Source organism: Lepisosteus platostomus, chromosome 2, assembly GCF_059453375.1.
Source record: "Lepisosteus platostomus isolate fLepPlt1 chromosome 2, fLepPlt1.hap1, whole genome shotgun sequence".
Lineage (NCBI taxonomy): Eukaryota > Metazoa > Chordata > Actinopteri > Semionotiformes > Lepisosteidae > Lepisosteus > Lepisosteus platostomus.
This window is the reverse complement of record NC_142612.1, coordinates 24906316-25050494: the sequence shown is the minus strand read 5'-3', so window position 1 is coordinate 25050494 and position 144179 is coordinate 24906316. Positions and strand designations below refer to the sequence as shown.

At 36.6% G+C, this 144179-nt stretch overlaps 1 protein-coding gene across 1 annotated transcript; it reads right to left on the bottom strand.

The window, feature by feature from the left end:
* Positions 1–50451: 50451 nt before the first annotated feature.
* Positions 50452–51663, bottom strand: LOC148676142 (general transcription factor II-I repeat domain-containing protein 2A-like). The gene has a single exon (XM_088644248.1). It carries the CDS (start codon positions 51661–51663, stop codon positions 50452–50454), a length of 1212 nt encoding a protein of 403 aa, XP_088500374.1.
* Positions 51664–144179: the final 92516 nt, after the last annotated feature.

Below are 144179 nucleotides of genomic sequence, written 5' to 3'. Positions count from 1 at the left end.
TTAAACAGGAATACACTCCATTATACTCTAGATATGTTTTTTATTAACTGGCTGCCAAATAAAAACAAATGGATATGCTGATTAATTAAGAAACATAACTCATTATTGCTGCTTAATTTTTAAAATTATAATATATAATTATGATATATTAAAAAAAATATATTAAGAAATAAACCTTTGGTAGAGATATACATCTGTCCATTTTCTAACCACTTTATCTAATACAGGGCCATGGAGGGGCCAGAGCCTATCCTGGCAAGCACAGGTGCAAGGTAGGGTACACTGTGGATGGGACGCCAGTCCATCACAGGACATACTGTACAGAGACACAGACACTCATACACTCACACCAGGGCAGATTTTCCCAAAAGGTAATTAATCTAACTGGATGCCATTGGAGGAAACTGGAGCATGTGGAGGAATGTGAACACAGGGAGAACATACAAACGCCAGTCCATCACTGGGCACACTAAGATACACCAAACATGCACACCAAGGACAATTTTCCCAGAAACCAATTAAACTGTAGTATGTCTTTGAACTGTAGGAGGAAACTGGCGCACCCAGAAGAAACCAATTCAAACACAGGGAGAACATAAAAACTCCACACAGGTCTGGAACTGAACAGAGGGCCCCAGAGTCGTGAGGTAACACTGCACCACTCCACCTCCCCGAGATGTACATCATCCTAGCAAAATTAATACATATTAAAAGTAGTTGTGATGTACAGTACTGTACTTAGCTGTTTAATATAACTTCTCATTATTAGTAGTAGGTAGAATAAACAGAATTATCAAGTACAACTTAAATTTAAATCTTTAAAAAATAAAATATGGATCTGACAATTGCTAACACACGGTCAATATGTAGGTGTATATTCTGTAGAACTACTGAAAACCAGGCTACTTGTTCTTTAAACTGTCAGAATTAAGCAATATAAATGGTCCCCCTTACTTATTTCCCAGCTGTTCCTGAATCAACAGTGATCTAAAATATCAGGAACATTTTAGTTTGGAGCTAAGTAAAGTAAAGTATGTATTCAGAATTCCTATAGGAATACTATTTAAAATGTCAGGTAAATTGATACAGAACTATTCAGTATGGATACTCTTGGTGAAATAATTAGAGTATGTTAATCCACTGAGATTATAAAGACGTCTGTACACAACAATGATATCATTTACTCTGTAATATCCAAAAAAATAAAGATGACAAAGCTGAATTGTTTTTATTACGTTGTTATTTTGTAGGAAACACTTCATATAGCTCGTAATCTATATGTGAAGTAAAACAGGGAAGGTGAAGTAATTAAAATACATATTGTATTTTTTCACCTATTGAGATATTTATAGTTTTAGATCTCTGTCTACTACTCTTGGTAATGAAAAAAATAAAGAAAATTGCTATTTGTTTTACTCAACAGCCAAATATCTTATATTACTTATGTTACTAAAATCCTGGATCATTTGAAAACTTAAATTATTTTCTTTTTTGAGTGGAATTAATATTAGAATAATTATTGTAAAAGTACTGTACCATATCACCACATACACCCCAAACTTTTGTAAAACCTTTATAGTAAAATGGAAAATGCATTATTTTGCTATCTTATGTGTGAGACAATGTATGTCAGCAGTATATTTTAAGAGGAATTTGTCACATATTTAGTGATACAAAGATGTTAATGATCCAGACATCAGTTTTAAGAAAAGTTAACGTTGTTCTCAACCTGAGTCACCTCAGTCATTTGATGTTACTAGAGTAGTGTCTAGTGAGTTATCCAACATGTACATTATGAAATGTTAAGAAATAAGAATATCAATCCTTTGAAAAATAAACCAAGACTTAGGTCTGTAAATATCAAGAATACATTTATATTCTCCACATCATTTAAGTCCTATAGAATATCCGTCAAACTTGCTTTTGAGTTGTTTTCTATGATGCTTTAGTATCAGCATACAAGTTTTGATGTAAAAACATGTTTTTCTCCTGTTTAGGATGCATCTATGTTTTACCATATCAGATATGAAAGCAAAGAAAAAATGACCTAGTACACAGCATTTACAGGATTAAATACTGTAAATTACATTTATTCCACAAGATGGCAATGTTGGACCAAAAGACTGTAAGTATAATTTTAAACTCTCTTTATTGCTCCTTTCACTGATTCATAATTATCCAGTGTCTTTCCAGGCCAGCTGTGCAGTTGTTCATTCCATTTCCCCCCCAGCTATGCATTAACAGATCATGGGACTATGTTTATTTTATTATGATATATGTTAGCCATGCACCTTTTCTTGGAAAATACAGATTATCAACATGTGGAGTTTTAAAGTAAATATATATAGAAAAGTCACAAGTAATAGGTTTATTCCATGCTGAAAAAAAGAAGAAAGGGAACACAACGTTTCGGCCGTGGAGCCTTCTTGGAGCCGTGGAGCCTTCTTCAGGTGAAGAACCTGAAGAAGGCTCCACGGCCGAAACGTTGTGTTCTCTTTCTTCTTTTTTTCAGCATGGAATAAACCTATTACTTGTTCCTTTGCAGCCTACGCATGCTGACGCAGCTACCCACCTGAACTACTATATAGAAAAGTCATCACTTATTTTTCACTTGTTACTCATTTAACTTTGCAAGCTTTAATATATTTATATTTTTTGGATGCATACATTCACCTTTAAAAATAATTTGCAAAAACGATATCACATATTGTAAGAAATGGGTGGAAATATTAAGTAATTGAATAATATCTTACATTTAATTATAGATTTTGCTAGTTGAAACTGAATGCATATTTGCAAGAAGAATTATGAATTGGATAAACATGTTAATTATCTAATTTTAACCATGTATCTATTGACCATATTTACAGTACTTTTTATTATTTACAATACTGCTATGTTAATAAAAAATAAAATAAAATATTTAGAGATATAGTGATATATACATTTTTTAATGATATATTTTTCAATTGTGAGAAAGTGTACTTTAAGGCCAAATAAATTATTTATAATGTAAAGATACTTTTGTAAATAAATATAAGCATGGAAAAGTGCTTTGAAGTAACTAGAAGGATATATTAAAATAAACTCAAAGCAGTCTCCACTAGTTTGTAAACTCTAAGGAATTGAATGTATTATTTAATATTAATTAACATTAATTTGGACTATCAGGTAGCATAAGAGTATTACTGTTGCGGCATCTTGCAGTCCCATTTAATTAATATGTTTTTTTTTTGTCATACATTCATAACCTTTGTCCTGAAATATTTTATATGCAAGGAATTAAAAAGACAAATAGTGACCTCCAAAGTAGGCAACGTAAACAAAAACATTACACAAAGATGACTCAAAAAATAATCTTTGAAAAAATCCAAAGGAGTTTTCTCTAAAAGGGATCCCCAAAGCTCTTTAAAGTCAAAGTCATACCAGGAGACATTTTAACTGGACTGGAAAGTAAACAGTCTGATAATATAATTAATTTTGCAGAAAACCCAGCAGAACCACAGGTATGATCATTTGAACTATATCAAGTTCATAAGAGATTCAGCATAAGAGATCTGAAAAATATATTTAAACAGATAAACTCTTTGTAATGGTATTAGTAAGGTATTAACAGTAGTCTAATGTTGCTGAAATCACAGCATGTATAAATTTCTCTGCATCATATAGAAATTAACCAGGCAAAAAAAAGATAAGCTTGTGACCTTCCTAATATGGGCTTCAAATCACAATACTCGTCCAAATTTGACACCTAGGTTTCTAACTTTAGGAAAGGATATAATTTCAGCACCATCAATAACAGTGAACAGTGAACAAATGTGTGTAGATTTTACTGGGACTGTTTTATTATAGTTTAACCTTAGAAACTTCTGCTGCATATCTTAATATCACGGAAGCCCGTGTAAATTGCATAAATCACAATATTAGTGTCTGATTTACTTTGCAAGTAAATCTGAGTATCAGTATAATAGTGAAACCCAAGACCTTGAATAGTAATAATCTGATATGGAGGATATACTGTATTATGCAGTTTCTTAGAAAAGTATTCCCAACAACCATTGTTATCATATTTTGATGAATTACAAATAATTTCTATCTTTTTTACAAATGAACTTTTTATTTTAAATTGTAATTAAACTAAACACTGTTATATATGAAGGATGGTGAATGTCAGCAAAACCTACAAAGATATACAAAGTCAAATGTAAGGATTGCCTTTGTTTTCAGCCCCTTAAGTCAGTACTTGGTGGATGCACTTCTGTCAGGATAGGTCTTCATCAGCTTTGCTCAGTGAGATGGTGTAATCATGTCCATTTGGTCTGGCAAAAAGTGCTTCATTTCTGACCATAAACCCTTCAGACGCATACTGTATCTGCAGTTGTATCTCATGAAATTTAGGATGAGTGTTTTTTAGAAAAGGCTTATTTTTTGCCATTCAACAACACAATCCAACTTTGTGTATGGATCTAGACATATTTGCAGATCTTTAAAAGTCATTATGGATTTCACAGTTGCATTCCTATCTAGTGTCAAGCTAGCCCAGAGGCTCAGTTTAAAAGGGTGATCTGATCTGGGTGGTGTGTTGCACATTCCAGTGATAGACTTCACTGTCCTCGAAAGCATATAAAACCTTCTCTTGTTCTATACCTCTCTATATTTTTATGCTTGATTTGTTTTGAAAGCCCCTTGATTATTATGATTAATTTATTGTTTCACTATATGTAATGATGCTTGAAATGTCATTATTTATATTAGGGAATTTTGTGTTTACTCTAAAGTGAAGTTAAAACACTATGAATAAACAGAGAGACCATTAAAGAAATGTTGTGAGTTTCCAAACTATTTTTTGACCTGAGTTGTAGGGATGTTGTAGCAACAGAGAATCTTTTTTATTTTCTGCAAAATTTGATTTATTTAGCTTGTGTAAATTGTAAATAAAGATCTATTGTATATGAAAGTGTCATGATTGTGTACAAAGCAACAAAGGCTTTGCAGAGCAAATAAGACTTTTGCAAGGCATTTAGTCCCTTCCACAGTTTTTACATTTACAGATGCAGCCATTCAAAACAAGCGGGCGATACTGCATTATTTTGGGGTGCGCTTTATGCAGTCTACCGCGAGTTACCGTAAATTCTCCTTTAGTACCGCAAATAAAATAATAGTATCCGGAATTTCCGCAAGGTGGAGCTAATAAAGTTTAACCTCTCATGTTTGAGCTGTCGCCATCAAAGTCTTTAACGAAGATATTACTAATAGTATTAATAATGAATGACCTTGGACAAGCTGTAAACTCAAAGTATTGCCCTGGTCCACATTCTTTTTTTCATTGACCGTCTTTCTAAAAGTAACACCACAGCATTTCGCAATCACTCATTTGTTTCCAATCATGCAAAGCACAGTAATGTTTGAGAATCTCCGATTCACCATGCCTTTCACATGCTCATAAAAGAGATTGATTTAGGAACATAAACATAATGCTGTATGCAAACTGTACTGTATACAGTATGTATATGTATATTTAATGTCTTTACTGTGCCCGTTTAAGTATTGAATATTTATATGGAATTTTACCACTGAAGGGAAATCTTAGTAGCTGAGCATAAAAAGAATAGGAGCATACTGTAACGCGTGTGAAGGCCATAAACGATATTAATTTTGGAACATAAACATACAGTATACGGCTGGTCTCGGTACTTTAAAGAAAACATACACACCAGTATTCCATTTCTCCCTAAACATTTTAAGCATCGAAGTCTTTAACTAACGAGATACCGGAGTCAACAAGCATACTTTTAGAATTTGATTAAAAGGGAATATAATATGGAATCGCGTATCTAAAGAAATTAATAACGATATAATTATATTAATGTTCTGCAACACGAGAATTGTACACGCTGTACGATAAAACGTTTCCCTGGCTCAGAGATTAAATAAAACTTCACTCGCACCAAACAAATTTATATTTCTAAATATCACAACATGATCGAATTTAAGTCATTTTAATAACAATGAATAGTCACCTATGCGTTACAATATAAACATTTATTTTGATTTAAATCACATTTAAATCGCCTTTATTTAAAACCCATAAATAAAGCTGATACTGTTTAGACTTTAATTATTTAAAACTGTATTACAGCAGCACAATGCATAATGCAACGTAAATCGCTATCTTTGTCTTCTGCGTAATAATGTTCACCTCTCTGTCCAGCAAATTAACAATAGTAATAATAATGAACTTTATTGTATATGGCGCCTTTAAAGGTGGCTCCTCAAAGCGCTGTACAGGATAAAAACAAGAACAACAGTACTGTTAGGCTGGGCAAACATTTTTTTTTTAAAGAAATACAAAATGAGATATAATGATGTGTTCTGGCTTAGACACGAAGAGCATAACACGTGGGCGGCGTAGCAGTCGGCTCTGGCTTTCCCATCTACTGTATACACTGCAAGTACAACCCCCCTCTCTGTGGGAGTGCTGGCTGGGACGAATTAAATCGGTTTCACAGGTATTTTCAAAGTAGAAGGGGGCGAGATTTCCAGCGAAAGACACCTCCCCCCCTCCAAAACCAAGGAAGTACAGTACTTACTAGTTAAGAAAGCTAGGCTCCTCAATGAAATCGCTTTAACATGCTAATGCGTTGGTGTAACAGTCCAGGCGTGGCAAGCTTCTAATGTCAACCCAACTACGGCGAAAGGAACCCTTCTTTCATTGGAAGACAATGAACATATTATAGCTCTAAATTAATGAATTGCAAACATGGTTTACATAAAATACATTTTTCCAAGAAAGTTTAGCCTTTGTCACTAATGAAACCACTTAATAAAGAAATAAATATAGAAATCTTAAGATTTTTAAAATACATGACTTTGCTAAAATGTATTTAAAAGTAAAAGATCACAAACGCCAGCGGAGAAAGAGAACAGGGGAGGGATGCTGGTTTTGCATAAGGGGCGTGGCTATGGAAATGAGGTCTGTTTGGGAATGTGGAGTTACATGCTCTGGCTGTTTGTGAATTATCGTTGTTGAGAATGGAGTGTTGAGGTATTGATTTTGTGTAATGCTTTATGTTGAAAATTAAAGTGGATTTTGTTTATGATAAAGAGGATAAACTGGGATGGAAGGAGGGTTTGGTTTTGCATAAGGGGCGGGGTTATGATAATTGGAGGAATTTAAGAGAGTTTAATGGTTTGATATATTTGATTTTATATTGTGGTTGTTATCTATGGTTTTGGTTGGTATTATGTTTGTATGGTTGTTTTTGTTGGTTGGTCGTTATTATGGTTATTATGTTTATTGTGTCATTTTTGATTATTGGATGTAATAATCAAAAGAGAGAGAGAGAGATTGCCTTCTTTTTACTTTTGTAGCCAAAGGGCCTTGCAGATCAGATTCCCTTCCCCCTACGGAAAGACAGACACATGTTTTCACAGTTTAGAAGCCGCTCTGGAAAGATTAGATTGTTATCGTTTTTATTTTTTAAATACATTTTAGAAAAGTGTAATCTATACTAAAAAGCTGTACACTACCTGCTATAAAGATACATATTGTAATACTTTCAGGTTCAGATAGGACGGACACAAGAACTCAGACTTCAGAACTCAGAACTCAGACTTGCGGAGTTAAAGCCAGTTAAAGTTAAAGCACCTCGAATTGAATTGAATTGAGAGAGAGAGCACAGCCAGGACAGACAGGCAAATAACATACACTCCACAGACATTCACAACAGCGACATATCATAAAATGTTTGCACATATTTTTAAATTATTACTTGTTTTTCAGGAAGTTAAAAAAACACTTGAATAAAATTATTTTTCAAGCAATGCAACTAATGTCGGGCAACGTGTTTTATTAATCCAACATTAGGTGTATTTTTTCTTTAAAGTACCGAGACCAGCCATATACAGTTTACATACTGTATGTTTATGTTCCAAAACTAATATCGAGGTCCTGACTCTCTGTGGTCATTAAAAATCCCGGGGCGCTTCTCGAAAAGAGTAGGGGTATAACCCGGTGTCCTGGCCAAATTTCCAATTGGCCCTTACCAATCATGGCCTCCTAATAATCCCCCTCTATGAATTGGCTACATTACTCTGCTCTCCTCCCCACTGATAGCTGATGTGTGGTGAGCGTTCTGGCGCACTATGGCTGCCGTCGCATCATCCAGGTGGATGCTGCACATTTGTGGTGGTGGAGGGGAGTCCCCATTACCTGTAAAGCGCTTTGAGTGGAGTGTCCAGAAAAGTGCTATATAAGTGTAAGCAATTATCATTATTATTATTATTATTATTATTATTATTATTATTATTATTATTATTATTATTAACATTGACAGACACATCTTAAATCTTGTCAGTCAGCTCTTTTTTCTCTATTTGAATTGTGGCAATTCAAACAACTTGGGATAACAAACGATATTAGTTTTGGAACATAAACATACAGTATGTAAACTGTATATGGCTGGTCTCGGTACTTTCAAGAAAAAATACACACCAGTATTCCATTTCTCCCTAAACATTTTAAGCATCCCAGTCTTTAACTAACATGAAATAACATGTGTATAAAATGTGGTAGTTTTAAGCTTTTCTGCGAATACACTCGATACCGGAGTCAACAAGCATACTTTTAGAATTTGATTAATAGGGAATATAATGTGGAATCGGGTATCTAAAGAAATTAATAATGATATAATTTGGTTTCTGTCAAAGCGCAATGAATTAGTGACAATGAATAAGTGTACGATCTATAGTTGAAATCTGAGCCTAAATAAAAAGAAAAAGAGGAAGAGCATTTTCAGAGAGCAATTACGCTGTGTTTATGTAGAATAAGTGATTAGGTTTATGAGCAATCTAATTACTTATTCGTTTAAAAAGCTATATAAAATAAAGTTTATTATTAATTTGCTGGACAGCGTGGAGATTAAATGATTAAATCTTTTCACTACCAGCCAATGCACCACGAGTGCCCCTGTCGGTCATTTTGGCCAACCAATCACTTACCGCGGTGCCCTGCGGTGGCTTGTGGGTAGTTTACCGTACCGCGGGTTTGTACCGTGCATTTTGAATGGCTGCATCTGTAGTTGCTTTAAAGCTTGCATTTATGTCACTGTAAAAAAAGCATTTTCAGAGAGCAATTACGCTGTGTTTATGTAGAATAAGTGATTAGGTTTCTGAGCAATCTAATTACTTATTAGTTTAAAACGCTATATAAAATAAAGTTTATTATTAATTTGCTGGACAGAGTGGTGAACATTGTTATGCATAAGACAAAGATAACGATTTACATTAAAAGACATTTAATTAAACATGGGTTTGTGACTTAAATGGGAATGGGGGTGACGGGAACTCAAAATAAAATAAATAAAACAGGTTTCGATAGTTAATAACCACTTTTTATGCACAAAACACGGGTGATTTTTCTTCCTCCTGATCAGTTTAGAAATCTGTGTATGCTGTAAGGTTTTTACTTCTTAATTTAACTTTTAAAATACATGTTTTGAATAGAAAGAAATCCTCTTCCTGGTACAGTATGTATAGCAGACCAGCACATCTTTTTTCTCCAATCAGAGGGGTGTCAGATGGTGTCAGCCAATCACCATTCTAAAGCCCTACCGTAATCTCTGGTATAGGGAGACCCCAGAAGTCTGTCCCATAGTTTAGATAGATGATACTGTAGATACTTTTATTGATCCCGTGAGGGAAATAAAGTAAATCATTTTCATTTTAGGAAATTATTAAACGCTTGGTTAAAAGCAATGGAGATTGTCTGTTATATTGGACATAAAAACAAGAGTTTGCTGCGGCGTTATTGGAAACCCAAATTTAACAAAAAATCTCTGGCATTATATGCTAGAAGACACAGACCGGCGCCACACCGGGAGAATGCCCACAGCGTAAAAGAAAATGCCTGATGAACTAGGGATTGGACAGTTTCCAAGTGCTTGCACAATCTATGGAAATGTTCAAATAAATGTGCAAAAGAAATAAACAAAATAATCATTTATTTCTTTATCATATAGGCTAGCTAATGTCCTCTCTTTGCTAGTTAGTGGCTGTGTTTCTGCGTTGGGTAGTATCGGGTGACTGTTCTCAGGCGGAAGATGTAAACAGCTTAATTTTCGTGTTAAATAATTTTTTTTTAATTAAAATTCATTCTATACAGCAATCGCATATTTGGGTACCGTTTCATAAAACTTTCATGCTTAAAATGTTTAGGGAGAAATGGAAGACTGGTGTGTATTTTTTGTTTAAACTACCAAGACCAGTCATACACAGTACAGTTTACACACAGTAATGTTTATGTTCCTAAATTAATATCGTTTATGACCTTCAGATGCGTTATGCTCCTCTTCTTTTTATGCTCAGCTACTAAAATTTCCCTTTAGTGGTAAAATTCCATATAAATATTCAAAACTAAGCAGATTAAAATGTGCACAGTAAAGAGATTAAATGATTAAATCTTTTCACTACCAACCAATGCACCACGAGTGTCCCTGTCGGTCATTTTGGCCAGCCAATCACTTATCGCGGTGCCCTGCGGTGGCTTGTGGGTAGTTTAACGTACCGCGGGTTTGTACCGTGCATTTTGAATGGCTGCATCTGTAGTTGCTTTAAAGCTTGCATTTATGTCACTGTAAAGTAACAATTAATATTTAGTAAAAACACAATTATCCCCTGAAATTCAAAAAACAAAACACAAAAGGAAAGAATTTGAAAATCAATCTTCAAGAAAACAAATATATAATTGCTGAAGTACTATAACCCTTTGTTGTGGCAAACCTTAATTATTTTATGTACTCGCGATTATGTTAATATGCAACACATCTAGTTAAGTGATAGAGTCAGAATAAATGCACCTACCTCCAAAAGGTCCCACAATCCAGTAGTGAATTTGAAGCAAATATCCATCCATTTCCTAGCCACTTCTTCCAACTGAGGGTCATGGGTAAGCAGGAGCCTATCCCAGCAAGCAATGCTTACAAGGCAGAGTATTCCCTGGAACAGGATGTGATTCCATCACATGGCAAATGCACAAAAACAAACACAGGCATGCACACACTCACACCTAGGGCCACTTTTCTCAGAAGCCAGTATGTTATTGTGCCGTGGGAGGAAACCACAGCACCAGAAGGAAATTCAATTAATCACGGGGAGAACATACAAATTCCATACAAATAGCAGTCTAGGTCCAGAATTAAACCCAATGCTGTGAGGCAGCAATGTTAACCAATGTGCCACAGTACCGTGCTGAAGCATACATTCAACAATTAAAATCAAGATGCCTTCAAAATAACCCAAAGATAAAGTAATATAAAGGCAGAGATCAGGAGAAGGTTATTGAAAATTAAAAAACCCTGATAGTCAATAATTAGTCAATCATTAAGAAGTGAAAGGCTTTAGGCCTTAGTGAAGGGAACTTAGACTTTATAGATCAACCTATCCCTCCAAAATGAGTAGCCAGGCAAGGAGGAAACTGGTTAGGGATGTCAAACTGGGACCACCTGGAATGGTAAAGAATGAAAGAGTTCAGTGGCTGAGATGGGAAAAAACATCCATATGTTGTTCTCAGATGACATCCAGCAACCTTATTTACTATATCTCTTGCAGAAAATCCCCAGCCATGTACATTGGGGAAACAGGAAGGAAACTCTGAGATCGCTTCAGAGAACATGTGACTGTCAAGGTTAAATATTTGTCCAAGTCCATAGTTTCTCATTTCCCCTCTGAAGGCCCTGATCACACTTATCTCTCCGTCTGCATTCTCAAAGAAGGGTTTCTTAACTACTATAACAGAAAGACATTAGAAACTAAAATTATCCTGAAACTTGGTTCACCCCTTCCCCCTTCTCTCAATAACAGACTTGTTTTCTTCTAATCCTCTCTATTCATTTGTAGGTTTCAACTTCACACCTCTCTTTACCTCTTTCGACTTTGCACAACCCGAGTGGCCACTCTGTCTCTCCCCTGCTCCTGCCTCCTCCACTCTCCCGGCTTTTGTTCTCCTATGCTGTACAATCTTTGCTGTCTGCCCTGTCTTTCTCACACCTGAAGAAAGCTTCACAGCTGAAACGTTTTGTTTTCTTTCTTCTCTTTTCAGAATAGAATAAACCTATTACTTGTTCTTTCTAAAACATCTATATGTCAACATTAGCCCAGTCACTCCACAAAGGGGTCTACTATACAGTGTAGTACTGGAAAAAAATACTTTCATTATTCTTAAACCTACAATAGTTTACAATACTGTTTGTCACAGCACCTGGTTATAGTAAAATACACTGTATTCATAGTACTGTACAAATAGTATAATAAAGATATTCATACTAAGCACATTTGAAATTTAATGGGGTCTGTGATTTTTAATGTAGCAACTAATCTGGAACCCATGCTAGTATATAAATGCCACATTTTAATCAAATCAGTCAAGCACATTCACAGCAAGCATCATTTGAAAATTGTTTTGGCTAATCAAACGTGGCAATCAATAGATGTAACCAATCTGCCTGTCATAAAGTAGTATATCTATATTATATATTCAAAGGTTTTGAAGAAAAAAAAAAACAATATGTAAAATCATTGCATAGAGGAGCCATACTATGTGATATGATAATGAAATAAATTAGCTTAATTTCCATTTGCCCTGTAAGTCCATTTGAGGTTTGAGACTACATGAAATTTCATTATGGCAACCACCAAGATATACTGCAATAAAGGCAAATTCCTACAGCCTTTAAATGGAGTAGTATCAACCTTGTTTTATTAATGAAGTAATATGCTAATTTAAATACCTAAAGACAATAATCTACTTTCTGTACAACTTTTGCTTCATTTTATAACACAGATTAGGAGGAGAAATTGTACAAGTGTTTTTTTTTTTCACCAAATCCAAGTTGCCAGTCAAAATTTAGGTATATGATAAATCACATTGTAATCCACACTTTCTCTAACCACTTTATCAAATATAGGGACCAAAAGAAGGGAGCCAAACTTGAACTTGAACTTGAACTTGAACTTTATTGCCATATGTAACCGGTACTGGTACAATGGAATTCTTACTTACAGAAAGTCTCTCGATTGTAAAACAAGTGTAAAAAACAAAACAAAGTGCAAACAGTGCATCAAGACAATGTACAAACAAACAATAGACAATGTGCAAGTAAACATGCAGACAGTTTGAATGTAAACAATACAGACATGTAAACAATGACTGGAGACGTACAATAAATAAATTACAATGAGGTAGATGGTGATGGTGTAGGTGTGGTCCGAGGGGGATGGCTAAATGTGTTCGCCAGTCTCACTGCTTGTGGATAGAAGCTATTGAAGAATCTAGTGGTAAGTGTCCGTATGCTCTTATATCTCTTGCCTGAGGGCAGTGGGGTGAAGAGCTCATGCCCGGGGTGGTGACTGTCCTCCGTGATGGCCAGAATTCTACCACGGCAGCGGTCCTCATAGAGCTGTTTAATCTCGGTGAGACCGCAGCCGATGATCTTCTGGGCCATATTGACCATTCTCTGCAGTGCCTTTCTTTCTCGCGAAGAGGTGTTGCCATACCACACAGTGATCCCGTTGGTGAGGACACTCTCGATAGTGCAGCGGTAGAAGTTCATCAACACATGTATTGGCATCCCCCATCGCTTGAGGCACCTCAAGAAATAAAGGCACTGCTGAGCCTTCTTCATGATAGAGTCAGTGTTCACAGTCCAGGTTAGATCTTTAGAGATGTGAATTCCCAAAAACCTAAAGCTGGTGACTGTTTCCACTTCCGTTCCATCAATACTGAGTGGGCTGTGAGTGTGTGGCCTGTGTCTCCGAAAGTCCACTATTAGCTCTTTCGTTTTCTTTATGTTCAAGTCCAGGTTATTGCTATGACACCACCTAAGCAGCTGTACAACTTCATCCCTGTAAGTGGACTCGTCATCATCACTGATCAGTCCTATTATAGTGGTGTCATCGGCAAACTTAATGATGCGGTTGTTGCTGTGTCTTGCTGTGCAGTCGTGAGTAAATAGGGAGTACAACCTTGGACTCAGACAGCAGCCTTGTGGGGTTCCAGTGCTCAGGGTGAGTGGTGTTGATGTTTTATTGCCTATCCGCACCACCTGTGGTCTCTCGATAAGAAAGTCCAGCAGCCAGTTGCAGACAGAGTTGCACAGACCTAATCCCCTGAGCTTTGTCACCAGTTGACTGGGTATGATGGAATTGAATGCTGAACTGTAGTCCACAAACAGCATTCTCACATATGAGTTCTTAGTGTCCAGGTGTTCCAAGGCTGTATGCAGAGCCAGGGAGACAGCATGATCCACTGATCTGTTGTTCTGGTAGGCGAACTGCAGGGGGTCCAGGGATTCTGTGATGGAGGAGTTGATGTGTGACAACACCAGCTTCTCCAGGCATTTCATCACCACAGATGTTAATGCTACTGGGCGGAAATCATTCAGGCATGTTACTTTTGCCTTTTTGGGGGTTGGAACAATAGTGTTTTTTTAAAGCAGGTGGGGACCATGGACTGTGACAGGGAGGAGTTAAAGTTGTCCTATCCCAGCAAGAAATGGGGGCAATGCAGGAAACACACTGGATGAGAAGCCAGTCCATCTCAGAGTACACACAAACACAAACATGCACACGCTCACACCATGGCCAACTTTTACAGAAGGTATGTCGTTGGACTGCTGGAGGAAACCCATGCAAACATGGAGAGAATATCCCAGGAATTGAACCCAGGGCCCAGCAGTGCAAGGAAAAAATGCTTATCGGTGTGCCAATGTGCTGCCCCCACATTTTAGAAATTAAAGAGCAAGATGGTTCACTCAGTTTCAAAGTGAGTCAGATTATAACATTTAATTTCAGAAAGCAAGCTTTCAAAATTCCAACAATTTTGTCATAAATGAAATGTGGCGGTCTGACCACGTACCACCCTGATAGTCCTTTCATTAAAAGTTTTTTTTTGTCTTGAAGCTTGAATTGCAAAGGCTTTTGAAAATTAGAGTGGAAAAAATCTGAGTACAACAGATGCTGTTTTCCAGGGGAGTCTGATTGATGTAAATATACACAAAAAATAACTACAATTGTCACAAGACAATTTTATTCCTTTTCAGGGTATACAACAAAGAAACAAGTTAGCATTCAAAACAAACAACAAAAAATCCATCAGCTGCTTGTACTATGCATGTCTTTTAAATACCAAATAAAATGTTAATTAACTCAATGTAAGAAAGTGTATAAAAACCTTCATCACTAATCTTATGAATAAGATTATTAATACTGTGAGACTATTTACAAAGATTGCGGACTGTACTGCAGCCTCTAGTGGTAAGCTATCTGTAATTACAGCCCTTTCTGCTGGCCTGCTGCACCAAACAATAATAATAGGGTTACAAAAGTGTTTTTGTCTCCCTAAAAAATGAAATAATACCATCTAAATTCCACCAGAATAACCAGCCAGGCCTGTATCTGTGTTCTTTCATTAGCGTTGGATCTGATAATGTGTTATCTGAATAACTAAAGAAAAAAGAAAAGGAAATTAATAGGACAGAGCACAATAAATCGTGTACACTATGTAATATTACTCTAAAGTGAAAATATATTTTTTTCATTTTTACATTAATTGAATGTCTCATTTATCAGCAAAGGAAACAGAAAAGTGGAATCCCACGACAAAAAACATAAAAAATATTTTCTGTAAAATAACGGAATTTCAATTCACAGAAGCTAAAACAGATGTTTGCTGAAAAACATGTGTTTAACAGGTTTAACAGGTTTTCATTCAACATTTAAATGTTCTGTTCAAAAAAATGTATCATCAAAAACTACACACCCCAAACAATGAAATCTGCTACATTTACAAATGGGATTATGGGGGAACACATACTGTAACTATAGAACATAACAGTCTCAATTCTAATATGCCCAGTGTCTCTAAGGTATAAAGCTCCTACTATAAGTATTGATATGTAATACTTCTTCTACTTAATTTAGAAATTATTTTAGACTACTGTAAATAACTTGTGAATTTGTGAATCAATCTATTCTTGTGTTCATTTTCATTTCTTGAAAAATTAATCTGCATTTTATACTTGCGCAATATGCATGCATTCCTAATGTAAATCAGATTTTGTGCTATCTTTTTGTTAATGTCTGTGATTATCTCAAGTAGTTTTATTGTTTTTTTCTGAATAAACAAATCTTTATGTGGAAAATCTCTTCCTTGCTTTTTAAATCTAATTTTAAGTTTATTCTTAATATTTCCATAGTTTAAAATAGTGGTTAGTGTTGAATACATTTATGTTTATATTCATTATAAATATAGCTATATCATCAAGAGTTTGGTTTACAAAACAGTGGTAAATTGGACATAATTGTGCATGGGAAATGGGAATCATTTAATGTGGTTAATACCCAGTATCTAATGCCCTATTTACTGAACTAATTAGATGCAAAAGCACCTCATAAAAATGCAATTATCATACATGCAACAGGATAACATAGATAAAACTGATTCAAAGCATTTGAAGTTGGTTACCAGGTAGTGGCACAGGGAAAAAAAAATAGAAGAAAGAAAAAAGAGAAATATATATCTTTTTGCTAGTCTGCAATTACATTACTTTTGAATGATGTTTGAATTTGTCACATGATACTTTTCATTAAGTTGTATAATTTCATCAAGTAGCATGTAAAATTATTATAAAGTTATGCCTGTTAATAATCTGTAATAAAAGTTGCATGTATTGTCCTTTTACTTTTTGGGCTCTCTATATAAGGCTAAAATACTAAACTTGCAAGTGATGTTATCTTCACTTGTCAAAGTACGCACAACCTTCCAATGATGTCTCAGCTCTGTTTAAATAACATTTTAGTTCTGGATTTTTCTTTACAGTGTTTGCTGAAATTGATTTTTTTCACCTATGAAAGTGTTTGGTTTGAACATACAATGATGATTAAATTCAAGTGTATACATTTTTCTAATTTATCAAAATGCAGCATTAATGGAAGTGAATGCTTTTGGAAGGTACTGTACACGTATTATTTTACAGGTTAGATAGTCTGTTCTTTTGTATCATTCCAATTGAGCAGTGGAACAATTAAATTTGGAAATGGGAACACTTTCAAATGGGCACACACACCAGAGGTTCTAAAATGTCTTAATTACAATGTCACAAGTGCATAAGATAGTACTTTTGTATTTAGTCCAATTTACACATGCTTAAATAAAAATAGCGCATATTTTAGAAAGTAAAAAAAGGTTTCTAGAAATCTGCCAAACAGCAGTCTCAATTCCTTTTCTAGAGTATAGCACTGAGTAGAATATTATACTGTATGCCATCTGAAAAAGCATAATTTACAGCAGAGCAATACAGTATAGAATCATAAAAAACCCTCCTTAATACGATTTACTCTTTCCACCTGTGGCCATCATAAAATAAAAAAAAACCTGCTGTTTGATTTTACTTCTAGTGAGGACTTCTCAGTCCTTTGTGTAGTGTATTAACATCCTCAACATCATGCTTTGCATAAGCACACATTATTTTAATGCAAATAAAAGATGGGGATGTGGTAAATATTGTTTACCCCAGGTAACTCCTTATTTCTGCAGAGAAATAGGAACAGTAAACAGAATGGTATTTAATACATATCAGTACCTAATGTATATACTGTACCATTTTAAAACATTCACCAAACATAAGGTTAATTCATTTTCAGCAGTGGGTCCATACAGATGCAGCCATTCAAAGTGAGCGGTACAGACACGTACCGCAGGTAAGATGACACGGGGTACCGCGGTGCGTGATTGGTTGACCGACAGGGGCACTCGTGGACCGTTGGTCTGTCGTAGAAAGACTTACTGTAAATGTCTCTACTGTGCCCGTTGTAGATATTGAATTTTACCACTGAAGGGAAATCTTAGTAGCTAAGCATAAAAAGAATAGGAGCATACTGTAACGCGTGTGAAGGCCATAAACGATATTAATTTTGGAACGTAAACATACAGTATATAGCTGGTCTCGGTACTTTAAAGAAAAAAATACACACCAGTATTCCATTTCTCCCTAAACATTGTAAGCTTCGAAGTCTTTAACTAACGTGATACCGGAGTCAACAAGCATACTTTTAGAATTTGATTAAAAGGGAATATAATATGGAATCGCGTATCTCAAGAAATTAATAACGATATAATTATATTCATGTTGCAAAAGAACTGCAACGGACATAAAAACTCCCTTGCTTTTAACAGAGCGTTCCATAATTTCTAACTACGAAAATGCCAGGTGAAAGGATTTGTAAACATATTTTGTTAAAGCAAGTCAGTTTTTTCCGCATCACATAAAATACATTTTTCCAAGAAAGTTTAGCCTTTGTCACTAATGAAACCACTAAATAAAGACATAAATATAGAAATCTTAAGATTTGTTTTATTTAATGTTGGTAGCAGGATGAACTGTCAGAGTGTATATTTTGTGGCAGAGTTGCTGCAAGATGTTAACAGTGAAAAAGGTATTTAGAAATGAGTTATTTCAAGATAAAAAAGAAAACATACACGAAACATGGTTTCATTATGACCAGAATCGGTCTTGAGATATTTTTAACTTGATTTACAGTATTTGAGAGGTATGTCTTAACACCGATACTACAGTGCTTAAGTACTGCTCACGTATATGTTTCTAGGTTTATATTATGCATTTCATACGGTCAAATTACTTTTGAGCAACTAATAAGAAGCGCGAAACGGTATGCGTTTTAGTTTCGTTTTGTGCTGGGACCCGTGGATTGATTAGAGATATCAAGTACATACAAGTCATTTTTTAAATGTTGTAGTTCGTCTTGAAAAAATGTTACGAGTACATCATCTATCAACAATTACACAGGTTCTGTTTCCATATTGCGGATTTTGGTTAGGTATTATCAAATCTGGTGGCGCTGTGTGTTAGTTTACTGAGTCCCATGTCACATGGTCTGTGATTGAAACCTGTAAAACCGGTTTAATTCGTCACAGCCAGCACTCTTCAGGTGTGAGGGTCTTCTGCTCAGAATGAAACGCTAAAATGTATGTGTATATTCTAATGGTAGTGGGGGCAGGGTGTGTGGGAACAGGTTTGGTTGAAATTGCATTGGAGATCTATGTTCTTCACACCTGAAACATTTTCTCTGAAAGCATTTTCTTCACAGTTTAACCGATCTTGTTACAGCATGTTACAGTTTACTATTATTAACCATATTAATTTTAAGTGCTTAATGTAAAATCTTGTAAAAATATATTTTCATTGTTCAAATATACATTAAGTCTGACTATCATATAATAAGTTAAATACAAAACTAAAGAAAAAATAGGGTTAAATATAATTCAAAATATTTTGCTAACAATGTTAACTGTTTATGAATAATAAAATGTATTAACTAAGGAGTAGGATGGCACAGTTGTTAGTATGTTTTTTGTTTTGTTTCTTTTTCATAAATACAACAGTAGTACCTGATGTCTCAGTTGCTTTCAAAATTAAATTATGCATGCAAACCTGTGAACTAGAAAGATAACTAAGATATCCATCCATTATATTCCATAATATCCATGAAATATATGGCGCTGAAATATGTGTGACGCAGTGGTGGCCTGACACGGTGAGGTGCCCTGGCAGCTGTATGATGCAGTGGTGGCCTGGCACAATGAGGTGCGCTTGCAGCTATGTGATGCAGTGGTGGCCTGGCACGGTGAGGTGCGCTGGCAGCTGTGTGATGCAGTGGTGGTCGGGTATGTAGAGGTGCACTGGCAGCTGTGTGTTGTGGCGCAGTGGTGGCCTGGCACGGTGAGGTGCGCTGGCAGCTGTGTGATGCAGTGGTGGCCTGGAACGGTGAGGTGCGCTGACAGCTGTGTGATGCAGTGGTGGTCGGGTATGTAGAGGTGCACTGGCAGCTGTGTGTTGTGACGCAGTGGTGGCCTAGCACGGTGAGGTGCGCTGGCAGCTGTGTGATGCAGTGGTGGCCTGGCACGGTGAGGTGCGCTGACAGCTGTGTGGTGTGGCGCAGTTGTGGCCTGGCACGGTGAAGTGCGCTGGCAGCTGTGTGATGCAGTGGTGGCCGGGCACGGTGAGGTGCGCTGGCAGGTGGGTGATGCAGTGGTGGCCTGGCACCATGAGGTGCGCTGGCAGCTGTGTGGTGTGACGCAGTGGTGGCCTGGCACGGTGAAGTGCGCTGGCAGCTGTGTGGTGTGACGCAGTGGTGGCCTGGTGAGGTGCGCTGGCATATAATGAATATATTCATGTGCATCCAACACACAGTTCAACGCTAGCAAGTACACAAAATCTAAAATATGAGCTCTACTTGCCACTTACAATACCAACAGTACCAGCTAACTTTAGTAGTGATTTTCATGGATCTTTTTAACAATAAAATTTACAACATCAGACTTCAGACACAATTAAACAGGCCTCAAAAAAGTCTGGTACAAACATTTTCAGCATGGTGAAACATGGTGAACATTTCCACCACTGCGTCACACCACACAGCTGCCAGCGCACCTCACCGTGCCAGGCCACCACTGCATCACCCAGCTGCCAGCGCACCTCACCGTGCCAGGCCACCACTGCATCACCCAGATGCCAGCGCACCTCACCGTGCCAGGCCACCACTGCATCACACAGCTGCCAGCGCACCTCACCGTGCCAGGCCACCACAGCGTCACACCACACAGCTGCCAGCGCACCTCACCGTACCAGGCCACCACTGCGTCACACCACACAGCTGTCAGCGCACCTCACTGTGCCAGGCCACCACTGCGTCACACCACACAGCTGCCAGCGCACCTCACCGTGCCAGGCCACCACTGCGTCACACCACACAGCTGTCAGCGCACCTCACCGTGCCAGGCCACCACTGCGTCACACCACACAGCTGCCAGCGCACCTCACCGTACCAGGCCACCACTGCATCACACAGCTGCCAGCGCACCTCACCGTGCCAGGCCACCACTGCGTCACACCACACAGCTGCCAGCGCACCTCACCGTACCAGGCCACCACTGCATCACACAGCTGCCAGCGCACCTCACCGTGCCAGGCCACAACTGCGCCACACCACACAGCTGTCAGCGCACCTCACCGTGCCAGGCCACCACAGCGTCACACCACACAGCTGCCAGCGCACCTCACCGTACCAGGCCACCACTGCATCACACAGCTGTCAGCGCACCTCACCGTTCCAGGCCACCACTGCATCACACAGCTGCCAGCGCACCTCACCATGCCAGGCCACCACTGCGTCACAACACACAGCTGCCAGTGCACCTCTACATACCCGACCACCACTGCATCACACAGCTGCCAGCGCACCTCACCATGCCAGGCCACCACTGCGTCACATAGCTGCAAGCGCACCTCACTGTGCCAGGCCACCGCTGCATCATACAGCTGCCAGGGCACCGCACCGTGTCAGGCCACCACTGCGTCACACATATTTCAGCGCCATATATTTCATGGATATTATGGAATATAATGGATGGATATCTTAGTTATCTTTCTAGTTCACAGGTTTGCATGCATAATTTAATTTTGAAAGCAACTGAGACATCAGGTACTACTGTTGTATTTATGAAAAAGAAACAAAACAAAAAACATACTAACAACTGTGCCATCCTACTCCTTAGTTAATACATTTTATTATTCATAAACAGTTAACATTGTTAGCAAAATATTTTGAATTATATTTAACCCTATTTTTTCTTTAGTTTTGTATTTAAATTATTATATGATAGTCAGACTTAATGTATATTGGAACAATGAAAATATATTTTTACAAGATTTTACATTAAGCACTTAAAATTAATATGGTTAATAATAGTAAACTGTAACATGCTGTAACAAGATCGGTTAAACTGCGAAGAAAATGCTTTCAGAGAAAATGTTTCAGGTGTGAAGAACATAGATCTCCAATGCAATTTCAACCAAACCTGTTCCCACACACCCTGCCCCCACTACCATTAGAATATACACAAACATTTTAGGGTTTCATTCTGAGCAGAAGACCCTCACACCTGAAGAGTGCTGGCTGTGACGAATTAAACCGGTTTTACAGGTTTCAATCACAGACCATGTGACATAGGACTCAGTAAACTAACACACAGCGCCACCAGATTTGATAATACCTAACCAAAATCTGCAATATGGAAACAGAACCTGTGTAATTGTTGATAGATGATGTACTCGTAACATTTTTTCAAGACGAACTACAACATTTAAAAAATGACTCGTATGTACTTGATATCTCTAATCAATCCACGGGTCCCAGCACAAAACGAAACTAAAACGCATACCGTTTCGCGCTTCTTATTAGTTGCTCAAAAGTAATTTGACCGTATGAAATGCATAATATAAACCTAGAAACATATACGTGAGCAGTACTTAAGCACTGTAGTATCGGTGTTAAGACATACCTCTCAAATACTGTAAATCAAGTTAAAAATATCTCAAGACCGATTCTGGTCATAATGAAACCATGTTTCGTGTATGTTTTCTTTTTTATCTTGAAATAACTCATTTCTAAATACCTTTTTCACTGTTAACATCTTGCAGCAACTCTGCCACAAAATATACACTCTGACAGTTCATCCTGCTATCAACATTAAATAAAACAAATCTTAAGATTTCTATATTTATGTCTTTATTTAGTGGTTTCATTAGTGACGAAGGCTAAACTTTCTTGGAAAAATGTATTTTATGTGATGCGGAAAAAACTGACTTGCTTTAACAAAATATGTTTACAAATCCTTTCACCTGGCATTTTCGTAGTTAGAAATTATGGAAAGCTCTGTTAAAAGCAAGGGAGTTTTTATGTCCGTTGCAGTTCTTTTGCAACATGAATATAATTATATCGTTATTAATTTCTTGAGATACGCGATTCCATATTATATTCCCTTTTAATCAAATTCTAAAAGTATGCTTGTTGACTCCGGTATCACGTTAGTTAAAGACTTCGAAGCTTACAATGTTTAGGGAGAAATGGAATACTGGTGTGTATTTTTTTCTTTAAAGTGCCGATTCCTGGAACACCCCTCTGAAGTGGTTCCATAAAATCTGGTATACGGAAAAGAAAGCGTTGATAAATACACTCTTTGCTGTGCTCTTGAGGATCCTTGTGATATTTTAAGCTCTAGTTGAATGATAGCTGTCGCATTTTAAATCATTTTCGTAGTTAGAAATTATGAAACGCCCTGTTAAAAGCAAGGAAGTTTTTATGACCGTTGAAGTAAAACAAAATGCCTGACAAAGTATGGCTTGGACAGATTCCAAGTGCTTGTACAAATGTGCTAAAGAAATTATACTTTGAGTATACAGCTTGTCCAAAGTCATGCATTATTAATACTATTAGTAATATCTTCAGTAAAGGCTTTGATGCATAAATATTTCTGATAAAGGTAGGTTGTGTACTTTTGTCCAACTGAGCAATCTTGCTTTCATAAAATATACCAACATTTTAATGACTGATGATTAACATGCTGTAATACACAGTTCAAAATTAAAGGCTCAAATGCTGTACATGAGAGGTTAAGCTCCCCCTGGCGGTTTTACAAGGCGACGCCGGATAGTTAGTCACGTGACACACGTGAACTGCGTGATACCCCGGTGGGCGTGTCGCGGTATGCCGCGAAATACCTCATCCATTTTGAATGGCTGCATCTGTAAGTCACATATGAGTGAGTTTATACTGTTCAGTATATGAATAACAGATATATATTTTCTTTGATCATGAGGAACTAGGGGGATTCTTAAAGGCTAAAATATTGGTAGTATAAAACCAATTAAATATTATACAAAAACAGGAATGTGCTGACCTAGTTAATTTAACAGTGCACCACTATATACTACAGAATCACAAATGTACTCACAAATAGAGCTGATGATATTGTGCATCTGAACGTTTGAAAGTCTTAACAATGTACTCCTTGAATAATTCATTCTTAAATTTAAAATTGTTGGAATTATGGGTGCAACATGTAAATGGATTCAAAAACGGCTTCAGAATAGGACATAGAGAGTAATATGAGCACAAACATATGGGTTGGTTTTCTACAGGTATTAGTGTGGGGATCACTGCTCTTCCTCATAACATACTGTATAACATACTGACCATAAATCAGGGGAGACCGAGCTTCATAATGCATACTATAATCTGTATGATAATATGACATCTTTATGAAAGTCTCAAGGCAGATCACTAAAAATAAACACATAATGGAAGTATTATAATATTTTTTTTAATCTCTCCATTTTAGTTTATTGAAATTACTGTCAATTTCTAATGCTTTAAATTATGTTTAGAATGTATTCCGCTGTAATACAGTACTATTAAGCATAGAAATGGTTAATAGAAAATTGCAATGAAAACTCATTCTTTGCATTGCAAAAAAATAAGAAGACTTTTAAATGGCCTAGGAGCTTAACACTTATGATCTTAATATCATTTAAAGCGTTTAGTAGAACTGCTCCTTCTATTAAATATTTTGAGACCGTTTCTTGTGCATGGCAAATGCACTATATCAACTTCATAGAATTGTATAGAAGTCATTGAATACATCAAAGTATTCATTTTAGACTTGCAGTAGGATTTATGCAGTGAAGTGCTAAACTGAATTGCAACACCAGTACTGAAGAGATGCACTTTCCCAATCATGTGCTTCTTTCCTAAAAGCTGAAAGAAGCATGTGCAGACTGCTGATGCTTGAAATACTATACTGCCACCAAAAAAATGAGAATTGAAAAATTATAAAATGCTGATGGAAAAATATTGTTGTGCTACTCCACTTATAACAGAGTACCAGGGGTGGTTCACAGCTCTTAAGTGAAAAAGGTGACTGCTTTATCACATTAGATTGTCATTGTGAACAGATGTCAAAGTAGCCATTTGTGAAGAATCCAGTCTGGAAGAAACAGAAAGAACCGACTGGGAACAACTGGGATAGCATAAAATAAAGGCAATAAAACTAAGATACTTTTACAGGAAGATTACTTATTAATACGTTTCACCTTTATTAATTATTGCTATTGTTCGGCTTAGCATGTGACTCAGCACTTCACCATAAACTACGCACATGTAATGTAATTATGTCAGTCCTGACCTAGATCAAGTAATCAGTAGTAAATTAATCAAATTTGCTGATAATGTAAACAGCCATCATAAATTAAGTAGTCAGGTCAATAAAGAATGGTTAAGATAAATGTTAGAAGAGGGTAGATTATGGGAGGATTAGATAAAGTAAGATATATACACTACCTTGCAAAAGTATTTATTATTCTCCCACTTTTTTAATATATGGTGGAAGCACCTTCAGCAGCAAGAACAGCTGTCTGCCTTTTTGAATAAGTCTCTACCAACTTTGGACACTGTGAAGGTGCTCTTCTCAAACATTCTTTTTGTAAACTCTTTTCCAGCTCTGTAACACCTGATGGATACCAATTTTCAAGTCTTGCCACACAGATTTTCTGTTGTATTTATAATCATAACTCTGACTAAGTCAATCAAGGAAATAACATTGTTGTTACCTCTATAGTACCGCTGACCTGCAGAGAAATTTCTGCTTGGTAGAATGTCCCCTTCAAACGTTTTTCAATATATTTTGAAGTATACACAATAGAGGCCTAGTTTAGATTTTAAATTCAAGCTAAGCCACCAAGATGTAGCTTTGAATCATTGTTTTACTGAACTTATGACCCAAATTTAGGTACAGATGCAGCCATTCAAAATGCGCGGGCGATACCGTATTATTTTGCGGTGCGCTTTACGCTGTCTACCGCGAGTTACCGTAAATTCTCCTATAATACCGCAATTAAAATAATAGTTTCCGGAATTTCCGCAAGGTGGAGCTAATAAAGCTCAACCTCTCATGTTTGAGCTGTCGCAATCAAAGTCTTTAAGGAAGATATTACTAATAGTATTAATAATGAATGACCTTGGACAAGCTGTAAACAAAGTATTGCCCTGGTTTTTTTCATTGACCGTCTTTGTAAAAGTAACACCCCAGCATTTCGCAATCACGCATTTGTTTCCAATCATGCAAAGTACAGTAATTTATGAGAATCGATTCACCATGCCTTTCACATGCTCATAAAAGAGATTGATTTAGTAACATAAACATATTACCGTATGCAAACTGTACTGTATACAGTATGTATATGTATATTTAATGTCTTAACTGTGCACGTTTAAGTATTGAATATTTATATGGAATTTTACCACTGAAGGGAAATCTTAGTACCTGAGCATAAAAAGAATAGGAGCATACTGTAACGGGTGTGAAGGCCATAAACGATATTAATTTTGGAACATAAACATACAGTATATGGCTGGTCTCGGTACTTTAAAGAAAACATACACACCAGTATTCCATTTCTCCCTAAACATTAAGCATCGAAGTCTTTAACTAACGTGATACCGGAGTCAACAAGCAAACTTTTAGAATTTGATTAAAAGGGAATATAATATGGAATCGCGTATCTAAACAAATGAATAATGATATAATTATATTCATGTACCGCAACACAAGAATAGTACACAATGTACATTGTCTGTTGATAATGTTTCTGTAGTGCTTTTTCAGCACTCTGCATGTGACCTTGCTGGTGGCGCTGTGGGTTCGGTTCCTGACTCCCATCTCACACGGTCTGTGATCGAATCCCACTGGAGCAATGAATTTTTTCTAATAAACATTTCTTTGAAAAAATGAAACGTTTCCTGAGTCAGAGATTAATTAAAACCTCAATCGCACCAAACAAATTTATATTTCTAAATATCACAACATGATCGAATTTAAGTCATTTTAATAACAATGAATCTAGGCATTACAATATAAACATTTATATTGATTTAAATCACGTTTAAATCGCCTTTATTTAAAACCCATAAAGCTGATACTGTTTAGACTTTTTATTATTTAAAACTGTATTACAGCAGCACAATGCACAATGCAACGTAAATCGCTATCTTTGTCTTCTGTGTAATAATGTTCACCTCTCTGTCCAGCAAATTAACAATAGTAATAATAATGAACTTTATTGTATATGGCACCTTTAAAGGTGGCTCCTCAAAGCGCTTTACAGGTTAAAAACAATAACAACAATACTGTTAGGCTGGGCAAACGATTTTTTTTTAAGAAATAAAAAATGAGATATAATGATGTGTTCCGGCTTAGACATTAACGAAGAGCATAACACGTGGGCGGCGTAGAGGTCAGCTCTGGTTTTCCCATCTACTGTATACACTGCAAATACAACCCCCCTCTCTGCAGGAGTGCTGGCTGTGACGAATTAAACCGGTTTCACAGGTATTTTTAAAGTAGAAGGTGGCGAGATTTCCAGCGAAAGACACCTCCCCCCCTCCAAAACCCAGTAAGTACAGTACTTACTAGTTAAGAAAGCTAGGCTCCTCAATGAAATCGCTTTAACATGCTAATGCATTGGTGTAACAGTCCGGGCGTGGCAAGCTTCTAATTTCAACCCGACTACGGCGAAAGGAACCCTTCTTTCATTGGAAGACAATGAACATATTTTAGCCCTGAATGAATTAATAGCAAACATGGTTTACATAAAAGACATTTTTCCAAGAAAGTTTAGCCTTTGTCACTAATGAAACCACTAAATAAAGACATACATATAGAAATCTTAAGATTTTTAAAATACATGACTTTGCTAAAATTTATTTGAAAATAAAAACGATTACAAACGCCAGGGGAGAGAGAGAACAGGGGAGGGATATAGGTTTTGCATAAGGGGCGGGGCTATGGAAATGAGGTTTGTTTGGGAACGTGGAGTTACATGTTCTGGCTGTTTGTGAATTATCGTTGTTGAGTATGGAGTGTTGAGGTATTGATTTTGTGTAATGCTTTATGTTGAAAATTGAGGTGGATTTTGTTTATGATAAAGAGGATAAACTGGGATGGGAGGAGGGTTTGGTTTTGCATAAGGGGTGGGATTATGATAATTGGAGAAATTTGCGAGAGTATAATGGTTTGATATATTTGATTTTGTATTGTGGTTGTTATCTATGTTTTTGGTTGGTATTATGTTTATATGGTTCTTTTTGTTGGTTGGTTGTTATTATGGTTATTAATAATACGATCTATAGTTGAAATCTGAGCCTAAATAAAAAGAAAAAGCAAGTGATTAGGTTTATGAGCAATCTAATTACTTATTCGTTTAAAACGCTATATAAAATAAAGTTTATTATTAATTTGCTGGACAGAGCGGTGAACATTATTATGCATAAGACAAAGATAACGATCCTGATCAGTTTAGAAATCTGTGTACGCTGTAAGGTTTTTACTTCTTAAACTTTTAAAATACACGTTTCGAATAGAAAGAAATCCTCTTCCTGGTACAGTACTGTATTTATAGCAAACCAGGACGTCTTTTTTCTCCAGAGGGGTGTCACATGGTGTCAGCCAATCACCATTCTGAAGCCCTACCATAATATCTGGTATGGGGAGACCCCAGAATTCTGTCCCATAGTTTAGACAGATACGTTTATTGATCCCGTGAGGGAAATAAAGTAAATCATTTTCTTTTTAGGAAATTATTAAACGTTCAGTTAAAAGCAAAGGAGATAGTCTGTTATAGTGGACATAAAAACAAAAGTTCGCTGGCATTATATCCTAGAAGACACAGACCGGCGCCAGACCGGGAGAATGCCTGCAGCGTAAAAGAAAATGCCTGATGAACTGGGGATTGGACAGTTTCCAAGTGCTTGTACAATCGATGGAAATGTTCAAATAAATGTGCAAAAGAAATAAACAAAATAATCATTTATTTCTTTATCATATTGGCTAGCTAATGTCCTCTCTTTGCTAGTTAGTGGCTGTGTTTCTGCGTTGGGTAGCAACGGATGACTGTTCTCAGGCGGAAGATGTAAACAGCTTAATTTTTGTGTTAAATAATTTTTTAAAATTAAAATTCATTCTATACAGCAATCGCATATTTGGGTACCGTTTCATAAAACTTTCATGCTTAAAATGTTTAGGGAGAAATGGAAGACTGGTGTGTATTTTTTCTTTAAACTATCAAGACCTGCCATACACAGTACAGTTTATGTACATACAGTAATGTTTATGTTCCTAAATTAATATCGTTTATGACTTTCAGATGCGTTATGCTCCTCTTTTTATGATCAGCTACTAAAATTTCCCTTTAGTGGTAAAATTCCATATAAAATTCAAAACTAAGCGGATTAAAATGTGCACAGTAAAGACATTAAATGATTAAATCTTTTCACTACCAACCAATCCACCACGAGTGTCCCTGTCGGTCATTTTGGCCAGCCAATCACTTACCGCGGTGCCCTCCGGTGCCCTGCGGTGGCTTGTGGGTAGGTTACTGTAGCGCGGGTTTGTACCGCACATTTTGAATGGCTGCATCTGTATTTAGGAGACTGAATCCAAATTTCTACACAGTTTTGCCTTTATTTTGTTCCATTCATTTTCCTCACAATCTTGACAAGCTTCACATTCCCTGCTTATGAAAATCCACCGCCATGCTTGACAGTATTGATGGTGTTGCCTGGGTGATGTACTTTGCCGGGTTTGAACCAGACATGATTAGACCAGGAAGTTTTGATTTTGTCTCATCTGCCCACAAAACCTTTAACTAATGCTTGTAGTATAATTTAAATGATTTGTAGCTATTTTTTTCAGTAATGACATTACTTCTTTCTTGCCACTATACCATACAGGCCAATTCTGTGGTGTAGCGTGATGTTACCTCGTATATATTTTCTCACATCTAAGCTATTCAGCTCTGTTATTCTTTCAATCGCTATCCACATTGTGGCTTCCATAACCAGTTTCATTTTTGCCTGGCTCATGAACTAATTTAGAGTTGCCGTAAGACAGAAAGTAAATGCTTACTCAGTCAGGATATTTTAATTTATTTCTTTCCAATTTTTGCTGAAAATTAATTATTCATAAAACAGGTTCAGGTATAACAGGTCTCATACAACTTGAGTTGTTAGCAATCCAGAATATCATATTGATATCAATACCTTTCTACAAACCTGATACCCAAAAAAGGCTCCACAGCCGAAACGTTGTGTTTCCTTTCTTATCTTTCTGGCTTTTATTTCCAACCTTTTACTTGTTCCTTTGCAGCCTACGCATGTTGACGCAGCTACCTACTTGAAACCCTTTCTACAAACTTCTACATTTTTGTATTCATTTTCACAATGTAATTTTAATATTTAAAATTATTTAAAAATGTATTTATTTAAAAAATCGGCATCTGATTTAAAACATTTACTTATTAAAACTGCTTTTACATTATTTGTATTTCAACAAATTTGAACATCACTGCAACCCGCAAAATATATTTATATGCACTGAAACAAATAAGGCTAAAACATTTTGCCGTGCATTTGCAGAAGTACAGTTTACAAACCAAGGGAAATTAGGCTGAAACTATACAATGCCTTAGTTTGATCACATTTGGAATGTGTAGTCATTGGGTCTCTGCAAAACAAAAAGGATCAAAAATAACATTTCAAAACAATCCAGAGAAGACCAATAAGTGAGGTGAATAATGGAGTTAGACTGAAGGAATTTATTATTTTCAGTTTCAGTAAAAAAACTGAAAGATTGATAGAGCTCTTCATAATTTTAAAAGGAACAGAAATGGTTGACCAAAGTAATTATTTGAAGTTGCATTCATTGAATAGAGGACTTAACTGGAAGTTATTTAAAGCCAGTCATGCATCAATGCTTAAAAGCATTTCTTTACTAAAGAATTATCACTACATGTTGCGGGGACACAGATGCTGGAGTATCTAAAATTTTGTTAAGCCTGATGCTTTCATAGAATTCCTTAATGTATGTAAACAAGATGAGCACTGGTAAACTGAATGGCTAGCTCTTGACATTGGCATTGGTTATAACCAAAAAGGATTTTCTATTTTGAGTTAACATGGGCAAAGATTGATGTAGTGTAACAATCGATGGAATTTTTAACACATTTCCCATATAAACATAATGCTGTTGTAACTGTCTATCTTTTGTGCTATTCAATGGCCTTTCAGAAAAAAAAATGAAAGTGCTGTCTAGTCAGCAAATTATGACAATTCAAGATCTTGCAAAAAGGAAGGAATTTTGAACTGAAAAGGAAGAAAAGACTTACTGAGATGAATTCAGTACTGCTCTAAATGAATATAATGTACTGTATCTGGCGAGAGATGTGCAATAATAATTACACCCTCTTACAGAACCAGTAACATTTTTCTTTGTGTCTTATGCCTTGTTGTTTCTTGGTTCATGTAGTGTTTTCTTTCAATGATTCATTATACTAGCATAATATTTAAGTTCACTTTATTGGCCATATACAATTTCTTGAATTAGGAATTTGTCTTTTCACATACCCCAGCTTGCTCTCCATGAGACAGGCACACAGAAGCTTGGGGTCAGCCATTTATACAGCACCCCTGGAGCAGTTGGGGTTAAGGGCCTTGCTCAGGGGCCCAATGGAGTAGGATTCCTCTGCCGACCATGGGATTTGAACCTGCAACCTTCCAGCAACAGGCGCAGATCCTTAGCCACAGTGCCACCAACTGAATTGCAAGCACACATATTCTAGATTTACAGTATTGTACCTATGTAGCCATTTAGAATGCGTGTTAAAACCCCATAATGCGCTACAGGGGCTGAGCTTTACCGCAGCATGTGATTCACAGGCCAAAGACGATCGAAAGGTGACACTTGTGGTGCATTAGATGTTCGTGAAATGATTGCTTCATTTAATCTCTCCATTGTGCATGTTTAAATCTGCTTAATAGCGAATAAAAAATATGGAATTGTATAACTAAAGGGAAATTTTGGTAGACAATCATAAAAATAACAGGAGCATAACATCTCTGAATGTCATAAACTATATTAATAGATCATATATACTGTATAAAGCTGGTAGTGGTAGCTAAAATAAAAATATAAACAAACTTATTCCACTTTCTTCATAATCATTTTATGCATCAAACTTTTTAACTTGCTCACTCACTGTGGTTATTTTGGAAAAAAGTTTTGACGTTCTTCTGACTGTATTAAGATTATATACTTTATAAAAACCTAACTTTAACCTTTTTTATAAATGCTTGCTGTCGTTATTGCAGTAAAAAAACGTGTACTCTTAGAATCCGCTTAATAGGGAATATAATGTTTAATCATGTAACTAAAGGAATTAATAATGATATTAATTTAAGGATCTAGATATAATATACTTATATAGTTGGTAGTATTACTGTATTCCACTTTCTTTGTAAACATCTACTGTATGTCAATTTCTTTGACTAATTCATTAGTGATTTATTTGGAAACATTCTGACCTGTCCATTTCAGCTACAGATGCAGCCATCTAAAGTGCGCGGTACAGACACGTACCGGAGTTAATTGGCTACGGCGTCGTGCATCGTGACGCGCGATGACGCAAAATACCGCAGTGCGTGATTGGTTGACCGACAGGGGCACTCGTGGTCCGTTGGTCTGTCGTAGAAAGACTTACTGTAAACGTCTTTACTGTGCCCGTTGTAGATATTGAATTTTACCACTGAAGGGAAATCTTAGTAGCTGAGCATAAAAAGAATAGGAGCATACTGTAACGCGTGTGAAGGCCATAAACGATATTAATTTTGGAACATAAACATACAGTATATAGCTGGTCTTGGTACTTTAAAGAAAAAAATACACACCAGTATTCCATTTCTCCCTAAACATTGTAAGCTTCGAAGTCTTTAACTAACGTGATACCGGAGTCAACAAGCATACTTTTAGAATTTGATTAAAAGGGAATATAATATGGAATCGCGTATCTAAAGAATTTAATAACGGTATGATTATATCCGTGTACTGCGACAGGGCTGTGTAGGGCTGTTTCGCCTGCCTGTTCGTGCGAGCTGTCTTGTAGCCTACTGGTCTAGGTGCGTGACTACCAACTGGCAAGTTGTGTGTTCGAATCCAGCTGGTGCTGGACTTTTCTTTTAACAAACATTTCTTCGAAAAAATAGAATAGCGATATTATGGACAATCAATTGACTTTTATATTTCAAAATATCGCAACATGATCGATATTTGCGATATTTTGAACATATCTTCCCTTCTGACAGCGGTTCCTGCTTCTATTGTGTGTGTGTGTGTGTGCAACAGAGTAAATTTTTATAGAGAAATGGAGGCTGGACAGTATGCGTTACAATATAAACATTTATATTGATTTAAATCGTGTTCTGATTTAAATCGCAAACGCGTGTTTAATTATGTGTTTTTTAATCATAATCAGGCTAATGCATTTCTACATTTTCTGTATGAACCAGCTTAGAGGTTCATACAGAAAGACAGCTTGTGTTTAAATTGAGTGTAAGGTAATTTATGCTTCTAAAGTCATGGTCAGCATTTATTATTGTACTGTGCTGTAAACTTTTTCTGTGCCTAGTCACATTATTTTATAGCGTTTTTATTGCGTTATTTGAAAACCAAGTAATAACTTAACTCAGTACGTGCAAACGTTTTGTATGTTGCTGTCGTGAATGCCTGCATACCCATAAGTATCTTATTTGCCTTGAGTCCTGTCTACAGTATATTTGTCCCCCTACCCCCTCTCTCCCTCAATTCAATTCAAGGTGTTTTATTTGCATGACAGATGGGTACAATTCTTGTTGGGAATGTATACTTTGATATTTACACCCGGCGCGGCACCGAGGGAGCATCTGCATTTATAACTTAGTTTTTAAAATTAGTCAAGCAATATGAAGCATCTCCTTTAACTTTTAAGTCCCTTACTGTATTTTTGTATTATATTCCCTATTAATCAAACTCTAAGAGTATGTATCGGCTTGTCAGTCAAGTCTTTTTTCTCTATTTCAATTGTCGTTTACACATGCACGACTTTAAAAGCTAGCAAGACAGGTTTCGATTCACATTAGCTGGCGAGCCTTGTTAAAAAAAACAATGATAATGTAACATGCCACTGTTTGTTCATGAACAAAGTTATACTGAGATTTCCTTAGATACGCGATTAAAAAATAAATAAAAATTTGAATCTCCTGCGGAACACATTCCATAAGAATCAGCGGTTCTACAATATATATCGCCTTTAAAGGTGGCTTCTCAAAACGCTTTACGGGATAAAAACAACCAGAACAGCAGCAACAACAATATTGTATTTCATTGCACTTTGAAAATTGCATTTGAGCACGGTTTTTGACTTTTTTTAAATTGCATTTTGGGCACGGACAGCACATACAAGGGTTAATGAACTGCGCCAAGAAATTTAAAATAGTTTTCTTTAGGTGTGAGGGTAGGAGTGGACCACAGCAGGCATAATCAGCAAACCAGGAAAACAAAGAACAGGACAGGTGAGATGTGTATCCAGAAAGCGAGTGATCAGAAAAAGGAAATGGTGTTACGCCCAGGTTTTCGACCCACCAGGACAGTAAAAAAGAAAGCGGTAAGACGGAAAAAAAGAAAAGTTTATTTTGACTTCTGTTCCGCGACTGATGAATACTACTGTGTGACTTACATGAATTATGTTATTTTGCCACAGGCCGTGGGTCTCTGCTCTCGGCCACTGGCCAGGGTGCCAACCTGTAGAAGCAGCACCTGTATGGAGACATTTCGGCAGCAGCGGGAGCAGGACGATGCATTACTGGGGAGGATTGGGAGGCTAGAGACACTCCTGAAAATGCAGAGGAAGGAGACAGTATGTTCCAGCAGTCAAACAGTTGAGCAGCTGTCTCCCGAAAAGTGCCTCTCCCCGCCGCGCAGGTTGCAATGCCTGGCGGAAGCTCTGCCCCCCGCAGAGCACACACCGCCTCAGGACACTCCATCCCGGCCTCTCAGTTCACCACCGCGCAGGAATCTGTTGAGGCTGTCCCCGCCGTCTATCTCCCCCCAGGAAGCACAGCGGAATTCACAGACGCCAGTGGGACGAATAATTCTCCCAGATGTCCAACTGCTACCCATCACCCAGGAGATGGAGGGGGGGTTGTACTTGTAGTGCATCGGCATAGACGGGAAAGCAACAGCCAACCGCTACGCCGCCCTCATGTTTCGAAATCTTGTGACTTTTGAAATTTACTGGGGGTGGACCACGTCTGTAAATTTCGATGGGTCCAGAGGCAAAAGTGCCTTGCCTTGCAATCTCCGGGAAACCATTAGTACGATGGTGAATCGGAGATTCTCAACCCTTGCTGCATACGACTGGAAAAGAATTCGTGATCGGATCAACGAAATGCTTCGTAGGAGGAGGCGGTCTTTTCCTCTTGTCAAACAGTTTGTCCACAAACAAAACATTCCTGTTAGACAAGAGGAATTGAAAAAAAAACAATTTTGTCAATGAAAACCGGTGTGTGTGTGTCTCTCCCTGCTGGATGTCCCTCTCACAAACTGCTGAATGAATAAAATAATTTTATTGAAAACGCGTTTGCGATTGTCTGGTCTTTAAATTCTTGAGATACGCGATTCCATATTATATTCCCTTTTAATCAAATTCTAAAAGTATGCTTGTTGACTCCGGTATCGCGTTAGTTAAAGACTTCGATGCTTAAAATGTTTAGGGAGAAATGGAATACTGGTGTGTATGTTTTCTTTAAAGTACCGAGACCAGCCATATACTGTATGTTTAAGTTCCAAAATTAATATCGTTTATGGGCTTCACACGCGTTGCAGTATGCTCAGGCACTAAGTAAAAGGAGACGCTTCATATTGCTTGACTAATTTTAAAAACTAAGTTATAAATGCAGATGCTCCCTCGGTGCGCTGCTCTGGTGCGCAGGCTCTTACACAGTGCCTGTCTGCCGTAAGCGTTACAATATACATACCCAACACTGCTTGTACCCATCTGTCATGCAAATAAAACACCTTGAATTGAATTGAATTGAGGGGAGAGGGGAGGAATACTAAAGCCAATACTGGCTCAATGGGCTTTGACGTGCTATTGCGTTGGTTTAACAGTCCGGGTGTGGCAGGCTTCCAATGTCAACTCGACTCGATTGGAAGACAATGAATGTATTTTAGCCCTAAATGAATTAATAGCAAACATGGTTTACATAAAATACATTTTTCCAAGAAAGTTTATAATAATACGATCTATAGTTGAAATCTGAGCCTACTTTAAAAATAAAGGAAAAGCATTTTCAGAGAGCAACCACGCTGTGTTTATGTAGAAAAAGCTATTAGGTTTATGAGCAATCTAATTACCTATTCGCTTAAAACGCTATTTAAAATAAAGTTTATTTAGAGATGAATGATCAGTGTCGCAATTTAAATAATGGGAGTCAGGAAACTAACACACAGCGCCACCGGATTTAATAACGCAATAAAAACGCTATAAAATAATGTGACTAGGCACAGAAAAAGTTTACAGCACAATAATAAATGCTGACCATGACTTTAGAAGCATAAATTACCTTACACTCAATTTAAACACAAGCTGTCTTTCTGTATGAACCTCTAAGCTGGTTCATACAGAAAATGTAGAAATGCATTAGCCCGATTATGATTAAAAAACACATAATTAAACACGCGTTTGCGATTTAAATCAGAACACGATTTAAATCAATATAAATGTTTATATTGTAACGCATACTGTCCAGCCTCCATTTCTCTATAAAAATTTACTCTGTTGCACACACACACACAATAGAAGCAGGAACCGCTGTCAGAAGGGTAGATATGTTCAAAATATCGATCATGTTGCGATATTTTGAAATATAAAAGTCAATTGATTGTCCATAATATCGCTATTCTATTTTTTCGAAGAAATGTTTGTTAAAAGAAAAGTCCAGCACCAGCTGGATTTGAACACACAACCTGCCAGTTGGTAGTCACGCACCTAGACCAGTAGGCTACAAGACAGCTCGCATGAACAGGCAGGCGAAACAGCCCTACACAGCCCTGTCGCAGTACACGGATATAATCATACCGTTATTAAATTCTTTAGATACGCGATTCCATATTATATTCCCTTTTAATCAAATTCTAAAAGTATGCTTGTTGACTCCGGTATCACGTTAGTTAAAGACTTCGAAGCTTACAATGTTTAGGGAGAAATGGAATACCGGTGTGTATTTTTCCTTTAAAGTGCCGATTCCTGGAATCTGACTGGCTGACACCCCTCTGAAGTGGTTCCATAAAATCTGGTATACGGAAAAGAAAGCGTTGATAAATACAAGTGTCTTTTAATACACTCTTTGCTGTGCTCTTGAGGATCCTTGTGATATTTTAAGCTTTAGTTGAATGATAGGTGTCGCATTTTAAATCATTTTCGTAGTTAGAAATTATGAAACGCCCTGTTAAAAGCAAGGAAGTTTTTATGCCCGTTGAAGTAAAACAAAACGCCTGACAAAGTATGGCTTGGACAGATTCCAAGTGCTTGTACAAATGTGCTAAAGAAATTATACTTTGAGTATACAGCTTGTCCAAAGTCATCCATTATTAGTACTATTAGTAATATCTTCAGTAAAGGCTTCGATGCATAAATATTTCTGATAAAGGTAGGTTGTGTACTTTTGTCCAACTGAGCAATCTTGCTTTCATAAAATATACCAACATTTTAATGACTGATGATTAACATGCTGTAATACACAGTTCAAAATTAAAGGCTCAAATGCTGTAAATGAGAGGTTAAGCTCCCCCTGGCGGTTTTACAAGGCGACGCCGGATAGTTTCCGGCAGAGCGTCAAATGATACGTGACACCGCGACACGCCCACCGGGGTATGCCGCGAAATACCTCACCCATTTTAAATGGCTGCATCTCTATATTTCCAAGCGGCATGTTGGTCGTTGGTACAGTGGGTTTGGTGCATGCCTCTCAGACCCCGCAGGTCAGTGTTTGATTCCTGCTTTTTAAAAAATAAAATAGTAAATATTATGTACACTATATTGACGTTTTTATTATTTTTATACATCACAATGTGTTCAATGTTAAATAATATTATTAAAACATGATTGAGCAAACATGAATACTGTCAACAGCGGGAGTAAAAAACAGTTCAACTAGTTTAATTCAATTCAAAATACTTTATTCATCTCAGTAGGGCAATTTAACACAATCATTTACAACAAGCCTTTAAACAAAATTGTATAAGTGTATTGTATAATTATAATTGAGCATTACAAAGTGGTATTAAAAGGACCACTAAACTATACTATAAAAACTAAACTATAATAATGTACAGTATCTGATCATTAGTAACAATATTAATTTATTAATAATTTCAAACTTCTTGTGTTTTGTTCAGGGTCATTTGTTTTCTGGCATTTTCATAACCTTCCCTTTCTTATTAAAATGCCTATTTATGAAACACAATGTTTCAGATGTCAATACCTAACAAATGACACAGAGCCATCAAACCACAGACATTTTAAAGGTTGTGATTTGTGAATTTTCATAACTTATTTAAATAACATCTAGTAACTGGTTGCATTTTTAGGAATCTTAGTTTGAATAAAGCAGATTCCAGGTGTAAGCGAGTTTATAACATGTGAATTACAGTACAATTTAAAAGCTACTGTATGTATAGTATGTGAAACACCATAGCAGAATAACACAAACTCACTGGTTCAACCTCTCTTTAATTTGTGAAACTCTTTCTGTATTTTCTGTTTGTACTTTGATAAGAATAAACTACATATAAAATTATTTTGACAGGAGGAAAGATGTTCTGTGCTCAGTAGCTTTATTAACCATAGAACACATTATGCCACATTCGTTTGTAAATACAAGATAAAAGTAGTCTAAAATATGTACATGCTTCCAACTAAAGTATAGTAAGTGTTTTGTTATTCAGTTTACCCAAATTGACCTCTCAGTTAGATGTCTATTTACTATTTCTTGTAGAATATAAGGTCACACTGGGATATAAAAAGATGTTTACCCTCATTTGTGAGTATTAAAGGAGACAGGTGTCATGAGAAATCAAACATTCATGCTGTCTATTTTCCCTTATACTGCAATTTGACTATGACTTCCTGTCTAGAATTTACATGCTTCTTTGCTGATCACAAAAATATGCACTTAATGATCCTGAGGTTTGGTTAAAATAGGATGCTATCGAAAATCTGGTTTTGTTGATTCTTAGCAAGGGTGTTAAAAGAATGAGTATTTAAATATTAAAATGAACAAAATTAATTCTGTCCAAAAAATTAAAAAACAAAACAAGTACTGCTCATATCAGTTAATACCTAGCTTATTATAGGGAGATACAGTAGCACAGTGCTCAGCATTGGTGCCACGCAGTATGGTCTAGGGTACTATCTGTATGGAGTTTGCATTTACTCACCACATTTGCTTGGATTTCCTCTAGGTGACCCAGTTTCCTCTCAGAGCCCAAAGACATTGTGATAGCTTCATTGTCTTTTCTAAAATTGGCCCTGGTGTGAGTGTGGGCGTGCCTCTGTCCTTGTCTGTGTGAAGCGTGATGGACCTGCTTCCCATCCAAGCTGTACAGTTGTGAGAAACATTTGTGAACCCTTTGGAATTATCTGGATTTCTGCATGAATGGCTCCTAAAATTTGATCTGATCTTCATCTAAGTCATAATAATAAATAAAGATATGTAACAAACAACACATACAACAGTCAGGCAGATAGTTTACAAATAGAAGAAATTCATCGCCATTGCTACTCTCCCTAGGAGTGGGCATCCTACAGAGATCAGTGCAAGGACACGCCATACAGTCTCGTAAAGAGCAAAGAGCAAAGGAATTTAAAGATGCCCTTAAAAAGAAATTGCATTTTTTATGTGAATACATTTAGTTTTAATTTTTTCACCAAACTTAAACACCACAGAGCACAGTCTCATTCAAGATGTCACCACAAGGCTGAACTGCACCTTTCACATGATTCAAAGACTACTTGAGCAGTACTGGCATGTTACTGCAACTCTCTCTGATCCTGAGGTGACTCCAAGGAGGAAACATTACTTCGAACTTAAGCCAGAGCAGTGGACCCTTACTTGAGGAGTTGAAACGTTGCCTGCAGCTATTTGAATGTGCCACTGTTTTCTTGAATGGTCAAGATTAGGCCACATTGTCATGTCTCCCATAACTTGTCAAAGGGCTGCTGAAGTCTGTGAACAGCCTAAGAATTGAAAGCCTCAAGTCAAGCCTTTCAAATTGCTATTTGTGAGCAAATAAGTGAGAGGTGGGACAATGTGACTACTTTTTCTGAAGACAAATCTAACCCTATCCTCCTCTCAGCTATCCCGGACCCACGGTTTAGGAGGCTGAAGTTAATATCTCCCGATGAAAGGATAACAATACAGAGCACTGTTGAAGTTTTGGCCTTGACAGAAGCCACAACAAATGGGAATGTGCAGAAGCAACAGCCTGTCGATGTTTCAAGGAAAGACAAAGAAGACAGTCCTGGATACTCTTCTCCACTCTGACAGACAATTCTCACGATTGTAGTCCCTCCCCCTTAGGAGCGCTACAGCTCTTTCACTTCGGACTTGATTTTGTGCACCTGCTCCCTGTTCCAGCCTCCTTCCAGCCCACCTTAAAAGCCAGACGCCCACTCTGTTCAGGGCTCTGCATTGGTTCCTGTACCAAGCAAGTCCAGGATCTGAGCGTCTGGTCCCGTTCCCCCTTTTTCCCCCGACCCTCCACCGGATCCCGCTCCAGTTTTTAATCCTGTTTGTCCTCGTCTCGGATGGACCGGCCAGCTTTGGACTTTTTGCCTTCGTTTTGAATTTCCCATTGGACTCAGTTTTGGATGGTTTGCCCCGGACTCACCTCCCTGAACACCTGCGCACTATGGACATGCCCCCTGTTTACATTCCTGACTCCTGCATGCCTTTTTCCCCATGTTTTCCTCACTCATCCCCAGATTGTGATGTCTGCCTAGGGTCCCGAAAGAACGCTTCCGTTACACAATGCAGTAAGAAGCAAGATGTTAATGAAGTTAAGTTAAAACTTTTTCAAAGTTTTGTGTTTCTCATTATTTTATTGAATAAAGGTATATAGCTACTGAACAATGCCAGAAATTATTTGTCAGTCTTTTTCATTTTCAAGCCACAATTTTCAGCTAAGCCAATTAATTGATTAGAGTTTAACATCACTCCCAATAATCTGAAATAGTTTAGACAATGAAGACCTGGTATTTGCTAATGTCAGTAAAATGTCATCTTTATATAATATTACTTGCCGTTTTCCATAAGAACCAACTAGAAGCAGAAGTAGCTCACCACTATACCCTGAAAGAGATATCAATTAAGAGATGTGACTCTCTAGATCCCCTGGATCTCAGAACAAGTTTTAAACTTTTCACCTTGAAGTTCTAGACTGAAATTAAAAAGAAGAGTGACAAAGGATACACTTCTCTTGCAAATCTATGTATATTAATTGGGTTTTAAGTAATTCAGTAGAGGTAGTAGCACTGGGTGAATGGTACAATATTTTAACCCAGTTAAGAAATGTTTTACCAATGTCCATTCTTTGTATTAAACATGGAAAAAACATTCTATTCTAAAGATTATCTTGGAACAAAAAAAACAGAAGTAATTTCCTAATATTGTCAGAAGAATACATACCTTTAATGAAGCCTTTTGATCACTTCCAATTAGGATATGTATTACTTGTTGTAAGCTATTTGCACTTTCATACAACCCATTTCGATGCCTTGAACCAATACACTCGAACCACAAAAAGACTGATCAGACAAAGACAGTGCATCCACAACAATAAACGACTGGGCTGTACCTGTATCTCTTAATGTTTGAATTGGTTTTCTGGTCTTCTGGTTTACCTGTTAGCGAAACCAATCCTTCCATAATGAATGGTTCATAACTAGGGTCAGGGAGATTGTTTTCGCTAGACAAAGGAATAGCAGAACGGGAAACGGTCTTAAACCCAGCACTCTTTGTTTGCTGTTGCTGCTGCTTACGTTTTAGGGCCAAACAATCTGCAATTATATGACCTCTCCTGTGATAATAACATTCACGCTCCTCTTTAGGACGTGAGGAACTAGTTTTTACTTGGGGAGTCTGAGACTGGGAACTGGGAGTAGACAAAGTCTTCTCCACACGCGCAGACGTGAAAATGTTCTTATGAGTGAGCACGAACTCATCTGCCAAAACAGCGGCTTGCGATAAATTAGTTACTTTTTGCTCATTTAGATAGAGACCAACACGTTCAGGCAGACAGTTTTTAAATTCCTCTAAGAGCATTAACTCACGCAATGAGTTAAAGTCGCTCACTTTACTTACTCCAACCCATGTATCAAAGAGAGAGCCCTTCTCTCTAGCAAATTCAACAAATGTCTGGTCTAACACTTTACGATGATTTCGGAAGCATTGTCTATAAGCCTCAGGAACTAATTCGTAAGCCCGTAAGATAGCAGCTTTCACAGTATTGTAATTCAAACTTTCTTCTAAAGAAAGTGTAGAACAAACTTCCTGAGCTTTGCCCACTAATCTACACTGCAAAAGCAGTGACCAAACCTCCTTAGGCCAATGAAGTGATGTGGCAATTTGCTCGAATGCACCAAAGTACGAATCAACTTCCGTCTCCCTAAACAGAGGAACTAAAGCAATGTACTTACTTACATCAAAGGTGGTAGAGAGTGGATCTTGCAAAGGAGACACACTAGAGGCCTCGGAGTGGGTCAGCTGCGCAGCAGGAGAATTCCTTTTTGCTTCTAGTTCAAGCTGACGGAGCTTTACCTCTTTCTCCGCCTCTATCATCTTACAAGGTGCAATTCAAATCCTGCCTGGCGTACTTGGGCTTTTTCCTGCGCCTCCATGTGCAAGGGGGCCAAACGAACTTTCAGACGAGTATCGCTTTTTGACCCTGTGGAGACTGGAGAGAATGGTTCAAAGGGAGGCAAGGTGGCCTTGACCTCAGCCTCCGCTAAGTCTTCAGCCACCCCCTGCACCTCATCCTGTTCTTCCACCACCATTGCAGGTTTAGCACCAGCCCCAGGAGAACCAATGTCCTTGCTCGCTAATGCAATGACCTCTAACTCCACCAACCTATCCATTACAGCTCTCTTGATGTCCCTTTTAAGAGCTTGCATCAAAACCTGAATCCAGAAGTGATCAGCAATTTGACGCAATTCATCCTTCCTACACTTATCCAGCTGCTCAAAGGAAGGTTCCTCCACAAACTTTCGCAAATCAAAAGTAGCCATAATTACAGTACCTTGCCAAAACACAATCCACAAATCAAAATCCTGTACCAGTCCTAAAATGCACAAAAGTACCAATAATGTTACGACCCCAAGTGTCTAGGGGTAAAGGGTTGTAACATTTAGGATAATTCTTTTGGAAGCAGGTGGGTTTTGGTGAGGGACTAGGAAGCGTGATAAGGGTAAGGAACTAGAGTGGTGCCAAAGAAAACAAAATAACAAACAAAATGGAGCTGGCTAGAACAGTGAGAGAAAGCTAATATGACTACAAAAGAAAACCCGATCACACGGTCTTCGGCGTCTTCAACACCCTAGCTAACCTGCACCGACTACCCAAAACCATACAAGACAAATAGCACTCACCCATACTAAACCAGTGTACTAATACAAAATCAACTAAGTGTGTAAGTGTACCCAACAACCTAAACTAACCTTACATACAAAAGTTCACACAAAAACACAAGTGAACCAGGAATACAAATAAGGAAAAACAAGAGTAATCAACAGGAGCAGGGTACAAAAGAACACAAAAGTTGAACATGTAACACTGGGGCAAGGTAATGGCAAAACAAGGATGAACACACAAACAAACAAAAGTACAAAGAAACTAACAGGAAACCAACAACACAACAAAGCCAAAGCTATACAAAAATACAAAAATACAAAAATACAAAAATACAAAAATACAAAAATACAAAAATACACACACACACACACACACACACACACACACACACACACACACACACACACAATGCAAAACAAACCAACAAACGAAGCTGAAGCAATAACCAGAAGCGAAGCGAAGCGAAGCAATAACCAAAACCAAACGGGACCAAAGTCAAACAAAAGGCCTCTCCTTGCTGAAAACCTCCATGTTATATGCTGAATAAGATGTGTTTTGATTGGCTGACAGCCAATTGATGATGACGTCATACTGAAAGTGTGGTGTAGTGGTTGGCCAATGGGGAAGGGAGAACAATCAAGGGTCAGCAGTGTGGACATAACAGAAAAAACACACACAGAGAACACACACTGGGACGTAACAAGTACATTTGGTATAATTATTGCAGAATTGTTAAGAATTGAAATAGGCCTGAAGTTAGACATATTTAAGAGATCTTTATCAGGTTTACATAGAAAGCTATTAAAGTATGTCTTAAAAAGACTGGTGATATGTGTTTCATCATAAACATCTTCAAGTAAAGCAGGGGTGGGGAACCTTTTTTTCTGCCTTAGGCCATTTGGATATTTATAACATAATTCACAGGCCATACAAAATTATCAATTTAAAAATTAGCCTGCTATATTTGGTCAAACATTTAATTAACTCACCCCTAATGTGATGGCTGGAGCTGCTTCTCTTTGGTGAGGCGTGTGATGTGTCGTGGAATTTTATCGAAGAAAAGCCAGGAGTGGTATTCTCATTCACTCAGTAAGGTCTTTATTCATATTGCAATATGGGAAAAAGTCATCACCCGTCTGTGCAGAGAAGTGAAAGCTGATTCAAAAGCAAGCAGGGAGAGCCCTTGTTTTATATATTTTTTAAGCTGATGCAACACTTCAAGGACAGGCAAAGCAGTAATTTTCCATTCCTTATAGGTTTCTGCTTTAAGCAAACAAGAGCAGTTATTCTAATAGTTTCTCATACTCCCTTCTTCAAGCAGCAGAGATAAACATTATTAAAACTTCCTGTGCCCTTGACGAGTTGAGTGCTATCAATTTTTGTTCTAAGTATCCAGCTGCTTCTGCAGCACAGCTCTGTCAGTAAACAACATTTTTAGGATAAAACACCTTTTCTCAGTAACTTTCCATTACAGATGTTAGCTGGTATTGATGATGTTGCTACTCGCAACTGCTTTTCCAGGTTTGCGTCGGTCAGTCTGGAGCGCAGTCGAATCTTTGCGATGGTAAGTTTTGAAAAGAACTGCTTGCAGCAGTGAGTTGTTCCGAACACAGATGCATATTTCAATGCATGTCTCCTCAAAGTGGGAAATTCGTCATTGCTTATCTAACGTTTATAGAACTCAAGCAGTGGGAGGTTGTTGTACCTACAGATGCAGTCATTCAAAGTGCGCTGCACAGACACGTACAGTGGGTAATTGGCTATGCCCTCGCGCATCGTGACATGCAATACCGCGGTAAGTGATTGGTTGACCGACAGGGGCACTCGTGGTGCGTTGGTCGGTTGTAGAAAGATTTAAATGTCTTTACTGTGCCCGCTTTAGTATTGAATATTTATATGGAATTTTACCACTGAAGGGAAATCTTATTAGCTGAGCATAAAAAGAATAGGCCATAAATGATATTAAGTTTGGAACATAAACATACAGTATTACAGTATATGGCTGGTCTCGGTACTTTAAAGAAAAAATACACACCAGTTTTCCATTTCTCCCTAAACATTTTAAGCATCAAAGTCTTTAACTAACATAATAACTAACGATATAATTATATTCATATACTGCAACACAGTAATACAAAATAGTCACTCGTTGCTACGCAACGCAGAAATACAGCCACAGGTAACTAGCAAAGAGAGGACATTAGCTAGCCAATATTATAAAGGAATAAATTATTTTTTTTTTCTTTTGTACATTTATTTGAACATTTCCATCGATGGTACAAGCACTTGGAAACTGTCAAATCCCTAGTTCTCTGCATTTTTTATGCTCCGAGCATTCTCCCGGCCGGGCGCCAGTCTGTGTCTTCTAGGATATAATGCCGGCGATTTCTGTTAAAATTGGGTTTCCAATAATGCTGCAGCAAACTCTTATTTTTATGTCCACTGTAACGGAAATCTCCCTTGCTTTTAACCGAGCGTTTCATAATTTCCTAAAATGAAAATCCGACAGAATTCTGGGGTGTCCCTATACCAAAGATTACGGTAGGCTTCAGAATGGTGATTGGCTGACACCATCTGACACCCCTCTGATTGGAGAAAAAAAAGAACTTGCTGATCTATTCTACATAGCAGGAAGAAAACAGCATATGCTGCTTCTATTCGAAACGCATATTTTTAAGTGCATAAAAAGTGGTTATTAACTATCGAAACCTGTTTTATTTATTTTATTTTATTTATTTATTTAGATTAAGAGTTCCCATCACCCCCATTTCCATTTAAATCGCAAACCTGTCTATAATTAAATATTTCTTTTGATTCACAATCTGGCAATGCAAAGTTAATCATTATCTTTGTCTTCTGCATAATAATGTTCACCTCTCTGTCCAGAAAATTAATAATAAACTTTATTTTCATCTTCTCCGCTTTAAAGGTACCCCTGTCGCGGAAGAATTTGACCTCGGAATGTTTACCCAGCATAATATTGTATTTCATTGCACTTTGACAGATTGTCTTTAAATCAATTGTTGTCAGAATATCCCCACCTCCAAACAAGAACAAAATTGCAACGATTTTATTAACTGACTGTTTCAGTAACTATATAAAGTATATATTTAAAGTAATAATTTAACAATATATGTAAATGTTTTAAGATATGTTTATGTTGTGAATGTCTGTAGATTGTATCTTATTTTTAGTTTTTGTTTCACGTTAATTTTATAAGGGAATCTTGATTAAAATACTTTCACAATCTGGCAATGCCAGACAGAATTCACATTCTCTGCAGCCAAATGGCCTTGCAGATCAGAAAATCAAGGAACAAAACAATTATCGCGCCCAGCTCCTCAATGGAATCACTTTAACATGCTAATGCATTGGTGTAACACTCTGTGTCTACAGTACATTGTGAACAAACCGGTTTCACTGTTATCGGTTGTTATCCTGTAAAGCGCTTTGAGGAGCCACCTTTAAAGGCGCTATATAAAATAAAGTTTATTATTATTATTATTATTATTAATATTGATCATATTTTTCCTCCAAGAACTTGTAAATTGTTGTTGTTATTGTTAACAGCAGGGCTATAATTCATAATTCAGTGGTGGTGGATTTGGAGACAAAATGTATTTACATTGGGTTGCTGTAAGTGGAGCACTTATAACCCCAAAACTCTACTTATTATTTTACAAAAGAATGCACCTGACAAGCTGGACAGTAAGCTTCTCAAAGCGCTTTACAGGATACAAACAACAATAACAACAACAATTTACAAGTTCTGGGAGGAAAAATATGATCAATATTAATAATATTAATAATAATAATAAACTTTATTTTATATAGCGCCTTTAAAGGTGGCTCCTCAAAGCGCTTTACAGGATAACAACCGATGAAACAACAGTGGCAGGGGTTTAAAATACCTGTGAAACCGGTTTGTTCACAAACAATGTACTGTAGGCACAGAGACTCAGTAGCAATAGCAATTAGCAATATCAAAATAGCAATATTATGGACACACAATTGACTTTTAAAAAAAAACTTTTTTTTGACAGCTGGTTTTTGTTGACAGCTTGACACAAGTTTATCAGTGAAAAAACCACAGGCATTCTTCCTCCCCACTACATTCTCAGAGTAGAATAGAATTAGTTATTAGCACAATTTATTACAGTACTAAATTTGATATTATTGATCACTAATAGTTTATCCTAACACCTAGCTTTCTTAACGCGAGAAGTACTACCGTTCTTACTTAAGTACTACTACTGTAAGCAAATAAAAGGGGTTTTGGGGGGGGGGGGTCTTTTGCTGGAAGACTCGCCGCCTTCTACTTTGAAAATACCTGTGAAACCGGTTTAATTCATCACAGCCAGCACTCCCGCAGAGAGTGATGAAAACCGCACAGCTCCAGGAGAATGTACATTAATATGTTGGGCTTTTGGGCTCGGGTGGATTTGCACCCTATAGTTCAACCTGTGGTACCGCTTTGTACTGTACATACAGTACGAACATGTGTTATTGTTAAATATAAAAAATGTCAATATACTGTACGAGAAATTGAGTATTGGTGTGTATTTTTTCTTTAAAATACCAATAACAGCAACAAACAGTTTAAATAATATGTTTATGTTCCTAATTTAATATCGTTTATGACCTTTATGACCTTCATTATGCTCCTCTGCGGTTTATGCTTAGCTACTAAAAGTTCCCTTTAGTGGTAAAATTCCATATAAATATTCAATACTAAGCGGATTAAAATGTGCACAGTAAAGAGATTTAATGATTAAATCTTTTTACTAATGACCAATACACCACATTATCTTCCATGTCGCATTAACATTGGAATGTCAAAAGAAGCGATACACAACTTGTCTCCTCTATAACTCTTAAGTTTACAGAGAAATTCCACCAGAGCCTCACAACATTGTCCAATAATTCTCTTCCCGGGTCTAATTGTTAGTTAAGCAGGATTTGAGCTACAGACCATAACAGACCAAAAAACAGAATCAACCTGCGATTTGGGTGTTAACAAAACGTGTTTACAAAGAAAGTGAAATACAGTAATACTACCAGCTATATAGATACATAGATGTAGATATTTCGATCCTTAAATCAATATCATTATTCATTTATTTAGATACGTGATTACATATTCTTGATTATGAAACAGATAATTCTGGTCCTGGAATCTGACTGGCTGACACCCTTCTGTAGCGGTACCATAATCTCTGGTATACGGACGCCCCTGAAATTTGACTTTTTACTGTGTGATCAATTTTAAAGACTACTTCTTAGCGTAGATAAGAAAGCGTAGATAAAAAAGCTTGGATTCTCATGTATCTGGTACAAGTATCTTTTAATACAGTCTTTGTTGTGCTCTTGAGGATCCTTGTGATATTTTGAACTCTGGTTGAATGATAAGTGTAGCAGTTTAAATAATTTTGTTGTTAGAAATTATGAAACGCTCTGTTAAAAGCAATGGAGTTTTTATGTCTGTTATACTAAAAGAAAACGCCTGATGAAATAGAGATTGTACAGTTTTTCAGTGCTTGTACAATCGATGGAAATGTTCAAATAAATGTGCTAAAGAAATAAACAAAAAAAAGTAATTTATTCCTTTATCCTATTGGCTAGCTAATGCCCCGTCCTTGTTAGTTAGATCAACGAAATACTGTGGTGTTACTTTCTATCGATGAAAAAATAAAGTATTTTCATTTAAAATGATGGTTACAAATAATGTGGACCAGCGTAATACTTTGAGTTTACAGCTTTTCCAAGGTCATTCATAATTAATACTATTAGTAATATCTTCCGTAAATGCTTGGATGCATAAAATATTTCTGCATAATTAAAATATTTATGATAAAGGTAGGTTGTGTACTTTTGCCCAACTGAGCAATCTTGCTTTCATAAAATCTACCAACTTTTTTAATGACTGATGATTAACATGCTGTAATACACAGTTTAAATTTAAAAGCTCAAATGCTGTACATGAGAGGTTAAGCTTTATTGGCTCCTCCTGGCGGTTTTACAAGGTGATTCCGGATACTTTCAGGCATGACGTCAAATGACGCGTTACACCGCGCGATACTGCGTTTTCATGCGACACGTCCACCGTGGTGTACCGCGAAATACCCCACGCGTTTTGAATGGCTGTATCTGTAGCTTTCAGCTCATCATCGCTTTGCATCTGAATGATTTCGTGTTGTAGGTTATGTAAGATAACCAGAGGAAGGGTCATCCAGGACTGGTATTTCAGGAACAATCTGCTCAATATACTTGACTTAGACCTGACCAAGATGGCCACTAAGAGAAACCAGCTGACCTGCAGACGGAAAGGGGTCAGTCCGAAAAACAACGCGACACAGGTGGGTCTCATCAAGAAACAAAATATATATGCCCTGGAAACAGTGAATCAGCGCGGAAGCCAGTAGGTGAATGCGTTTGGAGGCGATAGTGGTATTAGGACGGTGTTTGTACGGATTTAAGAATAACGGATTAACGGAAGAAATAAAGGATTACCGTTTATGGTTTGTGATTTGGATATGGCACGGATTTGTGGAATTTTATGGACTTTGGAACTGGGACTGAATAAGGATTGAGAGAACGGATTGTGGACTGGGTTGGAAGATGGACGAGCTGGAGAAACGGTGAAAAACTCCACAGAAATTAAAAGAGAAGTGTGGTGTGAGTACTTGTCTCTACAGTACATAAACCTTTCCCCCCGGAGGCACCACAGTTATCAGGCACATCAGCTGGTTCCACATTGAACAGTGTAGCAAAGATGTTCATTTCCATTTGTTTACTTTTCACGTCCTTGAATCTTTCTTTTAATGCCTCAATTAGTTTTGCACGTTAACCAGCATATTCAAGTGTCATAGAAGGCTTTTGTCTTTCCAGAGTGGGGAAATGCACCGTGTTATTCCTTTCGAGTTGCACTTTCCACAGCCTTAATTTAGCTTCAAATGATTTCACGTTTGAAAGCAGGGAGCTGAGAAGCTAGTTGGGGCCCTGCAGCTTGACGTTGAGCTCTGAGAGGTACTTGGTAATGTCCACCATGAACGCTAGATCACACAACCACTTGCTATCATTGAGTTCCCTGACAGGTTTTCCCTTAATCTCCATGAACTCCTTGACTTCATCCCGCAGTTCGTAAAACCTCATGAGCATGTTCCCACGACTCAGCCACCGCACTTCACAGTAATAAACAAGATCACCGTACTCAGAGTCAAGATCATTCAGTAACTCGTTAAACTGGCGGCTGTTAAACCCTCTGCTTTTGACAAAATGTATGCATGACACTACTGTTGACATCACATTGTTGAGCCACAACAACTGTGCACAGAGACTTTCTTGGTGTATGATGCAGTGGCATATAATTAAATCACTTGGATCAAGACTGAGACGATCCAGTTCTTTTTTGACAAATGCAATTAACCCTTTTTGTGAGCCAACCATGGCTGGAGCTCCATCTGTAGTAAGGCCACTTAACTTTTCAAATGTTAGCTCAAGTTTTTTCATTGATAAAACAAGTCTCTCAAACAAGTCCTCACCTCTTGTAGTGCCATGCATGGCTTCCAGTGACAGCAGTTCCTTTCGCGTGTCAAACTCTGCAGTTATCCCACGAACGAAAACGAACAGTTGGGCAGTATTTGTTATGTCCGTTGTCTCCTCACAAGCCAGAGAGAAAAATTGGAAATCTCCTGCAGAATCCTTCAGTGTTTTTTCAATATCTTGTGCTAAGGCAGTAATTCGATCTGAGACGGTTCTCAGAGACAAACTAACACTCTGAAACAATTTTACTTTGTCTGGTGCTAACAACTCCACAGCAGCCACCATGCACTCTTTCACAAACTCTCCCTCTACATGAGGCCTCAGCTTCTTTGAATTTGGCTCGCTCACTACATAACTCGTCTGAATAACGTTATCTCTGTCACAACGAGGCCTAGTGAAAGCGGCTTGTTGTGATTCCAAACTCCGCTGAAGAGCATTGATTTTATCCAGACGCATTTGGCCTACCAATTCATTGAGTTTAGCATGTTTTGAGCTGTAATGACGCTCCAGATTGGCTTTTTTCATTACTGCTAATGCATCGCCACAAACTAGGCACAAAGGTCTGCCTTTGACTTCAACAAAGAAATAATAATTTGTCACTTTTTCTTGGAAAGATCGACACTCTGCATCAACTTTTCTTTTTGTTGTAGTCGCCATTTCTAGGATTTCACACCACTTAAGTTTTAATAACTATCCAGTGTGTGTGTCGCCAGCGACGCGATTATTTTGCTTTGATCGCTGTTCTAATCCTGTATCTTGGATTTGGAACATATCCAACGTACGTATCATCGACTCTTGAGGTCTTTTCTGTGTACTGTAATTTCCTTAATCTTCATCTGAGATTCAGTTTTTGCGAGGATTGTTGATCGTGGATGTATGGATAAAGGTTGGATTGGAGTTATCATGTCTGTCCCGTCATGTACTCGTATGTGTCATGTCTATCCCGCAATGGACGTTCCTTGCTTGTCCCTCAAAATTTACGTTATTATTATGATTCACTTAATATAAATTTATGTTGCTATGAAAAAAGCTCCAACATTTATTGAATTTTGAGTCCCGCCTGCGTAGGGCTGGGCGATATGGCCAAAAACATTATCACTATAAAAATTTGCATATCAGTCGATATCGATAATTATCACAATAAATGTCAAATCATTATTTCTTTCAAGTTGAAAGGCAGATTTTTTCTCCTGAGTGAAAGTTGAAGAAACCAGACAGTTAGTTGGTAAATTAAACAACTTTTTATTTTAATAACACAACAAACACTTGCCAAACAGCAGAAACATTAAACAAATCTGTTAGCTGCCCAGTCTGCAACACGCACACGCACTTATGCAGTATTTTGTGCGCATGCGCATATCATGCGCAGAACATAAACATATATATCCGAACATTTATCGAACTTTTGTTAAAATTATATCGAGGAAAATCATATCGCGATAATTATTGTTATCGAATTATCGCCCAGCTCTATGCCTGCGGTTGCCTTGGCTGTGCCAGATCAAATTATTTCGCAGGCCTTATATGGCCCGCGGGCCGGACATTCCCCACCCCTGAAGTAAAGGTACAACTAAAGTTGTATTTAAGAGATAGAATTCAGCTCTTAACACATTGTTTCCTGGAGTTCTCCAGTATAGAACATGTGGTTTCTTGATTCAAAATAGGGATATACAACATAAATTGTTCTTGTACACAAAATGGGGGTGATTTATGTCCTTAAAAAGTGTTGCAGTTTCTCAGGAAGAACGGATGACTTTGAACAGAGTACAGCTTTACACAGAATTTTCAAAAGAATCATTTTTGTGTTTTTGATTAAAGGTGAGGGTCCTAACTTCTTGTTTATTAACAGAAATTATTTTAGTTTTGAAGTTTTCTTAAGATACAGATTCAGCCTCTCAGAATGTGCAGTATTTCTTCCAAATACATTACCTATAATGTTGCATGTTGCGTTATGTAATTCACTGCCCAAAGACAACAATGATCGATAGGTGGCACTTGCTTCATTTAATCTGTTTCTCTACTGTGCATGTTTAAATCTGCTTAACATGGAAAATTAATTAATACACGTGTTGTGTTGATGTTATTTGTTTTACAATAAATGTATTTATTCGTGGAATAGTTTGTCTTACATATTGTCACACTGTTAGAATATACAGTATACTGCAATAACGAAAAAAAACTTTCACTTTCTTATCTCATAATGTTCCACACACGTGAACCACATTAAGTCATTTACACAGATATACTGAAACAGTATCGTACACGACAATGAACTGCAGTGTGATCCTATGCCGTACAAATAAAAAGTACATACAGTATTATACCGCATGGTTTTAAAACCACTACAATCAAATATATATTTTATAATCAAAATTTGAAGTATAATTACTTCCTGATTACTTGTTGCCAAAATTTGCATTAAGACAAAATATAGATTATTTTAATATGGATGTAAACCTGAAAGAAGCAAATTGCGGTAATAATAAACTATTTTATATATGTATAGTATAAAAGTAATAAATGTCTAAACATTTAAATTCTGTAACTGGAAAAAGATTGTCTTAAGAGGCTCAGCATTGACTGGCATTTGAAACCAGGTGTTTTCTGGTGACAGCCCAAATGCTTTTACTGCACCACTTGGCAGTTTTAAAAATAGCGCAGCCCCACAACAAAATGTATATTTTTTTAAAAGACAGTGCAGTTTAGGTGAATTGGGGTATGCAGGCACAATCTGCTGCATTATCCGGCATGCATTCTGAATGGCTGGATCTGTATAAGATGCAACCTTTTCATAATATTCTCTTTAATAATAGTATAGTTTAAATTCACATAGTTTTATAATACAAAAGCACTGTACGTGTAGGTGGAAACCCACTTTATACAGTGCAACATCTAGGAGACATGAATTATCCGAAATATGCCAGCAACCTTACTGTATAGCAGATGAAGTAAGGAAGTGGGGAATTAGTTAACATGTTTAATTAAAAGGTTAAGAGCTTAACTGTTGCCTGGGCTGCTTGAGAAAAAACAGGTTGTAAAATTATTCGTGTACACCATTTGGCAGTGATCCAGCAGATGCCAAACAATAACAAGATGCTCCAGGCTGGTAGGGGATAGATATCCAGGGTTGTAAACAAACTCTGTTTTTACAAGTGTTCTCTTTTTGATGTTGTTGAGGGGATGGTGGTGGTGTTACTTATCGGGAATCTCTCTCACCTTCTGTGCTTACTGTTGTATGTAAACAGCCAGATCCTGCAAGCCCAAACCAAAATTTAATTAGGTCACTGGAGTTAGCATTCCTAGCTACAAACAGTACTACTAAAATGTAATGATCACGTACATTGGACATCTTAACAACTTTAAATTTAAAGTTTAAAATTCTCATCTACAGATCCAGCCATTCAGAATGATGAATAAAGTGGCATAACATACCAGACATAATGCATTGCAACCCATTTTTATTCAGTAATCTGATGCCAGACTCCACTACTTTGTAAAACAAAGTGATTGTTGGGGTTACTCACATTTATAAGTCTAATAGTGTGACAAACTAGTTCACAAATAAATAAAAATGCATACTTGATTTATTGTAAAATCACCAACATGTACACAGAACATGTATATTTGTTCAATATGAAATACTAAGACTGAACATGTGAGTATCCCCAACAACCACATCACTGACATAACACACATGTATGACTCTTAATATTAGGCGATAAACAGTAGAACCACAACTATATTTGCCATTGTATTGACAAATTTTAAAACAAATTGGTCAGCTTTTCAGCCACAGTAAGTGATAGCATAGGGCGTAGTCTAGTGATATTTCTGAGGTGAAAAAAAGATGTTTTGACAGTATGCTGCACATGTGGGTCGAATGTTAAACCAGAATCGAATATCACCCCAAGGTTTTTCAATTTAGACTGAAGCTCAAGTACAGAACCATCTACAGATAGGGTTACAGGATTGGCTTTACGAAGTTGATGGGGGGTGCCAATAAGCATGACCTCAGTCTTGTCACAGTTAAGATTAAGGAAATTTTGAGTCATCCAAGTTTTTATGTCAGAGATGCAATTAGATAGAATAGAGACAGCCACATCAGTGTCGGGTTTGGTATGGATGTATATTTGAGTATCATCACCGTAGAAATGATAGCTGAGGCCATGTGATCTTAAAAGCTGACCAAGTGGAAACATGCTGAAGAGCAAGGGGCCCGGTATTGAGCCACGAGGAACACCAGACTTAACAAGACCAAATTCAGACCTATACCCATTAAGACAAAGTGACAGAGATCAGTAAGGTAAGACTTGAACCATTTGAGAGTAGTGTCAGAAACTCCAAACACAGTCTCAGGATGAGAAAGCAAGATGCCATGGTCATTATAATTACAATTATAATCTAGAATAACAAAGTGGTATTATAAAGGCAACTGAAACATTAATTGAAGCATATGAAAAGGTCAGTGTTTAATCACAGCCTAAACTCAAGCTATACATTTAGCAAATTGTCCCTTGAAGTGCTTGCAGTGCTTTCCAAGTTCTTTGTGTATTGTCTAATCATGGGGGAAGGGTGTGTGGTGCAAGGTTTAGGCTGTAATTGAATTGGCACTCTCCGTTCTTCATGTCTGAAGGAGGCTCCACAGCAAAAATGTGGTGTTTCTTTTCTTCCCTTTTCATTATGGAATCATTTTTTACTTGTTCCTTTGCAGCCTATGCATGCTGACACAGCTACCTACTTGAACCATTGGTTCTTGTCTGAGAAGGCTTTGGACCACTTTACAACCATTTTTATTTTCTTTGTGATGCAACCTTGAAGTGCAATGGCAAAGGAAAACAAATTCAAATAAAATGACATTGTCAATTGTATATATCATGACGTTACATTGACATTTTCATTCATTTTATATATTGGAATATATTTACATGATATTTGCGATCATTGAGGGGTATCAGATGTCAAGGAGATGGCCCTACCACCCCACCACCCCACAGACAAACTGACAAAGCTATTTGGAAAGATTAACTATCCAGACATTGCATAGGGTGTAACTGCAGCTGCCACAAATAAATACAAAATACACTTTTTTTTTCTCCTGATTAGAACTGTAACAAATTGTCACATTTCACTTTCTTGTGTAACAATCAAGAGGTTTCCAAAATATAAAGCTTCTTAGTTTTTGAGGAATTTGCAACCATTGAGTTTCTGTGTCTAATTAATTGTATTAATTTATTTATATAGATATATGTATTTAGCTGGTTGTATCAGGGTATTACTTTTATGTATCACAGTATTTAAATGTTCAGTTCAAATTCATGTTCTCCTTGTGGGGTATTGGGAACTCCACCCCTACCCCTCAATATATTGAACATGCATTTTTATTTATTGTGGAATAGTTTGTATAACATATTGTCAAATCACACAGCCTATGTACTGCAATGAGGACAAAAATCATATGCAGGTCTTTTTTCTCCCAATCATGAATTTGTAAGCAGTGCTTTCTCATCTACCAAAACACTAACATAAACAGGTCAATGAACTGTAGTGTGATTGTATACCGTGTACATATACTACGTATGTATACAGTATGATATTTCCATTAAGGCAAAATTAAATTATCTATGCAGAAGAAAACCTGATAGAAACACATCGTGTTCACAACATGCACAATACAATAATAAACTCTTTTTTATACATTAACTGAATAATTTTGTTTTGTAAATAAAAAACACATTTAATATTTTACATACTGTAATGAACAGTTTAAAATTAATACAAGTCTAAACAATATAGAACTTAAATTCTATAATTGGAAAATGATTGACTGGGATTCCGGGACTCAGCATTGACCGGGATTCGATATCAGGTGTTTTGAATGCTTCAACCATGCCAATCTAAGCATTCACTGCTCCACCTGGTGGTTTTACAAAGTAGTGCAGTGCAAAAACTGATTTAAAAAATTGGGTGCATTACGACACGTTAGGGTATTCGCACTGCAAAGTGCTACAGTATCCGGCACACATTCGGAATGGCTGGATCTGTAGGTATTTGTGTACAAAATTGTGTTTTTCACAACGAGAAACAGCCCTTATCTGATGTTAAGGTTTATGGAAAAGTGAAGCTTTTAAATAAATGGCTATATAGGAAGCACAAGAACCTGTCAGACTACAGTCTTGTGAATATGTGGCTTAAAGACAATCTAGGAAAAGCCCAGCAGTGGTGACCTCTTACACCCACGATATTGTACAGTATGTATAGTACATGTATAGGGGTTCTTTGTTATTTTAGTTCTGTATTTTTTAGATCTAAAACATAACTTAGCTAAATTTAACTATGGTGTTTCAGAGCAGTTTAATGTTTACTTAATACGTGGTCAATATTTCACAAGGAATAAGGTTTCATTTTAAACTGTGCTGTGGCCCAGACAGGCTTTTAAATCATAAGATTAAAAACCTATATTTAAGTAGCAAAAGTTTTATTGAACATACAAGTGTACTTTCCTCAACAGGAAGTATGACAAAACTGTAAAGTGTGAAACCACACTCAGATAGCTGATTTCACACTACATATTAAAAGTAAAATAAGTATGGTTACGAACAAGCAGATAGCATTTGGCCCACTAGCTTGTTAGTAGTTAATTCAAGGATCTTCTCAAGCCACATTTAACAGCATATTGGCTACTGTAGTATATCTGGGTATTTTATTCCATACTCCCACAATCCTTTGGGTAAAGAAATGCCTCATGTTCTCATTTTAAAAACCACTTTAACATATTTTAATTTAAGGCCCTCTAGTTTATTTTTCACCGATTCTGAAGTCATCCTCCAAGGTTGACTGTCAATGCTTTTGAGAATCTTTGAATACTTGGTCTCCGCATTCTTCCCTGTTCTCGACTAAATAGGCTGAAATAATTTTCAGGTTAGGACATGTGTTTGTCCCAGTCATTCTAATCTAATGCCAATATTAGTGCTGCATAAAAGGAAACAATTGGCAGAGTAAGTATATTCATAAATATTTACAAGTTCACGACTAGGTAAGCATTGATTTATAGGAGGACATCTGGGCCTCTGCCAGCAGAAAAACTATATTCTAGTGCCAAAACTATAAAAATCCCAAATAGGTCAATTCCATTATGTTACAATCCAATCAAAAATCTTTTGGCTTGACATCCCACAGGGTGATAGGTCACTGAGACTTCTTTAATATTTCTTCTGCCCAACATATATGAAACTATAAAGATTTTTCAAACTTAAGGAATAATCAAACAAGAATATGGTTTGTTGAACAAAGAATAATGCAAACAGAAAACACAACAAGTGAACCTTGTGAACCAAATGAACTCATAAAATTGAATTTCTACTGAAACTTCAATCTAAAAGCAGTCAAACAAAATGTGATACTGTACTTTCTTGAACACCATGCTGATTGAAATGAAAACAGAACACACTTTTTAAAAAGTAAAAAGTAAAAGTACATTATTGTTTTAACAAGATTACTGTTCCAGATTATACTAGTTATCACTTAATTTGAAATAAAACAATTATTCGGTTTAACCACCTAAGAGGATATTAATTTGACTAACCAAGCTCACACCAAAACAATTATGGCTGGCAGTACATATTGTATACAGTATATATGGCAGTAGCTACAGTATACCTTTAATTTCCAGAATTGCTGGTTGTTTCTCTATAGACTTTTGGTATATGAGAAATATATTTACACAATATTGTAAATTAAGTCTTACCAGCACATCAACATTTTTTTACAAAATATATCTTTATTTAGTGCAGTATAGTGACATGTTGGTTAGCATTACTGCCGCGCAGTGCTGGGGACCTGGGTTGAATTCCAGAACTGGGATGCTCTCTGGGTAAAGTTTGCATGATCTCCCAGTATTCACATGGGTGCTCGGAATTTCTCCCACAGTCTAAAGACATAGTGGCTAGTTAATAATTGGCTTCTGAGACAATTGTCCCTAGGTGTGAGTGTGTGAAAGTCTCTTTGTTCTTTGTGTCTAACCTGTGATGAACTGGCTTTCCATCTGAGGTATACCCTTGCATCTGTTGCTTGCAGGGATAGGCTGCCCTGCAACCCTTTATTGGAAGAAGCAGTTATATGGTAGTTATATACCTTCTTATTTAAATTCTTCAGTGACTATATAAAATGGATGGATGGACTTCTTCATTTAAATTCTACAGTGACTATACTGTATTTTTAAACATTTTGTTTTCCTTTTTATTGCTTCCCTACATTGTTTAGAAGTAGAAAATGATATGTCAAAACAAACATCAAGTATTTTACTTTCAAAATCTTTCTTTTTAAGAAAATCCATTAATAAAGCACTCATTGCATTTCAAATTTACTTTTCAACAACACACATATACAGTATATATATATTATGTTATTATAATTAAAATATGTGAAAACAAATTAGTTAAGGCTGCTGTCAGTTTTGATTCTATTAGAGGAAACATTGATTAACTGTAGTAACTCTAGGTACTAATCAGACAAGCACCTTTCAGCTTTGGTATAAATATACCAATGAGATTTACATCAAGGGGTTGACCAAAGCCCTTGCATGACTTATTACAAATGATCATTTGAGGTGTTGCTATAGTATATCCTTAAATTAAAGTCAGGAATTATCACTTTAACTTTATCAGTTTCAATTTGAGGTGAGTGCAGTTTTAATAGCAGGTAGTAAGGTTAATATAGCCTTAGAGGCATTATAGACTTGTTTAGTTGTGACAGTTTAGGTCATTCCATTTATGTAAATTATGTTGCATTAAGAATAAAATCTGTTGTACCTTTTTCTTCTACCACAATATATGGTGTAGTTTTCTTGCACCTTAGAAATTAAATTTTACCAACATAGTTGAATTTCCTATAAGACATTCAAGATAGTAGTATAGCCAAACTCAGGTGTAAGCTTAATGATAGCTCAGAGTTGAAATGATATATTGACTACTATAATTTTTGGTAATTTGAGTTTGATTACATCTTGTATTATGAATATAAAATGTGCTATTGATTTTAAATTTATAAACTAAAGGCTAAAAAACACATTTCTCCAGCTGTTAAAAGTTTCCCGTACATACAGATGCAAAGGAACAAGTAATAGGTTTATTCCATGCTGAAAAAAAAGAAGAAAGAGAACACAACGTTTCGGCCGTGGAGCCTTCTTCAGGTGTGAGAGAGACAGGGCAGTAGGCAAAGGTAAAGTAGCGGGAGAACAAAGGTTGGGAGGGAGGAAGAGTGAGAGGCGGGACCAGGGGACAGAAAGAGAGGCCAATCAAGAGGTGTAAAGTCAGAATGGGTGCAGAGAGGTGTGAACTGAAACTTCCAATGAATGGAGAAAATTTAAAAGAACAGTAATCTGTCGTTAAGGGAAGGGAGAATGTGTAATCCTAGTTGCAGAATAATTTTAGTTTCGGTGGTCTTTCTGATGTATGAGTTCGGAAAACCGTCTTTGAGAACACAGACGGAGAGATTAGAGTGGTCGTGGCCGTCAGAGGTGAAATGAGAAATAATGGGCTTGGAGAGATCTTTAATCTTCACAGCCCTGAGGTGTTCTCTGAAGCGGTCTCCGAGTCTCCTTCCTGTTTCTCCAATGTAGATGGCTGGGCATTTACTGCAAGAGATACAGTAAATAAGGTTGCTGGAGGTACAAGATGCTGTCTGGGTGATCCGGAATTGTCCTGAGGGGCCTTGAATGAGTGTGGTGGTGGCTGTGTACTTGCAGGTGATACAGCGAGCTCTGTTGCAAGGGAAAGTGCCTGGTGTGGATGGTTGTTGAGGGTGGTCAAAGGAGCTGTGAACAAGGAGGTTACGCAGATCAGGTGGTCAGCGATATGAGATGATAGGGCGATCAGAAAAGAGGGCCCCAATGGAGGGATCATCCTGTAGGTTGGAAAAGTTCTGGTTAATGGTCCTGGGGATAGGAAGTGTGTTAGGGTGGTAAGGAAGCACCAAAGGAATGCGGTTGTTACGGCGGGAGTTCGTGATCGGGTTGATGGTCCGGGGGGTGTTTTTGGCTCGGGCAAGGGCCCTGTCAATCACACTGCTGGGGTATCCTCTGTTGATGAAAAATGAGTACATTTCGAGGGCTTGGTTCTCGAAGTCGATGTCGTCGCTGCATAATCGTCGTAACCTAAGGAACTGTGAAAAAGGAAGAGAGTTTTTAGTGTGGTTGGGGTGAAATGAGCTGTACAGGAGGTAGCTGTGTGAATCCGTGGGTTTGTAATAAACTGAAGTGGACAGTCGGGGGTAGTTGATAGACAAGTGGATGTCTAGAAACGGAAGAGTGGTGGAAGATATGTTAACCGTATATTTGAGGGACGGGTGGAAGATGCAGCCATTCAAAGTGCGCGGTACAGACACGTACCGGAGGTAATTCGCTACGGCGTCGCGCGATGACGCAAAATACCGTGGTACGTGATTGGTTGACCGACAGGGGCACTCGTTGTCCGTTGGTCGTCATAGAAAGATTTACAGTAAATGTCTTTACTGTGCCTGTTTTAGCATTGAATATTCATATGGAATTTTACCACTGAAGGGAAATCTTAGTACCTGAGCATAAAAAGAATAGGAGCATACTGTAACGTGTGTGAAGGCCATAAACGATATTAATTTTGGAACATAAACATACAGTATATGGCTGCTCTCGGTACTTTAAATAAAAAACACACACCAGTATTCCATTTCTCCCTAAACATTTTAAGCTTTGAAGTCTTTAAGTAATGTGATAGCGTAGTCAACAAGCATACTTTTAGAATTTGATTAAAAGGGAATATAATATGGAATCCCGTATCTAAAGAAATTATTAACGATATAATTATATTCATGTACCACAACAGAAGAATAGTACACGCTGTACATTGTCTGTTGATAATGTTTTTGTAGTGCTTTTTCAGCACTCTCTATGTGACCTTGCCGGTGGGGCTGTGGGCTAGGTTCCTGATTCCCACCTCACACCCTGAATGTTCAAATCCCGCTGGAGTCATGGCTTTTTTTTAACAAACATTTCTTTGAAAAAATAAAATGTTTCCCTGGGTCAGAGATTAAATAAAACCTCACTCACACCAAAAAAAATTATATTTCTAAATATCACAACATGATCGAATTTAAGTCATTTTAATAACAATGAATAGTCACCTATGCGTTACAATATAAACATTTATATTGATTTAAATCACATTTTGATTTAAATCGCAAACGCGTGTTTAAATATATGTGTTTTTTGATTCACAATCAGACAAATGCAAATTCCCTCGGGAGGGGGATCAGAATACCTCCTGGGTATCCCTGCCTGTCGTAAGAGGCGACTAAAAGGGTTGTGTCAGGAAGGGCATCCGACGTAAAACCATCTTGCCAAAACCATGGTTGCAAAGAACACAAAGCACATACCGGATCGGCCGGGGCCCGGGTTAACAACGTCCGCCATTAGTGCTGTGTCCCAACAGGGTACTAATGGAAATTATGCTACTGTGGGGAAAACTGTAGAGTGGGGGCTACAGAAAAGAAACAAGGTGAAGGGGCCTGGAAGGAATGTTAAGTCAATGAGAGTGGGGAGTTGGAATGTTGGCACCATGACAGGGAGAGGGAGAGAATTGGTTGAAACTATGGCAAGGAGAAAAGTGGAGATCTTGTGTGTGCAAGAAACCAAGTGGAAAGGAAACAGCTCAAGACACCTAGGAGAGGGATACAAGATTCTATATGCTGGAAAGAGTACCAAAATGAATGGAGTGGGTGTGATAGTGTGCAAAGACCTAGCAGACAAGATAGTGAGGGTGGTTAGACACTCAGACAGGATTATCAATGTACAGGTGGCTTTTGAGAGTGGGTTATGGAATATCATCTCTGTATATGCACCACAGGTAGGAAGACCACAGGAGGAAAAGGATAGCTTTTTGGAAGATCTCGAAGAAGTGGTTAGCAGAATCCCAGGAAATGAAATGGTGGTAATTGGAGGAGACTTCAATGCACATTTAGGAGAGAAATGCCCAGATTATCCAGATGAACATGGTCAGAGAGGGCTAGGAGAGAGAAATGAAGAAGGAGGAAGGCTACTAGAAACACTCCAAGCTCTTGAATTGTTTGCAGTGAACACAGGGTTCACGAAGAATTATGAGCAAAAGGTGACATACAGGAGTGGAGGCCATGATACCCAAATAGATTACATATTAGTGAGAAGAATTGATAGAGCGAAAGTCCAAGATGCTAAAGTCCTGCCCTATGAGGCTGTTACCAGACAACACAGGCTACTGGTGATGGACATCACAATATTGAAGGAGCGAAGAATAAGGCAGAGGAAACACCCAGCACGAACAAAAGTGTGGAAACTGAGAGAAAACAAAGTAGATTTCAACAGGCTGGTGAAAGAAATAAAAAACAACACAGAGGAAACAGAGGAGCCTTCAGTTGAAGAAGAGTGGACTGAGATGAGCCACATCCTAGAAGAGGCTGCTACCAGGGTTTGTGGAAAGACAAGAGGAGGCAGACCGAGGGAAAATGAAGAGTGGTGGTGGGATATGGAAGTTCAGGAAACACTGAAGGAAAAGAAAAAAGCATACAAGGCACTGAAAGATGGCACTGGAGAATTACAAGAATATAAGAGACTAAAGAAGGTAGCAAAAAGAAGTGTAGCAAGAGCAAAGGAAAGAGCCTGGAAAGAATGGTATGAGAAACTTGAAACAAAGGAAGGAGAGGACCAAATCTACAAGATTGCTAAACATAGAGCGAGACAGAAAAAAGATATTATCCGGGTGGCGGTACTCAAGGATGGAGAAGGCAGAGTCTTGATTAAACAAGAACAGATCAAGCAAAGATGGCTGGAGTACTTCAAAAATCTGTTAAATGTAGAAAATGAGAGGGAGAACCTAGTGGAGGCAGACGTAGTGTGTGGACCAATCCAAGAAATTTCAGTAAAGGAAGTGACAGAAGCTATCAAAGAGATGAAAGTGGGCAAAGCAACTGGACCATCAGGAATAGCAGCAGAACACTTTAAGAACCTCGATGAAGAGGGGATTCAGTGGCTGACGAGATTGCTAAACAATATTGCAAAGGAAGAGAGAATTCCAGAAGAATGGACAAAAAGCAGTATGGTTACCATCTACAAGGAGAAAGGAGACCCAATGGAGTGTAAAAACTATAGAGGAATAAAACTTCTGGAACATGGATTGAAAATCCTGGAAAAAATTCTGGACAAGAGACTCAGGAAGATAATCAGGATCCACAACTCACAATTTGGATTCTCAGCGGGGAAAAGCACAACAGATGCCATTTTTGTGATGAGACAGTTACAGGAGAAGACACTAGAGAAAGGGAAAAAGCTGTATGTGGCCTTTCTGGACTTGGAGAAGGCATATGACCGTGTGCCCAGAGAGGTGGTGTATTGGTGCTTGAGGAAGAAAGGAGTACCAGAAAGCATGGTGAAGTTAGTTCAAGCAACCTATAGAGATACAACTACAAAGATGATAACACAACAGGGAGAGACAAAAGAGTTTGAAATCACAGTTGGAGTACACCAAGGATCAGCACTAAGTCCTTTCCTTTTCATAAACATTATTGACACACTGACAGAGGAGGTAAGAACAGAAGTGCCTTGGGAACTCATCTTTGCTGATGATGTGGCACTGATGGCAGACTCAGAAGTAGAACTACAGGAGAAAGTGTTCAAATGGCAGAGGAGTCTGGAAAAGGGTGGACTGAAAATGAATGCAGAAAAATCTGAAATAATGGTAATGGAGAGAAGAGGAGATACTATGACCAATGTTGAGGAGACAAATGGAGGAAAACTGAAACAAGTTGATGACTTTAAATACCTTGGATCAAAACTGGTAAAGGGAGGAGAAACACTGGAGGCAGTAAAACAAAGAGTGAAAGCTGGATGGAACAAGTGGAGAGAAATAACTGGAATAATCTGTGACAGGAAAATTCCCAGAAAGTTAAAGTGCAAAATGTACAAGACTGTGATTAGACCTGTATTACTATATGGAGCTGAATGCTTGGCAGTTGGAAAGAGGGAAGAGAACTTGATGAGAAGAACTGAAATGAGGATGTTGAGATGGATTCTGCAGATTTCAATGAAGGATAAGATCAGAAATGAAGAAATCCGTAGACGATGTAGGGTGGTGGATGTGGTTGAGAAGATGCGAGAAGCGAGGTTACGGTGGTATGGACATATCATGAGGAGGGACGTTGAGGAAGTAACAAAGAGGGTAATGGAATTTGAGGTGGAAGGTAACAGAGGAAGAGGCAGGCCTAGAAAGAGATGGATAGATTGTGTGAGAAAAGATATGGAGGTATGTGAAGTGAGTGAGGAAGATGTGCTCGACAGAGACAAATGGAGAAGAGCAACCAAAGCAGCTGACCCCAGGACAGTCTGGGACTAAGGCTGTGAAAAAGAAGAAGAAGAAGAAGAAGAATCAGACAAATGCAACATAAATTGATATCTTTGTCTTCTAAGTATCTTAATAAACTTTCAGCATGGCTTTCTCCCCGTATAGATTTATTTTTCTTGGGATCTTGGGATCAAACGTGGAAAGATTAGATTGTAATTGTTTTTATTTTTTAAATACATTTTAGAAAAGTGTAATCTATACTAAAAAGCTGTACACCACCTGCTATAAAGATACGTATTGTAATACTTTCGGGTTCAGATAGGACAGACACGAACTCAGACTTGCGGAGTTAAAGCAAGTTAAAGCCTTGATTTTATATATCACCTTTAAAAGTGGCATCTCAAAGCAAAGTAAATACCCAACACTGATTGTACCCATCTGTCATGCTAATAAAGCACCTTGAATTGAATTGAGAGGGAGGGCGAGGGCGAGGGCGAGGGCGAGGGCGAGGGCGAGCGAGCGAGCGAGAGAGCACAGCCAGGACAGACAGGCAAATAAGATACACTCCACAGACATTCACAACAGCGCCATATCATAAAACATTTGCACATATAGTTAAATTATTATTTGTTTTTTAGGAAGTTAAAAAACACTTGAATTACTTATCCAGTCTCTCAAAATAAAATTATTTTTCAAGCAATGCAACTAACGTCGGGCAACGGCAAATCTTGTCAGTCAGCTCTTTTTTCTCTATTTGAATTGTGGCGATTCAAACAACCTGGGATAACAAGTGGTCTCAAAGTCACCGAGCTCACAGAGTTTCAACAACAGATGACAATTCCCTTAGTCCTTCCTTAGTCTTCCTGAAATTGTCAAATTATGAGTGAATAAAAGCATTTTATTAAAAACTTAATAAAAAATATTTTTTTTAATCGCGTATCTAAGGAAATAGCAGTATAACCTTGTTCATGCACAAACAGTGGGATGTTGCATTATTAATTTGGGTGTCTCCTTTTGTCAGAAAGCTTTAAATTGCATTTTGAGTGCGGTTTTTGACTTTTTTTAAATTGTAACCCATAAATAAAGCTGATACTGTTTAGACTTTTCATTATTTTAAACTGTATTACAGCAGCACAATGCACAATGCAACGTAAATTGCAAAAATGCACTTGGAATCTGTCCAAGCCCTACTTTGTCAGGCATTTTCTTTTACTGTAACGGGCATACAAACTCCCTTGCTTTTAACAGAGCATTTAATAATTTCTAACAACAAAATTATTTAAACTGCGACACTTATCATTCAACCAGAGCTCGGAATATCACAAGGATCCTCAAGAGCACAGCAAAGACTGTATTAAAAGTATACTAGTGACAAACTAGTATACTATAGATATTTGTTTCTGAACCGGGGAAAATCTGATCATGTTTCTCTATAACAATAATAAAAAACACTATTTTACATATCACCTTTATGTGATATCACCTTAAGGACAGCACATACAAGGGTTAATTGCACAATGGACCGCGCAAAGAAATTTAAAATAGTCTTCTTTAGGTGTGAGGGCAGGAGTGGATCGCAGAAGGCATAATCAGCAAATTAGGAAAACAAAGAACAGGACAGGTGAGACGTGTATCCAGAGACCGAGTGATCAGAAAAAGGAACAGCTGTTACGCCCAGGTTTTATGCTCTCTCTCTGCTGAATGAATAAAAGCATTTTATTAAAAACGCGTTTGCGTTTGTCTGGGTATTTACTTTGTAATCTGTGGTTTACATCTACTGTATTGCTTTGAGATCCCACTTTTAAAGGTGATATGTAAAAGTTTTTTATTATTGTTATAGAGAAACATGATCAGATTTTCCCTGGTTCAGAAAAAAGACGAATAAAATCTGTAATCTTTCCACTTGTATGTTATCAGAAAATACAAGAAGTTTCTGCTTTGTGTAAGGATGGTATCAAAAAGTAATCTAAGTGGTGAGAAAGCTGTGCTCCTCAAAGCGCTTTACAGGATAAAAACAATAACAACAATAGTGTTAGGCTGGGCAAACGATTTTTTTATACAAATACAAAATGAGATATAATGATGTGTTCCGGCTTAGACATTAACGAGTACAACCCCCCTCTCTGCGGGAGTGCTGGCTGTGACGAATTAAACCGGTTTCACAGGTATTTTCAAAGTAGAAGGGGGCGAGATTTCCAGCGAAAGACACCTCCCCCTCCAAAACCAAGGAAGTTCAGTACTTACTAATTAAGAAAGCTAGGCTCCTCAATGAAATCGCTTTAACATGCTAATGTGTTGGTGTAACAGTCTGGGCGTGGCAAGCTTCTAATGTCTCCCGACTACAGCGACAGGAACCCTTCTTTCATTGGAAGACAATGAACATATTCTAGCCCTAAATGAATTAATAGCAAACATGGTTTACATAAAATACATTTTTCCAAGAAAGTTTAGCCTTTATCACTAATGAAACCATTACATAAAGACATAAATATAGAAATCTTAAGATTTTTAAAATACATGACTTTGCTAAAATTTATTTAAAAATAAAAACGATTACAAATGCCAGCGGAGAGAGAGAACAAGGGAGGGATGTTGGTTTTGCATAAGGGGCTGGGCTATGGAAATGAGGTCTATTTGGGAATGTGGAGTTACATGTTCTGGCTGTTTGTGAATTATCGTTGTTGAGTATAGAGTGTTGAGGTATTGATTTTGTGTAATGCTTTATGTTGAAAATTGAGGTGGATTTTGTTTATGATAAAGAGGATAAACTGGGATGGGAGGAGGTTTTGGTTTTGCAAAAGGGGCGGGATTATGATAATTGGAGGAATTTGAGAGAGTTTTTGGTTTGTATTACGAATAATTCGTACAAGATATTGAGATTTGTTGTTGTTTTGTTGAGATTTAACTCCGCAAGTCTGAGTTCTTGTGTCCGTCCTATCCGAGCCCGAAAGTATTACAATATGTACCTTTATAGCAGGTGGTGTACAGCTTTTTAGTATAGATTACACTTTTCTAAAATGTACTTAAAAAATAAAAATGATTACAATCTAATCTTTCCACGTTTGATCCCAAGATCCCAAGAAAAATAAATCTAAACGGGGAGAAAGCTATGCTGAAAGTTTATTAAGATAAAGATATCAATTTATGTTGCATTTGTCTGATTGTGAATAAAAAAAACACATATATTTAAACACGCGTTTGCGATTTAAATCAAAATGTGATTTAAATCAATATAAATGTTTATATTGTAACACATAGGTGACTATTCATTGTTATTAAAATGACTTAAATTCTATCATGTTGTGATATTTAAAAATATAAAAGTCAATTAATTGTCCATAATATTGCTATTCTATTTTTTCAAAGAAATGTTGCAGTACACAAATATAATCATATCGTTATTAATTTCTTTAGATACGTGATTCCATATTGTATAAGCAGAAAAGCTTAAAACTACCACTTTTTTACACGCTATTTCACATGTTAGTTAAAGACTTCGATGCTTAAAATGTTCAAGGAGAAATGGAATACCGGTGTGTATTTTTTCTTTAAAGTACCGATTCCTGGAATCTGACTAGCTGACACCCTTTTGAAGTGGTTCCATAATATCTGGTATACGGAAAAGAAAGCTTTGATAAAAAAGCCTGGATTCTCATGTTTCTGATACAAGTATCTTTTAATATAGTCTTTGCTGTGCTCTTAAGGATCCTTGTGATATTTTGAGCTCTGGTTGAATGATAAGTGTCGCAGTTTAAATAATTTTAGAAAGTTAGAAATTATGAAACGCTCTGTTAAAAGCAAGGGAGTTTTTATGTCCGTTACAGTAAAAGAAAATGCCTGACAAAGTGGGGCTTGGACAGATTCCAAGTGCTTGTACAAATGTGTTAAAGAAATTATACTTTGAGTTTACAGCTTGTCCAAAGTCATTCATTATTACTACTATTAGTAATATCTTCGGCAAAGGCTTTGATGCATTAATATTTCTGATAAAGGTAGGTTGTGTACTTTTGTCCAACTGAGCAATCTTGCTTTCATAAAATATACCAACTTTTTAATGACTGATGATTAACATGCTGTAATACACAGTTGAAATTTAAAAGCTCAAATGCTGTACATGAGAGGTTAAGCTTTATTGGCTACAAGGTGATGCCGGATACTTTCCGGCATGACGTCAAATGATGCGATTAACCCCGTGATACTGTGTGATACTGCGACGCGCCCACCGGGGTATACCGCGAAATACCCCACCCATTTTGAATGGCTGCATCTGTATTTCTTTCAAGGCTTTACTCTTGTTTTGAGGTTCATTGCTGGCATACAAAACACGATATGACTTGACTTCATCTGATGTGTCTTATTTACTAACACCACATAACTTTGACCATTCCTTATGGTCCAAGGCTGACCATTACTCTGTGTGATTGATAACTGTGTGTAGCAAGTTGTTATCACTCTCCTTGATTATGGAATCCCCCAGAAATTATATCAGGGTTAGAGCTTGTCAGAATATGGTTTATATATTAATATTGTATGGTATGTAAAATAAATAGATACTGCAAGTTAAATGGATTTGTTGTCTGCTAAGCCGTACCTCTGCAGTTTTGATTTATTTCAGTCCCATTAAATTAAGATGCATATAAGGAATGGAACTGTGCTAAGTCAGAGTTAAAATTACTGACACAATTCATAATTAAGAAAAAAGCAAACAATTGCATAATGTGATATTAATAGTATTGTGGCATAGAGCAAATAAACTCTGTAAATAACGGTTGTATTAGAATCCAAAGATTTATCCTGCATACAAATTAATCCATGGTTTTGATTCAATTGACCCATATGCATTTGACTATGAGAGAGAGATGGAGACGAAGTGGGGATCAAGTGTTTTCCTGACATTTCAAACCTGTACTATTTCTTTCAGTACTCAAGGCTATCAGATGTACATAGAAACCTGGAAATATTTTTCCATACTCGTTCCCTCAGTTCACTGAGCTGTAAATGAGTAAATCACTATCACCTTTGTCATATCCATGACAAAAACTATTGATATCAGCCTTGTGACAGTGAACTCAGGAAATACATTATTAAACTGACCTAACATTCTTTATTAAATCATTCATTTTATATCACAGTAAATACAATTCTTTACTACAGTGCTATACAGATTTACAGGTGGTAAAATTGTGGTAAATATTTTACTACTGTAAAATGTAACAGTGAATTCTAGCAAATCAGTGCTAAATATTATGACTAAACTGTATAGTATTTCATACCATCTAAACATTATATGCCATAGTAAGAAATTTTACTTTACTTTATTTTTTACTTTACTGTACTAAATTCTAATAAATTCTCCACAGTAATCCTATTTCTTGAGAACTCAGTAAACTTAATAACTTTGATGGCAATTTTGAGAGACAAAGAACTATATAGTTGTTAAACCTAAGATTTATTTTTAAGGTTTGGGTTATAGTAAAGCATGTGCTCCCACTCAAAAATGAAAGACCACTCTTCCGATGTGTAAGTAAAATTCAGTTATGTGTCTTGCAAATGAAAAGTTGCTTATATTTCAAACACCTACATTTACCAATAATTTTTATAATGGATTTTATCATTCAGATTCAGATAACCAACACTCTACATTTGACATCAACTGTTCTGTTGTCAACACAATGTACTTTAGGTCTTTACATTTGAAGTCCCTTCTTAGTTAACTCTTTCAAAACTAATCATGCAGACTTCATGTTACAAAGAATTTACAAAGTTAAAAATATATTTTAACACCTTTACAAAGTATTATCTAGATGTTACAGTAATATAGTAAAGTAATAATATTGTATGTACAGCATGTTAAAGATTTACCCAGATATTAATTTATGTTGCATTATAAAATAGGAATTCATTTACTTTTAATTTTAAATATTAACTGACATTTTAATGCAAATGTGATAACACTATGTGTGGGGCAAGAACATATATAGTGAAAGCAAAATAATATGTGTATGACTTCTGTCACTTTCTGTAACAGTCAAATCTAGTGTACAAACAGCTCAATACAGCACAAATACAGCACGTCCAAATATAGCCCAATACAGTATGTAGACACACATTCAACAACACGTATATACACAACATTTTTGAATGTAGATATTCAGCAATAATTTGGTCAATGGGATTTCAGATTGTGCCATTGTTGATAAACCAAATTTAGAAGAGAAAGCTAAAACAGATCCAGCAATCCACAAAATACAGGAGATTATAAAGCCATCCCTGGAATGGCTGACAAAAAATATTAGTTTCTGCCATGCTACAGCTTTCAGCAAGAGATGATCAAATGGTACAACAACTTTGCATTCAGTTTCATTGATGTGGCACTTCTTAATCCTCACATACAGTTTTATATTCAGAGCAGCAGAAGATATCAATACAACTTAACATTTCACTATACTTTAGAGAAACAAATTGTGAAAAGCACTGGATCACACTAGTTTCTCGAAAATGAGAGAGAAGGGCCGTGCCAAACCAGCTCACCAATTATCTGCATCTTCTGAAAAATAGAAGAATAAAGACAATATCTCAACTCTTTTTATGTAGAAAACAAAATTAATTCAGAATAATTTGAGGTCTACCAGGGAATTAAAAGGGTAGATGAAAATAAAATAATTTTCACAGTGCTGTGGAAGTATGTTTTTCAAATTATGAAGATTCAAATTTAAAGAACTGAAGTTATATCTCCAGCAAATTCCCATTGTTAAATACTTAGGATATTTTGTGTGAACTCATTTAGATTATTATTTGTGTTCATTACATGATTTATTATTTACTGAATTTTTCAAAAAGTCTTCAAAATGTTAATAATCATTCAGTAGTGTTAAATATCTGGACTGGGCTTGGGTTAAGGTAATTGTAAATTAAATGGAAATTTTGATATTACATGCTATTTAATAAGTGCCTTTGTAGTCTAACTATACATAAAATATGGCATACATAAGAATACAAGACAAACTAATGAGACAAAATTGAATGTTGGCTTAACAGATCTAAAGTGTAATAAATGGGTTGATCTATGTTAAATTCTGAACAGAAAGAAAAAATAAAAAGATGATGTAAAGTGAACAATGTCATTTGTTTTAAAAATGGCACATGTAACGTGAAATATTTAAATATTATTGGATTCCAGTCCATATGAACTAAGGACCTTTTGTGGATAAGGTACTGTGTGAAGTTTATGATTTTAAGGAATGCATGTCATTCAATGTTGTAACTTAAAAATGCAATACTTTCTGGAAATGATCAGCTGTTTAACACTTACTAAACTGGTTATACAATGTTAGATACTGTACCAGGACTCATTTGATATAGAATGATTACATGTATAGCAAAATAGACATTTAAAAGATCTTTTGCCTTATCTAATCATTATTATATCTTGCCTTGTAAACACCACCAGTTCTGACAAACCATGAGCAAAGCAGACATTTCACTTTGCTGCATACTGCTGTTACCATAAGTTCTAAAAACAAATACACAATCTAGTATGTTCTAAATGATTTTTTAAATGTGGACACATGCTGTAATTATACCCCAGGGTGTTATTTAGCACAGTTTATTATTTGAGATAAAATATTGTTAGAGATTGGGGTATTATTAGAATACACTATTTTAATTACAGAAAGAGATTATACTGGTACAGTATATTGTGACACAATCTATAGATGGAAAAATGTCCCTTCCTAATATTTGTGTTTCCAAATGAAAGTAGATTTAAGGAATAAATAAAAAGGATTATTCCACTATTATTATTATTATTACCTATAATAATACTATAGGATTATTATACTTCATATATTTCTTGGTCTAGCAGAAAGAACATAAAGTAAGATTACTTCCTAGATTTTAAAAAAAGCAATCACAATTCTTAAGTTTCTTTCCAATTTTAATGCTACTTTTCACCTGACAAAGTTATAAAACAGAAATCCCCATGGATCTTTTTGCTAGTGAGTAGATCTTTTTTTTTCTGATTTTGATCTTTCTGGTATTCTACCTATGAAGTAACTGTCCTTCTTATTTATTAAGAGATCTCTAGATTAACTGTTCTGTGTGGTTCAGTTACTTCTAGATTTTGGATATTTTTCTTGTTTAAAGATATTAGTCCCCAGGATCATGCCTAATTTTTGAAGTAGTTGTTACCACTATTGAGTGTTTGAAAGGGCATTACTATACAAGCACTGTAATCTGGCTCTGTTTGTGCAAGGGAAGCAAAGAGGTTTAGTCTTTCTGTGCGTTAGGCATTAAACATTAAAAAAATATTATCTTCTGTTCCTAAACAGAAATCTTATATTTTTTCCTTTTTTTCTTGTTAATTATCTGTTGTGTATGCTATCCAAACTTTTTACAACCAATGTCTTTTCAACAAAAAAATGCTTATGTAACAAAGAAGCAGAGATTTGTGTCACGGACGTCCAAAGGGACTAACCATGGGGAGCAGGAGAGCAGAAAAAGACCCATATGCGTAGCGGCGAGATGGGAAAAAGGCCTGGGCTCATAGTGCAAAGAGTTCAGGAATGCCGTATAGAAACCTATGCCCTCAGGGAGCGGACGTGGGGCGCCCTGGTGCTAGGCAGGTCTCAGGACATCCGAACATCAATGCTGAGCCAGGACAGAGTGCAAGCCCGGAAATATATAGCCCAAGGGAAAGACAGGGACAGGAAGGACAGCAGACCGGAAACTAGGGACAGGACAGAGAAGGAGCGCCCTCTGGCTGCAGAGGGCGTTACAATTTGTTGCTGCATATTTTTTGCAGTCCTAAAAATGTTTTTTTTGCCTACATCTGGCTTAATCAAAAGCTTTGTGTATCACTTTTTACCTTCCACTAGGAAACAGAAGGAAAGAAACTGCTATTTATAGCTTATTCAGCTTTATGACTCATTCACAACAGCTAAAAAAACTAAACAGTACTAGTTTTGGAGAACAGAGCCATACAGTCCTAAAGTCACATTATAAAAATGAAATGCAATATGTAGCAAGATTATTATTTGGTTTCTGTAATTGTAAAGATAGTTCAAATAGGAAAATATAAAAGTAATCAAGTAAAAAAGTAAAAAAGATAAAGTAGTCAATCGACAAGTAATTGATTCCACTCTTAAATATTTTCTTTATTCAATTACAGTATGAGAACACCAATTGACTTAAATGTTTTCATTAAAAAATCTGTCTTTTCAAATCACAAAATCAATGAAGTTTTAAAATTTAACATACTATGGTAGACTGTTGTTAGTTGTGAAAGCATTGGAGTAACAAATCTCCTTATAACAACTAAAAACAATAAAAATGTACAATGAGTCCATTGTATCTCCAAAAAATATTAATCAAACAAACAAAAAAACAATGAAATAACTGAATATCATTTAGATGTTGTTTGCATTTCAGACAGCTATGATGTTGATCAGGAAGTAAGAAAGCAAGTGTGTTTTCATTTTAAGGTATGTGTGACATAAAAAGTAAAAGTGTGAAAGAAAAAACTTAAACATAGCATATAGAGTATACAGTACTTCAGCCTCTTTTCCACAATAATTTTGGCCTGGGTCACAAGGTCAAACAGGTTAGCTGAGTTCTTTCACACAACAGTTTAAAAAAGCAGGGTTAACTTGGAATTTCTGAGGTCCTTGACTCTCATTACATGATTAATCTACATGTTCTACCCCCTTAAACGATTCTTCCTGTGCCCAATCACTTGTTTCTGTAGAGACCAGAAGAAATTTTAAGACATACTGTAAGTATTTAACAAATATATATATTTTTTCAATTTGCAATTTGCAATGGCAGATGCATACAATAGTATTACAATAATGCAATACATTCTTGATTTAACAGACCTCAATATAACAGCAGCATACAGAATATAATTCTGGTTTTGAGTTATTGCATTCATGACCACTATATACAGATGACTGAATATGTACGTTTTATACACAATAATGTTGTGGGCTCCAACAAAGAAGCATAAACACGTGCATGGTAATACATGAAAACAGTTAATTCTTGTAGACAAATATTTAAAACATTGTTGGGTTTTGTGGCATTTATTAATTTTACATTTTTACAATAATTAAGGGTCAGTCTAAAACAGAACAACAATTGTCTCCCTCACCAAGCCAAATACATGGACATATATAAGTAAAAATACATTACCCTATGTCTCACACAATTTAAACAGGTCATAGTATGTGAATATCCAGAGATATCCATACTGTACACCAGCTACAGTATTACCACCGTTGTTGTACATTGCCTTCATCTAGATGCAATTGAGTATATCACTGTTTTGCAAGCATTTATTTAAATTATGTTAAAATATTTTGAGAGGTATGTACAGTACCTTAAGAATATACAGATGCAGTCACTCAGAATACGGGGAATACTCATTGCTGCATTAGACGTTGCGGCACTTTGTGTTGTAATTCGACTGTGTGATTCACTGGCCAAAGATGATTGATGGGTGGCAGTTGTGCTGAATTAGATGTTAAGGAAAACATTAGTTTAATTTAATCTGTAATGTTGGAGAAATAATATTGCCAAAGGGCTCGGCAGTTGCTGGGAATCAAACCTTAAACCTTAACCTTTTATCAAACCTTTATCTTAAAATTAAAAAAAAAGTTTCTGAACGTCATTAATAATATTAATCTACTTTCTTTGTAAACATCTGTATCAAATTATTTAACTTGTTCACTTGTGGTTATTTTGGAATAGTTTTGACAAATTCGTTGTATTTACATTTTGCTGTCGCTATTGTTGTAATGGAAAATGAAATGTTCATAATTTGTAATGTTGCTTGCCCAAACCGAGTGATGCTTTGGTGTAGTGGTAAAGTGCTTACCTTTGCTTGAATACCAAAGTGCTTGACTTTAGTGTTGTGTTGCTCCGGGTTTGATTCCTTGACAGTTCAATTTGTATTATTAACAAATATTCTTTCTCTAAAGATAAGTAAGTAAGTAAAATGTATACTATACTGACATTTTTATTTTTTGTATACATCACAGCATGTTAAATATTAAAATAATTATACTCATAAATGAATAACATGAATGAGTTAGCAAATATCAATACTGTCAATGGCAGGAGAAAAAAAAAGTTCTACCGCTTTACAACAAACCTTAAACCAAAATTATAAATAATATATTTTTAATAATTATAATCTAGAATACCAAAAGGGTTTTTAAAAAGATCACTAAAACAAGGCCTTGATCCCATGCAGAACAGAAAATGCAAAAAAGTGAAGAAGGGGTGGTAGCTAAAAATAACCAAAGTATAATAACGTCTCTGAACATTATTAACAATATCAATTTAAGAATAATAAATAATAATGTACATATATAGCTGGTAATGATATCTAAAAATAAAAAAATAAGGTATACAACAGTATTCCACCTTCCACCACCAATTCCTTCACCTAAGTGACATGGAGATACCTTCAAGACTTGGTCTATTTGGATTATTTCCTATTCTTTTTATACAATGGGTGATTGCAATAAAATAAAGAGACATACTAGTTTTTCATTTATTTATTTATTTATTTATTTATTTATTTATTTATTTATTTATTTCAAGGAATACAATTGGAATATTTTTCTCCCCAAAAAATTAGTGGAAAACCTGTTGACTGTTATTCTGAAATATGTAGAAGATTTTTTTAGAATATAAGTCACAGCTATTGTTCAGAGTGTTTCTTTCAACAATAAAGACTGACCAACAAAAATAAATAAAACCGTGCAGTTTGCATAGTACAAATTGAATTCCCTTTACTTTATAATATAATTGTTTGTTTTTCACATATATACTAAGACTGTTGTGTGTTTTGTTTTTTATGTTAATTTATTTTATTTTGAGTCTTTGTTGTTTGTTTTTGAGGTTCTGTATGGTGATGCAAAAGACACATTTCCACCTTTTTGTGTGAATACTGAAGTTATGTAAAGCTCCCATTTGTCTATTAGGTCTATAAAATAACTGAATATTACACATTGTTACTTTAAGATGACTGAATTATCAAATTAAGAATACTGCTGTATGGTTTAATTAGTCCAGTTAATTTAGTACAGTAGTTAACAAGATAAAATATATAAAAATTGTAAACTGCAAACATATGCACAGCATAGCTAAGTTCAAGGCAATACAAATGTCTTTCGACTGCTTTGTCTTTTACAATCCATTCTATCACTTCAAGTTTTACAACCTGGGGCAATTATGCTTATTTTTCACTCTTGTAACTCAGGAAACACAGGCAATATACTTGCCAACACAATGTTAAAAATAAGGAGAATGTATAATATATTATTATTATTATTATTATTATTATTATTATTATTATTATTATTATTATATAATGTATAAGAAAAATGTTCAACAATAAAAAAACATTAAATAAGCATGATCAAAAATGTTTTAATTATAGTGAAAATAGTTTTGTATAGTAAATAACAAGTATTAAAATAAACATGTTGTTGTAGCAATGTTTGCCCCAGTTGTGGAATGAGTTTTTCCCATATAGTGTAATATTAAAATAATTTGATTAAGAAGCTAATAAATCCAATACTTAGAGATTAGTCATATGTATTGAAATCTTAGTGACTGTTAACAGGATTTTAAAGGGGGATAATTATTTCTAAAATAGAACATAAGAAAAAAGAAGGGAGTAACAATAAATGTGATACAACTGATTTCAAATGGGATAAATGAGGTCATTCAGCCCATCACCCATATTTGACTCTGTTTCTCTGTGTTCTCGTAGACAGTACTAATTGTACTGAGAATAAACCCTACAAATATGAAATCCTTGCCTGGAAAGGAGAAATTTACTGTACCCAATTAAACCCAACCTAGATACCTCTGGGAGATAGGAGGAAACCTGTGTACCTAACAAAAACAGGAAGAACATACAGATTTCATCCAGTTAGTAACCACAAGCTGGCAGCAATCCAAGGGCTCTGGAGATCTGGAACAGTAGTGCTAACCACTCTGCCAACATGCCACCCACATTCATCAAAAGAGTCCATTTTTCTCCTTCAAGGGCTAGACTCTTTTTATGACTTTCTGGAATGCATTAAATTTCACGTTTGAGCTCATGGACTTTAAACCTTAAGAGAAGCAATTCTCCTCTACCAGTAGAAGTTGTATATGTTTGTAGTATTGCTGGTATATACTGTTGCAATTGTTTATTTAGTTTATATTATTGATTCATGTTTATATAACATCCTGTTTAATTATTGTGTGACTCCTCTCCTTCAGTTCTAATAAAGTACTGCATAAAATACGTCTTTGTTTGTATTTCAAAAGTACTGTAATTAACATAAATGAAATTTTAACGGTAGGTTTAATTTTATGCTAAAGGTCGTTTAAAGACAAGCACACTAGTTAAGTCAGCACACTAGCTAAATCAAGTGTGAATAATAATTCCAAATTAGTGTCCTGATCACTACAACTGAAAATGTGTATTTAAAACATATTATATTTTTAAATACATTGAAAGTTTAAAGTTTCTAGGGATGTTGAAGCTATAACTAAGAACTGGAATAGTGTGCTGCAAATTACATTATAAAACAGTTGTAATGCATGCTGTAGAGCAAGCAGGGGTTTAATTGGTCCAAAACACTGTTTGTCATACACACTAAGAGAACAGGAGGCACTTACTATTAAATGCACACCCATAATTCCTTCTTTTACTGAGAATGAATTGCAAAAAAATCCATCATCTTACTTTCTGACCAATGGTGCTTTACATAGTGAATACAGTATGTGTCCTCACTGTGCCCATTTCTTTTCTACATTTTTGGAATTTCTGCAAAGAATCTGTCTCAGAAAGCATAACTAATTTACTGGCCATAACCAGAAAGCTAGTAATGCTCATAACTGATTGCCTGTTCAGTCAGTTTACCATTTGGGAATGACAGCTGAAAGAAGTTTGATTTTTTTCTTCAAATCTGTTTGATGAATAACTTTAATTATAAATACTATCATCTGTATCAAAGCAGCAGGGTGTATTTTACTTTTAAGCCTTTTGAATGATTGGTGCTTTATCCAATGATCATCTATTTTCAACCTACCCTCTCATTACAAAAGGTAGATTGAGCTGAGCATGAAAAAGCTGGTTAATACAAATAGCTTGTCTACTTTTATCACAAGTATTGTAAACCCTTTATCTATACTGAGACTCAAAATGATACCATTTACACAGCACAACTGTTAAGAAAGAATACACAGTATCTCATCCATAATCTTCCATGCTATCTCAGTGTGGATATAGGACCTTTTCACTGTATAGGGTTTATTCAAATAAAGAGTAATGTTTATTTTACAATTTGAAATTATCTTTCTTATTTTAATTTAATCAAAAACATTTTATTTATAAGATCTTAAAAATTTTATGCTTATTTTTGTTCCTCCTGTATTATTTGTTCAATTCTTAAAGCAAAAAGTAGTATGTGTGTGGGTGGGATTGGAGAACACTGAACAGCAGTGGATCTTGTCACTCTCCCACTGCTCATATTTTAATGATTTTAGCATTGTTTTGTTTTTTCTTTAACATTTATCAGAACTTGTATGTGAAATATACCTGGTTAGTGTTTCTTGAGGAGGTAGTATTAAGGGTTGATTTTCTATTCTGTTTTTTTTTTAAAGAAAGTAGCACACTGTTCATTTTTAAGAAGGTTAGAAAGGTCTTCCTTTATTTTATATAAAGGTAATTTACCTACTGTGAAACCTATAGTACAGGGTCCTGGTATCATATATAACAATGAATCATCTTGGCTATATCAGGTAAAAAGGATAAATTGCACCATTCCACTATTCCTCAATAATAATGTAATTATTAGATGTATATTTTTTCATTGATCAATATCAATTGATAAATTGACAGCCTTTAAATACATGTTAATTCCATGTACAAAAATAAAGACAAAAACATAGTTCTTGCTGTGGAGAATACTTCAGATGTGTGAAGGAAAGAGGGAGAACAGGGTAAAGAGAAGAAAAAAAAGTCAATATGAGACTGTAGTGTGGGTGGTAAATATATGAAAACCTGCAATACAAATTAATGGAAGGCAGAAATCTGTATTGGAATGAGGTGATTTTAAAAAATAGTCAATCATTCAGGGAAGTATTGAAAAACAGTTAAGAACATTAGCATTAAGAACAGTTTTGGCTTCTGAGGTCTTTCTAGAGTAAAAATCTCTGAATCCATGTGAAATGACCCAGAAAGAAAAGACTGTCTGCAATCATGGAAGATATATGATAAAAAGAAATTGGTGGACAAACATGATGCCCACTGTGTGATTAATCTAGGCAGAGTAGTACTGTACATGTACATATTTGCTAATGTATTTCCACAGCCAGTGGAAAAACTACTGACTTTTAAAGGCTTGGTTTTAAAGAACATATGGATGCAGCTCAATACTAGCACTTTTAAATTAATCTTTATGTGTACCCAGTTTAGGTATCACATTACATAACAATGCATATTGTAATTGTCTCTCATGTCCCAATATAACATGACAAATGGAGATATAACAGACGTTATAACAAAAATTCAGGAAAAAGGCTTGATCCAAATCTCACACCATTTTAATTGTCTATATATAGACAACATATCTACTGTATACAATTGTCTATATTAACAATAATAACATAATAATAATGGAAATTCTGTATTTTTTAATCTCACAAAAAAACACAAAACATATTGTTCAAAAGTCACTCATTCCACACCCCAAACCAATATTTTTCAATAGTCAGTATTTAAGAGGCTTAGTGGAAGAATTTTTTAACTATATACTGTATTCAACCAACTTAAAATTATTGCATTTTAACTTTGTAATCCACGTTCTTTTAATCTTAAGACTTTAAAGGGGAATAAAATGGAATCACCAATAAAAAAACAATGCAATACAAGATTAAATATACTACAAAAATATCTTGAAGTTACAAGCCCTGTAGCAGATAATGTACACTAAAACTACAAAACTGTGTAATACTATGAACAGAAAGATAATTCTTGAAAATGACCTGTGTGGCATGGCTGTGATGAATTACAGGAGGTACTGTCATTAGCAATGATGTTGTCAGGTTTTACCAGTATTTTATATGGTGTAATTTATGTACAGTCATAAAACAAAACATTGCCATGCACACTTAAATAAAAAAATGTATCATTCAACAAAAGAGTTATATGGTCATTAGTTAAAAGTGAAATGTACATACCAATTCTATACTGTATACAGTATATTTTTCCATACTTGCTTCTTTCTAAAGAGATCCCTCTGCTTTTGTGTATAGTTTTTTTTATTTCTATTTGGTGCATTTTTAAATAATTCTTATAAATATAACAAAAGACAGAACAAAATTAAAGAATGTCAAATTAATGTGACAATCTTACACTAAGTGTTAAACATTATTGTGATAATAGTTTTCCTACTGATCCTACTAAACATTTTTGTGATTTTTGAGAATTAACTTGCTTTCAACTATCTTAAAGGTATGGCTAAATTACTCAACACTGGAACTGATTTTATCACTTTTATTTTTGATATATTCAGATATATATCATATATATAAGATACATTTTATGATCATAAACAAGATTTGGCACATTAGCAATAAGATGAAGGCTATTAAGCTGTAATAGCCTTTAACAAACTGAGCAGGGATGTTATACACAAAAGGGAGTACTTCCATAAGACTTGTAAAGTATATTTGTCTAATCAAAAATACCACTCCAAGTATTACAAATATTAATATTTAATTAAAAGATTGGGCGCCATTAAACTAAAATAAAATATTTAAATCTTTCCTAATTTCATTTTTGTAGCATAAGTGTAACTTTAAATGCATGGTATTGACTGCATTTAGTTACTTCTTAATCAGCAGTGTCCCCGAACCTGTCACTTAAAGAACTTGTTTAATATATTCCTGCACAGAAGCTTACAATGTTTACATAGAACTCATGAGGAATGAGATGGGTTTTTAAGGGTGGACTTACTTCTCTTTAGGAACAGTTATTTAAAAGAATGAACAGACAAAATTACAAGATTGTAAACTTTGTCTCTAAATCTGAAGGCAGCTCATCTAAATAGAAAAAGTAGAGCTAAAAAGGGTCAGACAAAATGATGGGGATTTATTAAATTAAGGTATTTTAAGGAATTGGTTCAATAATCCAAATAGGGGAAAGGTTGTTAGTGTGGCAGTAGTACCCCTTATAATTCCATGGCAAGAAACTCCTGTCTATATATCAGAAAAAAATGGAAACAACAACAGTGACTGCTATTACAGAACAGAAATGATAAAGAATTTAATCTCCAACCCCCCCACGCACACACACACACATACACAGATACTTCTGTATTTTCACAATTCTTTATTTTCTTAGATTTGTTTGAGTTGCATTTGTTTGGCTTTCATTTATTTCCAACATTCTTTGCATTTTGTAAAATAATTTTATTTTTTTAGTGAAAAATCTCTCAATTAATAATAGTGCAATGTCTAGTGTATATATGCATTTGTGGGTTGTTGCCATGGAAACAACTGAAGAAAAGGTTCTTCAGAACTGCATCATACATACACTGTGCATGTTAGGATAGGAATAAAATGCTACCTCTAACTGAAATAAAGATATATATATATAAAGCATATAAAATGATACTGAACGAATAAGCTCAAAAGCAGTGAATCCATCAACTCCTTTACTGAACTACACTACAAGCATGAAGAAATAAATGCAGGGCTTCTAACGAACTTTGATGTGACTGTTTTATTCTCCCAATAGTTATTTTCTGATGTGTGTATCACTGATCAGTGATGATGACGAGTCCACTTACAGGGATTAAGTCGTACAGCTGCTTAGGTGGTGTCATAGCAATAACCTGGACTTGAACGTAAAGGAAACGAAAGAGCTAATAGTGGACTTTCGGAGACACAGGCCACACACTCACAGCCCACTCAGTTTTAAAGGAACGGAAGTGGAAACAGTCACCAGCTTTAGGTTTTTGGGAATTCACATCTCTAAAGATCTAACCTGGACTGTGAACACTGACTCTATCATGAAGAAGGCTCAGCAGCGCCTTTATTTCTTGAGGTGCCTCAAGCGATGGGGGATGCCAATACATGTGTTGGTGAACTTCTACCGCTGCACCATCGAGAGCATCCTCACCAACGGGATCACCGTGTGGTATGGCAACACCTCTTCGCGAGAAAGAAAGGCACTGCAGAGAATGGTCAATATGGCCCAGAAGATCGGCTGCGGTCTCACCGAGATTAAACAGCTCTATGACGACCGCTGCCATGGTAGAATTCTGGCCATCACGGAGGACAGTCACCACCCCGGCCATGAGCTCTTCACCCCACTGCCCTCAGGCAAGAGATATAAGAGCATACCGACACTTACCACTAGATTCTTCAATAGCTTCTATCCACAAGCAGTGAGATTGGCGAACACATTTAGCCATCCCCCTCGGACCACACCTACACCATCACCATCTACCTCTTTATGATTTCTTATCTATTGCACATCTCCAGTCATTGTTTACACATCTGTATTGTTTACATTCAAACTGTCTACATGTTTACTTGCACATTGTCTACTGTTTGTTTGTATATTGTCTTGATGCACTGTTTGCACGTTGTTTTGTTTTTTACACTTGTTTTACAATCGAGAGACTTTCTGTAAGTAAGAATTCCATTGTACCAGTACCGGTTACATATGGCAATAAAGTTCAAGTTCAAGTTCACTACTTGAAAATATATATGCATGACACCTAAAGCGAATTTATAAACATACCATCCAGGCAATTTTCATAATTCACATTATAAGCAAGCCATGAATCCTGGTGACAAAGGAAATCATTTGAGTATGACCTAAAAGTGTAAAGTACACATGCAAAAATGTAGAAACACTTATTCAAAATTAACTGTGACATATTTTAGAAGACACATCAAGCACACCAGTAATGGTATGATTACCTGATATGCCCCAAACTATAATGTCCCAATAAGCTTTTGCTAACTTTTACAGATGTTGCAGAAACATGTCATGAGTAGGTCTCTGACACATTACAATAACAATCATAACATCAATGATGAGACACTTTCAAGTGTAGTGTCACCTGTACAAAACACATGGATCAGGGTCATGCACTTCTAGTCTATTAACAGCTACTACAACAGGCTGGAGCATGCTAATGTGATAAACTCTATACAATATAGATATCTTAAAGTCCTTGATGCTGATAGTGACCATACAACATCCTCACTTTGTGACTTGACGTTCCACACCCTTGTGAAGTTATAGGGATTGTAAGATGACCAGGGGAAGGGTCATTCATAACCGGTATTTCTGGAACGATATGCTTAACATACTTGATATAAACCCGAGCAAAATGGCCGCCAAAAAGAACCAGCTGACCCGCTGTTGGAAAAGGCCTATTCAACGAAACAATGAGACACAGGTGAGCCACATCAGGAAAATAAATGCCCCGGAAGTGGTGTGCCTGCGTGGAAGCCGATAAGGTGAATGTGGTTTGGAGGAAAAGGAGGAAGTAGGATTGTGTTTAAAGGATTAAAAAATAATGGACTAACAAAAGGAATAAAGGATTATGGTTTACGGATTCTGGCTCGGATACGACGTGGATTTGTGGGAATTTACAGACTTTGGAATTTGGATAGTTTAAGGACAGAGAAAACGGATTGCGGACTGGGATTGGAAAATAAACTGACAAGAGTAACAGAGAAGAACAGGGTGGTGTGAGTAACATCTCTTTTACAAAAACTTTTCTCCCAGATACACCACAGGACCAAGACTTAAAATAAAGTAGTTAATATATTATTATAGGAATGCTTCATCCATTCAGTACTTATGTAGTTATTACTGTATGTTGTGCATCTTATATTTTAACTGTGGGCTCCAAATCACATTTAACTATATAATTGAACTAATTTAAATCTTGATTGGAACAGTTTAAATATTTTCTACATTCTTCACATACTTCTGTTTTAAAGAGACCCATAAAACTTTACGTAATGTTGTGCTCCAGGACTGGAAATGGCAAACCTGCTTTAAATAATACAGCAAATCTATATGTGTAATAATCATTTAGGTATTTTGTCGTATGTTATATATTTACAGCAGCTCATAAAAGGGCCTTTTAAAACCTCTTTAACTTTTCTAACAAATTACATAGAACTGGAAAGGAGTGCACTAGCTCAGTTTGTTACTAGATTGCGCTAGTTTCACTTTTACAAATTTAGAAATCTGCATCTTAATTGACCCTCGGTTCAATTCCAGGAATGCTATTGTTGGGAGTTTTCTCTGGGTGTTCTGTTTTTTTCCCACAGTCCAAAGACATACTAGTAGATTAATTGGCTTCTGGGAGAATTGGCCCTGATATGAGTGTATGTGGGGCATCAGAGAGGCACAGTAGATAGCTTTGCTGCCTTGTGATGCTGGGGTCCTGAGTTCATTTCCTGTGGTGCTATGTGCATGGAATTTGTATGCTCACATGGGTTTCCTTTAAGTGCTCCAGTTTCCTCCAACAGTTTAAAGACATATTGGTAGCTTAATTGGCCCTGATGTGAGTCAGTGAGTATTAAGTATAATACTTAAAGCAGTATTAAAATGGATGGATGAATGAGTTTGTGTGTCTGTGTTTACCCCGCGATTGACTGGCATATCGTGATCGTAGTCCGCCTTGTGCCTCTTGCTTTCTGGGCTAGGCTCTGGTGTCTCCTGCATTCCTGAATTGGATAAAGCGGTTAGAAAATGGATGAATATCCTAATTATTGTTCAGTGTGAGACATTTTATAAAATGTAAAAGTAATTCAAAATTTGAATTTAATGGATGTGCCTAAATAAAACATTTTATTTTCAGTTAATAACCATGGAAACATATTTTTTGAGAAATTGTTTGGAAATTAGAATGTTCATATAGCATACAATATATAAAAATTGAAATAAAGTACTACATTATAGCACAGAATTTTATAAAATAAAAAAACATAACAGAAGCTTGACAATTTGTTCACAACATACATACAGATGTAGCCATTCAAAGCTTACTGTACAAACCCGTGACTGACTGATTGGCTGGCCAAAATGACCGACAGGGGCACTCGTGGTGCATTGGTCAGTAGTGGAAAGATTTAATCATTTAATCCCTTTACTATGCACATTTTAATCCTCTTAGTATTGAATATTTAGATGGAATTTTAAAACTAAAGGGAAATTTTAGTACCTGAGCATAAAAAGAAGAGGAGCATAACACATCTGAAGGTCATAAACGATATTAATTTAGGAACATAAACATATTATGTAAACTGTATATTGCTGGTCTTGGTAGTTTAAAGAAAAAATACACACCAGTTTTCCATTTATCCCTAAACATTTTAAGCATCGAAGTCTTACATGTGGTTATTTTGGAAACAGTTTTATGTGCTCCTTCTGACCATATTACTGTACGTTTATATACTTTGTGAGAAAAGTGAGAGTTTTAACCTGCAAATACGCTCTTTATCGGATTAAACAAAAGCATACTTTTAGAATTGGATTAATAGAGAATATAATATGGATTTGCGTATCTAAATAAATTAATAACGGTATAAGTTATTAATTTTAAGGTTGAGTGTTCAAACCTAGCTGTCGCCATCAGTTTTCTTTTAACAAAAACATTTCTAAAATAGCAAATATTATTGGCATTATATTGACATTTTTTATATTTCTAAATATCACGTTTGTACTGTATGTACACAGCGTGTAGGGCGCAAATCCAAGTGAGCCCGAAAGCCCTACATTAATGTTGTGCATTCGCCTGGCACTGCGCGGTTTTCATCTCTCTCTCTCTCTCTCTCTCTCTCTCTCTCTCTCTCTGCCTCTGCGGGAGTGCTGGCTGTGCCAAATTAAACCGGTTTCACAGGTATTTTCAAAGTGGAATGGGGCGAGTCTTCCAATCAAAGACACTTCACCTTCCCCCACGGACACATGTTTTCTTAGAAAAACAGATTCACAACGCAAAGCTGTGAGAGTCTTCTGTGTAAAAAAAAACGGTTTGAACACCATGGGTGCTGTTTTTAAGATGCCGCTGAGTAAAGTATAGGAATTTTACTGCTGTTAGCAGTATTGTGTACAGATGCAGCCATTCAAAATGGGTGGGGTAATTTGCGGCATACCATGGTGGGCGTGTCACGGTATCACGCAGTATCACGCGGTTAATCGCGTCATTTGATGTCATGCCGGAAAGTATCCGGCATCACCTTGTAAAACCGCCAGGGGGAGCTTAACCTCTCATGTACAGCATTTGAGCTTTTAAATTTGAACTGTGTATTACAGCATGTTAATCATCAGTCATTAAAATGTTGGTATATTTTATGAAAGCAAGATTGCTCAGTTGGACAAAAGTACACAACCTACCTTTATCAGAAATATTTATGCATCAAAGCCTTTACCGAAGATATTACTAATAGTATAGTATAGTATAGTATAGTATAGTATGAGCTGTATACTCAAAGTATAATTTCTTTAGCACATTTGTACAAGCACTTGGAATCTGTCCAAGCCTTACTTTGTCAGGCATTTTGTTTTACTTCAACGGGCATAAAAACTCCCTTGCTTTTAACAGGGCGTTTCATAATTTCTAACTACGAAAATGATTTAAAATGCGACACTTATCATTCAACTAGAGCTCAAAATATCACAAGGATCCTCAAGAGCACAGCAAAGACTGTATTAAAAGATACTTGTATGAGATACATGAGAATCCAGGCTTTTTTATCAACGCTTTCTTTTCCATATACCAGATATTATGGAACCACTTCAGAAGGGTGTCAGCAAGTCAGATTCCAGGAATCGGTACTTTAAAGGAAAATTACACACCGGTATTCCATTTCTCCCTAAACATTTTAAGCATCGAAGTATTTAACTAACATGTGAAATAGCGTGTGAAAAAGTGGTACTTTTAAGCTTTTCTGCTAATATAATATAGAATCGCGTATCTAAAGAAATTAATAACGATATGATTATATTTGTGTACTGCGACAGGGCTGTGTAGCGCTGTTTCGCCTCTCTCTTCATGCGACTTCCCTTGTAGCCCACTGGTCTACGTGCCCGATTACCAACTCATGGGTTGTGTGTTCAAATCCAGCTGGTGCTGGACTTTTCCTTTAACAAACATTTCTTCGAAAAAATAGAATAGCAATATTATGGACAATCAATTGACTTTTATATTTCAAAATATCACAACATGATCGATTCTAAGTCATTTTTGATAACAATGAATAGTCACCTTCTTCCCTTCTGACAACGGTCCCTGCTTCTGCTTCCTGCTTCTATTGTGTGTGTGTGGGGGGGATCCCTTCAGATCTCCCTTCAGATTTAAAAGGTTATTAATCATATCTTTGGTGTCGCATCTTACCAGTGCAGCTGATCTTTTGCTGCCTGGGTGGGTCAACTATCACAAAGCTTTAGAGAACCTAACATTTCTATTATCAACAAATTGTAGATTTGTAATAGAGTCAATTTTTATAGAGAAATGGAGGCTGGACAGTATGCATTACAATATAAACGTTTATATTGATTTAAATCGTGTTTTGATTTAAATCGCAAGCGCGTGTTTAATTATATATGTTTTTTTAATCATAATCAGACTAATGCAACATAAATTGATACAGTACCTTTGTCTTCTAAGTATCTTAATAAACTTTCAGCATAGCTTTCTACCCATTTAGATTTATTTTTCTTGGGATTTTGGGATCAAACGTGGAAGGATTACATTTTAATCATTTTTATTTTTCAAATACGTTTTAGAAAAGTGTAATCTATACCTGCCCAGACTGTACGCCTTCCTAAACCCCGCCCTGACCCCTTTCACTCCTGTCCTGCTTTTCCCCGCGCACCCCAGCCGGGCGCTCTTCGGCCTCTGTCCGGGACGAATGTATATTTTGATATTTACACCCGGTGCGGCACCGAAGGAGCATCTGCATTTATAACTTAGTTTTTAAAATTAGTCAAGCAATATGAAGCATCTCCTTTTACTTTTAACTCCCTTAAATACATTGAGCACAGCTTTCTCACCACTTAAGATTACTTTTTGATACCATCCTTACACAAAGCAGAAGCTTCCTGTATTTTCCGATGACATACAGTACAAGTGGAAAGATTACAGATTTTAATCGTCTTTAATTTTGTTACGTTATACGTTTTAGGAACGTTTCATCTAAACAAACACCACAAAACTATTCTCGATTGTATTTCTGAATGTTATGTTACACCTACAGTAGTTCACTGCTTTAAATACATCGAATTAAGAAAGTTAGGTGTAGCACTTTAGATCTTTAGATCTGAACCAGGGAAAATCTGATCATGTTTCTCTATAACAATAACTTTATTTTACATATCACCTTTAAAAGTGTCATCTCAAAGCAATACAGTAGATGGAAAGACAGTTAAAAGGGACCAAAGTAAATACCAGACAAACGCAGACGCGTTTTTAATAAAATGCAGTTATTCATTCAGCAGAGAGAGAGGGAGACATCCAGCAGAGAGAGACACACACCGGTTTTCATTGACAAAAAGTAATTGTTTTTTTTACATTTTTTTTACATGTTTTGTTTGTGGACAGACTGTCCACAAACGTGAGACTGTCTTTCTCAGACTCACATTCCCGAATGTCCCCCGCCCCGGTCAACAATCCTAGGAAGAACACGAAACAGCCTGTTAATAAAATTGTTACAATTTTGTTCGGTCAGTTCTTCCTACCAGAATTTATAGATCGCATTGATCAGTTCCTGCTTTGTGACAGGCTTAGCAGTTTTCCGAACGTAGTCTTTCAATGAATGCCAAACCATCTCTATCGGATTTAGATCTGGGGATTCGGCTGGAGTTTTCACCCAGTTCACTCCTTCTGCTATAAGCCTCGCCCTTGCTGCAGTGTGTTTCGGATCGTTGTCTTGAAAGACACGGTGCCTTGATCAAAAGTGCTCCATGATATATGGGGTGGCATGCTGTGTGACCACGACTTCCTCTAAGAATTCCTTCGAAAATAAGAAGTGGTCCCGGGCCTCTTCTAGATATACCCCCCCAGACGTGAACCGTCAGTGGATGTTTGGGCTTTGGCTTGTCCACATATCTCCCCTTTTTGCAAAATGCCATTGTTGAAAACTGTTCCAGAGCCACTGTTGTTTCGTCGGTGAAAAGTACATCCTGAAGTGCCTCCCCCTGTTCAATCCATTGGAGCGCTTGTTTGAGTCTTTCCTCTTTGTTTTTTAGCCTTATCATGGGGCATGTGTTGGTTTTTCTGTATCTCCATCCAAGCCTCCTGCGTACTCTTCTTATCGATGTCGGGCTAACGGTCGCACCGAGGTCAGCCCATAGCCGTCTTTGGACTTGCATCGCCGGTAGCTCATCATTTTCATCAGTCAGTTTGTCGATAGCTCGCACAATAGGACTTGAAAAAAAAGAGATCAACAGTTAGTTTTAAAAATAATGTGCGTAGTTGTATTTACATGCAAGAAAGGTATTTTTAGAAATTTATTTACCTTTGAATCGTCCTCAGTTTAGATTCTCTTTGCCTCCTCTCCCCTTTATAATGCCGTCTCACTGTGCTTTCAGAAACGAAGATGTCCATCGAAGCCAACTGCTGTACAATGTCCCGTGTTGACTTCCCGTTTCTTTTCATTTTCATTATTTGGTGTGAGAGAGTCTTCGTGATTTTGGCCATTGTCCGTCTCCTTACCAAAGCGATACAGCGGTGCAGCTTGAATTCTATACCTATATACTGTATGGTATGGTACAGATAAAACTTACACCATACCGATGAGCTAATACCAGGGAAAGACACTCTTATTTTATTTAAAACACAATATGCCAGGAAATGTGTTTGATGCATTAGCAAGTTAAAACAATTGGGTCGAAAACCTGGGCGTAACACCAATTCCTTTTTCTGATCACTCGCTTTCTGGATACACGTCTCACCTGTCCTGTTCTTTGTTTTCCTGGTTTGCTGATTATGCCTGCTGCGGTCCACTCCTACCCTCACACCTCAAAATGCAATTTAAAAAAAGTCAAAAACCGTGCTCAAAATGCAATTTAGAGCTTTCGGGCAAGAGGAGACACCCAAATCAATAATGTAACATGCCACTGTTTGTGCATGAACAGGGTTATACTGCTATTCCCTTTGATACCCGATTAAAACAAAATAAAAAATGTTTGAATCCCCGGCGGAACCGGGCATCCATATGAATCAAGTAACAGGTTTATCCCATGCTGAAAAAAAAGAAGAAAGAAAACACATTCCATAAGAATTGACTGAGCTCCGCTCTGTACCACGTAATGATCCCCCCAGAATCTCTGCCCCGGGTTATTTGGGTTTTTAGACAGAGGGTAAAAAACTCTCTCTCTCGCTTGACCTCCCCCTCCCTGTGTATTGTCTGTTTTTTTGTTAACAAGGCTCGCCAACTAATGTGAATCGAAACCTGTCTTTCTAGCTTTTAAAGTCGTGCTATGTGTAAGCCACAATTCAAATAGAGAAAAAAGAGCTGACTGACAAGATTTAAGATGTGGCTGTCAATGTTGGATTAAAAAAAACACATTGCCCGACGTTTGTTGCATTGCTTGAAAAATAACTTTATTTCGAGAGACTGGATAAGTAATTCAAGTGTTTTTTTTTAACTTCCTGAAAAACAACTAATAATGTAACTATATATGCAAACGTTTTATGATATGTCGCTGTTGTGAATGTCTGTGGACATGTGCTGGCTATACAGGAGGCTCTACTGTACACAGAGAGGGGTGGGAGGAGGGGACAAGCCGATACATACTCTTAGAGTTTGATTAATAGGGAATATAATACAAAAATATAGTACTAAAAATAAGATACACTCTACAGACATTCACAACGGCGACTGTCAGAAGATAGGACACAGCGGCTCAGGCACCCGCTGAATGGAAAAGGGGCACTTTAATGTTCTGTATAGCTAATACTAAAGCCAATACTTCAATACTTTAATATTCTTTTCTGTATGTTTAACAATAGTGGGTACTGGCCTAATTCGTCCCTGCTCCCGTTGTTAGGTGTTAATGTGTTGTTAAGTGTGAATTTGTACCTGTTTCCCTGAGGTCTGGCTTTTTTTCTGGAAAACCATAACTCTCATCTTGTCCACATTGACTGTCGGCGCCCAGGTCTGACAGTGCTGCTCCAGCAGTGCCAGGTTCTGGCGCAGCCTCTGTTCTGTGGGCGACAGCAGGACCAGGTCGTCTGCAAAGAGCAGGAACTCGATTTCCATAATTAATGCAGATCAGTAAATCAAGGGACAAAACAACTATTGTGCCCGGGTCCTCAATGGGCTTTGACGTGCTAATGCGTTTGTTTAACAGTCCGGGTGTGGCAAGCCTCTAATGTCTCCCGACTTCGGCAAAAGGCACCCGCCTTTCATTGGAAGACAATGAACACATTCTAGCCGTACATGTGAATATAGCATAAATACACCAAGGGATTGGGTGAGCTCCCATCACAAAAAAAACAGCAACCACAGTACAGTATGGAGACCAAGACCTTTTACGGGAAGAGACGGGGTGCTTCTGCCGCCCCAGCTTCCAAAGAGCGAAGTGTAAGCAAATACAGCAGACTTCATCTGAAATACGCCATTACAGCGCATATTACAAGGTATTATTGACGTTTTGAATTTTAAATTCAATTATAATTATTTCTTCGTAGCCTGTTCTTCAAGAAAACACCACACGGGCGAAACGGTCTACCACCAGGACAGTAAAAAAGAAAGTGGTAAGACTGAAAAAAAGAAAAGTTTATTTTGACGTCTGTTCCGCGACTGATGAATACTACTGTATGACTTTATTTCTTACATGAATTATGTTATTTTGCCACAGGCCGTGGGTCTCTGCTCTCGGCCACTGGCCAGGGTGCCAACCTGTAGAAGCAGCACCTGTGTGGAGACTTTTCGGCAGCAGCGGGAGCAGTACGACGCATTACTGGGGAGGATTGGGAGGCTAGAGACACTCCTGAAAATGCAGAGGAAGGAGATTGTATGTTCCAGCAGTCAAACAGTTGAGCAGCTGTCTCCCGAAAAGTGCCTCTCCCCGCCGCGCAGGTTGCAATGCCTGGCGGAAGCTCTGCCCCCCGCAGAGCACACACCGCCTCAGGACACTCCATCCCGGCCTCTCCGCTCACCACCGCGCAGGAATTTGTTGATGCTGTCCCCGCAGTCTATCTTCCCCCAGGAAGCACCTTTTACAGAGCGGAATTCACAGACGCCAGTGGGACGAATAATTCTCCCAGATATCCAACTGTTACCCATCACTCAGGAGATGGAGGGGGGGTTGTACTTGCAGTGCATCGGCATAGACGGGAAACCAAGAGCCGACCGCTAAGCCGCCCTCGTGTTTCAAAATCTTGTGACTTTTGAAATTTACTGGGGGTGGACCATGTCTGTAAATTTCGATGGGTCCAGAGGCAAAAGTGCCTTGCCTTGCAATCTCCGGGAAACCATGAGTAGCATGGTGAATCGGAGATTCTCAACCCTTACTTAGTGCGACTGGAAAATAATTAGTGATCGGATCAACGAAATGCTTCGTAGAAGGAGGCGCTCTTTTCCTCTAGTCTAACAGTCTGCCCACAAACAAAACATTCCTGTTAGAAAAGAGGAATTGAAAAAAAAATAATTACTTTTGTCAATGGAAACCGGTGTGTGTCTCTCTCTGCTGGATGTCCCTCTCACTCTCTGCTGAATGAATAAAAGCATTTTATTAAAAATGTGTTTGCGTTTGTCTGGTATTTACTTTGGCACCTTTTAACTGTTTTTCCATCTACTGTATTGCTTTGAGATGCCACTTTTAAAGGTGATATGTAAAATAAAGTTTTTTATTATTGTTATAGAGAAACATGATCAGATTTTCCCTGGTTCAGAAAAAAAGATCTAAAGTGCTACACCTAACTTTCTTAATTCGATGTATTTAAAGCAGTGAACTACTGTAGGTGTAACATACAATATAATTATATCTTATTAATTTCTTAATTAAATATTAAATTTAATTAAGAAATTAAATTAATTTCTTAATTCTTAATGATTCTTTTAATACAGTGTTTGCTGTGCTCTTGAGGGTCCTTGTGATATTTCGAACTCTGGTTGAATGATAAGTGTCGCAGTTTAAAGTGTCGCAGTTTATTTATGGGTTGCAATTTAGAAAAAGTCAAAAACCGCACTCAAAATGCAATTTAGAGCTTTCTGGCAAGAAGAGACACCCAAATTAATAATATAACATGCCACTGTTTGTGCATGAACAAAGTTATACTGAGATTTCCTTAGATATGCGATAAAAAAAAAAAATTGAATCCCCGGCGGAACACATTCCATAAGAATCAGCGCTTTTACAGTATATATCGCCTTTAAAGGTGGCTTCTCAAAACACTTTACAGGATAAAAACAACAAAAACAGCAACAACAACAATATTGTATTTCATTGCACTTTGAAAACCAAGTAATAACTTAACTATATGTGCAAACGTTTCATATGTCACTGTTGTGAATGTCTGTGGTGTGTATCTTATTTGCCTTACGTCTTGGTTATCTCGCTCGCCCTCCCCCGCTCTCTCCCTCAATTCAATTCAATTCAAGGTGTTTTATTAGCATGACAGATGGGTACAATCAGTGTTGGGTATTTACTTTGCTTTGAGATTCCACTTTTAAAGGTGATATATAAAAGTTTAACTAAAATAAATTGATATCTTTGTCTTCTAAGTATCTTAATAAACTTTCAGCATAGCTTTCTCCCCATTTAGATTTATTTTTCTTAACTAGTATACTTTAGATCTTTTTTTCTGAACCGGGGAAAATCTGATCATGTTTCTCTATAACAATAATAAAAAAAACATTATTTTACATATCACCTTTATGTGATATCACCTTAAGGATGCGCAAAGAAATTTAAAATAGTCTTCTTTAGGTGTGAGGGTAGGAGTGGATCGCAGCAGGCATAATCGGCAAATTAGGAAAACAAAGAAAAGGACAGGCGAGACTTTTATCCAGAGAGCGAGTGATCAGAAAAAGGAACCGCTGTTACACCCAGGTTTTACGCTCTCTCTCTGTTGAATGAATGAAAGCATTTTATTAAAAATGCGTTTGAATCCCCAGCGGAACACATTCCATGAGAATCAGCGCTTTTATATATCACCTTTAAACACATATATTTAAACACGCGTTTACGATTTAAATCAAAACGCGATTCAAATCAATATAAATTAATATATAAATGTTTATTTTGTAACGCATAGGTGACTATTCATTGTTATTAAAAAGACTTAAATCCGATCATGTTGTGATATTTAGAAATATAAATTTGTTTGGTGCGAGTGAGGTTTTATTTAATCTCTGACCAAGGGAAACGTTTCATTTTTTCAAAGAAATGTTTGTTAAAAAAAAAGTCATAGTTCCAGTGGGATTCAATCACAGACCGTGTGACATGGGAGTCAGGAACCTAACCCACAGCGCCACCGGCAAGGTCACATGCAGTGTTGAAAAAGCACTACAGAAACATTATCGACAGACAATGTACAGCGTGTACTATTCTTGTGTTGCGGTACATGAATATAATTATATCGTTATTAATTTCTTTAGATACGCGATTCCATATTATATTCCCTTTTAATCAAATTCTAAAAGTATGCTTGTTGACTCCCGTATCTCTTTAGTTAAAGACTTCGATGCTTAAAATGTTTAGGGAGAAATGGAATACTGGTGTGTATTTTTTCTTTAAAGTACCAAGACCAGCCATATACTGTATGTTTATGTTCCAAAATTAATATCGTTTATGGCCTTCACACGCGTTACAGTATGCTCCTATTCTTTTTATGCTCAGCTACTAAGATTTCCCTTCAGTGGTAAAATTCAATATCTACAACGGGCACAGTAAAGACGTCTACTGTAAGTCTTTCTACGACAGACCAACGGACCACGAGTGCCCCTGTCGGTCAACCAATCACGTACCGCGGTACCGCGCGTCATCTTGCGTCACAATGCGCGACGTCGTAGCCAATTACCTCCGGTACGTGTCTGTACCACGCACTTTGAATGGCTGCATCTGTATATAGTTGACCTGAATGAAAACAGGACATAAAGAAAGGGTTTCACAAATCAAACAAAGCTTTATTCCCATGCTTACAGTCTGGATAATTGGAGGCTACGCTGTTATGCTTCCTATGATGATGTGCAGGATTTTAGCACGAAGCTGTATTGAGCAGTATTTCTCGCGTTATGAACATGTGTACACAGCGGTCCCCCCGGGTTCCAGTTAGTGCGTAATTACGCATCGATGAAAAACCGGATGTTTAAAAAAAGAGAATTAGCTCACTGATTTTATGTGGAGGCTGTGAACATTTTCAAAAGTCATGGTCTTTAAAATGCATTTGGTTTGAAGGCTTTCTGTATTTCCTTCGCGAAGATATGAACAAAAGAATATTCTAACGTGGTAAAAAAAATGGCTTAAAAACGAAGTTGTGTCACTCTTCTGTGCTTAGTGCTTAGTCTGCTTAGTGTGTAAAACACTTGCAGCATTGTGGGTGCTGTGGTTTAAATGCTATTGGCTTGTAAACAGCATTGCCCTCTTCATAGGGGTGCACAGTGCCACATTAAAAAAAAAGCACGAGAAAAAGAGATTCAGAACGTAATCTTCTGTGTAAAAAAAATCGGTTTGAACATCATGGGAGCTGTTTTTAATAAGCTGCTGAATAAAGAATATTTGAATTTTCCTGCTGTCAGCAGTATTGTGTATATAGTTGACCCTTACCTGAATTAAAACAGGACATAAAGAAAGGGTTTCATAAATCAAACAAAGCTTTATTCCCGTGCTTACAGTCTGGGTAATTGGAGGCTGCACTGTTATGCTTCCTATGGTGATATACGGGTTTTTCACACTAAGTCGTATTGAGCAGTATTTCTCGCATTGTGAACGTGTGTACACAGCGGTCCTCCTGGTTCCAGCTGGTGTATAAATACACATCGGTGAAAAAACGGAGATCGTGGTCTTTAAAATGCATTTGGTTTGAAGGCTTTTTGTGTTTCCCTTGCAAAGATATGAACAAAAGATTGTTCTAGCTTGGTCAAAAAAATGGCTTAAAAACAAAGCTGTGTCACTCTTCTGTGCTTAGTGCTTAGTGTGCTTAGTGCTTAGTCTGCTTAGTGTGTAAAACACTTGCAGCATTGTGGGTGCTGTGGTTTAAATGCTATTGGCTTGTGAAGAGCAGTGAAGGCTGTGAAAACAGTAACAATGTACCTTGTACACTGTCATGGAAATATACCTATCTAGAAAGCCACGAGAGAGAGTTCTCACCTGAGTAGGGGCTTTATTTCAATATTGCAATATTGGGAGCCCTGCTGTCACTCTGCAGAGTGCGTCAGAGACTCAACTTGCTAAAGGCAGCACAGGATTTTTATAAAGATGTTGTAATGCAGTGGATAAATACAGCACTTAGTCCCTTTCTAATACTTCCCCTTTCCTTAGGACAAGAAAGATTACAACATAGAAACAATCATAGAGACAAAAAGGAAGCGCCAGTACATATTTTTGCAAAGCTCAGCAATTGCATTCGGCTAATTTGGTAATTTAGACAGTACGTCCTGTCTTGACAACCTGTCTTCTGACAATCTGCATATAGCACAGCAGTTACATTTTTGTTATATATTTTCCTAAGGCTCTTTACATTTTAAGAGTCAATTTACTTATTAGACTTCCATTTCAACACACGGCAAGGGTTTTCGTAACTCTAGGAGGTTTCATGAAAAAGCTACAGACGTGCCAAAATCATTATCAAACTTCAAGCTAACTTTACTCCGGTAACCTGTCCCCACTGCGATAAGAATATACACAAAGCACTGAAATCTTTAGAGTAGATGATCAGGTGTTTCGCAGATGTAGGCATAGTATGTAATTCAGGCTTTATGAACTCACACCTGGGATAAGATTAATTAGGGTTATTAATTATTAGAGTACATAAAGCCTGAATTATGTACTATGCCTATGTCTGCGAAACACCTTTGCTAGTTAATGTTACTTCACTTTCACGGGTTTCCCCAGTATAAAAGTCTTATACTACTGTTTGTGCAACAGTGCTTGAATATAGTTATACCGTTATTAATTTATTTAGATACGTGAATGCATATTATATTCCCTATTAATCCGATTCTAAAAGTATGCTTTTGTTTAATCGGATAACGAGCGTATTCGCAGAAAAGGTTAAAATGATCAATTTTCACAAAGTATATAAATGTACAGTAATATGGTCAGAAGGAGCATGTAAAAATGTTTCTGGAATAACCACATGTAAGACTTTGATGCTAAAAATGTTTAGGGAGAAATGGAATACAAGTGTGTATTTTTTCTTTAAAATACCAACACCAGCCATATACAGATGCAGCCATTCAAAATGGGTGAGGTATTTCGCGGCATACCCCGGTGGGCGTGTCACAGTATCACGCAGTATCACGCGGTATCACGCGTGTCACGTGTGTCACGTGACTAACTATCCGGCGTCGCCTTGTAAAACCGCCAGGGGGAGCTTAACCTCTCATGTACAGCATTTGAGCCTTTAATTTGGAACTGTGTATTACAGCATGTTAATCATCAGTCATTAAAATGTTGGTATATATTATGAAAGCAAGATTGCTCAGTTGGACAGAAGTACACAACCTACCTTTATCAGAAATATTTATGCATCAAAGCCTTTACTGAAGATATTACTAATAGTATTAATAATGGATGACTTTGGACAAGCTGTATACTCAAAGTATAATTTCTTTAGCACATTTGTACAAGCACTTGGAATCTGTCCAAGCCATACTTTGTCAGGCATTTTGTTTTACTTCAACGGGGCATAAAAACTTCCTTGCTTTTAACAGGGCGTTTCATAATTTCTAGCTACGAAAATGATTTAAAATGCGACACCTATCATTCAACTAGAGCTTAAAATATCACAAGGAAAAATACACACCGGTATTCCATTTCTCCCTAAACATTGTAAGCTTCGAAGTCTTTAACTAACGTGAAACCGGAGTCAACAAGCATACTTTTAGAATTTGATTAAAAGGGAATATAATATGGAATCGCATATCTCAATAATTTAATAACGGTATGATTATATCCGTGTACTGTGGCAGAGCTATGTAGGGCTGTTTCGCCTGCCTGATCATGTGAGCTCTCTTGTAGCCTACTGGTCTAGGTGCGTGACCACCAGCTGGTAGGTTGGGTGTTCGAATCCAGCTGGTACTGGACTTTTCATTTTTATTTATTTATTTTTTAATCGCGTAACATAAACATATTACCGTATGCAAACTGTACTGTATACAGTATGTATATGTATATTTAATGTCTTAACTGTGCCCGTTTAATTGAATTTAAAAAAAATATTTAACACGAACATTAAGCTGCTTACATCTTCCGCCTGAGAACAGTCACCCGTTGCTACCCAACGCAGAATGGTGATTGGCTGACACCATCTGACACCCCTCTGATTGGAGAAAAAAGACGTGCTGGTGTGCTATACCAGGAAGAGGATTTCTTTCCATTCAAAACGTGTATTTTAAAAGTTTAAGAAGTAAAAACCTTACAGCGTACACAGATTTCTAAACTGATCAGGATCGTTATCTTTGTCTTATGCATAATAATGTTCACCGCTCTGTCCAGCAAATTAATAATAAACTTTATTTTATATAGCGTTTTAAACGAATAAGAAATTAGATTGCTCATAAACCTAATCACTTGCTTTTTCTTTTTATTTAGGCTCAGATTTCAACTATAGATCGTATTATTAATAACCATAATAACAACCAACCAACAAAAACAACCATATAAACATAATGGTGGTGCTAGACCTTCCAGTTTTATTTATTTTTTAATCGCGTAACATAAACATATTACCGTATGCAAACTGTACTGTATACAATATGTATATGTATATTTGATGTCTTAACTGTGCCCGTTTAAGTATTGAATATTCATATCTAATTTTACCACTGAAGGGAAATCTTAACATAAACATACAGTATATGGCTGGTCTCGGTACTTTAAAGAAAAAAATACGCACCAGTATTCCATTTCTCCCTAAACATTGTAAGCTTCGAATGAAACCACTAAATAAAGACATAAATATAGAAATCTTAAGATTTGTTTTATTTAATGTTGGTAGCAGGATGAACTGTCAGAGTGTATATTTTGTCGCAAAGTTGCTACAAGATGTTAACAGTGAAAAAGGTATTTAGAAATGAGTTATTTCAAGATGAAAAAGAAAACATACACGAAACATGGTTTCATTACGACCAGAATCGTTCTTGAGATATTTTTAACTTGATTTACAGTATTTGAGAGGTATGTCTTAACACCGATACTACAGTGCTTAAGTACTGCTCACGTATATGTTTCTAGGTTTATATTATGCATTTCATACGGTCAAATTACTTTTGAGCAACTAATAAGAAGCGCGAAACGGTATGCGTTTTACTTTCGTTTTGTGCTGGGACCCGTGGATTGATTAGAGATATCAAGTACATACAAGTCATTTTTTAAATGTTGTAGTTCGTCTTGAAAAAATGTTACGAGTACATCATCTATCAACAATTACACAGGTTCTGTTTCCATATTGCGGATTTTGGTTAGGTACAGTATTATCAAATCCAGTGGCGCTGTGTGTTACTTTACTGAGTCCCAATCTGTGATTGAAACCTGTAAAACCGGTTTAATTCGTCACAGCCAGCACTCTTCAGGTGTGAGGGTGTTCTGCTCAGAATGAAACGCTAAAATGTTTGTGTATATTCTAATGGTAGTGGGGGCAGGGTGTGTGGGAACAGGTTTGTTCTTCACACCTGAAACATTTTCTCTGAAAGGATTTTCTTCGAAGTTTAACCGATCTTGTTACAGCATGTTACAGTTTACTATTATTAACCATATTAATTTTAAGTGCTTAATGTAAAATCTTGTAAAAATATATTTTCATTGTTCAAATATACATTAATATACATTAAGTCTGACTATCATATAATAAGTTAAATACAAAACTAAAGAAAAAATAGGGTTAAATATAATTCAAAATATTTTGCTAACAATGTTAACTGTTTATGAATAATAAAATGTATTAACTAAGGAGTAGGATGGCACAGTTGTTAGTATGTTTTTTGTTTTGTTTCTTTTTCATAAATACAACAGTAGTACCTGATGTCTCAGTGGCTTTCAAAATTAAATTATGCATGCAAACCTGTGAACTAGAAAGATAACTAAGATTTTAATACTAATTAAATGACCGCGGGCACTTCCCACCCCCCCCCCCTACATTCTCAGAGTAGAACAGACTAACCTTCTAATGAAAGACGGTCCACCCCCCACGGACAGGAAAAGTGCCCACAGGCACTTAAACTTAATATGGTCAGTAACGGTAAACAGTAACATGGTAAGAAGGAGCACGTACAAACTTTTCGAAATAACCACATGTAAGACTCTGATCCTAAAAATGTTTAGGGAGAAAGTGGAATACTGGTGTGCTTCCAGAAGAATCAGTATGGCTCAGAGATTAAATAAAACTTCACAGACATTAACGAAGAGCATAACGCGTGTACTGTATACACTGCAAGTACAACCCAACTCTCTGCAGGAGTGCTGGCTGTGACGAATTGAACCGGTTTCACGGGTATTTTCAAAGTAGGAGGCGAGATTTCCAGCGAAAGACACCCCCCCCCCTCAAAAACCCAGTAAATACAGTACTTACTAGTTAAAGGCTAGGCTCTCGACTACGGCGAAAGGAACCCTTCTTTCATTAGAAGACAATGAACATATTTTAGCCCTGAATGAATTAATAGCAAACATGGTTTACATAAAAGACATTTTTCCAAGAAAGTTTAGCCTTTGTCACTAATGAAACCACTAAATAAAGACATAAATAGAAAAATCTTAAGATTTTTAAAATACATGACTTTGCTAAAATTTATTTGAAAATAAAAACAATTACAACCGCCAGGGGAGAGAGAGAACAGGGGAGGGATGTTGGTTTTGCATAAGGGGCGGGGCTATGGAAAGTAGGTATGTTTGGGAATGTGTAGTTACATGTTCTGGCTGTTTGTGAATTATCGTTGTTGAGTATGGAGTGTTGAGGTATTGATTTTGTGTAATGCTTTATGTTGAAAATTGAGGTGGATTTTGTTTATGATAAACAGGATAAACTGGGATGGGAGGAAGGTTTGGTTTTGCATAAGGGGCGGGATTATGATAATTGGATGACTTTGCGAGTGTAAAATGGTTTGATTATTTGATTTTGTATTGTGGTTGTTATCTATGTTTTTGGTTGGTATTATGTTTATATGGTTGTTTTTGTTGGTTGGTTGTTATTATGGTTATTAATAATACGATCTATAGTTGAAATCTGAGCCTAAATAAAAAGAAAAAGCAAGTGATTAGGTTTATGAGCAATCTAATTACTTATTCGTTTAAAAAGCTATATAAAATAAAGTTTATTATTAATTTGCTGGACAGAGCGGTGAACATTATTATGCATGAGACAAAGATAACGATCCTGATCAGTTTAGAAATCTGTGTACGCTGTAAGGTTTTTACTTCTTAAACTTTTAAAATACACGTTTTGAATGGAAAGAAATCCTCTTCCTGGTATAGCACACCAGCACGTCTTTTTTCTCCAATCAGAGGGGTGTCAGATGGTGTCAGCCAATCACCATTCTGCGTTGGGTAGCAACGGGTGACTGTTCTCAGGCGGAAGATGTAAGCAGCTTAATGTTCGTGTTAAATATGTTTTTTAAATTCAATTAAACGGGCACAGTTAAGACATTAAATATACATATACATACTGTATACAGTACAGTTTGCATACGGTAATATGTTTGTTACGCGATTAAAAAATAAATAAATAAAAATGAAAAGTCCAGTACCAGCTGGATTCGAACACCCAACCTGCCAGCTGGTAGTCACGCACCTAGACCAGTAGGCTACAAGAGAGCTCACATGATCAGGCAGGCGAAACAGCCCTACATAGCTCTGCCGCAGTACACGGATATAATCATACCGTTATTAAATTATTGAGATACGCGATTCCATATTATATTCCCTTTTAATCAAATTCTAAAAGTATGCTTGTTGACTCCGGTATCACGTTAGTTAAAGACTTCGAAGCTTACAATGTTTAGGGAGAAATGGAATACTGGTGCGTATTTTTTTCTTTAAAGTACCAAGACCAGCCATATACTGTATGTTTACGTTCCAAAATTAATATCGTTTATGGCCTTCACACGCGTTACAGTATGCTCCTATTCTTTTTATGCTCAGCTACTAAGATTTCCCTTCAGTGGTAAAATTCAATATCTACAACGGGCACAGTAAAGACGTTTACAGTACAGTAAGTCTTTCTACGACAGACCAACGGACCACGAGTGCCCCTGTCGGTCAACCAATCACGCACCGCGGTATCGCGTGTCATCTTACCTGCGGTATCTGTACTGCGGTGTCTTTACCGCGCACTTTGAATGGCTGCATCTGTACAGTACAGTTTACATACAGTAATATGTTTATGTTCCTAAATTAATATCTTTTATGAGCATGTGAAAGGCATACTTTGTATGATTGGAAACAAATGCGTGATTGGATCAATGAAATGCTGTGGTGTTATTTTTTTGTCAATGAAAAAATAAAGTATTTTCGTTTACAAAGACGGTTACAAAGAATGTGGACCAGGGTAATACTTTGAGTTTACAGCTTGTTCAACATCATTTATTATTAATATTATTAGTAATATCTTCAGTAAAGACTTTGATGCATAAAATATTTCTGCATAATTAAAATATTTATGATAAAGGTGGTAGGCTGTGTAATTTTGTCCAACTGAGCAATCTTGCTTTCATAAAATATACAAACTTTTTCATGTATAATGATTAACATGCTGTAATACACAGTTTAAATTTAAAAGTCTAAAAGGTATACAACCTAAATTCTTAATTGAATAAAGATTATCCCTCAACAGTGATTGGGATTCGAAACCGGGTGTTTTCTAGTGACAACTCAAATGCTGTACAGGAGAGGTTAAGCTTTATTAGCTCCACCTGCCGGTTTTACAAGGTGATTCCGGATACTATTAACATGATCTAATTTGCATACGGTACTGCGCGGATACTGCGACACGCCCACCGTGTTCTACCGCAGCATACCCCACTTGTTTTGAATGGCTGCATCTGTATAGAGATATTTCACAAACTTACAGATGACAGGCTGGGCCCAATGAATACTTCTTAACTTAGGGAAAACAAAACTGCCAAACCTTTTTCATTGACACCACAGCATTTCGTTCATCCGATCATGTTTTCGTTTCCAATCATACAAAGTAAGTTTTGAGAATCTCCAATTCACCATGCCTTTCACATGCTCATAAATGATATTAATTTAGGAACATATACATATTATGTAAACTGTATATTGCTGGTATTGGTAGTTTAAAGGAAAAATACACACCAGTGTTCCATTTCTCCCTAAACATTTTAAGCATCAAAGTCTTACATGTGGTAATTTCGTAAACGTTTTATGTGCTCCTTGTGACCATATTACTGTACGTTTATATACTTTGTGAGAAAAGTGATAGTTTTAACCTTTTCTGCAAATTTAGAATTTGATTAATAGGGCATGTAATATGGAATCGCGTATCTAAAGAAATTAATTATGCTATAATTATATTCATGTACTGTAGCACAAATAGTATGTAGGGGTTTTGTGCATTTACTGGGACAATTATTAATTGTAGCAGTAAGTCACAAAATGATTATCTGATGGCTATTAGAAAACCGACCTTGCGGGATAACTCAGCAACACACACACATGGATACTTATACACGACAATACATTTATTAGTACATAAAATGTGCATACAAACATAACAGATCTTAAGAGTGAGGGTTAGCAGAATACAAAAGGTATATATTCAATAACGAAGAGTTACAAACCAAGAGGGACGTTCATCCAGTATACCATTCATTTATACTGTTTCGTAAATGAACTTTGATTACAACTTTTACACTAGATACTCAAAGGCAAGTACAGATAGAGCCATTCAAAACACGTGAGGTACACCACGGTACCATGCAGTGGGCGTGTCACATCCTAATGCGACATGAAGCAGTATCACGCGTCATATGACGTCATATCGGAAAGTATCCGGAATCACCTTGTAAAACCGCCAGGAGGAGCCAATAAAGCTTAACCTCTCATGTACAGCATTTGAGGTTTTAAATTTAAACTATGTATTACAGCATGTTAATCATCAGTCATTAAGAAGTTGGTATATTTTATGAAAGCATTATTGCTCAGTTGGGCAAAAGTGCACAACCTACCTTTATCATAAATATTTTAATTATGCAGAAATATTCTATGCATCAAAGCCTTTACCAAAAATATCACTAATAGTATTAATAAAGAATGAGCTTGGACAAGCATTACGCTTTTCCACATTATTTGTAACCTTCATTTCAAATGAAAAAACTTTATTTTTTCATCGACAAAAACTAACACCACAGCATTTCGTTGATCTAACTAACAAGGACGGGACATTAGCTAGCCAATAGGATAAAGGAATAAATTACTTTTCTGTTTATTTCTTTAGCACATTTATTTGAACATTTCCATCGATTGTACAAGCACTGAAAAAATGTCCAATCCCTAGTTCGTCGGGCATTTTCTTTTAGTATAACAGACATAAAAACTCCCTTGCTTTTAACAGAGCGTTTCATAATTTCTAACAACGAAAATTATTTAAACTGCGACACTTATCATTCAACCAGAGCTCAAAACATCACAAGGATCCTCAAGAGCACAACAAAGACTGTATTAAAAGATACTTGTATCAGATACATTAGAATCCAAGCTTTTTTATCTACGTTTTCTTATCTACGCTAAGAAGTAGTCTTTAAAATTTATCACACAGTAAAAAGTCAAATTTCAGGGGCGTCTGTATACCAGAGATTATGGTACCAGTTCAGAAGGGTGTCAGCCAGTCAGATTCCAGAACCGGAATTATCTGTTTTATAATCGAGAATATGTAAGCACGTATCTAAAGAAATTAATAATGATATTAATTTAAGGATCTAAATATCTAAATATATGTATCTATATAGCTGGTTGTATTACTGTATTTCAATTTCTTTGTAAACACGTTTTGTTAACACCCGAATCGCAGGTGGATTCTGTTTTTTAGTCTGTTATGGTCTGTAGCTAAAATCCTGCTTAACTAAAAATTAGACACAAGAAGAGTATTATTGGACAATGTTGTGAGGCTCTGGCGGAATTTCTCTGTAAACTGAAGAGTTATAGAGGAGACGGGTTGTGTATCGCTTCTTTTGATACTTTTGATAAAAAAAACATTCCAATGTTAATGCGACACAGAAGATAATGTGGTGTATTGGTCATTAGTGAAAAGATTTTATCATTTAATCTCTTTACTCATTTAATCATTTTAATCCACTTAGTATTGAATATTTATATGGAATTTTACCTCTAAAGGGAAATTTTAGTAGTTAAGCATAAAACGCAGAGGAGCATAACAAAGGTCATAAAGGTCATAAACGATATTAATTTAGGAACATAAACATATGATGTAAACTGTATGTTTCTGTTATTGGTATTTTAAAGAAAAAATACACACCAATACTCAATTTTTCCTACAGTATATCGACATTTTTTATATTTCAAAATAACACGTTCGTACTGTACTGTATGTACAGTACACAGCAGTACCGCAGGTTGAACTGCAGTGCGCAAATCCACCCGAACCCAGAAGCCCAACATATTAATGTGCATTCGCCTGGCACTGCGCGGTTTTCATCACTCTCTGCGGGAGTGCTGGCTGTGACTAATTAAACCGGTTTCACTGGTATTTTTGTAGTAGAAGGCGGCGAGTCTTCCAGCGAAAGACACCTCCCCCCCTCCAAAACCCCTTTTTTTTGCTTACACTAGTAGTTCTCAAGTACAGTACAGTAAGTACTTACTGTACAGTACTTACAGTAGTACTTCTCGCGTTAAGAAACCTAGGTGTAAGCATAAACTATTAGTAATCAATAATATTAAATTTAGCATTGTAATAAATTGTGCTAATAATACATTCTATTCTACTCTGAGGATGTAGGGGGGAGGAAGAATGCCCGTGGTCTTTTCAGTGATAAACTTGTGTCAAGCTATCAACAAAAACCAGCTGTCAAAAAAAAGTTTTTTTTTAAAAGTCAATTGTGTGTCCATAATATTGCTATTTTGATATTGCTAATTGCTCTTGCTATTGAGTCTCTGTGTAATGTAAATACATTTTGTCTCCAAATCCACCACCACTTTGTTTAGCTTTGCTAAACGATGCAAATTCCTCTGCAATGGTTGTGTGCAGGAATTATTCAGTATGGGATCTCCATGTTCAAGTAAACACTGCTCTGTGTGCAAATGCAAATGCATTTAAAAAAAGTTTTTTTTTTTAAAAAAGCCATCTTTAAAGGCGCTATATAAAATAAAGTTTATTATTACTATTAATATTGATGATATTCTTCCTCCCAGGACTTGTAAAATTGTTGTTGTTATTGTTGTTATCCCGTAAAGCCCTTTGAGAAGCATACTGTCCAGCATATTGTATTTCATTGCACTTTGACAGATCGTCTTATAATCACTTGTTGTTAGAATATTCCCCAAGAGGATATTCCCCCCAAGAGGATATAGAGGATATCCCCCAAGTGGTATCCAGATAACAGTGAAACGGGCGAACAGTCTGGGGAGATCGCCCGTTTTCCATGTAAATAGTTCCCTGGTTCCGCACCCCTTGGTGTCTCTCTCTGTCTCTCTCTGTCTCTCTCTCGGGCCCGCACTCTTGGCGGGCTTGTCTTGTGTCTCTCTCTCGTCTGGGTGCGGGAGTGCTGCTGGCGGGTGGTGACGGAGAAGAAATAAAGCGCAGTTTTTAACTCCACAAGTCTGAGTCTCTGTGTTCGTCCTTAACGAACCCAAATTCATTACATTGGTGTCAGAAGCGAGAGGATGGACAGTGAACTGCAAATGATGTCGGACTCAGAGAAGTGCCGGTTCCCCCAGGCCCGGGGACTCCGGAGGCCGTCAGGAAACGGGAGCGGGGCGGCCTAAAGGGGGGAAGGGTGCCCTTGAGCTATGCTACCCCGCTCCGGAAAGCCAGAAAGAGCGCTGCTGTGGGAAGGGTTGGCCACAGCCGGGGCTTATTTCTTCCCTGCCTCACCGAGGGCAGACCCTGCCAGGCCCTCGTCGACAACGGTTTCGACCATCACCCTGCTGCGGCCTGGTGTCTTGCTGGGCACCGAGGCAGCCGGACCCCCAGGGCGTTCACTGTGCACTTTGGGGCTGCGAGGGTGTAACACCCCTTCTACCTTGCCCCAGTCAATGAGGACTGTATCCTGGGGTTGGACTGGTTGCAGCAGGGCTCCGGCGCCTGGCACTCCCGGGCGATTTGCCCCTTCTCCCCACAGCGGTGGAAGGTGACCCGCAGTCGTCGGTATTGCCGCGCTGGCCGTCTCCTCCTCCCCATCTGATTCCCCATGCGCCCCTCCGTTGGTGCCCACCAGTCTCCTCGAATATAGCATCAGCCTGCTCAGCCAGAGCCATGGCCTGCTCCAAGAGGACCGGCGCAGCCAGCATCACGTGGCGCCAGTTTCCAGAGGAATGCCTGGAGCGCTATCTCCCGGTGGGCCTCCTCCGGGAGAGTAGGGTAACCTTGGCGGGCTAAGTAGGCCATGTCTGCGGTGACTGGACCCAGTGGCTCTCCTGCTAGGCAGCAGCGTTGGGCCAACCTTGCCACCAGCAGTCCCAGCGCCTCCCCTCTCCTGCCAAAACGCCACCGGATGGCCGATGCCAATGCCACGTAGTTGTACCGCTGGTCCCCGGGTACATCCAGCAACGCCTGGCAGGCCTTCCCCTCCAGGACGGCATCACCGGCCGTTCACTGTCCATCCTCCCGCTTCTGACACCAATGTAATGAATTTGGGTTCGTTGAGGACAAACACAGAGACTCAGACTTGTGGAGTTAAAAACTGCGCTTTATTTCTTCTCCATCACCACCCGCCAGCAGCACTCCCTCACCCAGACGAGAGAGAGACACAAGGCAAGCCAATGAAATACAATATGCTGGACAGTATGCTTCTCAAAGTGCTTTACGGGATAACAACAACAATTTTACAAGTCCTGGGAGGAAGAATATCATCAATATTAATAATAATAAACTTTTTTATATAGCGCCTTTAAAGATGGCTTTTTTTAAATGCATTTACATTTGCACACAGAGCAGTGTTTACTTGAACATGGAGATGCCATACTGAATAATTCCTGCACACAACCATTGCAGCGGAATTTGCATCGTTTGGCAGGGCTATGATTCATACAAGTGGTGGTGGATTTGGAGACAAAATGTATTTACATTGGGTTGCTGTAAGTGGAGCACTAATAAGCCCAAAGCTCTACTTATTATTTTACAAGAGAATGCACCTGACAAGCTGGACAGTATGCTTCTCAAAGCGCTTTACAGGATAACAACAACAATAACAACAACAATTTACAAGTTCAGGGAGGTAAAATATGATCAATATTAATAATAATAATACACTTTATTTTATATAGCGCCTTAAAAAAGTGGCTCCTCAAAGTGCTTTACAGGATAACAACCAATGAAACAACAGTGGCTGGGGGTTGAAAATACCTGTGAAACTGGTTTGTTTACAATGTACTGTAGACACAGAGTGTTACACCAACGCATTAGCATGTTAAAGCGATTCCACTGAGGAGCACGGCGCGATAATTGTTTTGTTCCTTGATATCTGATCTGCAAGGCCATTTGGCTGCAGTGAATGTGAATTCTGTCTGAAAAAATAAAAGTATTTTAATCAAGATTCCCTTATAAAATTATCGTGAAACAAAACAAAAACTAAAACTAAGATACAATCTACAGACATTCACAACATAAACATATCTTAAAACATTTACATATATTGTTAAATTATTACTTTAAATATCTACTTTAAGTTACTGAAACGGCCAGTTAATAAAATCGTTGCAATTTTGTTCTTGTTTGGAGGTGGGGATATTCTGACAACAATTGATTTAAAGACAATCTGTCAAAGTGCCATGAAATACAATATAACGGGGGTACCTCTAAAGCGGAGACAATGAAAATAAAGTTTATTATTAATTTGCTGGACAGAGAGGTGAACATTATTATGCAGAAGACAAAGATAACGATTTACGTTGCATTGCCAGATTGTGAATCAATAAAAATATTAAATTAAACACAGGTTTGCGATTTAAATGGAAATGGGGGTGACGGGAACGCCTAATCTAAATAAAAATAAAATAAATAAAACAGGTTTCGATAGTTAATAACCACTTTTTATGTGCGAAACACAGGTGATTTTTCTTCCTCCTGATCAGTTTAGAAATCTGTGTATGCTGTAAGGTTTTTACTTCTTAATTAAACTTTTAAAATACGCGTTTCAATGTAGAAGCAGCATATGCTCATGTCTTCCTGCTATGTAGAACAGATCAGCAAGTTTTATTTTTTCTCTAATCAGAGGGGTGTCAGATGGTGTCAGTCAATCATCATTCTGGAGCCTACCGTAATCTCTGGTATAGGGGTAGCCCAGAATTCTGTCGCATTTTCATTTTAGGAAATTATGAAACGCTCGGTTAAAAGCAAGGGAGATTGTCCCTTTTTAGTGGACATAAAAACAAGAGTTTGCTGTGGCGTTATTGGAAACCCAATTTTAACACAAATCGCCGGCATTATATCCTAGAAGACACAGACCGGCGCCAGTGGGAGCATAAAAGAAAATGCAGAAGAACTAGGGATTGGAAAATGCTTTTACAGTCGATGGAAATGTTCAAATAAATATGCAAAAAAATTTTTAAAATAATTTATTCCTTTATCATATTGGCTAGCTAATGTGCTCTCTTTGCTAGTTACCTGTGGCTGTGTTTCTGCATTGCGTAGCAAGGAGTGACTATATTGTATTACTCTGTTGCAGTATATGAATATAATTATATAGTTATTAATTTCTTTAGATACGCGATTCCATATTATATTATCAGAAAAGCTTAAAACTACCACTTTTTATACACGCTATTTCACATGTTAGTTAAAGACTTTGATGCTTAAAATGTTTAGGGAGAAATGGAATACTGGTGTGTATTTTTTACCGAGACCAGCCAGATACTGTAATACTGTAATACTGTATGTTTATGTTCCAAACTTAATATCGTTTATGGCCTTCACACGCGTTATGCTCCTATTCTTTTTATGCTCAGCTACTAAGATTTACCTTCAGTGGTAAAATTCCATATAAATATTCAATACTAAAACGGGCACAGTAAAGACATTTAAATCTTTCTACGACCGACCAATGCACCACGAGTGCCCCTGTTGGTCAACCAATCACATACCGCGGTATTGCGCGTCATCGCACGTCACGATGCGCGATGACATAGCCAATTATCCGTGGTACGTGTCTGTGCCGCGCACTTTGAATGGCTGCATCTGTACATCACTGATAGGAATTAAATTGATATCAACTGGGGTAACAATTGAGTTCTCGAGCTGTAAAGCAGAATGTTGAATACTCATCCAATCTGTGTGGATTCAGATCTCCTGCGGACACAAAGTAACAGCAATAGGCTGTTGCTGCGTCCAATCGGCATCATCTGGCGCTGTGCCAGGCAATCCTGGTTCGGCGTGAGGTGTGGAAGAAGGAGGGAGAGATTCCTGCTGTGACGCACTAGCAGTGGGCTCTCTGAAGACCAGCTTGTCAGTCCTGGCTTAACTAGCAGAGATTTTGCACATGGAAAGTGACTGTGGGTCCAAGCAAGTCACGCTCTTTAGATGGGAAGAAGACCGATTAGTTCTCGATGTAGCGCTAGTCCTGAATACTGATATTCAGCTGTCGATAGTTCTGACCGTAGTTCTTTCGTTGATCAAGTGACCGTTCGTGGTGGGTACTGGCAGTTCACGAGGCTTGCTGCTGGGCTAACCTCGGGTGGATCCTTTGGTTACGCGTGGGCGACCTCCATTCTTGACTCTTAGAACAAATTAAAGTCCTTGCACTCGGGCACACTGGCCATTACGTGATTGTCCGAGCTGAGTCTGAGAATATCTGGGAGCAGCCTCCTTCTGGGCCTTGTGCTGCCTGTTTTATCTGGAGGAACTACGGTCTTTCATTGGATGAATGTTCCGTGGCCATTCGAAACCCACGTGGGGTTAACTTGCCCTACCAGTTCCTGATTGGCTGATCGAGGTGGAGGATGAGTAACCATGCTCTCTGACATCAGGGTTGTAAACAACCTGGGATGCGACTCTCTCTTGGAATCTCCCAGACAGTAAGGTGCCAGAGATTACCATTTATTAGGGTGGCTGGAGAATCTCAGCTTTGGGAGTTGTTCCTTATGAGGAAACTCTATCAGGTAGAAAAACACCTTAAATGTGAACCATGGCCTCTCTGTATCCAGCACCACTGAGATGAGGGAGAGAGAGACTGGCAAGGGAGCAGCAAACTTAATTCCTGTATTTTTAATAAGCCTTCCCGCTACAAGTAGTATAAGTTTTCTTTTAACAAATAAACATTTCTTTGAAAACTAAAATTGCTAATTTCTAAATATTTCTAAATATCACATGTTCGATGCTAAGTCATTTATTAATAACAATGAATAATTTCAAACTGCTACTGATATTATAACTGACAGTAAATATTATCAACACTATATTGAATTTGTTGGTCTTTCTAAATATCACAAAACAAAGTTAAGTGATTATCATTTTCCATGAATACTTGCACTCGTTATAAAAGTAAAAGAAACTAATACTTTCCAGAATTTAATTATTTAAGCAATAAGTCACGAGAGGCCATGCTATATCATGGATATATAAACACCTTTTAACTGTGACTACTAAATATCCATGATATAGCACAGGCCTCAAGTGCCTTATTGCTTTTATAAAACGGTACCCAAATATGCGAGTGCTGTATAGAATAATTTTTTATTAAAAAATTATTTAACATGAAAATTAAGATGTTTACATTCTTACACCTGAGAATATAGTCCCTCGTAACTATGCAACGCAGAAACACAGCCACAAGTACCATTAGCTAGCAAAGAGGACATTAGCTAGCCAATATGATAAATACAGGGGAAAAAGCAATTGGGAAAATAAAGACCTGCTGATCTGTTCTACACACCAGGAAGAGAACAGAATATGATTTTTTTCTGTTTGAAACGTGTGTTGTCTTTATGAAATTCATGTATTTTAAACCTTTAGTTAAGAAGAAAAAAAACTTGCAGCGTACACAAACATTCCAAGCTGATCACAAGGAAGAAAGATCACCAATTTTTGCCAGTGCGTTGACGTCACCGCCTTTCCCTCTGAATAGCTAGTCAAATAATAGGCAGTGAAAACATTTGTCTGTCTGTCCGTGGAGGGAAGAGGGATTGTCTTTCATTGGAAGGTCCACCTATTCTACTCTGAGAATGTAGGGGGGAGGAAAAGTGCCCGTGGTCTTTTCACTGATCAAGTTGTGTTAACAAAAACTACAGTATGCTTAAGAGTTCTTAAATCGGTTCTATTTATTTTTCGGCACAGCCAGCTGGCCCGAACCACACAGGCACCAGCCAGCCTGCTTAGCTCAACCAGACAGTTCATCCTGCTACCAACATTGAATAAAAAAATCTTTAGATTTCTAAGTTTATGTCTTATGTCTTATATTAAGTGGTTTCATTAGTGACGAAGGCTAAACTTTCTTGGAAAAATGTATTTTATGTGCAAAAAACTGACTTGCTTTAACAAAATATATTTACAAATTCTTTCACCTGCTCCATTTCTAAAACTTTTTACTCATGTCCATTTTTATAATTTTTACACCTCTACCACTTTAACATCCTTAATTAAAAAAAAAATTGTTTGCCCAGCCTTAGATGGGGGGTCTGCTCTCATTGACAGCTGAAACTCCTCCATACACTTAAGTGAAAAATTAATAACGCCAATGTAAACGTCCATTTTACAATTTGTTGATAATAAAAATGTTAAGTTCTCTAAAGCTTTCTCAGTCAAGTATGATTCACCCAGGGAGCTGTGTAAGCATGCGCAGGCAGCAAAAGATCAGCTAAACAGGCAAGAAAACGCTTTAGCAGAAAACAGTGTTTCAGGTGTGAAGAATACAGATTCAATTTCAGCCTTAACCTGTCTCTACCCCCGCTGCGATTAGAATATACACAAAGGACTGAAATCTTTAGAGTAGATGATCAGGTGTTTCGCAGACGTAAGCATAGTACATAATTCAGGCTTTATGAACTCACACCTGGGATTTGATTAATTAAAAAACGTATTTTGTAAAAACTGCACCAGGTATTAGATCTTGTTTATATTAAAGTTATATCACTGGGCAGTGGTGGATGGTGCACTACTTTGTCAGTAACCTGCTAATCTGCTTAACAACTGTAGAAAACATTATTTTATTTCTGTACGGAATGCGTGTTAAATTAAAAAAAAATAAAGTGTTTTAAATGTTTAACTAAGAAGTAGTGTAGTCTGCAAAGGAACAAGTAGGTTTATTCCATGCTGAAAAGAGCTTTGCGTTGTGAATCTCTTTCTCTAAGAAAACGTTTGTCAGTCTGTCCGTGGGGGGAAGGGAGACTGTAGAGGAAGGTGGAGGAAAAGAGTTGTAAAACAGGTTTTCTTTACAAACAATTTATCCAGTGGGACAATTTAACAGACGCCTCAAGCCTTTGAAAGGCTTCTTTGAAAAACTAAAACAGCAAATATTATGGACATTTTATTAAGATTTTTAGAATTTGATTAATAGGGAATATAATATGGAATCGCGTATCTAAAGAAATTAATAATATATATTCATATACTGTAGGTTAAATCCTGCTAAACTAAAAATTAGACATAAGAGGAGTATTATTAAACAATTTTGTGAGGCTTTGGTGAAATTTCTCTGTAAACTGAACAGTTAAAGAGGGGACACTTGTGTATCACCTCCTTTTAAACTTGCAAAAAAGGAACATTCCAATGTTAATGCGACACGGACAATATTATAATAATGTACAGAGACTCAGACTTTGTGGAGTTAAATTTGGCACAGCCAGCACTCCGGGTGAGAGTGAGAGATTTTTATTATTGTTATTAATTTTTATTATATTTTATTATTTTTATTTGCTTTGGCAACACTGATTGTACCCATCGGTCATGCTAATAAAGCACCTTGAATTGAACTGAATAAGATTGAGAGAGAGAGAGAGAGAGAGAGAGAGAGAGAGAGAGAGAGAGAGAGAGAGAGAGAGAGAGAGAGAGAGAGAGAGGGTGCTCCTCGGCCACGGTATCAAGCGCATGCGCAACATCTGGTTTGTGCCTTACACCCTTCTGTACCGCTGTGTACATACAGTACAAACATGTTGTGATATTTGGAAATATAAAAATGTCAATATAGTGTCAATAATATTTGCTATTTTAGTTTTTCAAATACATGTTTATTTGTTAAAAGAAAACTCATAGCACTTGTTGGATTTGAACACCCAACCTCACACTTATAAGTCAGTTACTTAAGCTATCACGCCACAGACACAGTGACATAGCATGGTGGTGAAACAGCCGTACACATATCAATAGGAAGTCTTATACTACTGTTTGTGCTACAGTACCTGAATATAATTAGATAGTTATTCATTTCTTTAGATACGCGATTCCATATTATATTCCCTATTAATCAAATTCTAAAATTTGAGCATATTCGCAGAAAAAATTAAAACAATCAATTTTCACAAAGTATATAAATGTACAGTAATATGGTCAGAAGGAGTACATAAAAACGTTTCCGAAATAACCACATGTAAGACTTTGATGCTTAAAATGTTTAGGGAGAAATGGAACACTGGTGTGTATTTTTTCTTTAAACTACCAATACCAGCCATATACAGTTTACGTTCCTAAATTAATATTGTTTATGACTTCAGATACGTTATGCTCCTTTTCTTTTTATGCTCAGCTACTAAAATTTCCCTTTAGTTGTAAAATTCCATATAAATATTCAATACTAAGCAGATTAAAACATGCACAGTAAAGAGATTAAATGATAAAATCTTTTCACTACCGACCAATGCACCACGAGTGCCCCTGTCAGTCATTTTGGCCAGCCAATCATGTACCGCGGTATGACGTAGGTAGTTGCGTGCAGTATGGGTTTGTACCCCACACTTTGAATGGCTGCATCTATATCAGTAGAAAGTCTTATACTACTGTTTGTGCTACAGAACATGAATATAATTATATAATTATTAATTTCTTTAGACACTCGATTCCATATTATATTCCCTATTAATCAAATTCTAAAAGTATGCTTTTGTTTACTCCGATAATGAGCATATTCACAGAAAAGGTTAAAACTCTCACTTTTCTCACAAAGTATATAAAAGTACAGTAATATGGTCAGAAGGAGCACGTAAAAACATTTCCGAAATAACCACATGTAAGACTTTGATGCTTAAAATGTTTAGGGAGAAATGGAATACTGGTGTGTATTTTTTCTTTAAACTACCATTACTAGCCATATACAGTACAGTTTACATGATATGTTTATGTTCCTAAATTAATATTGTTTATGACCTTCAGATGCATTATGCTCCTCTTCTTTTTATGCTCAGCTACTTTAATTTCCCTTAAGTTGTAAAATTCCATATAAATATTCAGTACTAAGAGGATTAAAATTTGCACAGTAAAGAGATTAAATGATTAATTCCTTTCACTACCGACCAATGCACCATGGGTGCCCCTGTCGGTCATTTTCGCCAGCCAATCACGTACCGCTGTACACCCCGGTGGCTTGTGGGTAGATGCCTGTGGTACGGGTTTGTACCGCGAAGTTTGAATGGCTGCATCTGTACCTTTATCAGTTAATTCCTTTATCCTTTTCAGAGGATAAAGTAACTTAATTAGAAAAAGGTAAACTTATTTAAGGATTGCATAGAAATATGCTTTTGGTAGCTTACAATTAGTTTATAATTACATGTATATACAGTATATATTTATATATATATGGATTACCTCTACAATGTATGTTTGTTTGCTAGGTATGGTGTGGAATATTTTAGTAGGAAATAATGCAACAGGAGAAAAACAAAGTAGTTTCTGAATATATTATTACCTATTAGTGAACAGATTTGCTTTTTTTACCAATTTTAATGTTGGACACAGAATACAAGGTGTCACAAGAGTCAAAGCACATTTGTATACATGAATGAATAATTTTAGTATCTCAATGCATTATTTATAAATATTTAATACTGCATTTCATTAAAGTCAATACATATTATTATTTTTACTTTGGAAACTGCTATTTCTTTTAAGTATGTAAATGGCATACGTTTTGTACCACTTTTCAAACAATGCACTTAACCTGCAACCCTCTTCTGTAACCCAAAGGATGATTTATGACTTCTTTGCATTATCACCTTCAGGTAACTCTTGTGACCCTGTTTGCTGATACCACATTCATCATTTGTACTGTTGAGTATACTGTACTTTCTTCCCTTATTACTAAAATATGTTTGTAAAGAGAGGCATATAATTTCAGAAAATGACAGAATTTACAAATTCATACTCAAATATTTACTCTTTTACAAAAGCTTTTGTATATATGTTATTTTAATATTCGTTAATACTTATTGTTCATATTTAACATATTGAAACTAAAATAGACAATGATTGGTAAGTTTTTGAAATTTTATATTAAGGTTTACTTTAAAAAAAATATTTTTCTTATAGATCAAAAGCATGACATAATACTTTCTCTCTTATATAGTACATATAAGAGATACTGTACATATACAGAGCATAATGTGGTTTCACAATACTACAGCAGAAGCAGCAATGGGTAATGACAATAAAAATCATCCTAATGCAACTCAAACATTTTTTACACAATATGCGTTTAGAATGGTACCTTGAACTTTACCACCAGATTTACACATCTAAGATCGGTCTTTGCCTTGAACATGTGCCTCAGGCCTTGGAAAATGGAAATTGCCAATTTACCAGTTTCATAACAGTTATGCATTTTTGTTATTGGTGTTTTGTCATTGTTGTACTATCTGCATTAAAATACCTCATTTAATAAGGTATGGCTTTGAAAGACCTCAACACATTACACTAAGTGGCTTTTGTTAATAAAAACATATATTTTTTTACATTAAAAAATAAATATTATCAACAGATATGGGATTAGTCATGAACAAAACATTCAATAAAAAGACATGAATAAATCCTTTGTCCTATATTTAATTATATAACCCTCTGACCCCAAAAGCTGCTAAGTATTTCTCAAAGTTCAAACATGACATTTCTCCTTTGAAAATGTATATATATTCACAAAGAAATTATTTTACAATAAATTATACATTAAAGTTCTTTAGGTTTTTTATGTGAGCTTACAAAAAATATATAAAATCACAATGAAAACTTCAGAAGCTATTGAAACAATGTATTTGGAACTTCATAATGTTTCTCTTCGCAATAATTAGAACAGTATTATAAAAGAAAAAGTATTTTTTTAATCACTTTCACATAACACTTATAAAACATTTTGCAAAATAAAATCTAATACAAAACTATCTCAGCACCTACTGTATATTAGGTACAGTATGTTGATCTTGTGACTATCATTTACAAGAATGATAGCTGAAGGCTAGAGATCCATTTGTCTTGTTTACATATTGCTGTTATTATTTCCTCCTATTAAATTCATGATGCTGTATTCATTATTTAAGGGACATAGAAAGAGGTTGACAAAATCTCCCATGCCTCCCCCAAATAAAAATAAATAAAAATAACTTAGCTTTATGAAAAGCCAAGCTGTTTGCACAGTCAGTTGTGCAACAGTCTCTGCTTCTGAAACCTGAAATGGCAGGCATGAGCTGCATTCCACAGCTCACATACTGCAATTGGTATGGAACAAAGATTTTACATTATTACTATTATACAACTGATCCTGAGAGTGGACTTGGACTCAAAGGGTACTGAAAACTCACACAATAAAACTAGAATGGAGGGAAATTAGTTTACAGAGCTTGTTAAAGGAACTGAGCTGGACATGCAGCCAGATTCTTAGAAACAACTAGTATGTGGTTACCAGCTTTGTCACAATGGGAGAAGTGGTACAGAGGTCACATACAGTATACACTATGGAGACCTCAACAAGCCTGGAGAGTTTGTTTTCAAAATGTTCTGCTGCACTAACAAATAATTGTTTCTAAGAGAAAACAAGCAATTCCATCTCATTTGTTCTAAATGAGGAATCTGAGCAACTTACATGAATTATAGCCCATATACCTTTTCAGTAGTATGGAAATGCCTAAGAGAAACTGGTTCTATAATTGTGCTCCATTGCAAAAGAAATAGAGGAGCTCATTAGATGTGATATCTGATCAAATTAAAGAAGAATATACTTTTTTCAAGGACAGTGAAGTTCTTTGCAGAATTACCTCATTATGACTACGCCTGTTGATAAATTCAGATTTAGCTATGCTTTCTACATTTTTGTGTCACATTCCTCTATTGTGACTTATTTTTTCTCAAATAAGGATGAAGTCAGCATGGACTTTTTGTGTACATGATGTTTAATTATGTATTGTTTATGTTTTTGACTATGTTTTAGGAGCCTCAGATGATTTGCTTTCTGTTGGAAGAGTGCTACTAGGTGCATATTTTGTTCTGATGTTTTGTGGATGAATTATAAAGGGGTGATTTAAATTTATGACATAGCAGAAGTATCACACATTTGCTAAGGGGGCAGGATCCCAACTGGGTTTTGTTAAAGAGCACAATTCTCTCTCAAGTTTGCGTATCTATCTTTGTTATTCCTAATATGATCTGATGGTGAAGCACAGAATGACTCCTTCGGTTCTCAAGCGACTTTCAGTTACTGTAAAGGCCTGTTAGTAATTTTTGGCAAACAAAATGACAGAATAAAAGTACATGTACCACCTGGAATACCTCAACCAGCATTTTGGCATATAAAATCTGTATTGGATTGAGATCTCCAATCATTTTGGACTCCATTCCATTGATCAAGATATAATTTTGTCAAGATACTGTATGTTTTGAAGCTAGTGTGGTTTCACCCCAGTAAAAGATTACACACCGAGATATCTACAAAGGACAATCCTCTTGAAGTACGGATGTCTTCCAACATTAGTTAGCTTCCTTCACTTGCTTAATGATATACAGTATGTGTGGTAATTCTCACCACGGATCTATTATTAAGCTCAATAAAGAATGGACAGAAGTCAGTATAGGGTATGTAATCACCTTAACCTTATTTTAAATATTTATGAATGACATGATATATTTGATAACAGACAAAGTCCATGCTATGGAAAAGTCCATGAATTTTCATATTTTCTGAGATTCTGAGATGAGAAGGTAGGATTTAGAACATTCGAATTTTACCCCAGCACCATTAATTTGGATTCACAATGAGTGTTTATCTAGAGGTTAGGTGAAGCATTTCAAAGAAATTGGAAAAAGCGAACAAGAAGAAATGCAACATTAGTGTCAACGTCTGGGTGATTTGATCTTTTCTAAGTCTTTGTTGACAGTACAGTCCTGTTTATGGCTAGAAATCAAACTCACACTTATTGTGTTAATTCATCTTTGTTTGATGAATTAATTACTTTGTTTTGACCTTAGCATATGACTTTGTTGAGAATGGTGCAGGCCTCTCTATCATATTTTGAACTCCTGTAATTAAACATATTTTGGGGTTTTGTTTAACTTTGCTCTGTTTAAATGTTCCTGTTTTGTGTCTGCATACACTCCCCCACTATCAATTCAATTCAATTCAAGCCTTATTGTCCCCTAGGGGAAATTTGTTTTATGGCACAGTCAAACACAACACAATGACAAATAAGCATCACCAAAAGGGAAGAGTATACAGTAGTGATACAGAAGATAAGAAACAAGAGTCAAGAGACAAGGTTGCTGCTTTGCTTTGTTTAAGAGTATCCAGTAATAATTTATCTATTTTTATCTTATCCTTGTGTGTCATCGTAGTATTTGTTACAAAACAAAGGTAAAAGAAAATTCTAATGTATATGTTTAATTAATGCTATGTTTAATTTTTTATAAAAAAATAACAAGGCAGTGAAATTGCCTGATAACTTGTTCCAGCTTTTCACAAAGATAGGTTGTCTCAGTTATTTTAAATTCTAAAATCTGTGTTAGAGACAACTGAGTCATACCTATCAGACTTCCAACCTGAGGCAATGTCATGCTGGCTGGCTACATATTTCAAACTGCTTTTTGAAATAGTGTCGATCTACCATTGCAGAACAGAAACAAGACCATGAGGGATCCTAGGAATCTGTCTGTTGTGGATAAATAATTTTAATCCCTACAATTAGAGAGAAAATTAAAATAAATAATGACATTCATTCCCAATAACATGTTACATTTAAAATATTTGTAAGTTATAATTACATACAGATAGTAGAATACTTAGGAATTGCTGCTTCTTCAATATGCAAAGCATATGTACTTACAGTATGTGCACTTACACATGTAATTACACATGCTTCCAGCAAAATGTCTGAAAGGCTAACTGGGGATTTAATTTTGTTTTAGGGGTAAGAACATGATTTAAACATCCAGACCTTACCACTCAAGCAAAATAAAATGATAAGCAAAGAAAGAGAAGCAAAGTCACAAAACAAAAATTCATACATTATTTAACATAAAATACAAACAAAATAGCTACAAAGAACTGCAAAATCAAACACTCTAAAACAAGCTGAATATACAGTAATAGTACAGTAATATATAGTATTACTTTAGTATTCCCCTTGATTTTTTTCTATTGACAAATAGTTAAGATGAAAAATGATTTTGTATATTCTTTACACTTATTTACATGTCATCTTACTTTCAATACAGTATATAGTACTACCACAAAAATGTCTTGAAGTATTAAGTACCCATTAATAAAATTTGAATTCTATAAGAGAATCTCAGTATGTTCTTTTTAATCCAGGTGTTCCATAGTTCTCAGTGACACTACTTCAGTTATCTGGCTGATGGCTATCTGCGTTCTGTACCTGATTGTGAATAATAATAAATGTTGCTAGTTTTAGAAAGATTTTTAAAATGTTTCCAATATTAATATACTTTATCAAGAGTACATTTATACATTTTCTAACAGCTTCATGTAAGTCTGGGTGGTAGGGGAGCTGGAGTGTTTTAGAACAATAATCTCATAAATAAATAATAGTGTAGGTGGACAACTTTCTGTTTAAAAAAATGGAGGAAAAATAATAATTGTGCTGCAATTACCTTTGTCTTGTCATTCCCATCTGCTGCTTCCAACTTTCCTGATTTAGTCTGAAGGTTAGAGGTAGCTGCAAATGTTTTTAATTTTGATCTGGCATCAGTACATGAATCTTTAGTACAGTATGTGAGAAACAACAACAAAAAATACAGTGAATGTTAAACAAGTTTTAGGTGCAGCTCTAGGTAGTGTGCATCACTAGGGTGTCCTACATGGCAAATGTTATGAGATGTCTAACGTGCTTAATTTTTTGTGAGTTTAACATCTATGAACATCGGTGTAAAATATTTATTGTAAAGTAATGAAATTTGAGGCACTATAATGCATCAAAAATAAATAATATATTGCAATGAAATGAAAGAACTTATAAGGGTAGCTGTAAAACACACAGACACCTTACATAGAAACGGAGAGCAATAATTATTTCCAAATGCTTCAATTTTAGTTTATATGCTACCAAGAATTTTAAATAAATTTAAATATACAGTAAATTAATTTAAGTTATTGATATTATTAAAATAAGTGGTAATTCAAAAAAATATAATTTTACAAAATCTGCATTGCGTAGTGAAGTAGTAGTAGTAAAGACTACACTCAAATAATAAAGACACTATGCAAAAAAACTACTGAAATAGAAACTTGAGGTTTTAAAACTGAAATGATGTGGTGTTTTTAAAGTATCTAAATATCTGCTCTGATTATCAAAACATAATGTCAATTGACTGCTAAACATTAATGATTGCTCTGAAGTACAATAGGGAAAATTGTACAGAACAGATTAAATACAAGATAAACAATTTTTAGCTTTTTATATCTAAGAAAACACAGAGGATCAATTGCAATGTATGTTTCCCCATTGTATTTAGATTCACTTCATCACAATGGAATTTTAAGATTCATTTGCTGTGAAATTTATTGTAACATTCAACTAAAATTGTATTCCATCCACAGTACAACAGACCTAATTCTCATGTTCTAATCATAATGAAAGGTATCATTAGTATTATACCTACTAATGCACATATAACCATAGTTTGTGATTATGAGTTTTGAGATGTATATTGATGTAAATTTACTTTACTGAAGGAAAAATGACTTTATGCCAAATAATCTAAATAAACGTGATGAGACCTGAAGTGTATTCTGTCACGTCTACGATAAGATGTCACACAGGTGGTATTTATGGGGGGAGCTGGGATATTGAGGATATTGGGGTATGGTGGGTTAACTATAATTTTCTTGTGTGAAATGTAAAGGTACTGTACATTGCACAAAATACTCTTTTCAAGGTAATTTCAGAAGACTATTTATTAAAACTATTCCTTCTCTTTCCTGTAACTGTAGTCCTAAAAGAATGCTATTGAAACAGTCTGTGTGTGTGTTCAATGTCCTTGAAAAGGAAAGGTTGGTTCATCCCAGTCGATAGTGATGTCATGGTGGACTTTACATGCTATACCAAGGCTGGATCATACTGGACTGGTACATAAACCAAATGAGAGACCGGAAAAACACTGTTTAAAAATTCCAAAGGCTTTCTCAAAGTGGGTTCTTGTCTTTTTATGTCTCTTGTTATATTACTATTAATTAGAGACCGGAAAAACACTGTTTAAAAATTCCAAAGGCTTTCTCAAAGTGGGTTCTTGTCTTTTTATGTCTCTTGTTATATTACAGCATTTATGGTGTGGAGGGATTGTGCATAGGCATTCATAGCAAAGGATGGCCATGATCAACAATGAGGGCTCCACAACACAAACCTTCCTCAAAATTCAATTTCCAAAATCTAAGCATCACGTGTACTGACAGCCAATCTTGACGGTGTCAGTATATATACCGTGGTAGGCACTGCAGTACCTTAGAGTGCATGGTTTATTTTTTCAGACAATCTGATGCAGGACTGCACTACTACTATAATCCATCATGGTGAAAACTGCATATAGATAAAGGCAGTCTGCACAAACAACACTAATACTGTAGTTGATATACAGTATGGATATCTGTACAAATCATTCAGCCAATGCACCACATTACAAATAAGGGTATTGTATACAGATGCAGCCATTAAAAGTGCACGGCACAAACACGTACCACGGGCATTTGGCTACATCATCGTGCGTCATACCGCGGTACGTGATTGGTTGACCGACAGGGGCACTCGTGGTGCGTTGGTCGGTCGTAGAAAGATTTAAATGTCTTTACTGTGCCCGTTTTAGTATTGAATATTTATATGGAATTTTACCACTGAAGGGAAATCTTAGTAACTGAGCATAAAAAGAATAGGAGCATAACGCATTTGAAGGCCATAAACGATATTAAGTTTGGAACATAAACATACAGTATTATAGTATGTAAACTATATATGGCTGGTCTCTGTACTTTAAAGAAAAAATACACACCAGTATTCCATTTCTCCCTAAACATTTTAAGCATCGAAGTCCTTAACTAACATGTGAAATAACGTGTATAAAAAGTGGTAGTTTTAAGCTTTTCTGCGAATACGCTCGATACCGGAGTAAACAAGCATACTTTTAGAATTTGATTAATAGGGAATATAATATGGAATCGCGTATCTAAAAAAATTATATTCATGTACTGCAACATAAGAATAGTATACACTGTCTGTTGATACTGTATGTGTAGGGCTGTTTCACCACTCATCATGTGACTGTGCGAGTGGCGGTGGTCTAAGTGCTCGACTTCTAGCCGAGAGGTCGGCTGTTCAAATCCAGCTAGTGCCATCAGTTTTCTTTTAACAAATAAAAATTTCTTCAAAAAACTAAAATAGCTAATATTATTGGCATTATATTGACAGTGATAAGTTCTTGTTTTGTGCTGAGTTTAGCAGTTTTCCGAACATAGTCTTTCAGCGAATGCCATAACATCTCTATTGGATTTAAATCTGGGGATTCAGCTGGAGTTTTCACCCAGTTCACTCCTTCTGCTATAAGCCTCGCCCTTGCTGCTGTGTGTTTCGGATCGTTGTCTTGAAAGAGACGGTGTCTTGATCCAAAGTGTTCCCTGATATATGGGGCGGCATTCTGTTTGACCACGACTTCCTCGTCACAAAGCTTTAGAGAACTTAACATTTTTATTATCAACAAATTGTAAATATGACGTTTACATTGGTGTTATTAATTTTTCACTTGAGTGTCTGGAGGATTGTCAGCTGTCACTGAGAGCAGACCCCCCCTCTTAGGCTGCGCAAATGATTTTTAATTTTTTTTATAAAGAAATGGAGGCTGTTTGTGTTACAATATAAACATTTACTGTCAAACTTTAAATCAACAATTGATTTAAAGACGATCTGTCAAAGTGCAATTAAATAAAATATTGTTGTTGTTATTGTTGTTTTTATCCCATAAAGCGCTTTGAGAAGCCACCTGTAAAGGCGCTGATTCTTATCGAATGTGTTTTCTTTCTTCTTTTTTTCAGCATGGAATAAACCTATTACTTGATATAGTATAGTATATAAAAGATTTAGACTTTTAATTATTTTAAGTGTATTACAGCAGTAACTATATCAACGAATTAGTAGGAATGATGGAACAGTCTGCGGCTCCTGGTCTCACACTACATGACACAGAAATCAAGTTCCTGCTCTATGCAGATGAGTATAGTCATTTTAGTCATTATTATTACTATTGTTAATTTGCTGGACAGAGAGGTGAACATTATTACGCAGAAGACAAAGGTAGCGATTAACTTGTGTTACACCGCGACAAGCGCACCGCATTATAATGCAGTATCGCCCGCTTGTTTTGAAGGGCTGCATCTGTATGCTTTGCATAGTGAGTGAGATAATTTTAGAAATGTAAAACACCAGTCTCAGAATCCAAAAGCATTGTAAATTTGTATTTTTTGTTCCCTGATGGAAGAGCTATTAGTGCCACAAAGAAAAAAAATGCATTTAATCAAGATAACATTGTGTTTAAATGTAATAGTTATTGTGTTTAAACAAAATACAATTTTGTTTAAGTGCAATAATTATTGCATAAATAATATTGTCCAAATATATTAACATACGTAATAGTACTTACCTACATATGGTTCCATTTTCATTCCCTAAAAAAATAGTATCACCCCCCTTTGTTCTATTTAATTTGTGTAAAGGAACATGTGTACTGTCTTTTGTTTACAGCAGGTACAACCCCCTGTCAATGAGCATTCCTAGGGTAAATGCATGCCATTGTCACTGTTTTTTGTGAAAAGCAGAAAATACACAAATTTATAAACTCATTTTTTATGTGAAAAATCTGATGTCTTTCTGATAACCCAACAGTAAGACTTACACCTACTGTTTGTTTACAGTCATTTTATATTTAAACATAAAACAAAAAAGCTTTCAGCCTATGTTTATATCAAACATATGTAGTGTGCTCTCACGAGGCAGCAGTTCTGTAGGGGTTTGGGCATTTACTGGGACAATTATTAATTGTGGCAGTAAATCACAAAATTGATTCTTTTAATGGCTTTAGAATCCAACCTTGCGATATAACTCAAACAACGCACACACACAGGTACTAATACACGAGGATACATTTATTAATACATAGAATATGCATGTAAACCTAACAGATCTTATCGAGAGGGTTATCAGAATACAAAAGGTATATATTCAATCAGTCACAAAGAGTAACACATATCAAGAGGACATACGTTCGGTATATCATTCATTTAGACCGTTTCGTAATTGAACTTGGTTACAACTTCTACATTAGATACTCAAAACAAGTACATAACTCTTAGGAATTAAATTGATATCAACTGGTTGGGATAAAAATTGAATTCTCGAGCAGTAATGCACTGAAGTTGAATACTCATCCAATCTCTGGGGATTCAGATCTCCTGCAGGCACAAACAAACAGTTGCAGGCTGTTGCTGTCCAATCCGCGCTTTCTGGCTCGGTGCCAGGCTGTGCTGTGCGGCTTGCAATGGTATGCTGCTGATGCTCTCTGAAGACCGGCTAGTTAGTTTTGGCTGAAACTAGCAAGAGTTTGTGCACAGGAGAAAAGATGACTGTGGGTCCCAGCAGGTCAGGAAGAGGACCGGTTCGTTCCTGATTAAGCACTAGTTCTGAATAGTGATTCAGCTGTCCACAGTTCCAACCTTTTCACGAGGCGTGCTGCTGATGCTAACCTCGGGTGGATCCTCGGGTTACTCTCTGGCAACCTCCACTCTAGGCTCTTAGAACAGAGGAAAGTTCTGGCACTCGGACACACTGGCCGCTCTGTGGTTTTCCGGGCTGAGTCTCAGGATTGTCAGGAGGCGCACTGCGAGAATGTCCTGCCCTTGGGAGCCTTCTGCTCCTGGGCCGTCCTGCCCTGGAATTGTCTCACACCCCTGGAATTCTCCTTAGAGATTCTCCTTAGAAAAGTCCACTACAGGCTCTCTGTGTTGCCTGTTTTTACCTGGAGGAACTGCAGGTTGTTCATTGGCTGAAAGTTTAATGGGCATCAGAGACCCACGTGGGTTACTCGGCCCTACCAGTCCCTGATTGGTTGATCAAGGTGAGATATGAGTCACTTACTCCTGACACTTAGGAATGTAGTCCAGATGTCCATCTGGCACTCCCTAGACAGATAGGCGCCAATGGATGACCATTGATCATGATAGCCAGGCTTAGCTAAGTGCATCCCCATTTGGGACCTGTCCCTTATCAAAAGTAAACATCTTTAAATCAGCCTGCATGAATAGTTTCTCTGTGGCTGCACCACAGTGATGAAGAGAGAGATGGGGCCTCACTAGCAAGGGAGCAGAAAACTTAAAGTCTCGCTGCTACACATATTTGAAATTGGAGTTACACAGTAAGAGGCAAGAAATGTATCATTCTTAATGAGAAGAAATTGATAGTATTTCTATGTCGGCTTGCATTGATGTAAATGTAATGAAATATGGGAATGCAACCCTCAACATTTAAACACAATTTCAGGATGCCACACAAGTTGCTGCTGTAGCCAGAAGAGAAATGCATTTATTAAGAGAGTTAAGAGTTATTAAGATTATTGAGAAATATTAAGAAAGCCCTATTGGTGGCAATGTGTTATCAGCAGTATCTCATATATACTATATATTTATGTATTTTATAAAGCACCTAAAATGTTCTAAGCAGTTGTACCATTTTTGACTATTCCAATTGTCTGTACCGTGGGTTAGGTTCCTGACTTACACATCATATGTTGGGTGTTCAAATCCAGCTGAAGCCATGGCTTTTTTTAACAAATATTTCTTTGAAAAAATAAAATAGGGTTAGTGTAAGGGTTACTGTCAAACTAAATCAACAATTGATTTAAGGACGATCTGTCAAAGTGCAATGAAATACAATATTGTTGTTGTTGTTTTTATCCTGTAAAGCGTTTTGAGAAGCCACCTTTAAAGGCGCTATATAAAAGCGCTGATTCTTATGGAATTCTTATTTTATTTTTTCAAAGAAATGTTTGTTATATAAAAAAAGGCTCCAGCTGGATTCGAACACCCAATGTGGGGTGTATAAGTCGGGAACCTAACCCACAGCGCCACTGGCAAGGTCACATGAGGTGTGCTGAAAAAGCCCTACAGAAACATTATCAACAGACATTGTACAGCATGTACTATTCTTGTGTTGCGGTACATGAATACAATTATATTGTTATTAAATTTTTTTAGATACGCGATTCCATATTATATTCCCTTTTAATTAAATTCTAAAAGTATGTTTGTTGACTCCGGTATCACATTAGTTAAAGACTTCGATGCTTAAAATGTTTAGGGAGAAATGGAATACTGGTGTGTATTTTTTCTTCCTCTCATGTTTGAGCTGTCGCCATCAAAGTCTTTACCGAAGATATTACTAATAATATTTATAATGAATGACCTTGGACAAGCTGTAAACTCAAAGTATTGCCCTGGTCTGCATTCTTTTTTTCATTGACCGTCTTTGTAAAAGTAACACCACAGCATTTCATTGATCCAATCACGTATTTGTTTCCAATCATGCAAAGTACAGTAATTTTTGTGAATCTCCGATTCACCATGCCTTTCACATGCTCATAAAAGATATTGATTTAGGAACATGAACATATTACAGTATGCAAACTGTACTGTATACAGTATATATATATATGTAATGTCTTTACTGTGCCCGTTTTAGTATTGAATATTTATATGGAATTTTACCACTGAAGGGAAATCTTATTAGCTGAGCATAAAAAGAATAGGAGCATAACGCGTGTGAAGGCCATAAACGATATTAATTTTGGAACATAAGCATACAGTATTACAGTATGTAAACTGTATATGGCTGGTCTCGGTACTTTAAAGAAAAAATACACATCAGTATTCCATTTCTCCCTAAACATTTTAAGCATCGAAGTCTTTAACTAACATGTGAAATAACGTGTATAAAAAGTGGTAGTTTTAAGCTTTTCTGCGAATACACTCGATACCGGAGCAAACAAGCATACTTTTAGAATTTGATTAATAGAGAATATAATATGGAATCACGTATCTAAAGAAATTAATAATGATAATAACGAGCCTCCTGTCCTGACTGGTGGAGCTCATTCAGCTGTGTCTGGACAGAGCCCCCTGACCCAGCTGGTCCTGAGGCTCACTGACCTGAGCAACACCGACACCAGCCAGCCTCAGGACAGCATTGCTAGAGCACCACAACTCAACCACATCACAGCACAGATCAAACAGCAATATCTCACACACTGGGACACACACACACAAACACAATATAAACTGGAATGCTACAGAACCCTAAACGGACAATACACACTAGCCGAATATTTGACCAAGATAAGAAACAACAAAAAGAAAGGGGCGTACAGGCTGGGGAGATCACCCGTTTTCCATGTAAATAGTTCCCTGGTTCTGCACCCCTCTCCCTCTCCCTCTACAGACACAGCTGAATGAGCTCCTCCAGTCAGGACAGGAGGCTCTGCTGTACACAGAGAGGGGCGGGAGGGGGGAACAAGCTGCCCAGCCAAGTGGTTGAAGCTGATACCCTGGATTCTCTCCAGACACAGCTGAATGAGCTCCTCCAGTCAGGACAGGAGGCTATGCTGTACACAGAGAGGGGCGGGAGGGGGGAACAAGCTGATACCCTGGCTTCTCACACAAACCATAAGAAACAAGTAATAGGTTTATTCCATGCTGAAAAAAAGAAGAAAGAAAATACATTCCATAGGAATCAGTGCCTTTATATAGCGCCTTTAAAGGTGGCTTCTCAAAGCGCTTTATGGGATAAAAACAACAATAACAACAACAATATTGTATTCCATTGCACTTTGACAGATCGTCTTTAAATCAGTTGTTGATTTAAAGTTTGACAGTAAATGTTTATATTGTAATGCATAAAGCCGCCATTTCTTTATAAAAATTTAAAAAAATTGTTTACGCAGCCTAAGAGGGAGGGTCTGCTCTCAGTGACAGCTGACAATCCTCCATACACTCAAGTGAAAAATTAATAACGTCAATGTACAGTAAACGTCGTATTTACACTTTGTTGATAATAGAAATGTTAAGTTCTCTAAGGCTTTGTGATAGTTTACCCAGGGAGCTGTGTAAGCATGCATGGTGACTATTCATTGTTATTAAAAAATGACTTAGATTCAAACATGTTGTGATATTTAGAAATATAAAAAGTCAATTAATTGTCCATAATATTGCTATTTTATTTTTTCAAAGAAATGTTTGTTAAAATAGAAGTCATGGCACTGGCTGGATTTGAAGAGCTGACCTCTCACTTACAAGTCCAGCACTTAGACCACAGCGCTACTTGCAAGGTCATGTAAGGAGTGGTGAAACAGCCCTACACATACTGTGTCAAGAGACATTGTACAGCGTGTACTATTGTGCTGCAGTACATGAATATAATTATATCGTTATTAATTTCTTTAGATACGCGATTCCATATTATATTCCCTATTAATCAAATTCTAAAAGTATGCTTGTTGCTCCGGTATCGAGCGTATTTGCAGAAAAGCTTAAAACTACCACTTTTTATATACATGTTATTTCACATGTTAGTTAAAGACTTCGATGCTTAAAATGTTTAGGGAGAAATTGAATACTGGTGTGTATTTTTTCTTTAAAGTACCGAGACCAGCAATATACTGTATGTTTATGTTCCCAAATTAATATCGTTTATGGCCTTCACACGCGTTATGCTCCTATTCTTTTTATGCTCAGCTACTAAACTTTCCCTTCAGCGGTAAAATTCCATATAAATATTCAATACTAAAACGGACACAGTAAAGACATTTAAATCTTTCTACGACCAACCAACGCACCACTATTGCCCCAGTCTGTCAACCAATCACGAACCGCGGTATGACGCATTATGATGCCCGCGGTACGTGTTTGTGCCACGCACTTTCAATGGCTGCATCTGTATGTATCCTTTTTTAGAACAAAGAAATAAGATTATTACACTGAGAAGAAAACAGATTAAAGCTACAATTTTAGTAACATCTAATGCAACACAAGTGCCACATTTTATGCTAGACAAAACTGTAGTATACCACAGTACTTTCTGCTGACATGAATTTTGAAGCAAGTTCTAGATGGCTGCATCCGTACATTGTGAAATCTTAGGTTATAGTGGAATATTTGATAGAACTGTACCCATGCCTATTTCTGTAAACATAATTCTTCCTTTTCCTGTGGAGGCAGATGAGGATGTGAGTACAGTCAATGGAACCAACAACTATTAGGATTCCTGCTTTGGTGTAAAATACTGTGCATTGTTCTGTTCTTATTAATTTTGTGTAGCAATGTATGATGTGTGTAGAGATGCAAGGTTTTTAGCAAATTTGGGAACAAACAGTGATCTCGGGAATATATAGGATATCACTAGCACAACAAAAAAGAACCTGCAGCAAAAAATGTAAGATTAGTAAAACTAGCCGTGTAGGATCCAATTGGTGCCCAGCCCTGCACTTCGATTGCAGTTGAGGATCCACTATCTAAATTAATCTTCTGACACTGTGTTTTGAAAGCCTGTAGTGCATTTTAAACTTGGTTGTTGCATGTAGTGAAAGGATCACACAGCTATTGATAACACCTGCATTGAGGCTGAATGTACTCTTCATGAGTATAGAACATTCCTGGTATATATGTCAATGTAGAGTACCCACTTCCTTTTTACAATGTAAAGCAATGAGACTACAGTTTTTTTTTAATCAATGTAATTTGTACTTATTTCCCATTTGTTTCCTTTGTTTTTGTTAACAGCATGTTTGTTAGGCACACTGTGGAGGGGGTGGGGGTGGATATACTTAAAATAACTATTGATAATTAAAGGGAGTTTATTGTTCACACTTAAAATCTTTTTAGCACAAAAGCATTGCAGATGTTATTAAGTAAAGGATCACAGCTAATAATAATATTTAGTTAGTAAATAACATACAAAAGACTCATTCCTCAGTATGAGGCATAACATCATGGCTCTTTATGTTCAAAATTAAGCAGCGGCTCAAAAACTGTACTTTGTGTAGTGTATCAGAGAAGCTGTGGAAACAGTGGTAAGTGGGGAAAAAGCCTCCTCTCTTACTTACACCCACTGCTGCCTTGGAGTCAGTATTGAGAACATTCAATGTCAGCTTCCAATACAGGCGGCCATCTACTGTGGACAATTTATAAAACTTATGGAGGAGACTGAAGATGGATACGCATAGTGCTGTAACAAATGTGCACTTCTATCAGTGGGCAGGCCAATACCACTTCTGTCCCAGCTTCAATTGACAATTGACAAATCTGCTTAATTCTGCCAATTTTTGAAGTGGAAGCTGCAGTTCTAATAACTCTTAATAATAACTTAAATACAAGATTTACTTCACCTTCTGTTCATGGTGTACGGAGACTGATTTAAAGACCTAGTAAGCATACATGGTTACATCTATACAGGCTCACATTGGCTACCTTGTTAGGTCTACAACTGACTGTCTGTGGATAATCTAATGTCTGTGGGTAATTTTAACAGGTGCTATAATAAACATGGATAGTCAGGAAGAAGCAACAGATTAAAAAAACCTACTATAAGTCTTTAGCTTAATTTAATTTAACAATTGAAAAGATAATCGAGTTTTTCATTTTATATATCTTCTTGCTATTCTTAACATTTTGTTTAAGTAGACACAAAAGACAGGGGAATTCCGTTTTGGTTTCTCACATGTTTCAGCTGGAGACTCACTAATTCTCTTCCACTCTGACAGCAACATCACTGACTGGGAATTCTTCCCTGCAGCCACAAGAGACGACAGATTCTGAGAGTGAATGTTCAACTGGGCTGGAAAAGCCTTCAGCACGGGAAGTGAAGTGGAGAGTGGTCATGAGGCGGAGAGTTATGGTGTCAAGATTGTGAATTTAGAGAAAGCAGTGCAGCCAGCATGACTCAGAAGAGCAGCACAACAGTGAACTCTACTTAAAATTGTGAGGAAAATGTTTGCGCTTTCACAAAAAGAATTTGATTTAAAAATAATATCGCTAGCACAAGTGAGCAGATGTAAGTAAGTAAAAAAGGCATACAAGACTAAATAACTGTATTAAATTAATAAAAATACATGTAATTACCAGTATGTTTGGTAACTCATTGTCAATATTAGGTCCAAACTACCATGAACCGAATATCCACAGACATACATTAGAAAACAGTCTCAAATAAAATGTAACAAATGTAGCAGATGAAAATGTCTGAGGTGTTTCTTTATTATATTTTCATACACATACATGTATGATAAAAAAAACAAATTAACAAGGTGTTTTCTTAAGTGTGTAAAGTTAGAATTTTTCATCAGTACCCATAATTCTTTTTATCCTCTGTACTACTTTTTTATCTGTTGATTAGGCTGCATGGACTTGATATGTTTTCTTCACAGCTTCATAATAAGAATGTTTGGTTTTTGATATTTTGGGAGGTTTTGTTTGTTTGTTTTTTACTTAAGAAATGACATATTAGCGGTCTGTGGTTGGAATTTAGAGCATCCTTATACTGTGTCATCAAGAAAATGTTTTGTCAATAACAATTTATTTGTAAGTCTCAAGAAAAGTGTACAAAAAGCCTACTTGACTTTATTTCCATGCTTATTGTGTGTTTTTATGCGTTCAGATTCCTAGGACCAAGCTATCCCAGGACTGGGCCTGTCACAGTATTTAATGTCATATCATAGTGTTCAATGTAATACAGGTTTTCTATATTGTAACAATATGACACACACTTCATTGTCATAAGACCATATTAATGTGTTTTAATATTTCATGATTAGCACTACATATTGTATTATTGCCGAAAATGTTGTTTACCCAATTTACCCAACATGCAGTTAGTTCTAGTTACAGAAATACTAAGATTATATACAAGTAAGCAAGGTTTACTAATGTGTATTTCTTCAATCTCATTCTAGCTTTCTGTTGAATGGAAATGATAAAATTGTAAAAATATTAACAGTTGCAAATTAATTTGTTTTTGGAATGAATATTACCTGGGGATTCAATGTGTTTTTAAATGTTTCTTTGTTGCCTTTATTTGAAGTTATTTGCATATTTGTGCCACATTTGGTCAAGTTTATTTTCTTGAGTTAGATTATTTTAGGCTCAATCTGTCAAAACCTTTTCAGTCAAATCTCTGGTAGTGGTTTTCTACACTGTACATTTGTGAACACCCTAGGTTTGTCTGTATTCTTGTATATTGTTACAAGTGGGGGCTTACGAAAACTGTGAAAATCAGGAACTGACTGAGATTAGTTAAAATTATTCATAACCCCCAAGTTGTACAGATGCAGCCATTCAAAATGGGTGAGGTATTTCGCGGCATACCCCGGTGGGCGTGTCACAGTATCACGCGGTATCACGCATTTCACGTGTGTCACGTGACTAACTATCCGGCGTCGCCTTGTAAAACCGCCAGGGGGAGCTTAACCTCTCATGTACAGCATTTGAGCCTTTAATTTTGAACTGTGTATTACAGCATGTTAATCATCAGTCATTAAAATGTTGGTATATATTATGAAAGCAAGATTGCTCAGTTGGACAGAAGTACACAACCTACCTTTATCAGAAATATTTATGCATCAAAGCCTTTACTGAAGATATTACTAATAGTATTAATAATGGATGACTTTGGACAAGCTGTATACTCAAAGTATAATTTCTTTAGCACATTTGTACAAGCACTTGGAATCTGTCCAAGCCATACTTTGTCAGGCATTTTGTTTTACTTCAACGGGGCATAAAAACTTCCTTGCTTTTAACAGGGCGTTTCATAATTTCTAGCTACGAAAATGATTTAAAATGCGACACCTATCATTCAACTAGAGCTTAAAATATCACAAGGAAAAATACACACCGGTATTCCATTTCTCCCTAAACATTGTAAGCTTCGAAGTCTTTAACTAACGTGATACCGGAGTCAACAAGCATACTTTTAGAATTTGATTAAAAGGGAATATAATATGGAATCGCGTATCTAAAGAATTTAATAACGGTATGATTATATCCGTGTACTGCGGCAGGACTGTGTAAGGCTGTTTCGCCTACCTGAACATGCGAGCTGTCTTGTAGCCTACTGGTCTAGGTGCGTGACTTCCAACTGGTAGGTTGTGTGTTCGAATCCAGCTGGTGCTGGACTTTTATTTTAACAAACATTTCTTCGAAAAAATAGGTAAGCGATATTATGGACAATCAATTGACTTTTATATTTCAAAATATCGCAACATGATCGATATTTGCGATATTTTGAATATATCTTCCCTTCTGACAGTGGTTCCTGCTTCTATTGTGTGTGTGTGTGCAACAGTAAATTGTTATAGAGAAATGGAGGCGGGACAGTATGCGTTACAATATAAACATTTATATTGATTTAAATCGTGTTCTGATTTAAATCGCAAACGCGTGTTTAATTATGTGTTTTTTAATCATGATCAGGCTAATGCATTTCTACATTTTCTGTATGAACCAGCTTAGAGGTTCATACAGAAAGACAGCTTGTGTTTAAATTGAGTGTAAGGTAATTTATGCTTCTAAAGTCATGGTCAGTATTGTTGTACTGTGCTGTACTGTGTCACATTATTTTATAGCGTTTTTATTGCGTTATTAAATCCGGTGGCGCTGTGTTAGTTTCCTGACTCACATTATTTAAACTGCGACACTGATCATTCATCTCTAAATAAACTTTATTTTATATAGCATTTTAAGCGAATAGGTAATTAGATTGCTCATAAACCTAATCACTTTTTCTTCATAAACACAGCGTGATTGCTCTTTGAAAATGCTTTTCCTTTATTTTTAAAGTAGGCTCAGATTTCAACTATAGATCGTATTATTATAAACTTTCTTGGAAAAATGTATTTTATGTAAACCATGTTTGCTATTAATTCATTTAGGGCTAAAATACGTTCATTGTCTTCTAATCGAGTCGAGTTGACATTGGAAGCCTGCCACACCCGGACCGTTAACGCATTAGCACGTCAAAGCCCATTGAGCCAGTATTGGCTTTAGTATCCCCCCCTTCTCCCCTCAATTCAATTCAATTCAAGGTGTTTTATTTACATGACAGATGGGTACAAGCAGTGTTGGGTACTGTATGTATATTGTAACGCTTACGGCAGACAGGCACTGTTTAGGAGCCGACGCACCAGAGCAGCGCCTGCAATTTTTATATTTATAACTTAGTTTTTAAAATTAGTCAAGCAATACGAAGCATCTCCTTTTACTTAGTGCCTGAGCATACTGCAACGCGTGTGAAGCCCATAAACGATATTAATTTTGGAACTTAAACATACAGTATATGGCTGGTCTCGGTACTTTAAAGAAAACATACACACCAGTATTCCATTTCTCCCTAAACATTTTAAGCATCGAAGTCTTTAACTAACGCGATACCGGAGTCAACAAGCATACTTTTAGAATTTGATTAAAAGGGAATATAATATGGAATCGCGTATCTACAGAATTTAAAGACCAGACAATCGCAAACTCGTTTTCAATAAAATTATTTTATTCATTCAGCAGTTTGTGAGAGGGACATCCAGCAGGGAGAGACACACACACCGGTTTTCATTGACAACATTGTTTTTTTTTCAATTCCTCTTGTCTAACAGGAATGTTTTGTTTGTGGACAGACTGTTAGACAAGAGGAAAAGACTGCCTCCTCCTACGAAGCATTTCGTTGATCCGATCACGAATTCTTTTCCAGTCGTACGCAGCAAGGGTTGAGAATCTCCGATTCACCATCGTACTAATGGTTTCCCGGAGATTGGGTTAAAAAAAAACAAAAAACATACTAACAACTGTGCCATCCTACTCCTTAGTTAATACATTTTATTATTCATAAACAGTTAACATTGTTAGCAAAATATTTTGAATTATATTTAACCCTATTTTTTCTTTAGTTTTGTATTTAACTTATTATATGATAGTCAGACTTAATGTATATTTGAACAATGAAAATATATTTTTACAAGATTTTACATTAAGCACTTAAAATTAATATGGTTAATAATAGTAAACTGTAACATGCTGTAACAAGATCGGTTACAAGAAGAAAATGCTTTCAGAGAAAATGTTTCAACCAAACTTATTCCCACACACCCCGCCCCCACTACCATTGGAATATACACAAACATTTTAGCGTTTCATTCTGAGCAGAAGACTCTCACACCTGAAGAGTGCTGGCTGTGACGAATTAAACCGGTTTTACAGGTTTCAATCACAGACCATGTGACATGGGACTCAGTAAACTACAGTAACACCGTATTTGATAACGCTTTAAAAACGCTATAAAATAATGTGACTTGGCACAGAACAAGTTTACAACACAGTACAAAGATAAATGCTGACCATGACTTTAGAAGCATAAATTGCCTTACACTCAATTTAAACACAAGCTGTCTTTAGCCCTCTAAGCTGGTTCATACAGAAATGTAGAGATCTAGGCTCAGAACACACAGCTTCATTAGCGAATACATATGCAGGACAACTGGAGAAGACGTTTTACAGAGGATGGATTTTTAGAAACATCCCATCAGACATCCCATCATATTCACAACGTGAAATCTAGAAAATAATATTACGTAACCAAAATCCGCAATATGGAAACAGAACCTGTGTAATTGTTGATAGATGATGTACTCGTAACATTTTTTCAAGACGAACTACAACATTTAAAAAATGACTTGTATGTACTTGATATCTCTAATCAATCCACGGGTCCCAGCACAAAACGAAAGTAAAACGCATACCGTTTCTCGCTTCTTATTGCTCAAAAGTAATTTGACCGTATGAAATGCATAATATAAACCTAGAAACATATACGTGAGCAGTACTTAAGCACTGTAGTATCGGTGTTAAGACATACCTCTCAAATACTGTAAATCAAGTTAAAAATATCTCAAGACCGATTCTGGTCGTAATGAAACCATGCAAGGGAGTTTTTATGTCCGTTGCAGTTCTTTTGCAACATGAATATAATTATATCGTTATTAATTTCTTGAGATACGCGATTCCATATTATATTCCCTTTTAATCAAATTCTAAAAGTATGCTTGTTGACTCCGGTATCACGTTAGTTAAAGACTTCGAAGCTTACAATGTTTAGGGAGAAATGGAATACCGGTGTGTATTTTTTTCTTTAAAGTACCGAGACCAGCCATATACTGTATGTTTATGTTAAGATTTCCCTTCAGTGGTAAAATTAGATATGAATATTCAATACTTAAACGGGCACAGTTAAGACATTAAATATACATGTACATATTGTATACAGTACAGTTTGCATACGGTAATATGTTTATGTTACGCGATTAAAAAATAAATAAATAAAACTGGAAGGTCCAGCACCACCATTATGTTTATATGGTTGTTTTTGTTGGTTGGTTGTTATTATGGTTATTAATAATTCGATCTATAGTTGTAATCTGAGCCTAAATAAAAAGAAAAAGCAAGTGATTAGGTTTATGAGCAATCTAATTACTTATTCGTTTAAAACGCTATATAAAATAAAGTTTATTATTAATTTGCTGGACAGAGCGGTGAACATTATTATGCATAAGACAAAGATAACGATCCTGATCAGTTTAGAAATCTGTGTACGCTGTAAGGTTTTTACTTCTTAAACTTTTAAAATACACGTTTTGAATGGAAAGAATCCTCTTCCTGGTATAGCACGCCAGCACGTCTTTTTTCTCCAATCAGAGGGGTGTCAGATGGTGTCAGCCAATCACCATTCTGCGTTGGGTAGCAACGGGTGACTGTTCTCAGGCGGAAGATGTAAACAGCTTAATGTTCGTGTTAAATATTTTTTTTTAATTAAAATTCATTCTATACAGCAATCGCATATTTGGGTACCGTTTCATAAAACTTTCATGCTTAAAATGTTTAGGGAGAAATGGAAGACTGGTGTGTATTTTTTCTTTAAACTACCAAGACCAGCCATACACAGTACAGTTTACATACATACAGTAATGTTTTAAATTAATATCGTTTATGACCTTCAGATGCGTTATGCTCCTCTTCTTTTTATGCTCAGCTACTAAAATTTCCCTTTAGTGGTAAAATCCATATAAATATTCAAAACTAAGCGGATTAAAATGTGCACAGTAAAGACATTAAATGATTCAATCTTTGCACTACCAACCAATGCACCACGAGTGCCCCTGTCGGTCATTTTGGCCAGCCAATCACTTGCCCTGCGGTATGCTCCGGTGCCCCGCGGTGGCTTGTGGGTAGGTTACCGTACCGCGGGTTTTTACCGCGCATTTTGAATGGCTGCATCTGTAAGTGACTTCTCCAGAATATACCCGAATGACTGGTATAATTAGGGGCATGTGAATTCTTTATAATCTCTGGCACAACTTTGGTGAAAGGAGTAATAATTCAGGCACACTATTAACAATGACAGGATATACTGTACACTACACTACATACAACAAAACATACTGTACAACACGCAAGTTACTATGTTTACAGAATGCACAGACAAGGCTTTCCAGAGGCCCAGTATTCAACTCACTCAGCAAACCCCCCAGACTGTTACTAAATATTAAAAGCTTAATATTTACAAAGGCCAAATAGGAAATAAGCTATATAAATGCAATACAAACTGCAGTTAAATCTCTCTCTCTGCACCCCCGGATACCACAAAATAAATGCGAGGCTAACTCTCTATTCTTAAAAATGCACCCTAAGCAAGTGTAGCGGCAATGCTTATTAATAAGACAGAATTAAGTGTTGCTGTGCCTCTTCCAGAGAGGCCCCTCTCTCTCATCTCGGTGGTGCAGGACACACAAAGGCCATTCCACGTGGTTTCTGATTTAAAGTGTTTTCTTACTGATAAGGAACCATCCCAGAATGGGAATGTGGCCCAACTATCATGATCAATGGCTATTCCTGGCGCCTATTTGTCTCTGAGAGTGTTAGGATCATCTGGATTCCAGTCCTAAGGTCAGAGTTCATTGTTATTCATTCCTAGAAGTGAGCAACCAATCAGAAACCCGCAGGGCACGTGGGTCCCAGATGCCCCCCAAACTCTCAAGTAGTCAGCAGCCGTATAGTCTCTAGTTAAAAAGGTGAGAACAGGTCTTAGACCTTGCTTCTCCATCCACTCTTGCTCTCTTTCAAATTTAATCACGTGACTGCCAGCAGTAAGTGTGGGACTTGCAACTTCGTTCCAAGCGCTGAGCCAGGGGGATGCCCATAGGTAAAAACAGAATTCAAGCCTGCAGCACCAACCTCATGAACACTAGTAAACTGCCGTTGATGCCTGCCTGATCAACCAAAGCATTACTATGTGAACTCTATCGACAAGTGAATCCTTGTATTCAGAAGTAGTGCTATGCCGGGAGTTAAACAGTTTTCCTTCACCCAAAGGAGTGACTTGCTTGGACCTCAACACAAGTTGATATCAATTTAATTTGTATGAGTAATGTATTTACCTATGAGTATCGAATGTAGAATCTGTATTAATGAGACTGATGGACGATATAGTATAGCCCAGTGGTTCTCAAACTTTTTGGACCAAGTACCACCCCTAATTCAACCAAAGCATCCAAGTACCACCTTCAAGTCATAATCTCATAGGAACCCCAGAAATTCTCAATGACCAACATGAGCGCGCGTGCACACACACTCACATATACAGATGCAGCCATTCAAAATGCGCGGGCGATACCGCATTATTTTGTGGTGCACTTTACGCTGTCTACCGCGAGTTACCGTGAATTCTCCTATAATACCGCAATTAAAATAATAGTATCCGGAATTTCCGCAAGGTGGAGCTAGTAAAGCTCAACCTCTCATGTTTGAGCTGTCGCCATCAAAGTCTTTAACGAAGATATTACTAATAGTATTAATAATGAATGACCTTGGACAACCTGTAAACAAAGTATTGCCTTTGTCCACGTTCTTTTTTTCATTTACCGTCTTTGTAAAAGTAACACCACAGCATTTCGCAATCACGCATTTGTTTCCAATCATGCAAAGTACAGTAATTTTTGAGAATTGATTCACCATGCCTTTCACATGCTCATAAAAGAGATTGATTTAGGAACATAAACATATTACCGTATGCAAACTGTACTGTATACAGTATGTATATGTATATTTAATGTCTTAACTGTGCCCGTTTAAGTATTGAATATTTATATGGAATTTTACCACTGAAGGGAAATCTTAGTAGCTGAGCATAAAAAGAATAGGAGCATACTGCAACGCGTGTGAAGGCCATAAACGATATTAATTTTGGAACTTAAACATACAGTATATGGCTGGTCTCGGTACTTTAAAGAAAACATACACACCAGTATTCCATTTCTCCCTAAACATTAAGCATCGAAGTCTTTAACTAATGTGATACCGGAGTCAACAAGCATACTTTTAGAATCTGATTAAAAGGGAATATAATATGGAATCGTGTATCTAAATAAATTAATAATGATATAATTATATTCACGTACCGCAACACAAGAATAGTACACGATGGACATTGTCTGTTGATAATGTTTCTGTAGTGCTTTTTCAGCACTCTGCACGTGACTTTGCCGGTGGCGCTGTGGGTTAGGTTCCTGACTCCCACATCACACGGTCTGTGATTGAATCCCACTGGATTTTTTTAAACAAACATTTCTTTGAAAAAATGAAACGTTTCCTTTGTCAGAGATTAATTAAAACCTCACTCGCACCAAACAAATTTATATTTCTAAATATCACAACATGATCGAATTAAAGTAATTTTAATAACAATGAATAGTCACCTAGGCGTTACAATATTAACATTTATATTGATTTAAATCGCGTTTAAATAGCCTTTATTTAAAACCCATAAATAAAGCTGATACTGTTTAGACTTTTAATTATTTAAAACTGTATTACAGCAGCACAATGCACAATGCAACGTAAATCGCTATCTTTGTCTTCTGTGTAATAATGTTCACCTCTCTGTCCAGCAAATTAACAATAGTAATAATAATGAACTTTATTGTTTATGGCGCCTTTAAAGGTGGCTCCTCAAAGCGCTTTACAGGTTAAAAACAATAACAACAATACTGTTAGGCTGGGCAAACGATTTTTTTTTTAAGAAATACAAAATTAGATATAATGATGTGTTCCGGCTTAGACATTAACGAAGAGCATAACACGTGGGCGGCGTAGAGGTCGGCTCTGGCTTTCCCATCTACTGTATACACTGCAAGTACAACCCCCTCTCTGCAGGAGTGCTGGCTGTGACGAATTAAACCAGTTTCACAGGTATTTTCAAAGTAGGAGGCGAGATTTCCAGCGAAAGACACCTCCCCTCCCTCAAAAACCCAGTAAGTACAGTACTTACTAGTTAAAGGCTAGGCTCCTCAATGAAATCGCTTTAACATGCTAATGCGTTGGTGTAACAGTCCGGGCATGGCAAGCTTCTAATTTCAACCCGACTACGGCGAAAGGAACCCTTCTTTCATTAGAAGACAATGAACATATTTTAGCCCTGAATGAATTAATAGCAAACATGGTTTACATAAAAGACATTTTTCCAAGAAAGTTTAGCCTTTGTCACTAATGAAACCACTAAATAAAGACATAAATATCAAAATCGTATTTTATTTGAAAATAAAAACGATTACAAATGCCAGGGGAGAGAGAGAACAGGGGAGGGATGTTGGTATTGCATAAGGGGCGGGGCTGTGGAAATGAGGTCTGTTTGGGAATGTGGAGTTACATGTTCTGGCTGTTTGTGAATTATCGTTGTTGAGTATGGAGTGTTGAGGTATTGATTTTGTGTAATGCTTTATGTTGAAAATTGAGGTGGATTTTGTTTATGATAAAGAGGATAAACTGGGATGGGAGGAGGGTTTGGTTTTGCATAAGGGGCGGGATAATTGGAGGAATTTGCGAGAGTATAATGGTTTGATATATTTGATTTTGTATTGTGGTTGTTATCTATGTTTTTGGTTGGTATTATGTTTA

Coding starts and splice junctions, on each gene's coding strand:
- LOC148676142 (XM_088644248.1), bottom strand. CDS start 51,663: ATGGCGACTACAACAAAAAGAAAAGTTGATGCAGAGTGTCGATCTTTC.